A 144179-nucleotide genomic window follows, 5' to 3' on the forward strand; every position below is an offset into this window, starting at 1 on the left:
CTCCCTAAATCATTGGTGTTGGTAGGATAGTGGCCCCCAGGGAAGACTAGCTCCATAAATCATTGGTGTTGGTGAGATAGTGGCCCCCAGGGAAGTCTAGCTCCATAAATCATTGGTGTTGGTGAGATAGTGGCCCCCAGGGAAGACTAGCTCCCTAAATCATTGGTGTTGGTGAGATAGTGGCCCCCAGGGAAGACTAGCTTCCTAAATCATTGGTGTTGGTGAGATAGTGGCCCCCAGGGAAGACTAGCTCCCTAAATCATTAGTGTTGGTGAGATAGTGGCCCCCAGGAAAGACTAGCTCCCTAAATCATTGGTTTTGGTGAGATAGTGGCCCCCAAGGAAGACTAGCTCCCTATATCATTGGTGTTGGTGAGATAGTGGCCCCCAGGTGAGATAGTGGCCCCCAGGTGAGATAGTGGCCCCAGGGAAGACCAGCTCCCTAAATCATTGGTGTTGGTGAGATAGTGGCCCCTCAGGGAAGACTAGCTCCCTAAATCATTGGTGCTGGTGAGATAGTGGCCCTCAGGGAAGACTAGCTCCATAAATCTTTGGTGTTGGTGAGATAGTGGCCCCCAGGGAAGACTAGCTCCATAAATCATTGGTTTTGGTGAGATAGTGGCCCCCAGGGAAGACTAGCTCCCTAAATCATTGGTGTTGGTGAGATAGTGGCCCCCAGGGAAGACTAGCTCCCTAAATCATTGGTGTTGGTGAGATAGTGGCCCCTAGGGAAGACTAGCTCCATAAATCATTGGTGTTGGTGAGATAGTGGCCCCCAGGGAAGACTAGCTCCCTAAATCATTGGTGTTGGTGAGATAGTGGCCCCTAGGGAAGACTAGCTCCATAAATCATTGGTGTTGGTGAGATAGTGGCCCCTAGGGAAGACTAGCTCCCTAAATCATTGGTTTTGGTGAGATAGTGGCCCCCAGGGAAGACTAGCTCCCTATATCATTGGTGTTGGTGAGATTGTGCCCCCCAGGTGAGATAGTGGCCCCAGGGAAGACCAGCTCCCTAAATCATTGGTGTTGGTGAGATAGTGGCCCCCAGGGAAGACCAGCTCCCTAAATCATTGGTTTTGGTGAGATAGTGGCCCTCTGGGAAGACCAGCTCCCTAAATCATTGGTGTTGGTGAGATAGTGGCCCCCAGGGAAGACCAGCTCCCTAAATCATTGGTGTTGGTGAGATAGTGGCCCCCAGGGAAGACCAGCTCCCTAAATCATTGGTTTTGGTGAGATAGTGGCCCTCAGGGAAGACTAGCTCCCTAAATCATTGGTGTTGGTGAGATAGTGGCCCCCAGGTGAGATAGTGCCCCCCCAGGGAAGACTAGCTCCCTAAATCATTGGTGTTGGTGAGATAGTGGCCCCCAGGTGAGATAGTGCCCCCCCAGGGAAGACTAGCTCCCTATATCATTGGTTTTGGTGAGATAGTGGCCCCCAGGGAAGACTAGCTCCCTAAATCATTGGTGTTGGTAGGATGGTGGCCCCCAGGGAAGACTAGCTCCATAAATCATTGGTGTTGGTGAGATAGTGGCCCCCAGGGAAGTCTAGCTCCATAAATCATTGGTGTTGGTAGGATAGTGGCCCCCAGGGAAGACTAGCTCCATAAATCATTGGTGTTGGTGAGATAGTGGCCCCCAGGGAAGACTAGTTACCTAAATCATTGGTGTTGGTGAGATAGTGGCCCCCAGGGAAGTCTAGCTCCATAAATCATTGGTGTTGGTGAGATAGTGGCCCCCAGGGAAGTCTAGCTCCATAAATCATTGGTGTTGGTGAGATAGTGGCCTCCAGGGAAGACTAGCTCCCTAAATCATTGGTGTTGGTGAGATAGTGGCCCCCAGGGAAGACTTGCTCCCTGTATCATTGGTGTTGGTGAGATAGTGGCCCCCAGGTGAGATAGTGGCCCCCAGGTGAGATAGTGGCCCCAGGGAAGACCTGCTCCCTAAATCATTGGTGTTGGTGAGATAGTGGCCCCCCAGGGAAGACTAGCTCCCTAAATCATTGGTGCTGGTGAGATAGTGGCCCCCAGGGAAGACTAGCTCCCTAAATCATTGGTGTTGGTGAGATAGTGGCCCCCAGGGAAGACTAGCTCCCTATATCATTGGTGTTGGTGAGATAGTGGCCCCCAGGTGAGATAGTGGCCCCAGGGAAGACCAGCTCCCTAAATCATTGGTGTTGGTGAGATAGTGGCCCCCAGGGAAGACCAGCTCCCTAAATCATTGGTTTTGGTGAGATAGTGGCCCTCTGGGAAGACCAGCTCCCTAAATCATTGGTGTTGGTGAGATAGTGGCCCTCAGGGAAGACTAGCTCCATAAATCATTGGTGTTGGTGAGATAGTGGCCCTCAGGGAAGACTAGCTCCCTAAATCATTGGTGTTGGTGAGATAGTGGCCCCCAGGTGAGATAGTGGCCCCCCAGGGAAGACTAGCTCCCTAAATCATTGGTGTTGGTGAGATAGTGGCCCCCAGGGAAGACTAGCTCCCTAAATCATTGGTGTTGGTGAGAAAGTGGCCCCCAGGGAAGACTAGCTCCCTAAATCATTGGTGTTGGTAGGATGGTGGCCCCCAGGGAAGACTAGCTCCATAAATCATTGGTGTTGGTGAGATAGTGGCCCCCAGGGAAGTCTAGCTCCATAAATAATTGGTGTTGGTGAGATAGTGGCCCCCAGGGAAGACTAGCTCCCTAAATCATTGGTGTTGGTGAGATAGTGGCCCCCAGGGAAGACTAGCTCCCTAAATCATTGGTGTTGGTGAGATAGTGGCCCCCAGGGAAGACTAGCTCCCTAAATCATTAGTGTTGGTGAGATAGTGGCCCCCAGGAAAGACTAGCTCCCTAAATCATTGGTTTTGGTGAGATAGTGGCCCCCAAGGAAGACTAGCTCCCTATATCATTGGTGTTGGTGAGATAGTGGCCCCCAGGTGAGATAGTGGCCCCAGGAAAGACTAGCTCCCTAAATCATTGGTTTTGGTGAGATAGTGGCCCCCAAGGAAGACTAGCTCCCTATATCATTGGTGTTGGTGAGATAGTGGCCCCCAGGTGAGATAGTGGCCCCAGGGAAGACCAGCTCCCTAAATCATTGGTGTTGGTGAGATAGTGGCCCCCAGGGAAGACCAGCTCCCTAAATCATTGGTTTTGGTGAGATAGTGGCCCTCAGGGAAGACCAGCTCCCTAAATCATTGGTGTTGGTGAGATAGTGGCCCTCAGGGAAGACCAGCTCCCTAAATCATTGGTGTTGGTGAGAAAGTGGCCCCCAGGGAAGACTAGCTCCATAAATCATTGGTGTTGGTGAGATAGTGGCCCCCAGGGAAGACTAGCTCCCTAAATCATTGGTGTTGGTGAGATAGTGGCCCCCAGGGAAGACTAGCTCCATAAATCATTGGTGTTGGTGAGATAGTGGCCCCCAGGGAAGACTAGCTCCCTAAATCATTGGTGTTGGTGGGATAGTGGCCCCCAGGGAAGACCAGCTCCCTAAATCATTGGTATTGGTGAGATAGTGGCCCCCAGGGAAGACCAGCTCCCTAAATCATTGGTGTTGGTGGGATAGTGGCCCCCAGGGAAGACCAGCTCCCTAAATCATTGGTGTCAGTGGGATAGTGGCCCCCATATCATTGGTGTCAGTGGGATAGTGGCCCCCATATCATTGGTGTCAGTGGGATAGTGGCCCCCATATCATTGATGTCAGTGGGATAGTGGCCCCCATATCATTGGTGTCAGTGGGATAGTGCCCCCCCATATCATTGGTGTCAGTGGGATAGTGGCCCCCATATCATTGGTGTCAGTGGGATAGTGGCCCCCATATCATTGGTGTCAGTGGGATAGTGGCCCCCATATCATTGGTGTCAGTGGGATAGTGGCCCCCATATCATTGGTGTCAGTGGGATAGTGGCCCCCCATATCATTGGTGTCAGTGCCCATGGAGTCATTCATATCTCAGTGGTAGTACCCGGGTATTTTCAGTACTGCCCTGGGCACGGGCCCCTGGGAGGAACCCTTTGAAACCCCCCCACGGCTCAGAATGAACCCTTCACAGATCCTGCACATCTTCCTTTCCTTGGCCATCTGTGCCCAAGTTTCATGACACCCCCTCCCCCCCCCCTGTGATCTGCAGGGCCGGCTGGTACTTGTAGTTTCACAGAAGCGGCTAGGCCATCCAACTGCCATGGCAGCTCTGTGGGGGTCGGAGATTGATGAGCGTGCGACCATGCGTGCTTTATTCCTGGAAACACGTCAAGGTGAAATGGCTCTCCTGCTGGGAGCGTGACACGGGGGTGACACCGCGGAAAGCGTAAATCACCGAAGTGAAGGCCACCAGTCAGGACTCCCGTTCCCAGCAGGTCCTAAATCCCCCGGTAATGAGAAGCTTCCATGTGTGCAGCTGTTAACCCCTCACCACCCAACCACCGACACCCAACTCCCGGCTCTGGCTTCTGAGAACCTTTGGAGTCTGGAATCATTTCTGAAAATCAACAAAAGTTGGGCCCCCAGTTGACCATTTGTGTCCCCCCCAGGGCCACGCTCCTTCTCTAGGTCGGAGATTCTCCACTTCGTGAGACCAAGGACTGGAGGAACCTTCCAGAACCTTCTACCCCCCAACAGAGAGAGCAGCTGCCCCAAACCGGTTCTGTCAATGGATGCTGGCCCCTAGGAGAGTACATCCTCAATCGTGGGTGTCACTGGGATTATGGCGTCAGGGCAGCCCCCCAAATCACTGGGTGTCAGTGGGATTATGGCCTTAGGGCAGTCCCCAAATCCCTGGGTGTCAGTGGGATTATGGCGTCAGGGCAGTCCCCAAATCACTGGGTGTCAGTGGGATTATGGCCTTAGGGCAGTCCCCAAATCCCTGGGTGTCAGTGGGATTATGGCGTCAGGGCAGCCCCCCAAATCACTGGGTGTCAGTGGGATTATGGCCTCAGGGCAGTCCCCAAATCCCTGGGTGTCAGTGGGATTATGGCGTCAGGGACGTCCCCAAATCCCTGGGTGTCAGTGGGATTATGGCGTCACGGAAGTCCCCAAATCTCTGGGTGTCAGTGGGAATATGGCATCAGGGCAGTCCCCAAATCCCTGGGTGTCAGTGGGATTATGGCGTCAGGGCAGTCCCCAAATTGCTGGGTGTCAGTGGGATTATGGCGTCAGGGCAGCCCCCCAAATCACTGGTGTCAGTGGGATTATGGCGTCAGGGCAGTCCCCAAATCACTGGGTGTCAGTGGGATTATGGCGTCAGGGCAGTCCCCAAATCGCTGGGTGTCAGTGGGATTATGGCGTCACGGAAGTCCCCAAATCACTGGTGTCACTGGGATTATGGCGTCAGGGCAGTCCCCAAATCGCTGGGTGTCAGTGGGATTATGGCGTCAGGGCAGCCCCCCAAATCCCTGGGTGTCAATGGGATTATGGCGTCAGGGCAGTCCCCAAATCCCTGGGTGTCAGTGGGATTATGGCGTCAGGGCAGTCCCCAAATCCCTGGGTGTCAATGGGATTATGGCATCAGGGCAGCCCCCAGATCTCTGGTGTCACTGGGATTATGGCGTCAGGGCAGTCCCCAAATCACTGGGTGTCAGTGGGATTATGGCGTCAGGGCAGTCCCCAAATCGCTGGGTGTCAGTGGGATTATGGCGTCAGGGCAGCCCCCCAAATCCCTGGGTGTCAATGGGATTATGGCGTCAGGGCAGTCCCCAAATCCCTGGGTGTCAGTGGGATTATGGCGTCAGGGCAGTCCCCAAATCCCTGGGTGTCAATGGGATTATGGCATCAGGGCAGCCCCCAGATCTCTGGTGTCACTGGGATTATGGCGTCAGGGCAGTCCCCAAATCACTGGGTGTCAGTGGGATTATGGCGTCAGGGCAGTCCCCAAATCGCTGGGTGTCAGTGGGATTATGGCCTCAGGGCAGTCCCCAAATCACTGGGTGTCAGTGGGATTATGGCGTCAGGGCAGCCCCCCAAATCACAGGGTGTCAGTGGGATTATGGCGTCAGGGCAGTCCCCAATTCTCTGGTGTCACTGGGATTATGGCGTCAGGGCAGTCCCCAAATCTCTGGGTGTCAGTGGGATTATGGCGTCAGGGCAGCCCCCCAAATTACTGGTGTCAGTGGGATTATGGCGTCAGGGCAGTCCCCAAATCACTGGGTGTCAGTGGGATTATGGCGTCAGGGCAGTCCCCAAATCTCTGGTGTCACTGGGATTATGGCATCAGGGCAGTCCCCAAATCGCTGGGTGTCAGTGGGATTATGGCGTCACGGAAGTCCCCAAATTGCTGGGTGTCAGTGGGATTATGGCGTCAGGGCAGTCCCCAAATCTCTGGGTGTCAGTGGGATTATGGCGTCACGGAAGTCCCCAAATCTCTGGGTGTCAGTGGGAATATGGCATCAGGGCAGTCCCCAAATCCCTGGGTGTCAGTGGGATTATGGCGTCAGGGCAGTCCCCAAATTGCTGGGTGTCAGTGGGATTATGGCGTCAGGGCAGCCCCCCAAATCACTGGTGTCAGTGGGATTATGGCGTCAGGGCAGTCCCCAAATCACTGGGTGTCAGTGGGATTATGGCGTCAGGGCAGCCCCCCAAATCCCTGGGTGTCAGTGGGATTATGGCGTCAGGGCAGTCCCCAAATCCCTGGGTGTCAGTGGGATTATGGCGTCAGGGCAGTCCCCAAATCGCTGGGTGTCAATGGGATTATGGCATCAGGGCAGCCCCCAAATCTCTGGTGTCACTGGGATTATGGCGTCAGGGCAGTCCCCAAATCACTGGGTGTCAGTGGGATTATGGCGTCAGGGCAGTCCCCAAATCGCTGGGTGTCACTGGGATTATGGCATCAGGGCAGCCCCCAAATCTCTGGTGTCACTGGGATTATGGCGTCAGGGCAGTCCCCAAATCCCTGGGTGTCAGTGGGATTATGGCGTCACGGAAGTCCCCAAATCTCTGGTGTCAGTGGGATTATGGCGTCACGGAAGTCCCCAAATCTCTGGTGTCAGTGGGATTATGGCGTCAGAGCAGTCCCCAAATCGCTGGGTGTCAGTGGGATTATGGCGTCAGGGCAGTCCCCAAATCACTGGGTGTCAGTGGGATTATGGCGTCAGGGCAGTCCCCAAATCGCTGGGTGTCACTGGGATTATGGCGTCAGGGCAGTCCCCAAATCACTGGGTGTCAGTGGGATTATGGCGTCACGGAAGTCCCCAAATCGCTGGGTGTCAGTGGGATTATGGCGTCAGGGCAGTCCCCAAATCACTGGGTGTCAGTGGGATTATGGCGTCAGGGCAGTCCCCAAATCGCTGGGTGTCACTGGGATTATGGCGTCAGGGCAGTCCCCAAATCACTGGGTGTCAGTGGGATTATGGCGTCACGGAAATCCCCAAATCGCTGGGTGTCAGTGGGATTACTGACCATGGATGGACCATAGACTGGGTATGTCTATGTAAGGGCAGTCCCCAAATCTCTGGTGTCACTGGGATTATGGCCCCAGGAGAAAATAAACCCAATATCATTGGTGTCAGTGGACTAGAGACCCCCAAATCATTGGTGTCAGGGGATAGTGGCCCCCAGAATGGAATAGCCCCCAAATCATTGGTGTCGGGATAGTGGCCCCCAAATCATTGGTGTCAGTGTATAGTGGCCCGCAGAATGGAATAGCCCCAAAATCATTGGTGTCAGGGGATAGTGGCCCCCAGAGGAGAATGCCCCCCAAGTCATTGGTGTCAGGAAATAGTGGCCCCCGGAATGGAATAGCCCCCAAATCATTGGTGTCAGGGGATAGTGTCCCCCAGAATGGAATAGCCCCCAAATCATTGGTGTCAGGGGATAGTGGCCCCCAAATCATTGGTGTCAGTGTATAGTGGCCCCCAGAATGGAATAGCCCCCAAATCATTGGTGTCAGGGGATAGTGGCCCCCAAATCATTGGTGTCAGTGTATAGTGGCCCCCAGAATGGAATAGCCCCCAAATCATTGGTGTCAGGGGATAGTGGCCCCCGAAAAGGAATAGCCCCCAAATCATTGGTGTCAGGGGATAGTGGCCCCCGAAAAGGAATAGCCCCCAAATCATTGGTGTCAGGGGATAGTGGCCCCCAGAGGAGAATGCCCCCCAAGTCATTGGTGTCAGGGGATAGTGGCCCCCGGAATGGAATAGCCCCCAAATCATTGGTGTCAGGGGATAGTGGCCCCCAGAATGGAATAGCCCCCAATTCATTGGTGTCAGGGGATAGTGGCCCCCAAATCATTGGTGTCAGTGTATAGTGGCCCCCAGAATGGAATAGCCCCAAAATCATTGGTGTCAGGGGATAGTGGCCCCCGAAAAGGAATAGCCCCCAAATCATTGGTGTCAGGGGATAGTGGCCCCCGGAATGGAATAGCCCCCAAATCATTGGTGTCAGGGTATAGTGGCCCCCAGAGGAGAATGCCCCCCAAGTCATTGGTGTCAGTGGATAGTGGCCCCCGGAATGGATTATAATTGCGCGGGGGAGGGGGGATTACGGCAGAACGCAGGAACGCTCGCTGAATTCCCGCGGCTCCTGTCGGGGGGGCGCCGTCTCCCATCATTCCCGGCACTTAAAGGAGATGTCGGGGGTCTCCTGAATCCCGGGGACCAGAGATTGCATCTTAAAGGGGCCACACCGCCATTTCCAGGTGTTAGGGGCGGGCCGATGGAGACCGCGCTGTCACTTGTCATATTGCCATTGGCCCGCTGGGGTGCAGAGGGAGTGGGTGGGGCTGCCTCAGGCATGCTGCGTATCGGGTATTGATTGATGTGATCCATTATTGATCGATGTGATCGGGTATTGATCGATGTGATCGGGTATTGATCGATGTGATCTGGTATTGATCGATGTGATCGGGTATTGATCGATGTGATCTGGTATTGATTGATGTGATCCATTATTGATCGATGTGATCGGGTATTGATCGATGTGATCTGGTATTGATCGATGTGATCTGGTATTGATCGATGTGATCGGGTATTGATCGATGTGATCTGGTATTGATTGATGTGATCCATTATTGATCGATGTGATCGGGTATTGATCGATGTGATCTGGTATTGATTGATGTGATCCATTATTGATCGATGTGATCTGGTATTGATCGATGTGATCAGGTATTGATCGATGTGATCTGGTATTGATCGATGTGATCGGGTATTGATCGATGTGATCTGGTATTGATCGATGTGATCCAGTATTGATCGATGTGATTGGGTATTGATCGATGTGAATTGGTATTGATCGATGTGAATTGGTATTGATCGATGTGATCTGGTATTGATTGATGTGAATTGGTATTGATTGATGTGATCCAGTATTGACCGATGTGATCATGTATTGATTGATGTGATCAGGTATTGATTGATGTGATTAGGTATTAATCGATATGTTCGGGTATTGATCAATGTGATCAGGTATTGATTGATGTAATCGGGTATTGATCGATGTGATCAGGCATTTATTGATGTAATCCAGTATTGATCGATGTAATCAGGTATTGATCGATGTTATCCGGTATTGATCGATGTAATCCGGTATTGATCGATGTGATCCGGTATTGATCGATGTGAATTGGTATTGATTGATGTGATCCAGTATTGATCGATGTGATCCAGTATTGATCGATGTGATCAGGTATTGATCGATGTGATCGAGTAGTATTGATCAATGTAATCATGTATTGATCGATGTGATCAGGTATGGATCATTTTATTGGATTTATTGGACATCTTCTCCCAAGTGACGGCCGATTCCCCGCTCTTCCTTCACCAATCAGAATATTGCCGCCTGCCCGTCACCCCGAAATCTGACCTCCATCCTTCAGCTGCACCCCTCTGTCTGCCGGGATGTTTTCAGGAAGCTGCATGCAGCCCTCCCCCGCCGGCCCCTCCCACCAGCCCTGATCTGCCTGCACTGCATAGAGAAGCACAGGGACCCAGTCATGAGATCACCTGAAATAAAATAGGAAATATTATTTTAAAAAAATGATTTTGTCATGTTGATAAGGTGGGGGGGGGGCAGAATAAAATCAGATTAAACTCCATCTTTAATGGTCTGTCGGTCATCCTCTCCCCCCTCCTCAGAGGGTGACAACACTCCTGCACTCCTGACCCCCCCTCACATATCTGCTCCCCCCCCCCATCCTATCAAACCTTCCTCCTTATTTCCTGCCTTCCGGGAACTACAATGTGGATCTCCTCTTCCGCTATGATAACTGCTTGGATTCTGATTGGTCCCGGAAGCTCAGCGGTGTACGGGGACACTGGGGGGTCAAATGACATTTCATTTTGGGGTCACCACCCCGGGATGTGCTTTATGTAGAAGGAACCAAATCACAGATATCTGCCGGTTTATTCCGCCATTGTCTGCAATGCACATTACATGGCCTTCCGCTAATAAAACTGCAGCATGATGCGGCTTTAATCTCTCTTGTATCCGTTTGCTGCGGCTTTAATCTGTTTTGTATCCGTTTGCTGCAGCTTTAATCTGTTTTGTATCCGTTTGCTGCAGCTTTAATCTGTCTTGTATCCGTTTGCTGCGGCTTTAATCTCTCTTGTATCCGTTTGCTGCGGCTTTAATCTTTCTTGTATCCGTTTGCTGCGGCTTTAATCTTTCTTGTATCCGTTTGCTGCGGCTTTAATCTCTCTTGTATCCGTTTGCTGCAGCTTTAATCTCTCTTGTATCCGTTTGCTGCGGCTTTAATCTTTCTTGTATCCGTTTGCTGCGGCTTTAATCTCTCTTGTATCCGTTTGCTGCGGCTTTAATCTTTCTTGTATCCGTTTGCTGCGGCTTTAATCTTTCTTGTATCCGTTTGCTGCGGCTTTAATCTTTCTTGTATCCGTTTGCTGCGGCTTTAATCTCTCTTGTATCCGTTTGCTGCGGCTTTAATCTTTCTTGTATCCGTTTGCTGCGGCTTTAATCTCTCTTGTATCCGTTTGCTGCGGCTTTAATCTTTCTTGTATCCGTTTGCTGCGGCTTTAATCTCTCTTGTATCCGTTTGCTGCAGCTTTAATCTCTCTTGTATCCGTTTGCTGCGGCTTTAATCTTTCTTGTATCCGTTTGCTGCGGCTTTAATCTCTCTTGTATCCGTTTGCTGCGGCTTTAATCTTTCTTGTATCCGTTTGCTGCGGCTTTAATCTCTCTTGTATCCGTTTGCTGCAGCTTTAATCTCTCTTGTATCCGTTTGCTGCGGCTTTAATCTTTCTTGTATCCGTTTGCTGCGGCTTTAATCTCTCTTGTATCCGTTTGCTGCGGCTTTAATCTCTCTTGTATCCGTTTGCTGCAGCTTTGATCTTTCTTGTATCCGTTTGCTGCGGCTTTGATCTTTCTTGTATCCGTTTGCTGCAGCTTTATTCTTTCTTGTATCCGTTTGCTGCGGCTTTAATCTTTCTTGTATCCGTTTGCTGCGGCTTTAATCTCTCTTGTATCCGTTTGCTGCAGCTTTAATCTGTTTTGTATCCGTTTGCTGCAGTTTTAATCTCTCTTGTATCCGTTTGCTGCGGCTTTAATCTTTCTTGTATCCGTTTGCTGCAGCTTTGATCTGTCTTGTATCCTTTTGCTGCGGCTTTAATCTCTCTTGTATCCGTTTGCTGCGGCTTTGATCTCTCTTGTATCCGTTTGCTGCGGCTTTAATCTGTTTTGTATCCGTTTGCTGCAGCTTTAATCTGTTTTGTATCCGTTTGCTGCGGCTTTAATCTTTCTTGTACCCGTTTGCTGCGGCTTTAATCTCTCTTGTATCCGTTTGCTGCGTCTTTAATCTTTCTTGTACCCGTTTGCTGCGGCTTTAATCTTTCTTGTATCCGTTTGCTGCGGCTTTAATCTTTCTTGTACCCGTTTGCTGCGGCTTTAATCTCTCTTGTATCCGTTTGCTGCGTCTTTAATCTTTCTTGTATCCGTTTGCTGCGGCTTTAATCTTTCTTGTACCCGTTTGCTGCGGCTTTAATCTCTCTTGTATCCGTTTGCTGCAGCTTTAATCTCTCTTGTATCCGTTTGCTGCAGCTTTAATCTCTCTTGTATCCGTTTGCTGCAGCTTTAATCTCTCTTGTATCCGTTTGCTGCAGCTTTAATCTCTCTTGTATCCGTTTGCTGCGGCTTTAATCTTTCTTGTATCCGTTTGCTGCGGCTTTGATCTTTCTTGTATCCGTTTGCTGCAGCTTTATTCTTTCTTGTATCCGTTTGCTGCGGCTTTAATCTTTCTTGTATCCGTTTGCTGCGGCTTTAATCTCTCTTGTATCCGTTTGCTGCAGCTTTAATCTGTTTTGTATCCGTTTGCTGCAGTTTTAATCTCTCTTGTATCCGTTTGCTGCGGCTTTAATCTTTCTTGTATCCGTTTGCTGCAGCTTTGATCTGTCTTGTATCCTTTTGCTGCGGCTTTAATCTTTCTTGTATCCGTTTGCTGCGGCTTTAATCTTTCTTGTATCCGTTTGCTGCAGCTTTAATCTTTCTTGTATCCGTTTGCTGCAGCTTTATTCTCTCTTGTATCCGTTTGCTGCGGCTTTAATCTCTCTTGTATCCGTTTGCTGCAGCTTTAATCTGTTTTGTATCCGTTTGCTGCAGCTTTGATCTCTCTTGTATCCGTTTGCTGCAGCTTTAATCTTTCTTGTATCCGTTTGCTGCGGCTTTAATCTGTTTTGTATCCGTTTGCTGCGGCTTTAATCTTTCTTGTATCCGTTTGCTGCAGCTTTAATCTGTTTTGTATCCGTTTGCTGCAGCTTTAATCTGTTTTGTATCCGTTTGCTGCAGCTTTGATCTGTCTTGTATCCGTTTGCTGCAGCTTTGATCTGTTTTGTATCCGTTTGCTGCAGCTTTGATCTTTCTTGTATCCGTTTGCTGCAGCTTTAATCTCTCTTGTATCCGTTTGCTGCAGCTTTAATCTCTCTTGTATCCGTTTGCTGCAGCTTTAATCTGTCTTGTGTCCATTTGCTGCAGCTTTGATCTGTCTTGTATCCGTTTGCTGCGGCTTTAATCTGTCTTGTATCCGTTTGCTGCGGCTTTAATCTGTCTTGTATCCGTTTGCTGCAGCTTTGATCTGTCTTGTATCCGTTTGCTGCAGCTTTAATCTGTTTTGTATCCGTTTGCTGCAGTTTTAATCTGTCTTGTATCCGTTTGCTGCGGCTTTAATCTTTCTTGTATCCGTTTGCTGCAGCTTTGATCTGTCTTGTATCCTTTTGCTGCGGCTTTAATCTTTCTTGTATCCGTTTGCTGCGGCTTTAATCTCTCTTGTATCCGTTTGCTGCAGCTTTAATCTCTCTTGTATCCGTTTGCTGCAGCTTTGATTTTTCTTGTATCCGTTTGCTGCAGCTTTGATCTGTCTTGTATCCGTTTGCTGCAGCTTTAATCTGTTTTGTATCCGTTTGCTGCAGTTTTAATCTGTCTTGTATCCGTTTGCTGCGGCTTTAATCTTTCTTGTATCCGTTTGCTGCAGCTTTGATCTGTCTTGTATCCTTTTGCTGCGGCTTTAATCTTTCTTGTATCCGTTTGCTGCGGCTTTAATCTTTCTTGTATCCATTTGCTGCAGCTTTAATCTGTCTTGCATCCATTTGCTGCAGCTTTAATCTTTCTTGTATCCGTTTGCTGCGGTTTTAATCTGTCTTGTATCCGTTTGCTGCAGCTTTGATCTGTCTTGTATCCGTTTGCTGCGGCTTTAATCTTTCTTGTATCCGTTTGCTGCAGCTTTAATCTTTCTTGTATCCGTTTGCTGCAGCTTTATTCTCTCTTGTATCCGTTTGCTGCGGCTTTAATCTCTCTTGTATCCGTTTGCTGCAGCTTTAATCTGTTTTGTATCCGTTTGCTGCAGCTTTGATCTGTCTTGTATCCGTTTGCTGCGGCTTTAATCTGTTTTGTATCCGTTTGCTGCGGCTTTAATCTTTCTTGTATCCGTTTGCTGCAGCTTTAATCTGTTTTGTATCCGTTTGCTGCAGCTTTAATCTGTTTTGTATCCGTTTGCTGCAGCTTTGATCTGTCTTGTATCCGTTTGCTGCAGCTTTGATCTGTCTTGTATCCGTTTGCTGCAGCTTTGATCTGTTTTGTATCCGTTTGCTGCAGCTTTGATCTTTCTTGTATCCGTTTGCTGCAGCTTTAATCTCTCTTGTATCCGTTTGCTGCAGCTTTAATCTCTCTTGTATCCGTTTGCTGCGGCTTTAATCTTTCTTGTATCCGTTTGCTGCAGCTTTAATCTGTCTTGTGTCCATTTGCTGCAGCTTTGATCTGTCTTGTATCCATTTGCTGCGGCTTTAATCTGTCTTGTATCCGTTTGCTGCGGCTTTAATCTGTCTTGTATCCGTTTGCTGCAGCTTTAATCTCTCTTGTATCCGTTTGCTGCAGCTTTGATCTGTCTTGTATCCGTTTGCTGCAGCTTTAATCTCTCTTGTATCCGTTTGCTGCAGCTTTAATCTCTCTTGTATCCGTTTGCTGCAGCTTTAATCTCTCTTGTATCCGTTTGCTGCAGCTTTAATCTTTCTTGTATCCGTTTGCTGCGGTTTTAATCTGTCTTGTATCCGTTTGCTGCAGCTTTGATCTGTCTTGTATCCGTTTGCTGCAGCTTTAATCTGTCTTGTATCCGTTTGCTGCAGCTTTAATCTCTCTTGTATCCGTTTGCTGCAGCTTTAATCTCTCTTGTATCCGTTTGCTGCAGCTTTAATCTCTCTTGTATCCGTTTGCTGCAGCTTTAATCTTTCTTGTATCCGTTTGCTGCGGTTTTAATCTGTCTTGTATCCGTTTGCTGCAGCTTTGATCTGTCTTGTATCCGTTTGCTGCGGCTTTAATCTTTCTTGTATCCGTTTGCTGCGGCTTTAATCTTTCTTGTATCCGTTTGCTGCAGCTTTAATCTCTCTTGTATCCGTTTGCTGCGGCTTTAATCTCTCTTGTATCCGTTTGCTGCAGCTTTGATCTGTCTTGTATCCGTTTGCTGCGGCTTTAATCTGTTTTGTATCCGTTTGCTGCGGCTTTAATCTGTCTTGTATCCGTTTGCTGCAGCTTTAATCTCTCTTGTATCCGTTTGCTGCAGCTTTAATCTGTCTTGTATCCGTTTGCTGCAGCTTTGATCTGTCTTGTATCCGTTTGCTGCAGCTTTAATCTGTTTTGTATCCGTTTGCTGCAGTTTTAATCTGTCTTGTATCCGTTTGCTGCGGCTTTAATCTTTCTTGTATCCGTTTGCTGCAGCTTTGATCTGTCTTGTATCCTTTTGCTGCGGCTTTAATCTTTCTTGTATCCGTTTGCTGCGGCTTTAATCTCTCTTGTATCCGTTTGCTGCAGCTTTAATCTCTCTTGTATCCGTTTGCTGCAGCTTTGATTTTTCTTGTATCCGTTTGCTGCAGCTTTGATCTGTCTTGTATCCGTTTGCTGCAGCTTTAATCTGTTTTGTATCCGTTTGCTGCAGTTTTAATCTGTCTTGTATCCGTTTGCTGCGGCTTTAATCTTTCTTGTATCCGTTTGCTGCAGCTTTGATCTGTCTTGTATCCTTTTGCTGCGGCTTTAATCTTTCTTGTATCCGTTTGCTGCGGCTTTAATCTTTCTTGTATCCGTTTGCTGCAGCTTTAATCTGTCTTGCATCCATTTGCTGCAGCTTTAATCTTTCTTGTATCCGTTTGCTGCGGTTTTAATCTGTCTTGTATCCGTTTGCTGCAGCTTTGATCTGTCTTGTATCCGTTTGCTGCGGCTTTAATCTTTCTTGTATCCGTTTGCTGCAGCTTTAATCTTTCTTGTATCCGTTTGCTGCAGCTTTATTCTCTCTTGTATCCGTTTGCTGCGGCTTTAATCTCTCTTGTATCCGTTTGCTGCAGCTTTAATCTGTTTTGTATCCGTTTGCTGCAGCTTTGATCTGTCTTGTATCCGTTTGCTGCGGCTTTAATCTGTTTTGTATCCGTTTGCTGCGGCTTTAATCTTTCTTGTATCCGTTTGCTGCAGCTTTAATCTGTTTTGTATCCGTTTGCTGCAGCTTTAATCTGTTTTGTATCCGTTTGCTGCAGCTTTGATCTGTCTTGTATCCGTTTGCTGCAGCTTTGATCTGTATTGTATCCGTTTGCTGCAGCTTTGATCTGTTTTGTATCCGTTTGCTGCAGCTTTGATCTTTCTTGTATCCGTTTGCTGCAGCTTTAATCTCTCTTGTATCCGTTTGCTGCAGCTTTAATCTCTCTTGTATCCGTTTGCTGCGGCTTTAATCTTTCTTGTATCCGTTTGCTGCAGCTTTAATCTGTCTTGTGTCCATTTGCTGCAGCTTTGATCTGTCTTGTATCCATTTGCTGCGGCTTTAATCTGTCTTGTATCCGTTTGCTGCGGCTTTAATCTGTCTTGTATCCGTTTGCTGCAGCTTTAATCTCTCTTGTATCCGTTTGCTGCAGCTTTGATCTGTCTTGTATCCGTTTGCTGCAGCTTTAATCTGTCTTGTATCCGTTTGCTGCAGCTTTAATCTGTCTTGTATCCGTTTGCTGCAGCTTTAATCTCTCTTGTATCCGTTTGCTGCAGCTTTAATCTCTCTTGTATCCGTTTGCTGCAGCTTTAATCTCTCTTGTATCCGTTTGCTGCAGCTTTAATCTTTCTTGTATCCGTTTGCTGCGGTTTTAATCTGTCTTGTATCCGTTTGCTGCAGCTTTGATCTGTCTTGTATCCGTTTGCTGCGGCTTTAATCTTTCTTGTATCCGTTTGCTGCGGCTTTAATCTTTCTTGTATCCGTTTGCTGCAGCTTTAATCTCTCTTGTATCCGTTTGCTGCGGCTTTAATCTCTCTTGTATCCGTTTGCTGCAGCTTTGATCTGTCTTGTATCCGTTTGCTGCGGCTTTAATCTGTTTTGTATCCGTTTGCTGCGGCTTTAATCTGTCTTGTATCCGTTTGCTGCAGCTTTAATCTCTCTTGTATCCGTTTGCTGCAGCTTTAATCTGTCTTGTATCCATTTGCTGCGGCTTTAATCTGTCTTGTATCCGTTTGCTGCAGCTTTAATCTGTTTTGTATCCGTTTGCTGCAGCTTTAATCTCTCTTGTATCCGTTTGCTGCAGCTTTAATCTGTCTTGTATCCATTTGCTGCAGCTTTAATCTCTCTTGTATCCGTTTGCTGCAGCTTTAATCTGTCTTGTATCCATTTGCTGCGGCTTTAATCTCTCTTGTATCCGTTTGCTGCAGCTTTAATCTCTCTTGTATCCGTTTGCTGCAGCTTTAATCTGTTTTGTATCCGTTTGCTGCAGCTTTAATCTGTTTTGTATCCGTTTGCTGCAGCTTTAATCTGTTTTGTATCCGTTTGCTGCAGCTTTAATCTGTTTTGTATCCGTTTGCTGCAGCTTTGATCTTGTCACCCGGGTTTCTGGATGCAGAGAGGTTTTTAGTCTGTTGATAATTGGAAACGTTTGCTCCGCCTCCTCGTTGTCACAGCGATGATCTGAGGCCGACAGCCGGAGTGCGCGGTATAAATCTGCAGCCGGCCACGTTGGGGTCTACTTGGGGGTGCAGAAAGTATTCCTGTGCTATAGACAGACGTCACCAGGAGAGGGCGCCCTGCACTCCGCTCATTGCACACGGGAAGGAACATTCCACTGGAAGTCTTCAGGGCTGAATGTGATCGGATTATATTTTGCCTTCCCTTGTCCCCCCTCCCCCCATTAACCTATATTATACCTGGTGATGTCACTGCAACTCTGTGCTTCTCTATGCAATGCAGGCAGATCATGGCTGGTGGGAGGGGCCAGTAGGGGGCTGTACATAGCTTCCTGAAACCATCACAGCACCCAGCCTCAGTATGCCTCCCAAGAGCCCTCAGTCCTGACCAAGCAGTGGGAGGGGTTATGCAAAATGCCTTGATGAGTGGGTGTGTTAATCTAGAGGCTGTATTTGCATAAGTAACGCCCACATGTGATGCTGAGCCTCCACGATTGCAAGAACTGATGATAGTGGCGGGGCCAGGGATAGGTTGGGGTGGAAAGAGCAAGATGATGCTGGATGCCCTCCAGCCAGGAAATGGCGTGGAGCTTTATCTGTGGCAAACAGCTTCTAATGCACATTGTGAGATGCTCTCAGTGTGCAGTGACATCAGAGGAGCCATTCCAGTCCTAGGGAGGAGCCGGTACACCTGGGCAAGACTGAAGGGGAGGGACCGGTACACCTGGGCAAGACTGAAGGGGAGGAGCCGGTACACCTGTGCAAGACTGGAGGGGAGGAGCCACAACGCCTGTGCTAGACTGAAGGGGAGGAGCCGGTACACCTGTGCAAGACTGGAGGGGAGGAGCCGGTACACCTGTGCTAGACTGAAGGGGAGGAGCCAGTACACTTGCGCAAGACTGAAGGGGAGGAGCCGCTACACCTGTGCAAGACTGAAGGGGAGGAGCCAGTACACCTGTGCAAGACTGAATGGGAGGAGCCGGTACACTTGTGCAAGACTGAAGGGGAGGAGCTGGTACACCTGTGCAAGACTGAAGGGGAGGAGCCTGTACACCTGTGCAAGACTGGAGGGGATGAGCCGGTACACCTGTGCAAGACTGGAGGGGAGGAGCCAGTACACCTGTGCAAGACTGGAGGGGAGGAGCCGGTACACTTGTGCAAGACTGAAGGGGAGGAGCTGGTACACCTGTGCAAGACTGAAGGGGAGGACCTGGTACACCTGTGCAAGACTGAAGGGGAGGAGCCTGTACACCTGTGCAAGACTGGAGGGGAGGACCTGGTACACCTGTGCAAGCCTGAAGGGGAGGAGCCGGTATACCTGTGCAAGACCGAAGGGGAGGAGCCGGTACGCCTGTGCAAGACTGAAGGGGAGGAGCCGGTATACCTGTGCAAGACCGAAGGGGAGGAGCCGGTACGCCTGTGCAAGACTGAAGGGGAGGAGCCGGTACACCTGTGCAAGACTGAAGAGGAGGAGCCGCTACACCTGTGCAAGACTGGAGGGGAGGAGCCGGTACACCTGTGCAAGACTGAAGGGGAGGAGCCGGTACACCTGTGCAAGACTGAAGGGGAGGAGCCGTACACCCGGAGGATGGAGGGAGGAGTTACATCTGCAGAGGCGTTTCCTGTGTTAGTTTGTTCTCGGCAGTTGTTGCGTTGATGAGCAGATCGCCCAATCCGTATCATGGAACACGCACTGCGCTCACTAATCTGTTATGGTGATAAAACGTTTTTTTCGTCCTGGACGAGTTCATTTCCTGGCTTGTTCACCGACCGCTCCGATGGTCGCGGTGATCACATGACCTAGGACTCCTCTGATTGGCTCTGGCTGTACAGCTGGCTTCCATCCACCCTAGCCAGGCGCCATTCTGTCCATTGCTTTGGACGTCCAAATAAAATTGATGTCCTGAGGGCAGCGGGAGAGCTGATAAATGGATGAATGTTGTCCCGCGTGCTGGAAGATCTCTGACCCCGGTCATTAACCCCCTATTGTCATTAGCAAAGCCTAGCTGGTAGCTCGTTCCACACACGTCGGGGCTCGCCTTCGGTCAGCCTGGCCGGACCTTTTGTGGATTGGTGGACCTCCGCCTGACATTTGAGGGAAGCCAGCTTTGCTCCCCGGCTATTGCACAACCAGAGAGGGGGGAGCGCGTCCACCGCGCCAAGAACTCATCGACCCGCTTCGCTGGAGTGACCCCTCCACGGCTGGGGGGGGCGAGGAACACACGCTCACAAATCTCAGCCACATGTCCAGGAGACCCCCAGATGAGGGGTGTAGGTAGGGCCCGGCCGGGGGGCGATGGGGCCCAGGGGATGGGGCCCGGGCGGGGGGTGATGGGGCCCAGGGGATGGGGCCCGGGCGATGGGGCCCTGACAAACATTCCTACATTGCACAATTCTTCCCGTATCAGAAGACAACTTATCTCTCCCCCCCACTGAATTCATCTCATCATTTGTGTCTCATCCTCGTCACATGACCGCGTTCCACGCCACACCAATGAACAGCAAAGTTCGTCCTGATGAGCGAACCTCCAGATCGTACTTTAATCTTTCCTCTCCTGTCCCTCGTATCACCTTCGGGGTCCCCCCCGTCCTGCAAGAGGGGGAATCGTTGGGGGTTTAGGTCAGGCGGTCGGCTGTTCTGGGGATGATGGATGTACGGATGACGGGCTGCAGATGTCAGGGGAGCCCAGGGAGTGCAGGGAGTGTTTCCAATCAAATGTTCTCTGGCTGTACTTTCCTCAATATGATGGAGAGAGAGAGGGGGGGGGGAGAGGAGAGAGGGGGGGAGGGGGGGGAGAGGAGAGAGAGGGGGAGAGGAGAGAGGGGGGGAGAGAGGAGAGAGGGGGGGGAGGAGAGGAGAGAGGGGGAGGAGAGGAGAGAGAGGGGGAGAGGAGAGAGGGGGAGGAGAGGAGAGAGGGGGGGAGAGGAGAGAGAGGGGGAGAGGAGAGAGAGGGGGAGAGGAGAGAGGGGGGGAGAGGAGAGAGAGGGGGAGAGGAGAGAGAGGGGGAGAGGAGAGAGGGGGAGGAGAGGAGAGAGGGGGGGGAGAGGAGAGAGGGGGGAGAGGAGAGGGGGGGAGAGGAGAGAGAGGGGGAGAGAGGAGAGGGGGGAGAGGAGAGAGAGGGGGAGAGAGGAGAGGGGGGGAGAGGAGAGAGGGGGGGAGGGGGGGGGAGAGGAGAGAGGGGGGAGAGGAGAGAGGGGGAGGAGAGAGAGAGGGGGTGGAGAGGAGAGAGAGGGGGAGAGAGGAGAGAGGGGGGGGGGAGAGGAGAGAGAGAGGGGGAGGAGAGAGAAAGGGGGGGGGGAGAGGGGGGTAGAAAGAGAGAGAGAGGGGGGATAGGAGAGAGAGAGAGAGAGAGAGCAGGGGGGGAGAGAGAGGGGGAGGAGAGAGAAAGGGGGGAGAGGGGGGTAGAAAGAGAGAGAGAGGGGGGGATAGGAGAGAGCGGGGGGGGGGGGGGGGAGAAAGAGAGAAAGAAAAAGAAAGAAAGAAAGAGGGAGGGAGAGACATAGGGGGATTAATACAAAGAGAGAGGAAAATGGTTTAATGGAAGAGGGGGGAGGGGGCATTAAGAGAGTAAAAAGGAAAGGACAGGGTGGAGGAGGAGGGTAAGGTACAGAGAGGGAGAGAGACAGAAAGAGTTAAGGAATGGAGGGTGTAATGGCGATGGAAGGGGATCATGGTGAAGGAAGGGGGTCATGGTGATAGAAGGGGGTCATGGTGATGGAAGGGGGCCATGGTGATGGAAGGGGGTAATGGCAATGGAAGGGGGCCATGGTGACGGAAGGGGGCCATGGTGACGGAAGGGGGCCATGGTGACGGAAGGGGGCCATGGTGACGGAAGGGGGCAATGGTGACGGAAGGGGTCATGGTGATGGAAGGAGGTCATGGTGATGGAACGGGGTCATGGTGATGGAACGGGGTCATGGTGATGGAAAAGGGTAATGGGGATAGAAGGGGGTCATGGCGATGGAAGGGGGTCATGGCGATGGAAGGGGGTCATGGCGACGGAACAGGGTCATGGCAACAGAAGGGGGTCATGGTGAAGGAAAGGGGTAATGATGAAGGAAGAGGGTAATGGGGATAGAAGGGGGTCATGGCGATGGAAGGAGGTCATGGTGATGGAAGGGGTCATGGTGATGGAAGGGGGTCATGGTGATGGAAGGGGTCATGGTGATGGAAGGGGTCCTGGTGATGGAAGGGGGTCATGGTCTAGGAAGTGGGTCATGGTGATGGAAGGGGTTCATGGTGATGGAAGGGGTCATGGTGATGGAAGGGGGTCATGGTGACGGAAGGGGTCATGGTGACAGAAGGGGTCATGGTGACAGAAGGGGTCATGGTGACAGAAGGAGGTCATGGTGACGGAAGGGGGTCATGGTGAAGGAAGTGGGTCATGGTGATGGAAGGGGGTCATGGTGATGGAAGGGGGTCATGGTGATGGAAGGGGGTCATGGTGAAGGAAGGGGGTCATGGTGAAGGAAGGGGTCATGGTGATGGAAGGGGGTCATGGTGATGGAAGGAGGTCATGGTGATGGAAGGGGGTCATGGTGATGGAAGGGGTCATGGTGATGGAACGGGGTCATGGTGATGGAAAAGGGTAATGGGGATAGAAGGGGGTCATGGCGATGGAAGGGGGTCATGGCGACGGAACGGGGTCATGGCAACGGAAGGGGGTCATGGTGAAGGAAAGGGGTAATGGTGAAGGAAGAGGGTAATGGGGATAGAAGGGGGTCATGGCAATGGAAGGAGGTCATGGTGATGGAAGGGGTCATGGTGATGGAAGGGGGTCATGGTGATGAAAGGGGTCATGGTGATGGAACGGGGTCATGGTGATGGAACGGGGTCATGGTGATGGAAAAGGGTAATGGGGATAGAAGGGGGTCATGGCGATGGAAGGGGGTCATGGCGATGGAAGGGGGTCATGGCGACGGAACAGGGTCATGGCAACAGAAGGGGGTCATGGTGAAGGAAAGGGGTAATGATGAAGGAAGAGGGTAATGGGGATAGAAGGGGGTCATGGCGATGGAAGGAGGTCATGGTGATGGAAGGGGTCATGGTGATGGAAGGGGGTCATGGTGATGGAAGGGGTCATGGTGATGGAAGGGGTCCTGGTGATGGAAGGGGGTCATGGTCTAGGAAGTGGGTCATGGTGATGGAAGGGGTTCATGGTGATGGAAGGGGTCATGGTGATGGAAGGGGGTCATGGTGACGGAAGGGGTCATGGTGACAGAAGGGGTCATGGTGACAGAAGGGGTCATGGTGACAGAAGGAGGTCATGGTGACGGAAGGGGGTCATGGTGAAGGAAGTGGGTCATGGTGATGGAAGGGGGTCATGGTGATGGAAGGGGGTCATGGTGATGGAAGGGGGTCATGGTGAAGGAAGGGGGTCATGGTGAAGGAAGGGGTCATGGTGATGGAAGGGGGTCATGGTGATGGAAGGAGGTCATGGTGATGGAAGGGGGTCATGGTGATGGAAGGGGTCATGGTGATGGAACGGGGTCATGGTGATGGAAAAGGGTAATGGGGATAGAAGGGGGTCATGGCGATGGAAGGGGGTCATGGCGACGGAACGGGGTCATGGCAACGGAAGGGGGTCATGGTGAAGGAAAGGGGTAATGGTGAAGGAAGAGGGTAATGGGGATAGAAGGGGGTCATGGCAATGGAAGGAGGTCATGGTGATGGAAGGGGTCATGGTGATGGAAGGGGGTCATGGTGATGGAAGGGGTCATGGTGATGGAAGGGGTCATGGTGATGGAAGGGGGTCATGGTGATGGAAGGGGTCCTGGTGATGGAAGGGGGTCATGGTCTAGGAAGTGGGTCATGGTGATGGAAGGGGTTCATGGTGATGGAAGGGGTCATGGTGATGGAAGGGGGTCATGGTGATGGAAGGGGTCATGGTGATGGAAGTGGGTCATGGTGATGGAAGGGGTCATGGTGATGGAAGGGGTCATGGTGAAGGAAGTGGGTCATGGTGATGGAAGGAGGTCATGGTGATGGAAGGGGGTCATGGTGATGGAAGGGGTCATGGTGATGGAAGGGGTCAAGGTGATGGAAGGGGGTCATGGTGATGGAAGGGGTCAAGGTGATGGAAGGGGGTCATGGTGATGGAAGGGGTCAAGGTGATGGAAGGGGGTCATGGTGATGGAAGGGGGTCATGGTGATGGAAGGAGGTCATGGTGATGGAAGGGGGTCATGGTGATGGAAGGGGGTCATGGTGATGGAAGGAGGTCATGGTGATGGAAGGGGTCAAGGTGATGGAAGGGGGTCATGGTGATGGAAGGAGGTCATGGTGATGGAAGGGGGTCATGGTGATGGAAGGGGTCATGGTGATGGAAGGGGTCATGGTGATGGAAGGGGCCATGACTATAGAAGGAGTTAATGACAATAGAAGGGGTACGGCAGTGAGGAGCACACAGATCCTTCTCTTCTCTCCTCCACAGACAGACATCAGTACGAATTGTCCAATTTCTCGCCTTCTCGCTGACTCGCTCCCCCTTAATGAGCGCCATCAGCTTTAAAGCGACAGGCGCGTCTGCGGAGCGGCCAGAGGTCCTCTGTATGCACGGCGGTCGGCTCTCAGCGGGGAAGCGTCGGCTCTGCGCGGTGAATAGCTCATTGTAATCATGTTAATTACTTTCTCGTCTGAAACCAAAGACTTGAATCTCAAGTAGAAAATGAACTCATTTAATCGTTAGCGGGCCGCCGGGGCTTTATGTTCCCGTACGCCGCCAGCCTGTGTGTGGCTCTCCACAATGGGCCCATTTATATTGTTATCTGCAGACTTGGATCCCTCTACGGATCTTCTCTCTGATCTGATGCCCCCCAATCCATGACCTTTGATGTCCCTCACCATTGGATGTTGTGAATCTTTAAATTACTGACCAGGGGCGGACTGACAACTCATGGGGCCCCCGGGCAATAGGGGATCATGGGGCCCCTGTGTCCTTGCCCAAACGCAAAAAAGCCTATGAAAAAGGTACCAGGGGCATCTCATGGGGCCCCCTACTGACCCTGGGCCCTCAGGCAGTGCCCGAGTTTCCAAATGGTCAGTCCGCCCCTGCTACTGACCGACAGTCTGATGCAGTAAAACGGTATCTATCCAACTCTTCCCTCTACTTGTACGGGAAAGAAGACTGACCCCCCCCATGGGAATCGGTATTCATCTGTTCTAGATGAGTACGAGAAAATCTGTTTTCCTGGTGCCAATATGGTGGCATACACGTGGTGGTATCTGCCATGGATTGATGCCAGGAAAGGAAACCGATGGTAACTATCTGATACAATTTTCCATTTTCCTGACACCAACATGGCGGGATACTACTGTACTGTATGCCACCATGGATTGGTACCAGGAAAAGAAAATGACGGTAAGTCTTTGATACAATTTTCCATTTCCTGTCACCAACATGGCGGCAAACACGTGGTAGTATCTGCCATGGATTGGTACCAGGAAAAGAAAATGACGGTAAGTCTTTGATACAATTTTCCATTGCCTGCCACCAACATGGCGGCAAACACGTGGTAATATTTGCCATGGATTGGTACCAGGAAAAGGAAATTTCGGTAAGTCTTTGATACAATTTTCCATTTCCTGCCACCAACATGGCGGCAAACACGTGGTAGTATCTGCCATGGATTGGTACCAGGAAAAGAAAATGATGGTAAGTCTTTGATACAATTTTCCATTGCCTGCCGCCAACATGGCGGCAAACACGTGGTAGTATCTGCCATGGATTGGTACCAGGAAAAGGAAATTTCGGTAAGTCTTTGATACAATTTTCCATTGCCTGCCGCCAACATGGCGGCAAACACGTGGTAGTATCTGCCATGGATTGGTACCAGGAAAAGGAAATTTCGGTAAGTCTTTGATACAATTTTCCATTGCCTGCCGCCAACATGGCGGCAAACACGTGGTAGTATCTGCCATGGATTGGTACCAGGAAAAGGAAATTTCGGTAAGTCTTTGATACAATTTTCCATTTCCTGCCACCAACATGGCGGCAAACACGTGGTAGTATCTGCCATGGATTGGTACCAGGAAAAGGAAATTTCGGTAAGTCTTTGATACAATTTTCCATTGCCTGCCGCCAACATGGCGGCAAACACGTGGTAGTATCTGCCATGGATTGGTACCAGGAAAAGGAAATTTCGGTAAGTCTTTGATACAATTTTCCATTGCCTGCCGCCAACATGGCGGCAAACACGTGGTAGTATCTGCCATGGATTGGTACCAGGAAAAGGAAATTTCGGTAAGTCTTTGATACAATTTTCCATTTCCTGCCACCAACATGGCGGCAAACACGTGGTAGTATCTGCCATGGATTGGTACCAGGAAAAGGAAATTTCGGTAAGTCTTTGATACAATTTTCCATTTCCTGCCACCAACATGGCGGCAAACACGTGGTAGTATCTGCCATGGATTGGTACCAGGAAAAGAAAATGATGGTAAGTCTTTGATACAATTTTCCATTGCCTGCCACCAACATGGCAGCAAACACGTGGTAGTATCTGCCATGGATTGGTACCAGGAAAAGGAAATTTCGGTAAGTCTTTGATACAATTTTCCATTTCCTGCCACCAACATGGCGGCAAACACGTGGTAATATTTGCCATGGATTGGTACCAGGAAAAGAAAATGATGGTAAGTCTTTGATACAATTTTCCATTTCCTGTCACCAACATGGCGGCAAACACGTGGTAGTATCTGCCATGGATTGGTATCAGGAAAAGGAAATTTCGGTAAGTCTTTGATACAATTTTCCATTTCCTGCCACCAAAATGGCGGCAAACACGTGGTAGTATCTGCCATGGATTGGTATCAGGAAAGGAAAAGATGGTAACTATCTGATACAGTTTTCCATTTTCCTGCCACCAACATGGTGGGACACTACAGTACCGTATGCTGCCATGGACTGGCACCTGGAAAAGAAAATGACGGTAAGTCTTTGACACAATTTTCCACTTTTCTCACCCAACCCTCTTAAAAACCGCACAGCCTCCTCCACCACCGAGCTACAAAAATCCATATGTACCCAAAAATACTATAACTCATCGAGAATTTAGAAATATTTATAGCAGTAAATTCGGAACGTCCACTTCACATTTGTAGCCCATAAAATCTTCGTTGGGCGTCGGAGGCCAAGATTTCCCATCAGAGGTTCTTTCTTCTTGAAGCTCCAGCTTGTGGGGTCCATTGGTCTGCTGGGTTCAGTCACTTTTGAACCCTCACAAAGCTCTAGAACCAAGGAACAGAGATATGAAATAAGTTAGGGTTTAACTAGCTGAAAGGGAAGGGTGGTCTTGATGAAGGCGTCCATGATAGAGAGACCTCAGGTGAGGTAGATGGGATGGCTAGTACCATCCTTGTCAGTTCAGAGGAGAGACTTTGGTGTTGTAGGTCCTTATTTGCTACTTGATTCTTGAAGGACATCACCGATGCATTCTGAGGAACGTACGTCCGTTCTTCAGATGATTCAGCCTTAACCTAGTGTGTTGGACAGGAACTTCTATAGACGCAATGCAGATCTGGTCTTTCAAGTGGGGGAGACCATTTACAATTTGGAGACAGCTCCTTGCCATGGATGTTTGTAGTCCCTCAACTGCTCCATCTTTCATTACGGCATGGTTGCGTGTGCTGGTTCACATGTCTACGTGTGAGGGAGGCCAAGCCTCCTTTGGCTTTGGTCCACGTTTTGGCAGTTTACTCCACCACCTTCCTTAGTGTCAATTGCCACGGTGAGGTGGAGATGTCTGTGAGGTACAAACATGGCCTTGTTGAGGATTGAGAGTACCCCAAGTCACATAATCCCCTGTGAAGGCCAGCAAGGTGTCACCCGTGGGTGCTGCTGCTGCTTCGTTCGCCCAGTAGCCAGTAGGTTCGGACCTTGCCTTTGCCCTGGGAAAGAGATGGAATGAGGTATGAAGAGCACTGACCATTCTATGAAGAATGATGTCAGGGTCCTGTCCACGGCAGAAGTTCTGGAAGATATGGCATTTCTGCCAGTACCCTGCGTGGCCGCAGAAGCACACATTAGCCTCAGTTTGGTGCCAGACGGCCTTTATAAGGAGGCTCATCACTTCCTCAAGTGGCTGGATGATACTATCACGTACCTGGTGATGGAGGCCAATGGAGAGAGGTCTTCCCTTGCGGCTAAGTTCCAGACTCCCCTGAGAGTGGGACAGCGGGAGTCAGGCCCAAAGTGGCACAGGTCGCCTGTAGGAGTGCTAACACAGGCGACCTGTGCCACTTTGGGCCTGACTCCCGCTGTCCCACTCTCAGGGGAGTCTGGAACTTAGCCGCAAGAGAAGCCCTCTCTCCATTGGCCTCCATCACCAGGTACGTGATAGTATCATCCAGCCACTTGAGGAAGGCCAAACTGAGGCTAATGTGTGCTTCTGCGGCCATGCAGGGTACTGGCAGAAATGCCAGATCTTCCAGAACTTCTGCCGTGGACAGGACCCTGACAAATGAGTAGAACTTATCTAGAACATGCCCATTACCTTCATCTCTACGTCACCTCTCAGTTCCAGCTCAAAGCAGCTGAACTCTTCTAAGACATTCCGTGTGTCTGTGGAAACGTGGATCTTTAGTGCTACAAAACACAAAAATATCAACCACATGAAAGGCAGAAGGATGGAAGGTTCATGGTTAGAACTGGTCACACGTGCTGATGGACCATTTTAATGACCATCTTATCAATGAAAGCAGTGGTGGCCAGATATGGCCCTTTGCTTGCCTTTATCTGGCCCTTGGGGCACTATTCCAACAACTGACGGGACACCATTCCTCCCACTGACACCCTCGGTGGCACTCAACTTCCCATTGATACCAACCATGGGGCCTTCTTCCTTGTTTAAAACCAACGATGAGGCATTGTCTACACCCACTGGCCACAGTCTGGAACTTCTTGAAGCCAAAGGACAGTTAACTGGCCATGTGTTTAGAAAGTTTGGAGACCCCTGAACCAAAGCAATGGGGGCATCTGGTGCTTTATGCTCATTTCAAGTGGACATTTCAATAACCTCTAACCCAGAGCCCAGCGCTCTATCTATGGAGGACACAACTGAAGAAATCCTACCTTCTAGGACCCTAAAGAAACATCTACTGCTCCTCCAAGAGAAGACAAGACCGGTCATTACAGTTGTTGTCTTCACATACCTCATCCAGACAGGCAATCTCACCTTCGCCATTGGACTCCATGCGTGATGCCGTGTTCACCGTATCTCCGAAGAGGCAGTATCGAGGCATCTTAAGGCCCACAACTCCGGCACAGACGGGACCTACACAGACACAAGCTCTTAGTTGTAGGACAAGCAGGACTGCCTAGGATTATTGTACGGGATTATATCATGGACCCTCATAGTAGCTTTACCAGCTAAGGAGTACACCTGCCCCTCCCCCCACTTCCTCCATGATCTGGGAACCCCTTTGCTAACCTGCGTGCATTGCAGGAGTGGAATCCAAGACACACCCATTGCACCCCCTGTGTATGATGTATAGTAAGCCTCATCAAAGTGAAGTTCCTCTCAGCCACCATGAGACTGACTGGTGATGCGTGGAGAGAGGAAGTCACACAGCACAGGTCCAGGTAGCAGATCCACCCACTGCGCAGTGTGTCTCCAGTGTCCCCTGCACTCCTGTGTCTCCAGTGTCCCCTGCACTCCTGTGTCTCCAGTGTCCCCTGCAATCCAGTGTCCCCTGCACTCCTGTGTCTCCAGCGTCCCCTGCACTCCAGTGTCCCCTGCACTCCTGCACTCCAGTGTCCCCTGCACTCCTGCACTCCTGTGTCCCCTGCACTCCTGTGTCTCCAGTGTCCCCTGCACTCCTGCACTCCTGTGTCTCCTGCACTTCTGTGTCTCCAGCGTCCCCTGCACTCCAGTGTCCCCTGCACTCCTGCACTCCAGTGTCCCCTGCACTCCTGTGTCTCCAGTGTCCCCTGCACCCCTGCACTCCTGTGTCTCCAGTGTCCCCAGCACTCCTGTGTCTCCAGTGTCCCCTGCACTCCTGTGTCTCCAGTGTCCCCTGCACTCCTGCACTCCAGTATCCCCAGCACTCCTGTGTCTCCAGTGTCCCCAGCACTCCTGTGTCTCCAGTGTCTCCTGCACTCCAGTGTCTCCTGCACTCCAGTGTCTCCTGCACTCCTGTGTCTCCAGCACTCCTGTGTCTCATGCACTCCTGTGTGTCCAGTGTCCCCTGCACTCCAGTGTCCCCTGCACTCCTGTGTCTCCTGCACTCCTGTGTCTCCTGCACTCCTGCGTCTCCTGTGTCCCCTGCACTCCTGTGTCCCCTGCACTCCTGTGTCTCCTGCACTCCTGTGTCTCCAGCGTCCCCTGCACTCCTGTGTCTCCTGCACTCCTGCGTCTCCAGCGTCCCCTGCACTCCTGTGTCTCCAACGTCCCCTGCACTCCTGTGTCTCCAGTGTCCCCTGCACTCCTGTGTCTCCTGCACTCCTGTGTCTCCTGCACTCCTGTGTCTCCAGCGTCCCCTGCACTCCTGTGTCTCCTGCACTCCTGTGTCTCCTGCACTCCTGTGTCTCCACCGTCCCCTGCACTCCTGTGTCTCCTGCACTCCTGTGTCGCCGGCATCCCCTGCACTCCTGTGTCTCCTGTGTCTCCAGCGTCCCCTGCACTCCTGTGTCTCCTGCACTCCTGTGTCTCCAGCGTCCCCTGCACTCCTGTGTCTCCAGCGTCCCCTGCACTCCTGTGTCTCCAACGTCCCCTGCACTCCTGTGTCTCCAGCACTCCTCTTTCTCCAGTGTCTCCTGCACTTCTGTGTCCCCTGCACTCCTGTGTCTCCTGCACTTCTGTGTCCCCTGCACTCCTGTGTCTCTAACGTCCCCTGCACTCCTGTGTCCCCTGCACTCCTGTGTCTCCAGCACTCCTGTGTCTCCAGCACTCCCTTTGTGCCACTGTGACACCGGCCTCTTCATGTGGTCTCAGGGACGCCCCTCCCAGTGGATCTGGCCCCCAGTCTGACACCCAGAAGCACAGCTAGTCCTGCGGACCGTCGGTGTCCATGGCTGTAGATCCACAGACGTGGCGCCGGTTCCCGGAGTCGGTCCATGCCTGCCTCCAGCTGTGGGTGGGACCTTAGGCAGGTGATAGACCTGGCCCCGCCCCCTCCTCACCTGTATGAATTCCTATCCGAAGCCGCAGCTGCTGCGCGGGTCGATGTCGGATTTTAAACGTCTTGACAGCGTCCAGCAAGGCCAGAGACATCCGCGCGATCTCCCGGGTGTGGAGCTTCCCATTGCGGACCGGCAGCCCGGAGACCACCATGTAGGCGTCGCCGATCGTCTCCACCTGACAATTGTGATCATCCCAGAGAAAAGGACGATTTATTATTACATTGGGAGAAGGAAAGAGCTGAGAGTTCAGCATGGCGAGGGAGACCTCCGCCCACCGCGCTCCTCACCTTGTACACGTCAAAGTTGTCAATGATGGCGTCAAAGCAAGTGTAGAGATCGTTCAGGAGCGTGACCACCTGAAAGAGGAACCGTGAGACCGAAGAACAAGGCGCCGGGCGGGGAGAGGAGGACAGGAGGACAGGAGGAGAGGAGGACAGGAGGAGAGGAGGAGGACAGGAGGAGAGGAGGACAGGAGGAGAGGAGGAGGACAGGACGACAGGAGGAGAAGAGGACAGGAGGAGAGGAGGACAGGAGGAGGACAGGAGGAGGAGAGGACGACAGGAGGAGAGGACGACAGGAGGAGAGGAGGAGAGGATGACAGGAGGAGAGGAGAACAGGAGGAGAGGAGGACAGGAGGAGAGGAGGACAGGACGACAGGAGGAGAGGACGACAGGAGGAGAGGAGGACAGGACGACAGGAGGAGAGGACGACAGGAGGAGAGGAGGAGAGGACGACAGGAGGAGAGGATGACAGGAGGACAGGAGGAGAGGAGAACAGGAGGAGAGGATGACAGGAGGAGAGGAGGACAGGAGGAGAGGAGGACAGGAGGAGGACAGGACGACAGGAGGAGAGGACGACAGGAGGAGAAGACGACAGGAGGAGAGGAGGACAGGAGGAGAGGAGGAGGACAGGACGACAGGAGGAGAGGACGACAGGAGGAGAGGACGACAGGAGGAGAGGAGGAGAGGACGACAGGAGGAGAGGACGACAGGAGGAGAGGAGGAGAGGACGACAGGAGGAGAGGATGACAGGAGGACAGGAGGAGAGGATGACAGGAGGAGAGGAGGACAGGAGGAGAGGAGGACAGGAAGACAGGAGGAGAGGAGGACAGGAGGAGAGGATGACAGGAGGAGAGGAGGACAGGAGGAAAGGAGGAGGACAGGACGACAGGAGGAGAGGACGACAGGAGGAGAGGATGACAGGAGGACAGGACGACAGGAGGAGAGGAGGACAGGAGGAGAGGATGACAGGAGGAGAAGAGGACAGGAGGAGAGGAGGACAGGAGAGGATGACAGGAGGAGAGGAGGAGAGGACGACAGGAGAAGAGGAGGAGAGGAGGAGGACAGGAGGAGAGGATGACAGGAGGAGAGGAGGACAGGAGGAGAGGAGGACAGGAGGAAAGGAGAAGGACAGGACGACAGGAGGAGAGGACAACAGGAGGAGAGGATGACAGGAGGACAGGACGACAGGAGGAGAGGAGGACAGGAGGAGAGGATGACAGGAGGAGAGGAGGACAGGAGGAGAGGAGGACAGGAGAGGATGACAGGAGGAGAGGAGGAGAGGATGACAGGAGGACAGGAGGAGAAGATGACAGGAGGAGAGGAGGAGAAGAGGACAGGAGGAGAGGACGACAGGAGGAGAGGACGACAGGAGGAGAGGAGGAGAGGATGACAGGACAGGAGGAGAGGATGACACGAGGAGAGGAGGACAGGAGGAGAGGAGGACCCTGAGTGCAGGAGGAGAGGAGGACAGGAGGAGAGGAGGACCCTGAGTGCAGGAGGAGAGGAGGACAGGAGGAGAGAAGGACACATGGGGGCAGGAGGACAGGAGGAGAGAAGGACACATGGTGGCAGGAGGACAGGAGGAGAGGAGGACACATTGGGGCAGGAGGAGAGGAGGACAGGTGGAGAGAAGGACACATGGGGGCAGGAAGACAGGAGGAGAGGAGGACACATGGGGGCAGGAGGACTAAAGAGTCACTCCGCAGTACCTGCATTGGCGTGCTTTCAGCCGAGAGCGCCGTGAACCCCACAATGTCGCTGAAGTAGATGGTGACGCTATCAAAGGCCTCGGCCTGCACTGTCTCCCCTCTCTTCAGCTGCTCGGCCACAGAACTGCAAGGGGGAAAAGAGGCAGCATGACCACTCGTGACTCTCCTCTCCTGAAATACTCTGCACTGCTGGAGGACTCCACTCCTTCCTCTATAACTCTCCTGAAATACTCTGCACTGCTGGAGGACTCCACTCCTTCCTCTATAACTCTCCTCTCCTGAAATACTCTGCACTGCTGGAGGACTCCGCTCCTTCCTCTATAACTCCTCTCCTGAAATACTCTGCTCTGCTGGAGGACTCCGCCCCTTCCTCTATAACTCTCCTCTCCTGAAATACTCTGCACTGCTGGAGGACTCCGCTCCTTCCTCTATAACTCCTCTCCTGAAATACTCTGCTCTGCTGGAGGACTCCACTCCTTCCTCTATAACTCTCCTCTCCTGAAATACTCTGCACTGCTGGAGGACTCCGCTCCTTCCTCTATAACTCCTCTCCTGAAATACTCTGCTCTGCTGGAGGACTCCGCCCCTTCCTCTATAACTCTCCTCTCCTGAAATACTCTGCACTGCTGGAGGACTCCGCTCCTTCCTCTCCTCTCCTGAAATACTCTGCACTGCTGGAGGACTCCGCCCCTTCCTCTATAACTCTCCTCTCCTGAAATACTCTGCACTACTGGAGGACTCCGCCCCTTCCTCTCCTCTCCTGAAATACTCTGCACTGCTGGAGGACTCCGCTCCTTCCTCTATAACTCTCCTCTCCTGAAATACTCTGCACTGCTGGAGGACTCCGCCCCTTCCTCTATAACTCTCCTCTCCTGAAATACTCTGCACTACTGGAGGACTCCGCCCCTTCCTCTCCTCTCCTGAAATACTCTGCACTGCTGGAGGACTCCGCTCCTTCCTCTCCTCTCCTGAAATACTCTGCACTGCTGGAGGACTCCGCTCCTTCCTCTATAACTCTCCTCTCCTGAAATACTCTGCACTGCTGGAGGACTCCGCTCCTTCCTCTATAACTCTCCTCTCCTGAAATACTCTGCTCTGCCGGAGGTGCAGCAGACAAGAAGAAGCAACGTTTGGGCAGCCCTCTGTCCTCATACTCACTGAGGAAGTATCTGGTAGAGAAGAGCCTCAGCCTTGCGTTTCTCCTCCAGGTAGGCCTGGGTCCGGTCCTCCACCAGCTCCTCCAGGTTGTTGGCGTACTGCTCCATGCGGGACAGCAGATTGTCCAAGATGTTGGTGCTGTTCTCCCTGCGGACCACGAACACAACAATACTCAGAGGACCACCAACACACGGAACTCCTCTGATGTTCCTGGAAGCGGGGACTGGAAGTCCACAGATGCTCCAACAACGTCTCTTTACAGCAGGTCCAATCTAAACACTCAACAGAAGGGACCTTGAGGAGGCTGGACTACAGAAGACCAACCGAGAAGACCAACGGAGGTCCTCCTTGCAGGCTGAGAACAAGGAAGGGAGGCTACAGGGAGCACCAAAACACCGGAACTGGACGATATTGGAAAAGCGTGGCCTGCTCTGACCAATCGCAACTTCTGTTGCAACCTACAGATGGAGAGCGAGATTTTGGGGTACAAGGCACAATTCTATGAACTTTTAACAAACGGTGCTAGTGGTCCATACTGGTGAGGAACAAGTCCCAACCTATGGAACCTCGAAGAAGATGGACTACAGAAGACCAGCCAGGGTTCCTTCTGCCAGCTAAGAGCAAGAAAACGAGGCTACAGGGAGCACCGGATCACCAGAACCTGACATTGTCCCGTCTAACCAATCTCCATTGTTGCTGCAACATGAAGAGTCAAAATTTGGTGTAGATGGTCCACACTGGTGGGGAATGTTACTTGACCTCTTGTATGGTGTCAGCGGTCCAATCTGGTGGGGAAATGCTTGGCCTCCTGCATGGTGTCAGTGGTCCAGTCTGGTGGCCTCCTGCATGGTGTCAGTGGTCCAGTCTGGTGGGGAATGTTACTTGGCCTCCTGTATGGTGTCAGTGGTCCAGTCTGGTGGGGAATGTTACTTGGCCTCCTGTATGGTGTCAGTGGTCCAGTCTGGTGGCCTCCTGCATGGTGTCAGTGGTCCAGTCTGGTGGGGAAATACTTGGCCTCCTGCATGGTGTCAGTGGTCCAGTCTGGTGGGGAATGTTACTTGGCCTCCTGTATGGTGTCAGTGGTCCAGTCTGGTGGCCTCCTGCATGGTGTCAGTCGTCCAGTCTGGTGGGGAAATACTTGGCCTCCTGCATGGTGTCAGTGGTCCAGTCTGGTGGGGAATGTTACTTGGCCTCCTGTATGGTGTCAGTGGTCCAGTCTGGTGGGGAAATACGTGGCCTCCTGTATTGTGTCAATCTTACTTTGGTCTTCTGTATAACACTAGTGGTCTAGACTGGTGGGAAATGTTCTTGGCCTCCTGTATGGTGTCAATGGTTCAGACTGGTGAGGAATTTTACTTGGCCTATTGTTTGGTGTCAGTGGACCAGTCTGGTAGGGAAAGTTACTTGACCTTTTTGTGGTGTCAGTGGTCCACACTGGAGGGGAATGCTACTTGGCCTCCTGTATGGTATCAGTGGACCAGACTGGTAGGGAAAATTACTTGACCTTTTTTGTGGTGTCAGTGGTGCACACTGTGGGGAAGGTTACTTGACCTCTTGTATGGTGTCAGTGGCCCAGTCTGGTGGGGAAATACTTGGCCTCCTGTATGGTGTCAGTGGTCCAGTCTGGTGGGGAAATACCTGGCCTCCTGTATGGTGTCAGTGGTCCAGTCTGGTGGGGAAATACTTGGCCTCCTGTACGGTGTCAGTGGTCCAGTCTGGTGGGGAAATGCTTGGCCTCCTGTATGGTGTCAGTGGCCCAGTCTGGTGGGGAAATACTTGGCCTCCTGTATGGTGTCAGTGGTCCAGTCTGGTGGGGAAATACTTGGCCTCCTGTATGGTGTCAGTGGTCCAGTCTGGTGGGGAAATACTTGGCCTCCTGTACGGTGTCAGTGGTCCAGTCTGGTGGGGAAATGCTTGGCCTCCTGTATGGTGTCAGTGGTCTAGTCTGGTGGGGAAATGCTTGGACTCCTGCATTGTGTCAATCTTACTTTGGTCTTCTGTATAATGTCAGTGGTCCACACTGTGGGGAATATTATTTGGCATCTTGTATGGTGTCAGTGGTCCACACTGTGGGGAATGTTACTTGGCCTTCTGTATGGTGTCAGTGGTCCACACTGGTGGGGAATGTTACTTGGCCTTCTGTATGGTGTCAGTGGTCCACACTGGTGGGGAATGTTACTTGGCCTCCTGTATGGTGTCAGTGGTCCAGTCTGGTGGGGAAATACTTGGCCTCCTGTATGGTGTCAGTGGTCCAGTCTGGTGGGGAAATACTTGGCCTCCTGTATGGTGTCAGTGGTCCAGTCCGGTCGGGAAATGCTTGGCCTCCTGTATGGTGTCAGTGGTCCACACTGGTGGGGAATGTTACTTGGCCTCCTGTATGGTGTCAATAGTGCAGATTTTTCGGGAATATTACCTGCCCCCCCCCCCCCCTTTATGGTGTCAGTAGTCCAGACTGGTGGAGAATGTATCTTGAACTCCTGTACCATGTCCATGATCCAGATTGGTGGGGAAATCTACTTGGTCTCATGTATGGTGTCAGAGGACCAGACTGGTGGGGAATGTTTCTTGGCACACATTAGGTCCCTCAATACTAACTAAAACAACATCTAAATAATGCTGCATACGTAAATGCTGGCCATGACCCCTCTATGGATATCTCCCCCCCCCCCCCCCCCCGGCCCCATTTAGTAGGGTTCTTCAGAGATGAAAATAGGAGGAAGTTGAACCCAGAGGCGTTCTCAGCATGCAGATCCTCACCTGTTGAACTTTCGTAGCAGAAGTTTAATCTGGTTGAAGTCCGGCCTGTCTAGAGGGTCCTCTGCCCAGCACCTCTGCATGAGCACCCCCAGTTCCTGGATATGGCAGTACAGGTTGGTGGACGGTCGGAAGTACGGCTTTTCCTGGCTCTTCACGCGTTCTATTATTTCTGAAAGGAAAACAAAGAAGAGTTTGGGAAATGAGAGGAACCACAGGAGAGAAAACGAGAGGAAGAAGGAATCTACTGAAGCCTGCGTGGGGTCAGCACACTGGTCAGGAGACCCACCTTTGGGGCTGTAGTCACCGCTGTCCATGTAGAAGACCCCGTTTCGGAGAGCGATCTCCTGAAGGATGATTCCAAAGCTGTAGACGTCTCCTTTTTGGGTCCCCTGAGGATTGGGGGATTCCATACGGAGGAGCTCCGGAGCCGTCCACAGCCGCTCTACAACAACAATGGATGAGGAAACACCTCGGAATGGCACGGCCAGCAGAAAGCGAGAAGACTTCGATATCAGAACAACATCCCTTTCCCTTCCCTTTGAAGCTCCACTTGGACCCAATTTTTCACATAGCTGAATACAAATCTGAAATTCACCCGTGGAGGAACACCTGCCAGGATAATCGGGAATTCTGCTTCTCTAGGCCTTCTACTAGGACAACCTTTCTCAACATTTTTAGCATGGTGGAACCATTGAAACACCTTTGTGGTCTCCAGGAACCCCTACTAGATCTATAGAACATGGCACATCGTGGTCAAAAGGAGGAATGCTCCATACACCTAGGTTTAGTAGGAAGAACCCCACCTTACAGATCACTGAAAAGGTCACTGATGTCATCAGGTACCCATGTAAGAGGCAGAAGTTGCTCATTGCTCACGGAACCCCAAGCAACGTCTGGAGGAACCCCAAACTTCCACGGAACCCTGGTTAAGAAAGGCCATACTAGGAGGTCAGTAGAAGGACACACTTTGGATAGTGAAAGTATGCCAGATATCTGAGTCAGGACCTAGGGTCAGGGGTCAGCTTGATGACAACCACCACGGTCACCCTGAGGTTCATACATTTGGGTAGCAGTGGTACAAGGAGGGTCGTCCTTTAGCTGCCTCCAGTCAGATGTCCCCCTACATGTCGCCCAATGATCTCCTGAGTGGAGATCCTCCAGCTTACTGGCAAAAAAAGCGTGAGAATCCTCGGAGTCCACCACCCCACGGAAGCTGGCCAGGCCGTAGTCGGTGATCTTCAGAACGAAGCGGCTGTCCATCATGCAGTAGTAGGACTTGAGGTTCCTGTGGGACCCGATTTTTCACATAGCCGAATACAAATCTTAAATTCACCCATGGAGGAACACCTGCCAGGATAATCGGGAATTCTGCTTCTCTAGGCCTTCTACTAGGACAACCTTAGCATGGAGGAACCCTTGAAACACCTTTGTGGTCTCCAGGAACCCCTAATAGATCTACAGCACATGGTACATCGTGGTCAATAGGAGGAATGCTCCATACACCTAGGTTTAGTAGGAAGAACCCCACCTTACAGATCACTAAAAAGGTCACTGATGTCATCAGGTACCCATGTAAGAGGCAGAAATTGCTCACGGAATCCCCAGCAACGTCTGGAGGAACCCCAAACTTCCACGGAACCCTAGTTGGGAAAGGCCATACTAGGAGGTCAATAGAAGGACACACTTTGGATAGTGAAAGTATGCCAGATATCTGAGTGAGGACCTAGGGTCAGGGGTCAGCTTGATGACAACCACCCGTACTATCGGTCACCTTGAGGTTCATACATTTGGGTAACAGTGGCACAAGGAGGGTCGTCCTTTAGCTGCCTCCAGTCAGATGTCCCCCTACATGTCGCCCAATGATCTCCTGAGTGGAGATCCTCCATCTTACTGGCAAAAAAAGCGTGAGAATCCTCGGAGTCCACCACCCCACGGAAGCTGGCCAGGCCGTAGTCGGTGATCTTCAGGACGAAGCGGCTGTCCACCACGCAGTTGCAGGACTTGAGGTTCCCGTGGGACCCGATGACGCTGTTGTGCAGGAAGAGCATTCCCTGGAGGAGAAAGAGACGGACAACCCAACGGGGCAGAATCAGGACCATGAAAATAGCACTTTGATTACTTTCCTTTCCAGCGAGGTTCTATAGCCCCATGTGTCAGACAAAGCTCCGCCTCTTTTCCTGGCTGGAGGACGCCCAGCGTCATCTAACTCTAGCCTGACTGTCCCTGGCCCCACCCCTTTCATTCATTGGATTTCAGTTCTTCCAGTCACTGCAGCTCAGCATCACATTTGACACCATACAAGAGGCCACTGACACCATACAGGAGGCCAAGTAACATTCACCACAGTGTGGGCCACTGACACCATACAGGAGGCCAAGTAACATTCACCACAGTGTGGACCACTGACACCATACAGGAGGCCAAGTATTTCCCCACCAGACTGGACCACTGACACCATACAGGAGGCCAAGTATTTCCCCACCAGACTGGACCACTGACACCATACAGGAGGCCAAGAACATTTCCCACCAGCCTAGACCACTAACATTATACAGAAGACCAAGTAAGATTGACACCATACAGGAGGCCAAGTATTTCCCCACCAGGCTGGATCACTGACACCATACAGGAGGCCAAGTATTTCCCCACCAGACTGGACCACTGACACCATACAGGAGGCCAAGTATTTCCCCACCAGACTGGATCACTGACACCATACAGGAGGCCAAGTATTTCCCCACCAGATTGGACCACTGACACCATACAGGAGGCCAAGTATTTCCCCACCAGACTGGACCACTGACACCATACAAGAGGCCAAGTATTTCCCCACCAATCTGGACCACCAACATCAAATTTGCATGGGTGTCACCTATGCCAATACAGCCTGCTCACTCCCCCAGACTGACACCCAGCCTGTAAGGCATTTTGCTAGTTGCATGACTCCTCCCACTAATTGCATCAGGACTGAGGGGAGCGTGAGGCGGGGTGCTGGGATGTTTTCAGGAAGTTACTTACAGCACCCTGCTGGCCCCTCCCACCAGCCATGATCTGCCTGCCTTGCAGAGAGAAGCACAGAGACCCAGTGATGTCTATAATGAGGTGTGTAATGAATATGGAAAGGTTCAAATTAAAAAATGTCCTTATCTTGTTGATGAGGGGGGGAGGGAAGGAGGGGGAGAGGGAAGGAGGGGGAAGGGGGGACGGGAAGGGGGGGGGGGTAAATATAAGCAGATGAAAGTTCAGCTGTAATGGGTTGGTAATAGTCGAACGTTCATTAGGTGATGATGGATGCTGATTACATCGATTATTGCCAATTACAGTGCAGCCTGATTGGTGACGTGCTCGGCATTCTGAGGACAGAGATCAGCGGCCCCCGCCCCCCGCCCCTTCCCCCCCCACCCCCCGCTTACCTTCACAATGTCATTTATCAACGAATATCGGAACATCCAATCCAGAGTAATACTCTCATTCTCCAGAATATCCTGCAGAGAGGAGATAGACAATTATGGAGCGATGCTCTGCAGATCTCTAGAGGGGTCAGTGATGAGATAATCTGCAGAATATATCCATATGGATCCCTGAGGAGGGGGATGGGATGGAGCGATGTTCTGCAGATCCCTAGAAGGATCAGCGATGGAATAATCTGCAGAATATATCCATATGGATCCCTGAGGAGGGGGATGGGATGGAGCGATGTTCTGCAGATCCCTAGAAGGATCAGTGATGGGATAATCTGCAGAATATATCTATATGTATTGTGCCCCCGATGACGTCATGTGTGACGAAACGCGTAGGATGGAGCCAGAATAGACGTCATGTTCTACAGATCTCTAGAAGGATCAATGATGGAATAATCTGCAGAATACATCAATATGGATCTGTCAGGAGGGGGAGGGGATGGAGCGATGTTTTGCAGATCTCTAGAGGGGTCAGTGATGGAATAATCTGCAGAATATATCAATATGGATCTGTCAGGAGGGGGAGGGGATGGAGCGATGTTCTGTAGATCTCTAGAGGGATCAGTGGTGGAATAATCTGCAGCATATATCAATATGGATTCCTGAAGAGGGGGATGGGATGGAGCGATGTTCTGCAGATCCCTAGAAGGATCAGTGATGGGATAATCTGCAGAATATATCAATATGGATCTGTCAGGAGGGGGAGGGGAGGGAGCGATGCTCTGCAGAGCTCTAGAAGGATCAGTGATGGGATCATCTGCAGAATATATCTATATGTATTGTGTCCCTGATGACGTCATGTGTGACGAAACGCGTAGGGTGGAGCCATATTATATCAATATGGAGATGTCAGGAGGGGGAGGGGAGGGAGCGATGCTCTGCACATCTTCTATGGTGGAGTACTCACCTGCAGGCTCCCCCGGGGGCAGTACTCGGTCAGTATACAGATATTGGGGGGGTCTATACACGAGCCGACAAATCGGGTCAAATGTTCGTTCTGTACGTCTCTCATCTGCAATGGGAAAGGAGATGATTATTGGGAAGATCGATACATTGTATAACGAATATCCCCCCCCCCGACACCTCCTCCATGTTAAGGGGACCCCGCAGAACATGGACACAGCAGCGGCCCCTAGTGACTTGTTTTTTTGGGGGTGAGGTCTCAGAATTCTCATGTGATCCCCGACAACCGGCCATTGCCGAGCGATCTCCAGTGGAAAGCACTGCCAATTATTCCCAATGACCGGCTGACCAGGAAAGGGTTAAAGCTGAAGTTTCATCTTTCCCCTCCCCTCTCATTAACATAATAATGACATTCCTAAACATAATCTTTCCATTGCATATCTTATTTTATACCTGATGATGTCATCACTGGGTCTCTGTGCCTCTCTATACAATACAGTCAGATCATGGCTGGTGTGAGGGACCAGCAGTGTTTCCTGAATACTTTCCCTACCTAAGTCCTCCTACACCTCTTCCCTCTATCCCCGGCCCTGAGTGTAGCCCTCGTACCCCTCTCCCCCCCTACCCCGGCCCTGAGTGTAGCCCCCTTACCCCACTCTGCCTCCAGATAGAGCTCCGCCCCATTTCCTGGCTGGAAGACATCCAGCATTATCTAGACCTTTCCTCTCCAGCCTGACTGTCCTTGGCCCCACCCCTTTCCTCCCCAGCCTGACTGTCCTTGGCCCCACCCCTTTCTTCCCCAGCTTGATTGTCCTTGGCCCCACCCCTTTCCTCCCCAGTGTGACTGTCCTTGGCCCCACCCCTTTCTTCCCCAGCCTGACTGTCCTTAACCCCAACCCTTTCCTCCCCAGCCTGACTGTCCTTGGTCCCAGGGACCCTGAAGTAAGGGGGGATTGTGATGTAAGGGGGGGACCCTGAAGTAAGGGGGGATTGTGATATAAGGGGGGACCCTGAAGTAAGGGGGGATTGTGATGTAAGGGGGGGACCCTGAAGTAAGGGGGGATTGTGATGTAAGGGGGGGACCCTGAAGTAAGGGGGGATTGTGATGTAAGGGGGGGACACTGAAGTGAGGGGGGATTGTGATGTAAGGGGGGGACCCTGAAGTAAGGGGGGATTGTGATGTAAGGGGGGGACCCTGAAGTGAGGGGGGATTGTGATGTAAGGGGGGGACCCTGAAGTGAGGGGGGATTGTGATGTAAGGGGGGGACCCTGAAGTGAGGGGGGATTGTGATGTAAGGGGGGGGACCCTGAAGTAAGGGGGGATTGTGATGTAAGGGGGGACCCTGAAGTGAGGGGGGATTGTGATGTAAGGGGGGGACCCTGAAGTAAGGGGGGATTGTGATGTAAGGGGGGGACCCTGAAGTAAGGGGGGATTGTGATGTAAGGGGGGGGACCCTGAAGTGAGGGGGGATTGTGATGTAAGGGGGGGGACCCTGAAGTAAGGGGGGATTGTGATGTAAGGGGGGACCCTGAAGTGAGGGGGGATTGTGATGTAAGGGGGGGACCCTGAAGTAAGGGGGGATTGTGATGTAAGGGGGGGACCCTGAAGTAAGGGGGGATTGTGATGTAAGGGGGGGGACCCTGAAGTGAGGGGGGATTGTGATGTAAGGGGGGGGACCCTGAAGTGAGGGGGGATTGTGATGTAAGGGGGGGACCCTGAAGTGAGGGGGGATTGTGATGTAAGGGGGGGACCCTGAAGTGAGGGGGGATTGTGATGTAAGGGGGGGGGACCCTGAAGTAAGGGGGGATTGTGATGTAAGGGGGGACCCTGAAGTGAGGGGGGATTGTGATGTAAGGGGGGGACCCTGAAGTAAGGGGGGATTGTGATATAAGGGGGGGGGACCCTGAAGTGAGGGGGGATTGTGATGTAAGGGGGGGACCCTGAAGTGAGGGGGGATTGTGATATAAGGGGGGGACCCTGAAGTGAGGGGGGATTGTGATGTAAGGGGGGGGACCCTGAAGTAAGGGGGGATTGTGATATAAGGGGGGGACCCTGAAGTGAGGGGGGATTGTGATGTAAGGGGGGGACCCTGAAGTGAGGGGGGATTGTGATGTAAGGGGGGGACCCTGAAGTGAGGGGGGATTGTGATGTAAGGGGGGACCCTGAAGTAAGGGGGGATTGTTATGTAAGGGGGGACCCTGAAGTGAGGGGGGATTGTGATATAAGGGGGGGACCCTGAAGTGAGGGGGGATTGTGATATAAGGGGGGGACCCTGAAGTAAGGGGGGATTGTGATGTAAGGGGGGACCCTGAAGTGAGGGGGGATTGTGATGTAAGGGGGGACCCTGAAGTAAGGGGGGTTTGTGATATAAGGGGGGGACCCTGAAGTAAGGGGGGATTGTGATATAAGGGGGGACCCTGAAGTAAGGGGGGATTGTGATATAAGGGGGGGACCCTGAAGTGAGGGGGGATTGTGATATAAGGGGGGGGACCCTGAAGTGAGGGGGGATTGTGATATAAGGGGGGACCCTGAAGTGAGGGGGGATTGTGATGTAAGGGGGGACCCTGAAGTGAGGGGGGATTGTGATGTAAGGGGGGACCCTGAAGTAAGGGGGGATTGTGATATAAGGGGGGACCCTGAAGTGAGGGGGGATTGTGATGTAAGGGGGGGGACCCTGAAGTAAGGGGGGATTGTGATGTAAGGGGGGGGACCCTGAAGTAAGGGGGGATTGTGATGTAAGGGGGGACCCTGAAGTAAGGGGGGATTGTGATGTAAGGGGGGGGACCCTGAAGTAAGGGGGGATTGTGATGTAAGGGGGGACCCTGAAGTGAGGGGGGATTGTGATATAAGGGGGGGGGACCCTGAAGTAAGGGGGGATTGTGATGTAAGGGGGGGGACCCTGAAGTAAGGGGGGATTGTGATGTAAGGGGGGACCCTGAAGTAAGGGGGGATTGTGATGTAAGGGGGGGGACCCTGAAGTAAGGGGGGATTGTGATGTAAGGGGGGACCCTGAAGTGAGGGGGGATTGTGATGTAAGGGGGGGACCCTGAAGTAAGGGGGGATTGTGATATAAGGGGGGACCCTGAAGTAAGGGGGGATTGTGATATAAGGGGGGGACCCTGAAGTGAGGGGGGATTGTGATATAAGGGGGGGACCCTGAAGTGAGGGGGGATTGTGATGTAAGGGGGGACCCTGAAGTGAGGGGGGATTGTGATATAAGGGGGGACCCTGAAGTGAGGGGGGATTGTGATGTAAGGGGGGACCCTGAAGTGAGGGGGGATTGTGATGTAAGGGGGGACCCTGAAGTAAGGGGGGATTGTGATATAAGGGGGGACCCTGAAGTGAGGGGGGATTGTGATATAAGGGGGGGGACCCTGAAGTAAGGGGGGATTGTGATGTAAGGGGGGGGACCCTGAAGTAAGGGGGGATTGTGATGTAAGGGGGGACCCTGAAGTAAGGGGGGATTGTGATGTAAGGGGGGGACCCTGAAGTAAGGGGGGATTGTGATGTAAGGGGGGGGGGGACCCTGAAGTAAGGGGGGATTGTGATGTAAGGGGGGACCCTGAAGTGAGGGGGGATTGTGATGTAAGGGGGGGACCCTGAAGTAAGGGGGGATTGTGATATAAGGGGGGGGGACCCTGAAGTGAGGGGGGATTGTGATATAAGGGGGGGACCCTGAAGTGAGGGGGGATTGTGATATAAGGGGGGGACCCTGAAGTGAGGGGGGATTGTGATGTAAGGGGGGGGACCCTGAAGTAAGGGGGGATTGTGATATAAGGGGGGGACCCTGAAGTGAGGGGGGATTGTGATGTAAGGGGGGGACACTGAAGTGAGGGGGGATTGTGATATAAGGGGGGGACCCTGAAGTGAGGGGGGATTGTGATATAAGGGGGGGACCCTGAAGTGAGGGGGGATTGTGATGTAAGGGGGGACCCTGAAGTGAGGGGGGATTGTGATATAAGGGGGGACCCTGAAGTAAGGGGGGATTGTGATGTAAGGGGGGACCCTGAAGTGAGGGGGGATTGTGATGTAAGGGGGGGACCCTGAAGTGAGGGGGATTGTGATGTAAGGGGGGGACCCTGAAGTAAGGGGGGATTGTTATGTAAGGGGGGACCCTGAAGTGAGGGGGGATTGTGATGTAAGAGGGGACCCTGAAGTAAGGGGGGATTGTGATATAAGGGGGGGACCCTGAAGTGAGGGGGGATTGTGATATAAGGGGGGGACCCTGAAGTAAGGGGGGATTGTGATGTAAGGGGGGACCCTGAAGTGAGGGGGGATTGTGATGTAAGGGGGGACCCTGAAGTAAGGGGGGATTGTGATATAAGGGGGGGACCCTGAAGTAAGGGGGGATTGTGATATAAGGGGGGACCCTGAAGTAAGGGGGGATTGTGATGTAAGGGGGAGGACCCTGAAGTAAGGGGGGATTGTGATATAAGGGGGGGACCCTGAAGTGAGGGGGGATTGTGATGTAAGGGGGGGACACTGAAGTGAGGGGGGATTGTGATATAAGGGGGGGACCCTGAAGTGAGGGGGGATTGTGATATAAGGGGGGGACCCTGAAGTGAGGGGGGATTGTGATGTAAGGGGGGACCCTGAAGTGAGGGGGGATTGTGATGTAAGGGGGGACCCTGAAGTAAGGGGGGATTGTGATGTAAGGGGGGACCCTGAAGTGAGGGGGGATTGTGATGTAAGGGGGGGACCCTGAAGTGAGGGGGATTGTGATGTAAGGGGGGGACCCTGAAGTAAGGGGGGATTGTTATGTAAGGGGGGACCCTGAAGTGAGGGGGGATTGTGATGTAAGGGGGGACCCTGAAGTAAGGGGGGATTGTGATATAAGGGGGGGACCCTGAAGTAAGGGGGGATTGTGATGTAAGGGGGGACCCTGAAGTGAGGGGGGATTGTGATGTAAGGGGGGACCCTGAAGTAAGGGGGGATTGTGATATAAGGGGGGGGACCCTGAAGTAAGGGGGGATTGTGATATAAGGGGGGACCCTGAAGTAAGGGGGGATTGTGATATAAGGGGGGACCCTGAAGTAAGGGGGGATTGTGATATAAGGGGGGGACCCTGAAGTGAGGGGGGATTGTGATATAAGGGGGGGGACCCTGAAGTGAGGGGGGATTGTGATATAAGGGGGGACCCTGAAGTGAGGGGGGATTGTGATGTAAGGGGGGGACCCTGAAGTGAGGGGGGATTGTGATGTAAGGGGGGACCCTGAAGTAAGGGGGGATTGTGATATAAGGGGGGACCCTGAAGTGAGGGGGGATTGTGATATAAGGGGGGGGACCCTGAAGTAAGGGGGGATTGTGATGTAAGGGGGGGGACCCTGAAGTAAGGGGGGATTGTGATGTAAGGGGGGGGACCCTGAAGTAAGGGGGGATTGTGATGTAAGGGGGGACCCTGAAGTAAGGGGGGATTGTGATGTAAGGGGGGACCCTGAAGTAAGGGGGGATTGTGATGTAAGGGGGGGGACCCTGAAGTAAGGGGGGATTGTGATATAAGGGGGGACCCTGAAGTGAGGGGGGATTGTGATGTAAGGGGGGGACCCTGAAGTAAGGGGGGATTGTGATGTAAGGGGGGACCCTGAAGTAAGGGGGGATTGTGATGTAAGGGGGTACCCTGAAGTGAGGGGGGATTGTGATGTAAGGGGGGGACCCTGAAGTAAGGGGGGATTGTGATATAAGGGGGGGACCCTGAAGTGAGGGGGGATTGTGATATAAGGGGGGGGACCCTGAAGTAAGGGGGGATTGTGATGTAAGGGGGGGGACCCTGAAGTAAGGGGGGATTGTGATGTAAGGGGGGGGACCCTGAAGTAAGGGGGGATTGTGATGTAAGGGGGGACCCTGAAGTAAGGGGGGATTGTGATGTAAGGGGGGACCCTGAAGTAAGGGGGGATTGTGATGTAAGGGGGGACCCTGAAGTGAGGGGGGATTGTGATGTAAGGGGGGGACCCTGAAGTAAGGGGGGATTGTGATATAAGGGGGGGGGACCCTGAAGTGAGGGGGGATTGTGATATAAGGGGGGGACCCTGAAGTGAGGGGGGATTGTGATATAAGGGGGGGACCCTGAAGTGAGGGGGGATTGTGATGTAAGGGGGGGGACCCTGAAGTAAGGGGGGATTGTGATATAAGGGGGGGACCCTGAAGTGAGGGGGGATTGTGATGTAAGGGGGGGACACTGAAGTGAGGGGGGATTGTGATATAAGGGGGGGACCCTGAAGTGAGGGGGGATTGTGATATAAGGGGGGGACCCTGAAGTGAGGGGGGATTGTGATGTAAGGGGGGACCCTGAAGTGAGGGGGGATTGTGATATAAGGGGGGACCCTGAAGTAAGGGGGGATTGTGATGTAAGGGGGGACCCTGAAGTGAGGGGGGATTGTGATGTAAGGGGGGGACCCTGAAGTGAGGGGGATTGTGATGTAAGGGGGGGACCCTGAAGTAAGGGGGGATTGTTATGTAAGGGGGGACCCTGAAGTGAGGGGGGATTGTGATGTAAGGGGGGACCCTGAAGTAAGGGGGGATTGTGATATAAGGGGGGGACCCTGAAGTGAGGGGGGATTGTGATATAAGGGGGGGACCCTGAAGTAAGGGGGGATTGTGATGTAAGGGGGGACCCTGAAGTGAGGGGGGATTGTGATGTAAGGGGGGACCCTGAAGTAAGGGGGGATTGTGATATAAGGGGGGGACCCTGAAGTAAGGGGGGATTGTGATATAAGGGGGGACCCTGAAGTAAGGGGGGATTGTGATGTAAGGGGGGGGACCCTGAAGTAAGGGGGGATTGTGATATAAGGGGGGGACCCTGAAGTGAGGGGGGATTGTGATGTAAGGGGGGGACACTGAAGTGAGGGGGGATTGTGATATAAGGGGGGGACCCTGAAGTGAGGGGGGATTGTGATATAAGGGGGGGACCCTGAAGTGAGGGGGGATTGTGATGTAAGGGGGGACCCTGAAGTGAGGGGGGATTGTGATGTAAGGGGGGACCCTGAAGTAAGGGGGGATTGTGATGTAAGGGGGGACCCTGAAGTGAGGGGGGATTGTGATGTAAGGGGGGGACCCTGAAGTGAGGGGGATTGTGATGTAAGGGGGGGACCCTGAAGTAAGGGGGGATTGTTATGTAAGGGGGGACCCTGAAGTGAGGGGGGATTGTGATGTAAGGGGGGACCCTGAAGTAAGGGGGGATTGTGATATAAGGGGGGGACCCTGAAGTGAGGGGGGATTGTGATATAAGGGGGGGACCCTGAAGTAAGGGGGGATTGTGATGTAAGGGGGGACCCTGAAGTGAGGGGGGATTGTGATGTAAGGGGGGACCCTGAAGTAAGGGGGGATTGTGATATAAGGGGGGGGACCCTGAAGTAAGGGGGGATTGTGATATAAGGGGGGACCCTGAAGTAAGGGGGGATTGTGATATAAGGGGGGACCCTGAAGTAAGGGGGGATTGTGATATAAGGGGGGGACCCTGAAGTGAGGGGGGATTGTGATATAAGGGGGGGGACCCTGAAGTGAGGGGGGATTGTGATATAAGGGGGGACCCTGAAGTGAGGGGGGATTGTGATGTAAGGGGGGACCCTGAAGTGAGGGGGGATTGTGATGTAAGGGGGGACCCTGAAGTAAGGGGGGATTGTGATATAAGGGGGGACCCTGAAGTGAGGGGGGATTGTGATATAAGGGGGGGGACCCTGAAGTAAGGGGGGATTGTGATGTAAGGGGGGGGACCCTGAAGTAAGGGGGGATTGTGATGTAAGGGGGGGGACCCTGAAGTAAGGGGGGATTGTGATGTAAGGGGGGACCCTGAAGTAAGGGGGGATTGTGATGTAAGGGGGGACCCTGAAGTAAGGGGGGATTGTGATGTAAGGGGGGGGACCCTGAAGTAAGGGGGGATTGTGATGTAAGGGGGGACCCTGAAGTAAGGGGGGATTGTGATATAAGGGGGGACCCTGAAGTGAGGGGGGATTGTGATATAAGGGGGGGACCCTGAAGTGAGGGGGGATTGTGATGTAAGGGGGGGACCCTGAAGTAAGGGGGGATTGTGATGTAAGGGGGGACCCTGAAGTAAGGGGGGATTGTGATGTAAGGGGGTACCCTGAAGTGAGGGGGGATTGTGATGTAAGGGGGGACCCTGAAGTAAGGGGGGATTGTGATATAAGGGGGGACCCTGAAGTGAGGGGGGATTGTGATATAAGGGGGGGGACCCTGAAGTAAGGGGGGATTGTGATGTAAGGGGGGGGACCCTGAAGTAAGGGGGGATTGTGATGTAAGGGGGGGGACCCTGAAGTAAGGGGGGATTGTGATGTAAGGGGGGACCCTGAAGTAAGGGGGGATTGTGATGTAAGGGGGGACCCTGAAGTAAGGGGGGATTGTGATGTAAGGGGGGGGACCCTGAAGTAAGGGGGGATTGTGATGTAAGGGGGGACCCTGAAGTAAGGGGGGATTGTGATATAAGGGGGGACCCTGAAGTGAGGGGGGATTGTGATATAAGGGGGGGACCCTGAAGTGAGGGGGGATTGTGATGTAAGGGGGGGACCCTGAAGTAAGGGGGGATTGTGATGTAAGGGGGGACCCTGAAGTAAGGGGGGATTGTGATGTAAGGGGGTACCCTGAAGTAAGGGGGGATTGTGATGTAAGGGGGTACCCTGAAGTAAGGGGGGATTGTGATATAAGGGGGGACCCTGAAGTAAGGGGGGATTGTGATATAAGGGGGGACCCTGAAGTAAGGGGGGATTGTGATATAAGGGGGGACCCTGAAGTGAGGGGGGATTGTGATGTAAGGGGGGGACCCTGAAGTAAGGGGGGATTGTGATGTAAGGGGGGACCCTGAAGTAAGGGGGGATTGTGATATAAGGGGGGACCCTGAAGTGAGGGGGGATTGTGATATAAGGGGGGGACCCTGAAGTGAGGGGGGATTGTGATGTAAGGGGGGGACCCTGAAGTAAGGGGGGATTGTGATGTAAGGGGGGACCCTGAAGTAAGGGGGGATTGTGATGTAAGGGGGGTACCCTGAAGTGAGGGGGGATTGTGATGTAAGGGGGGACCCTGAAGTAAGGGGGGATTGTGATATAAGGGGGGACCCTGAAGTGAGGGGGGATTGTGATATAAGGGGGGGGACCCTGAAGTAAGGGGGGATTGTGATGTAAGGGGGGGGACCCTGAAGTAAGGGGGGATTGTGATGTAAGGGGGGGGACCCTGAAGTAAGGGGGGATTGTGATGTAAGGGGGGACCCTGAAGTAAGGGGGGATTGTGATGTAAGGGGGGACCCTGAAGTAAGGGGGGATTGTGATGTAAGGGGGGGGACCCTGAAGTAAGGGGGGATTGTGATGTAAGGGGGACCCTGAAGTAAGGGGGGATTGTGATATAAGGGGGGACCCTGAAGTGAGGGGGGATTGTGATATAAGGGGGGACCCTGAAGTGAGGGGGGATTGTGATGTAAGGGGGGGACCCTGAAGTAAGGGGGGATTGTGATGTAAGGGGGGACCCTGAAGTAAGGGGGGATTGTGATGTAAGGGGGTACCCTGAAGTAAGGGGGGATTGTGATGTAAGGGGGTACCCTGAAGTAAGGGGGGATTGTGATATAAGGGGGGACCCTGAAGTAAGGGGGGATTGTGATATAAGGGGGGGACCCTGAAGTAAGGGGGGATTGTGATATAAGGGGGGACGTTTTGTTGACATGGGAATCTTTGTAAGGCATACTCTGTGGCCCTCATACTGGAAAGTCTGAGGAGGAGAAGTTCGATCACATGAGTTGAGGATGTTCGACCCCCCCCCCCCCCGAAGTGGAGTGACACCAATGTGTGGATTTGCGGCGGGGCCCCTCGGAATCATTTTGCGGCGGGGCCCCTCGGAGTCATTTTGCGGCGGGGCCCCTCGGAATCATTAGGCAGACAATCCGAAGGCTCCACACTCACATATTTCAGCTCGAAGAGAACCTTCCTGGTCAGTTCGATGCGTTTCTGGTTCAGGTACTTCACAGCCACAACGTTGCCCTGGAGAGGAGATGAAAGGAAATGGTTGTGACAGGAAATGCCGACCATCAATTATGTGTGAAAGGAAAGGTCATCGGTGAGATGATGGGACCAGCTGTGCCGTACAGGGATCCTGCATCCTCCCAGGAGTGACATTTACATTACAGCTCTGCTGGTGTCATCTCTCCTGTCCCCGTCAGTTCCACCCCGCGTCGGTCACCCCGCGTCGGTCACCCCGCGTCGGTCACCCCGCGTCGGTCACGTACAACCAAACACATTTACCTTGTAGTACGCCGTCTTGGCGTAAACCTGGAACTGACCCTCCATGGTGAGCAAGGAGCCGTAGTTGGAGCCTCTCTAGAGACAGAACGACAAAGATTAGAAGATGAGCCCAAGACCAGAGGACCAGGAACGTGTTACGGTGGGAGAAGTGTGGAGTTCGCTTCACGGTATATGTGAATTGGGGGCTCAGTGATGAGGGGGGGACTTTACGTGATCACGCGTCGTGAAGCATGCCCTTCAATTTCTGGTTCGGCCACACACGGACCTTTCCAAAATCAGCCGATGGACTTGGAGGGGGAGGATTTAGTTCAAGAGGCCTTCTGCTTTTTGTGGGCTCAGAAAGTCAGGCCGGTGAGAAGATATCCAAGCAATAAGCAGAAACAGGAGAGCAGGAGAAGAATGAGGACGTCTATGAATGGACAGGAGGAGGTATGAGGAAAAGTTGAAGGTTAAAAGACAAGAAACCAAGCCAGAACCAGAGAAGAGGCCAAGAGATCAAAACAGAGCCAGAGAAGATGGAAAGAGAAAGAACAGACGGGCGTGAGATGAACTTGGGGTGGACAGTACAGCGATTTTGGTTTTTGTGAGCTTGGCTAGCCAGGCAGGTCAGCAGACATCCAAACCATGGGCAGAAACAAGACAGCAGGAGAAGAATGAGGACATCTATGAAAGGACAGGAGGAGGTATGAGGAAAAGTTGAAGGTTAAAGGACAAGAAACCAAGCCAGAACCAGAGAAGAGGCTAGGAGGCCAAGAGAGAACCAGAGAAGAGGCCAGGAGGCCAAGAGAGAACCAGAGAAGAGGCCAGGAGGCCAAGAGAGAACCAGAGAAGAGGCCAGGAGGCCAAGAGAGCCAGAGAAGATGGAAAGAGAAAGAACAGAGGGGCTAGGGATACACGTGGGGTTGGACAGTACAATGCTTTTGCTTTTTGTGAGCTTGGCTAGCCAGGCAGGTCAGCAGACATCCAAACCATGGGCAGAAACAAGACAGCAGGAGAAGAATGAGAACATCTGTGAAAGGACAGGAGGAGGTATGAGGAAAAGTTGAAGGTTAAAGAACAAGAAACCAAGCCAGAACCAGAGAAGAGGCCAGGGGGCCAAGACAGAGCCAGAGAAGCAGTCAAGAAACCAAAATATGACAGCAGAGGAAGACTGGAGACTCCATGAAGTGGCCAGGAGGAGGTATGTGGAATGGTGGAGGGTAGGACGCCAAGAAACTGACAAAACCAGGGAAGATGGAAAGACAGAATGGAGAAAGAAAGCGTAGATGATGGAGGAGGGGGCGGTATGTGGAATGGTTAAATGTAAAAAGTTGAGGAACTATGACAGAACTGGAGACTAGGCCATAAAACCAAGACGGAACCAGAGAAGAGGCCAAGAAACCAAGACAGAACTGTAGAAGATGCCAAGAAACCAAGACAGAACTGTGGAAGAGGCCAGGAAAACAAGACAGAACCAGAGACAAGGCCAAAAAACCAAGACAGAACTGGAGAGGAGGCCGAGAAACCAAAACAGAACTGGAGAAGTGGCCAAGAAACCAAAACAGAACTGGAGAGGAGGCCGAGAAACCAAAACAGAACTGGAGAAGAAGCCAAGAAACCAAGGTAGAACCATAGGAGAGGCCAAGAAACCAAAACAGAACTGGAGACGAAGCCAACAAACCAAGAAAGAACCGGAGACGAGACCAAGAAACCAAGACAGAACCAGACATGAGGAAAAGAAACCAAGACAGAACCAGAGAAGAGTCCAGGAAACCAAGACAGAACCAGGGAAGAGGCCAAGAAACCAAGACAGAACCAGGGAAGAGTCCAGGAAATCAAGACAGAATCAGGGAAGAGGCCAAGAAACCAAGACAGAACCAGAGACGATGCCAAGAAACCAAGACAGAACCGGAGAAAAGGCCAAGACACCAAGACAGAACCAGAGAAGAGTCCAGGAAACCAAGACAGAACCAGGGAAGAGGCCAAGAAACCAAGACAGAACCAGGGAAGAAGCCAAGAAACCAAGACAGAACCAGGGAAGAGGCCAAGAAACCAAGACAGAACCAGAGACGAGGCCAAGAAACCAAGACAGAACCGGAGAAAAGGCCAAGACACCAAGACAGAACCAGGGAAGAGTCCAGGAAACCAAGACAGAATCAGGGAAGAGGCCAAGAAACCAAGACAGAATCAGGGAAGAGGCCAAGAAACCAAGACAGAACCGGAGAAAAGGCCAAGACACCAAGACAGAACCAGAGAAGAGTCCAGGAAACCAAGACAGAACCAGGGAAGAGGCCAAGAAACCAAGACAGAACCAGGGAAGAAGCCAAGAAACCAAGACAGAACCAGGGAAGAGGCCAAGAAACCAAGACAGAACCAGAGACGAGGCCAAGAAACCAAGACAGAACCAGGACAGAGGCCAAGAAACCAAGACAGAACCAGGACAGAGGCCAAGAAACCAAGACAAAAGCAGAGAAGACGGAAAGACAGAAAGTCCACAGAAAGAAGGCTTGAGATGAACCTGGGGTAATGGTACAATGCTTCTGCCGTTTTGTGAGATTGCCATGGTAGGCGGGTGTCATGAAATGCTGGGTGCAATAACTAAAAGCAAGTCATACACACGCACACGCAATACACAGGTAGTCACACACATTACACAGGTAGTCACACACAATACACAGGTAGTCACACACAGGTACATTGAACCAGCATTTACACCATTACATGTTCTACACATGTGAAGGACCCTCTACCCAATGAACTCCGGCCCCGGCACATCATAGCATTCACTCGGCACTCCAAGAAAAAACAGAATCCAACTGCGATATTCGTGCTCTGTCAGAACCTCGACTTTTATTATCACACGAGGAGGACATATCTCATAGTCATCGCAATCTGCATCATAACACGCACCAATAATAACGTGAGCATCACGGCATGAAATAGACACGTCATTGGACAGCGTCACAGCATAGAATGAATACATTACCAAAGCTATGGGAAGACGGGAAGGAACAGACCCCATCGGAGTCATACCTCACAGGGGGTCACGGGGAAGCCGTAAACGCGACCAATCAATGAGCCCATATTGCCTTGGCAAGAATCCCAGTGTCAGAATGTTCTCTGGCACCACGGGGCTCCCCATCAATCCCGTTCACGGCTTTTCAACTATTCTCCTGGCAGCGTTATATAAGTGGGCGGGCGCCACACCCACTCTAGGAGGAGCTAGCAGAAAAGGTTCCTTGAGATAACAGAGTCACGCCCGGCCACCATATTGATTCAACATCCTTATCTAAAAAAGGTCACACTATTGCTTCAGATCAGCTTCTCATCTACCCCAAATTCTCATCTACCCCAAACGTCTTCTCATCTACCTCAAATGTCTTCTCATCTACCCCAAATGTCTTCTCATCTACCCAAATGTCTTCATTCTAGAAAACTTCTCATCTACCCAAATGTTTTTCTCATCTACCCCAAACGTCTTCTCATCTACCTCAAATGTCTTCTCATCTACCCCAAATGTCTTCTCATCTACCCCAAACTTCTCATCTACCCCAAATGTTTTCTCATCTACCCTAAACTTCTTCTCATCTACCCCAAACGTCTTCTCATCTACCCTAAACTTCTTCTCATCTACCCCAAACGTCTTCTCATCTACCCCAAACTTCTCATCTACCCCAAATGTCTTCTCTATCTACCCTAAACTTCTTCTCATCTACCCCAAACTTCTTCTCATCTACCCCAAACTTCTTATCTACACCAAACTTCTTCTCATCCACCCCAAACTTCTTCTCATCTACCCAAACTTCTTATGTACCCCAAACGTCTTCTCATCTACCCCAAACTTCTTCTCATCTACCCCAAACATCTTCTCATCTACCCCAAACTTCTCATCTACCCTAAACTTCTCATCTACCCTAAACTTCTCATCTACCCTAAACTTCTTCTCATCTACCCCAAACTTCTTATCTACCCCAAACTTCTTCTCATCTACCCTAAACTTCTCATCTACCCCAAACTTCTTCTCATCTACCCCTAAACTTCTTCTCATCTACCCCAAACGTCTTCTCATCTACCCCAAACGTCTTCTCATCTACCCCAAACTTCTTCTCATCTACCCCAAACGTCTCATCTACCCTAAACTTCTTCTCATCTATCCTAAACTTCTTCTCATCTACCCCAAACGTCTTCTCATCTACCACAAACTTCTTATCTACCTCAAACTTCTCATCAACCGCAAACGTCTTCTCATTTACCCTAAACTTCTTCTCATCTGCCCTAAACGTCTTCTCATCTACCCTAAACTTCTCATCTACCCCAAACTTCTTCTAATTTACCCCAAACGTCTTCTCATCTACCCCAAACTTCTTCTCATCTGCCCTAAACGTCTTCTCATCTACCCTAAACTTCTCATCTACCCCAAACTTCTCATCTACCCCAAACTTCTTCTTATTTAGCCTAAACGTCTTCTCATCTACCCCAAACTTCTTCTCATCTACCCCAAACTTCTTCTCATCTACCCCAAACTTCTTATCTACCCCAAACTTCTTATCTACCCCAAACTTCTTCTCATCTACCCCAAACTTCTTCTCATCTACCCCAAACTTCTTCTTATCTACCCTAAACTTCTTCTCATCTACCCCAAACTTCTTCTCATCTACCCCAAAATTCTTCTCATCTACCCCAAACTTCTTCTTATCTACCCCAAACGTCTCATCTACCCTAAACTTCTTCTCATCTACCCCTAAACTTTTCTCATCTACCCCAAACTTCTTCTCATCTACCCCAAACTTCTTCTCATCTACCCCAAACTACTCATCTACCCTAAACTTCTTCTCATCTACCCCAAACTTCTTATCCACCCTAAACTTCCTCTCATCTACCCCAAACTTCTTCTCATCTACCCTAAACTTAAAGATTTCTAACTTTTCAAGCAAGTAGACACCTTTAAACAGGTTCTTATCTTCTAATGTGACATTTCTAGATGTCGTAAGCACGTTCAATCCCACAAACAAGTTCTTATCTTGCTCTAAGCAGAATATCTTGTGACTCTGTTCCTTTAGCTTCGAGAAGTGACATAATTCACCTCTCATGCTCCTGGCATTTGGGCGCGATGCTTTATTGTTAAAATGACCCAAGAAAAAAAGGGTCCAAGGCCAACACATTTCATAGGCATTACAGAAGGTGAGAAGATATCCAAGCGCTGGACAGAAACAGGACAACAGTGAGGGAATGGAGAAGTCCATGAAGTAGCAGGAAGGAGGTACGTGGAATGGTTGAGGGTAGGTCGCCAAGAAACCAAGACAGAACAAGAGGAGATGGAAAGACAAAAATTACGGAGAAAGACCCTTGGGATGAACTTGGGGTGGATAATACAATGTCAAGTGAAGATGATCAATGAAACGAATGTTGAGGAGGACACAAGTGGAAATCGGGGTTTAGTCTGAACAAATTTGAGAATGACCCTAAGAAGTGAAACGTGAACATATGATATCGTATTATCCACCCCAAGTTCATCCTAAGTTTCTTTCTCCATCATTTTTGCCTTTCCGTCTTCTCTGGTTCCGTCTTGGTTTCTTGGCGTCCTTCACTCAACCATTCCACGTACCTCCTTCCTGCTCCTTTATGGTTTCTTGGCCTCTTATCTTCAATTAGTCCACATACATTACCTCCTTCTGGCTACTTTATGCACTTCTCTGTTGTCCTGTTTCTGTCCAGTGCCTAGCTATCTTCTCAGCCTCACAAAAAGCAGAAGCACTGTATATGCATCTCAAGGCTTCTGTCTCTAGGTCTTCTCGGGTTCATTCTTGGTTCCTTGCCGCCGTTCCTCCACCATTCCCCATACTTTCACCTGGCCACCTAATGAAGTTCTCCATTACTTAATGATGTGCCGACATGGAAATATGAAGGTCTTCTGTCTATTGGGACAGAATACAGGTGAAGGTCTAACCCTGAAGTCCACATGTGGTCTACAAATGTTACTAGGAGAGTAAAGTAGTTGAGTAGTAGACGATTTCTGCATGCTAGAAGATGGTGGGTGAAGCTGGCACTGCCTTCAGAGATCACAACTACCAATTTACTCTTCAAACCATTCTGTTCCCATAGGTTTCTGAAGACCCTAAGCAGTTCCTCATGTTCTGGTTGACCATTCTAGTCTGGTGGTCAGATATCAAACGTATACCCAGCCTAAAACCAGAATATACAGTCTGTGGGTTCCCTGGTTCCAGCCCTGCCCTCACTCTGAGCCCACCTGACCATTTGGAAACTCGATCACTGCCCGAGGGCCCGAGGTCAGTAGGGGGCCCCATGAGATGCCCCTAGTAGCTTTTTCATAGGCTTTTTTGAGTTTTGGCCAGGACACAGGGGCCTTGTGATCCCCTATTGCCCGGGGCCCCATGAGTTGTCAGTCTGCCCCTGGAGCCTACCCTAGCCTTGTGTACACATTGGATGAGAAGATGTACAGAATCATGGGAAGAGAGGCTAGAAGAACTATGAAAGGCCTGCTAAATATGAGTGAAGTATATAAATCGTAGCTCATGACACATTGAGGGGGCTTCCTAATGTGAGCTATTCTGAAGCCAAAGAAGGCTACTGATTGGCTGACGCACTACATATTTCTACATTGACTGTGGTGGTCCCAAGTGGGGGTCAGCTGCCACACCCAAGACCCTTTGTCAGCCGGTAAGGGGGAGAGGGGGGCGGAGTTTGTGTCTGAAGTGGTTACCATAGACAGGGTGAGTTTGCTGCCCGCTCGGCGCAGGTTCTTCTCCATGTTGCTGGTCTGGATGTCCTCCCAGCGCACTTTCCACAGCTCGGCCGCCAGCTCCTTCTCCAGCCGCAGCTTCCTGGAAGGGACAGACAGGGGACGCCGGTCAGTGCGAAGCAGCTGCTAGAAGCGGCCGGCTGTTTTATTCCATTGCCTGAAATTATTACCGATCCTGAGATAAAAGAGTGAACAAAGTGACCTGGTTCCATCAATCACCTCATGGTGACCACGGATGGTCAGATGTATCGCTGGCAATGGCAGGCGGGGGGAGATTTCTCCCATCCCCGCGTGTGCTGCTTCATTGCCGCAACCCGCCGCCATCCTGGCCCATCACGTTCCCCAGGGACCGGCCGCCTCGCAGGTACAGGCTAACAAGCTGACTTCCCTGTGAGATAATGAGCGTCTCCGACAGCCAGGAGCTCCCATCACCCTCCGGGAGGTCAGCAACTGCCCCATCCGTGTCCATCACTTCCCGAAATATGGAGCAGGACTATTAATAGGCAACCTCATGGCTTCACAGGAGAAGACTTGGCCTTCAGATTGACTTCATATCTACAAATGTATCCATCAATTATCACCCCGATCATGTACACGGGGCCCCTGAGGGGGGGGGGGGGATTACCCTTTGTGGACCCCGCAGGCAGCACTAATCCTGAGGTGGATGATTGCTCCAGTGCAGAGGCCGGGGCCCCCGCTGGCCCTTATTAAGGTCTGCAATCTGCGGAAGAGAGGAGACGTGGGACGCACTCGGAAGTCTCCTCTAATCCCCTCGCTGGAGTCAACCTGCTGCAGCTCTCATGGAAACAAGAATCAGGTCCCCCCCCATCCTCCTCCCCACCTCGGCCCGGCACCATCCGGAGAATTACCACCCCCCCATCCTCCTCCCCACCTCGGCCCGGCACCATCCGGAGAATTACCACCCCCCCATCCTCCTCCCCACCTCGGCCCGGCACCATCCGGAGAATTACCCCCCCCATCCTCCTCCCCACCTCGGCCCGGCACCATCCGGAGAATTACCACCCCCCATCCTCCTCCCCACCTTGGCCCAGCACCATCCAGAGAATTACCCCCCCCCATCCTCCTCCCCACCTCGGCCCAGCACCATCCAGAGAATTACCCCCCCCCCCCCATTCTCTTCTCCACCTCGGCCCGGCACCATCCGGAGAATTACCCCCCCCATCCTCTTCTCCACCTCGGCCTGGCACCATCCAGAGAATTACCCCCCCCCCCCCATCCACTTCTCCACCTCGGCCCGACACCATCCGGAGCATTGCCGGCTTCAATTAGTAGCTACAAGGCCAAGGTGGGGGGGGGGCAGGAAAAGAATACAGGGTGGGGGGGAACCAGGAGAAGAGTACAGGGTGGGGGGACCAGTAGAAGAGTACAGGGTGGGGGGACCAGGAGAAGAGTACGGGGGGGGGGCGGGGAGACCAGGAGAAGAGTACAGGGGGGGAGACCAGTAGAATACTGGGTGGGGGGGACCAGGAGAAGAGTATGGGGGGGGTAGATCAGGGGTGGGGTGGGGGAGAAGAGTACGGGGGTAGATCAGGGGTGGGGGAGAAGAGTAGGGGGGGGGTAAATCAGGGGTGGGGGAGAAGAGTACGGGGGGTAGATCAGGGGTGGGGGAGAAGAGAACGGGGGGGGTAGATCAGGGGTGGTGGAAAAGAGTACGGGGTGGGTAGATCAGGGAGATCAGGGGTGGGGTGGGGGAGAAGAGTACAGGGGGGGTAGATCAGGGGTGGGGTGGGGGAGAAGAGTACGGGGGGGGGTTAGATCAGGGATGGGGTGGGGGAGAAGAGTACGGGGGGGGTAGATCAGGGGTGGGGGAGAAGAGTACGGGGGGGGGTAGATCAGGGGTGGGGGAGAAGAGTACGGGGGGGTAGATCAGGGTGTCGGAGAAGAGTACGGGGTTGGTTAGATCAGGGGTGGGGGAGAAGAGTACGGGGGGGGTAGATCAGGGGTGGGGGAGAAGAGTATAGGGGGGGGGGGTAGATCAGGGGTGGGGTGGGGGAGAAGAGTATAGGGGGGGGTAGATCAGGGGTGGGGTGGGGGAGAAGAGTACGGGGGGGGGGGAGAAGAGTACCTGTATATGAAGACGGAGGAGACGGCGATGGCGAGGAGGATGAAGCAGATGACGATGGATGTGACCTCCAGGACGGAGAAGCTGGCTGGGAGAGAAGAGATCGGGAAGACGTGTCAGACCTCCCCACACACACGGCTCTCCTCCCTCCCGTGGATCCTCCATGATGGGGGGGCTGAGCTCCATACACCCATCCTCAGGGACACCCACATCCGGCCCCCTACAGCTGTAGTGAGTGGTGTATCCTCGGTGCCCCCAACATCCCCTCCCCCGCTCTGTGCCGGGTGCACCATGTCCTGGTATGAAGAAGTCCTTGGTGATCCTCCCGGTCCATCTGCTTTCCCATTACTGACCACACTAGGCATGGGAGCTCATCCATCCCAGGGTGGTCAGTTTTCTAGCTGTGCTGGGAGAACAGATCTGCCTGTCCTCCAGCGGTCAGGCTTGTGCTGACACCCCACCGCCCCCGCCTGTCCTCCAGCGGTCAGACTTGTGCTGACACCCCCCAAAAGCCCCCCCCCCCACCCCCGCCTGTCCTCCAGTGGTCAGACTTGTGCTGACACACCCCCAAAAGCCCCCCCCCCCCACCCCCGCCTGTACTCCAGCGGTCAGACTTGTGCTGACACACCCCCCCCGCCTGTACTCCAGCGGTCAGACTTGTACTGACACCCCCCCCCTGCTGTCCTCCAGTGGTCAGACTTTTGCTGACACCCCCCCCGCCCCGCTTTTCCTCCAGTGGTCAGACTCGTGCTGACACCCCCACCCTCCCACCTGTCCTTCAGTGGTCAGACTTGTGCTGACACCCCCCCACCTGACCTCCAGTGGTCAGACTTGTGCTGACACCCCCACCCTCCCACCTGTCCTCCAGTGGTCAGACTTGTGCTGACACCCCCCCACCTGACCTCCAGTGGTCAGACTTGTGCTGACACCCCCCCCCACCTGTCCTCCAGCGGTCAGACTTGTGCTGACACCCCCCCCCCCCCACTTGTCCTCCTGCGGTCAGACTTGTGCTGACACCCCCCCCCCCACCTGTCCTCCAGCGGTCAGACTTGTGCTGACATGACACCCCCCCCGCCCGCTTGTACTCCAGTGGTCAGACTTGTGCTGACACCCCCCCACCTTACCTCCAGTGGTCAGACTTGTGCTGAGATGATTCCGCCCCCAGATGGATGTCTGACCTATACACGCAATCCTTCCATCCTCAGGGGGCGGAGCTCTATCCTTAAGGTGAGATGAACTATATACACAATCAGGATATATTGATGGCCCCGCCCCCAGCCCCACCCCCTCTCTTACTTTTCATGCACTCCGGGTTACTGTTGTCGAATCCGCAGGGCGGTACATCCTTTGGCACCGCCCCCCCCGGCCAGTGGATCTCTCTCCCCGACACCCGGTTGATGCTCCTCTGCGTCCCGTTATAATTGGCCACAACCTGCGAGGGACAGACTGACGGTCACCTGTCACAGCCAATCACCATCCAGCTCCAGCCACCACCTGCCAATCATCTCACCTGAAAGTCTCCGCCCGTCTCGGAGAGGTCCCACAGCGAGTAGTCATTCTCCCGGTCACCATTGTGATCGACCCTCATGAATCCCGACACCCCTGTGACAGGAGAGACAGCATGAGTCTACAGGTTCTCTACAGTAAGGGCAGGTGGGAGGGTTCTCTACTGTAAGAGCAGGTGGGAGGGTTCTCTACTGTAAGAGCAGGTGGGAGGGTTTTTTACAGTAAGGGCAGGTGGGAGGGTTCTCTACTGTAAGAGCAGGTGGGAGGGTTTTTTACAGTAAGGGCAGGTGGGAGGGTTCTTTACAGTAAGAGCATGTGGAAGGGTTCTTTACTCTAAGGGCAGGTGGAAGCATTCTTTGCTGCAAAAGCAGAATAAAGGGGGGTTTTTATAGTAAGACCAATAGGAAGGGTTCTTCATATTAAGAGTTCCAAGAAGGGGTTCTTTACACTTAGAAAAAGTTCCTTAAGAGTAGTAAAAAAAAAAAAAGGTTGCTTGCATTAAAAGCTGTAGAAGTGTTCTTTACAGTAACAGTGGTAGGAAGGGTTCTTTACAGTAACAGTGGTAGGAAGGGTTCTTTACAGTAACAGTGGTAGGAAAGGAGGGATAAAAATCTAACTAGGGGTTCTATACTGTAAAAGCTGATGGAAGAGTTCTTTACAGTAAGGGCAGATAAAAGGTTTCTTTACTGAAAAAGCAGTATAAAGGATTTTTGTTTTACTATTTTTACTGTAAGAACAGTAGGAAGGATTCTTCTTAGTAAGAGTGACAAGAAAATGCTATTTACACTAAGAACAATAAAAATAGTTCCGTGAAACTAATAGTGATAGGAAAGAGTTGTTTGTACTAAAAGCAGCGGGTAAGTGTTCTTTACAGTAAGAGTGGATGGAAGGGTTTTTTTTCAGTAAGATTAAATGCGTGTTCTTTTCAGTAAAAGTTTTTTAGGGTTACAGTAAAAGCAGTATAACAATTTTTTTTTTACAGTAACAGCAGTAGGAAGAATTATTCATAGCAAGAGTGGCAAGATTTGTTCTTTTACAGTAAGAGCAGATTGAAGAGTTCTTTAATGAAAGAGCTGTATAAAGGTTTTGTTTTTTACAGTAAGAACAATGGGAAGGATTCTTCATTGTAAGAGTTTCAAGAAATGTTCTTTATACTAAGAACAATCAAAAGGGTTCTATAAAACTAATAATGGCAGGAGAGGGTTGCTTGTAGTGAAACCTGTAGCAAAGTGTGCTTTGCAGTAAAAGTTGTGGGAAGGGTTCTTTACAGTAAGAGCAAAATGAAGCATTCTTTATAATAAGAGTGATTGGGGGGGGGGTAAAATAGCAGGAAGAGCAATATGAAGGGTTCATTATAAGAGTGATGGGGGGGGGGGTACAAATGGTAAAAAGGGTTCTTTTCAGTAAGAGCAATATGAATGAGTTTAATAAGAGTGATAGGAAGGGGGTAAAATGGGTTCTTTTCAGTAAGAGCAATATGAATGAGTTTAATAAGAGTGATAGGAAGGGGGTAAAATGGGTTCTTTTCAGTAAGAGCAATATGAATGAGTTTAATAAGAGTGATAGGAAGGGGGTAAAATGGGTTCTTTTCGGTAAGAACAATATAAAGGGTTCTTTACACTAAAGCTGTCAAAAAAATGTTCTTTAAATTAAGAGCAGTAAAAGAATTGTTTGCAGTATGAATGCGGAAAGGGTTCTTTAGAGTAAGAGCGATCGGAAAGGTTCTTTATAGTAAAGGTGGCGGAAGGGTTTCTTCACAGTAAGAGCGGTTAAGCTGTAGAATGTCCTAGTCAACAAAACCAGGAATGGAATTTAAAACAAGACCAGATGCTTCCCTAATAGATGCCATCCCACTAAACGATCGCATGGGAAGGTTTCCACTGAAGTCGATCCTTTCGCATTCGTTGGGCAAAATTGGCGTGGAGGGGAGGGGGAGGGGAGGGGGCGGGGTCAGACCGGAACTGCTGGAGGAATGAGAGAACGATCTTGTTAGTACATAGGCATTACCGGGCTGTAATCTGGTGTGAAGAGGACCTGTCATATGTCAGCTGCCGTGTCTGAATTCCGGCAGTGTCCCCGGCCCACCACCCTCCTCCTTGCCCCTGTCCTGGAACAAGCATGCAGCCAGTGAAGTACCCCCACGCCTGACACATGCCTCCTCGTTCCGGGCCAGCGAGTAGACCCTGCAATAAAGACGGGGGCGGTTCTGCTGCTCCCCCCCCCCCCCCCGGGATGGAAAGGGTTAACCAATAACGGCGCACACATCCACGGCGGCGGCGGTCTGCGTGTGAGCGGATTGGTCTGTGGGAGCCACATAATGAAGGGAAAATTACCCTAAATGGGATCATTATCCCAGAGCTCTGATAATGGGGGGAGGGGGAGGTGTCACTCCGCGCGGTCGCATTTAGCTGCCATAAACGCATGCATTTAAAGGAGTTCTCCGGTGGAAATGGGACGACTCCGAGTCGACGTCACGGGCGCCGCGCGTCCGTCCAATCATTGGCGCCTGTCGGCGTTCCCCTGCGCTGCATCCTCAGAGCCACGACTGCTCCACCTCCTGACTCCCGCCTGAACTCTGTGTGCAGCCCGCTCGTCTGGTGTCAGACACAAATACTCCGTACTTCTACGTATGGAGGGTCACGTGACTCGCTCCGTGTGAGCGGTGGACCAATCACGTGGGGAGCCTTTAGCCCTGTGTAAGGAAGGACTCCGAAGGCTCAAAGCCAGGGGTGGACTGATCAATTCGGGAACTCGGGCACTGCCCGGGGGCCCCATGAGATGCCCCTGGTACCTCTCATAGGCTTTTTTGGGTGTGGTTTCAGTGTAGGCGAGGACACAGGGGCCCCATGATCCCCTATTGCCCGGGGGCCCGGGGTCAGTAGGGGGCCCCATGAGATGTCCCTGGTACCTTTCATAGGCTTTTTTGGGTGTGGTTTGAGTGTAGGCAAGGACACAGGGGCCCCATGATCCCCTATTGCCCGGGGTCAGTGGGGGGCCCCATGAGATGCCCCTGGTACCTCTCATAGGCTTTTTTGGGTGTGGTTTGAGTGTAGGCGAGGACACAGGGGCCCCATGATCCCCTATTGCCCGGGGGCCCGGGGTCAGTAGGGGGCCCCATGAGATGCCCCTGGTACCTTTCAAAGGCTTTTTTGGGTGTGGTTTTAGTGTAGGCGAAAACACAGGGGCCCCATGATCCCCTATTGCCCGGGGTCAGTAGGGGGCCCCATGAGATGCCCCTGGTACCTTTCATAGGCTTTTTTGGGTGTGGTTTGAGTGTAGGCGAGAACACAGGGGCCCCATGATCCCCTATTGCCTGAGGACAGTAGGAAGCCCCATGAGATGCCCCTGGTACCATTAATAGGCTTTTTTGGGTGTGGTTTGAGTGTAGGCGAGGACACAGGGGCCCCATGATCCCCTATTGCCCGGGGGGCCCCATGAGTTGTCAGTCCACCCCTGCTCAAAGCTTACACAAGACAGTTCTTTGCTCGGAGTGGTGGGCCAGTAAGGTAGGTGTCTGCAGAACGAAGGTTTTCGGTAACAGAACGAATACACCCGAAGTGGTTCGAAATCACAGGAGGCCTTTTCTGCCTTTTTTTCGCTTTCCTCATCTTGAGTCCCGCCGAGGACAAATCCTTTAAGTGTCACCGCTGACCGCATTCAGCCCCGCCCGCCGCATCTGCCTCCTCTGTTTTGGTGGCCTCTCGTGGTGCGAGGAGACGATGGAACATCAGAAGGATTATTCGTAATTAAACTTCGGCGATGGAGAGATGTTTCTTTCTTGCCTTTGGCTGGAGAAATCTCTTTGCTCCAGGAAAAGGGCCCGCTCGGTAAAACGGTTCCCGGGGCCCACACCCCGGCCGCCTGAAACTCTCGCTTCACTCAACGCGAAAAGGACGTCAGACTGCGGCCAAAACCAGAGCAGCCTCTCCACATGCCTCCAGACATCCTCAACGGTTGTTGCTCGGGATAAAAGGATCGTTCCACTTTCGTGAGGCTGAATAATCACATCAAATACAAATTTAAATACAGATTAGAAGTCCTGGCCGAACCGCCACGGGAACCGCCACGGGAACCGCCGAGTCAGCACTTCACTCCCTTATCTCTGCGTATGTAATCGAATATTTATGTATCTGGCCTATGGGAGAATGGAGCATATTTCTTCCCATGTACTCTACTGGAGGCAAGGAACAATGCCAGGTTTCTGCTCCCCCCCACCCATTTATTGCCCCCTCTTGGTGCACGCTCTCCTCAAGAAGCCTTTATTATTTTTAATACTGTGACAGTGCTAGGCCCTGCCACTGTGTGAATATAGGAAAGTGCTGGGCTCCGGAGTGGTGTGACTCTGGAGTGAAGAGATCTGGGGATTCAGAGTTCTCCAGGTTTAGTAATCCTGGGTCAGGGTCCAGAGTCTGAAGGATTCAAAGAGTCTTGGGTGGGATGAAGCCTTCAGTCCTCTGTCCAGGTCTTCAAAGAGTCTTGGGTGGGACAGAGCTTTCAGTCCTGTGTCCTGGTCTTTAAAGAGTTTTGGGTGGGACAGAGCTTTCAGTCCTCTGTCCAGGTCTTCAAAGAGTCTTGGGTGGGACAAAGCCTTCAGTCCTGTGTCCAGGTCTTCAAAGAGTCTTGGGTGGGACAGAGCTTTCAGTCCTGTGTCCTGGTCTTTAAAGAGTTTTGGGTGGGACAAAGCCTTCAGTCCTGTGTCCAGGTCTTTAAAGAGTCTTGGTTGGGATGAAGCCTTCAGTCCTGTGTCCAGGTCTTCAAAGAGTCTTGGGTGGGTTGAAGCCTTCAGTCCTGTGGCCAGGTCTTCAAAGAGTCTTGAGTGGGACAAAGCCTTCAGTCCTGTGTCCAGGTCTTCAAAGAGTCTTGGGTGGGATGAAGCCTTCAGTCCTGTGGCTAGGTCTTCAAAGAGTCTTGGGTGGGATGGAGCCTTCAGTCCTGTGGCTAGGTCTTCAAAGAGTCTTGGGTGGGATGGAGCCTTCAAACCTATGTCCAGGTCTTCAAAAAATCTTGGCTGGGATGAAGCATTCAGTCCAGTGTCCAGGTCTTCAAAGAGTCTTGGGTGAGATGAAGCCTTCAGTCCTGTGGCCTGGTCTTCAAAGAGTCTTGGGTGAGACGAAGATTTCATTCCTATGGCCAGGTCTTCAAAGAGTCTTGGGTGGGATGAAGCCTTCAGTCCTGTGGCCAGATCTTCAAAGAATCTTGGTTGTGGCAAAGTGTTCAGTCCAGTGTCCAGGTCTTCAGAAAGAGTCTTGGGTGGGATGAAGCCTTCAGTCCTGTGTCCAGGTCTTCAAACAGTCTTGGGTGGGATGAAGCGTTCAGTCCTGTGTCCAGGTCTTCAAAGAGTCTTGGTTGGGGCGAAGTCTTCAGTCCTGTGTCCAGGTCTTCAAAGAGTCTTGGGTGGGATGAAGCCTTCAGTCCTGTGTCCAGGTCTTTAAAGAGTTTTGGGTGGGATGAAGCTTTCAATCCTGTGTCCAGGTCTTCAAAGAGTCTTGGGTGGGATGAAGCGTTCAGTCCTGTGTCCAGGTCTTCAAAGAGTCTTGGTTGGGGCGAAGTCTTCAGTCTTGTGTCCAGCTCTTCAAAGAGTCTTAGTTGGGGCGAAGTCTTCAGTCCTGTGTCCAGGTCTTCAAAGAGTTTTGGGTGGGATGAAACCTTCATTCCTGTGGCCAGGTCTTCAAAGAGTCTTGCGTGGGACAAAGCCTTCAGTCCTGTGTCCAGGTCTTCAAAGAGTCTTGGGTGGGATGAAGCCTTCAGTCCTGTGGCTAGGTCTTCAAAGAGTCTTGGGTGGGATGAAGCCTTCAGTCCTGTGGTCAGGTCTTCAAAGAGTCTTGGGTGGGACGAAGATTCATTCCTATGGCCAGGTCTTCAAAGAGTCTTGGGTGGGATGAAGCCTTCAGTCCTGTGGCCAGGTCTTCAAAGAGTCTTGGTTGGGGCAAAGTCTTCACTCCTGTGTCCAGGTCTTTAAAAGAGTCTTGGGTGGGACGGAGCCTTTAGTCCAGGTCTTTAAAGAGTTTTGGGTGTGATGAAGCCTTCAGTCCTGTGTCCAGGTCTTCAAAGAATCTTGGGTGGGACGAAGCCTTCAATCCTATGTCCAGGTCTTCAAAAAATTTTGGGCGGGATGAAGCCTTCAGTCCAGTGTTTAGGTCTTCAAAGAGACTTGGGTGAGATGAAGCCTTCAGTCCTGTGTCTAGGTCTTATTGCAGACCTGCAGGCTGTGTGAGTGTGCAGGCATGCTCCCTTGTCATAAGCAAGGACCTGCCGATAGTGCAGGGCTCCCATTTGGAGACAGGTCAGGGCGCCCGTCAGAAGAAAGGTCTATGTCTCTGTGCTGTACTCAAGAGATGGTGCTTCATGTTAGAGGAGAGATTCCATGTTCACCTCCACTGATACCAATGCTGAGGGTTATTATTGCCTCCAATGATACCAGTGCTGGGGGTTATTTTTGCCTCCACTGATACCAATACTGGGGGTTATTATTGCTGACACTGATACCAATGCTGGGGGTTATTATTGCCTCCAATGATACCAATGCTGGGGGTTATCAATGCCTCCAATGATACCAATGTCGGGGGTTATTATTGCCTCCACTGATACCAATGTCGGGGGTTATTATTGCCTCCACTGATACCAATGCTGGGGGTTATTATCGCCTCCACTGATACCAGTTGCTGGGGGTTATTATTGTGTCCAATGATACCAATGTTGGGGGTTATTATTGTGTCCAATGATACCAATGTTGGGGGTTATTATTGCATCCAATAATACCAATGCTGGGGGTTATTATTGCATCCAATGATACCAATGCTGGGGGTTATTATTGCCTCCACTGATATCAATGCTGGGGGTTATATTTGCCTCCACTAATACCAATGCTGGGGGTTATTATTGCCTCCACTGATACCAATGCTGGGGGTTATTATTGCCTCCTGTGATATCAATGCTGGGGGTTATAATTGCCTCCACTAATACCAATGCTGGGGGTTATTATTGCTGACACTGATATCAATGCTGGGGGTTATTATTGTTGACACTGATACCAATGCTGAGGGTTATTATTGCCTCCACTGATACCAATGCTGGGGGTTATCAATGCCTCCAATGATAGCAATGCTGAGGGTTATTATTGCCTCAATTGATACCAATGCTGGGGGTTATTATTGCATCCAATGATACCAATGCCGGGGGTTATTCTTGCCTCCACTGATACCAATGCTGGGGGTTATTATTGCATCCAATGATACCAATGCTGGGGGTTATTATTGCTGACACTGATACCAATGCTGGGGGTTATTATTGCCTCCACTGATACCAATGCTGGGGGTTATTATTGCATCCACTGACACCAATGCTGGGGTATTGTACTCCAACTTCTTCTGTGCATTGAGATATGCTGCAAAAAAATGCAGCAAGACCATATTTTTGCTTTTGAGGTGTGAAAATGCTCTGCTATTGCGCTCTCTTCTGGCAGGGTCAGGGGCTGCACTTGAGGCTCTCTATAATTTCCATGTTGACCACCATTACCATAGAGAATAGGGTGAGGTGATGGCATTGCCCAGACCAGCTTAGTGGGAGAGAAGGGTTCTTGGCAACCTGGGCTCACAGGAAGCGGGCATCGGATCGCAGATCGGATGGAGGGGGAGGGGAGCTGCACCGGACAGGAGGTGAGTATTGGAACAAAATCTTTTCCTTTGTAATTTGAAGAGCTGCCAGGCTATTTATTTATTTTTTTTACACTTTTTGTTTAAAGCTTCATGAAGACGAGAGCGGCGAGGAGCGCGGTGGAGGCGGAGGACAGAGTGACGCATTCCCGGAGAAGGAAGGAAGATATTAGTGTTTGCATCTGCTGGAAAATGAGCGATCTCTAATCAGCGTCCATATGGCCTGAGCTGGCAGCGAGGACGACGCACAGCGCCTGACACCCAGCTGCTTCCTGTGCGTTCAGGAACCCAGAAGAATAGAGGCAAAGGACGGCACAGGGAGTGCCCCCAGGGGGGGGGGGGGGGGTCATTGCATGGGGGAACCTCTCCGCCGGAGTCCCCGAGAAATATAGGAAGCCAGCAGGTGACTCAACGCTCCAGACTCCACTGATAACTGGAATATCAATTATTGCTGGACTGAGCTTCTAAATCCGCATGACCCTTCTCATCATTAGCCGTGCTCTGATAGGTCAGATCGGGGTATAATAGAGGGATGGAGGGAGGATCGGGGGTAATAGAGGGAGGGAGGATTGGGGTATAATAGGGGGACGGAGGGGGGGATCGGGGTATAATAGAGGGACGGAGGGGGGATCGGGGGGTAATAGAGGGAGGGAGGATTGGGGTATAATAGGGGGACGGAGGGGGGATTGGGGTACAATAGAGGGACGGAGGGGGGATCGGGGGTAATAGAGGGAGGGAGGATTGGGGTATAATAGGGGGACGGAGGGGGGATCGGGGTATAATAGAGGGACGGAGGGGGGATTGGGGTGTAATAGAGGGACGGAGGGGGGATCGGGGGGTATAATAGAGGGACGGAGGGGGGATCGGGGGGTAATAGAGGGAGGGAGGATTGGGGTATAATAGAGGGACGGAGGGGGGATTGGGGTATAATAGAGGGACGGAGGGGGGATTGGGGTGTAATAGAGGGACGGAGGGGGGATCGGGGGGTATAATAGAGGGACGGAGGGGGGATTGGGGTGTAATAGAGGGACGGAGGGGGGGATCGGGGTATAATAGAGGGACGGAGGGGGGATTGGGGTGTAATAGAGGGACAGAGGGGGGATCGGGGGGTATAATAGAGGGACGGAGGGGGGATCGGGGTGTAATAGAGGGACGGAGGGGGGATCGGGGTGTAATAGAGGGACGGAGGGGGGATTGGGGGGTATAATAGAGGGACGGAGGGGGGATGGGGGTATAATAGAGGGACGGAGGGGGGATTGGGGGGTATAATAGAGGGACGGAGGGGGGATCGGGGTATAATAGAGGGACGGAGGGGGGATGGGGGGGTATAATAGAGGGGTGGAGGGGGGATGGGGGTATAATAGAGGGACGGAGGGGGGATGGGGGTATAATAGAGGGACGGAGGGGGGGATCGGGGTATAATAGAGGGACGGAGGGGGGATCGGGGTATAATAGAGGGACGGAGGGGGGATGGGGGTGTAATAGAGGGACGGAGGGGGGATCGGGGTATAATAGAGGGACGGAGGGGGGATGGGGGTGTAATAGAGGGACGGAGGGGGGATGGGGGTGTAATAGAGGGACGGAGGGGGGATGGGGGTGTAATAGAGGGACGGAGGGGGGATTGGGGTATAATAGAGGGATGGAGGGAGGATGGGGGTATAATAGAGGGATGGAGGGGGGATGAGGGTATAATAGAGGGACGGAGGGGGGATTGGGGGGTATAATAGAGGGACGGAGGGGGGATCGGGGTATAATAGAGGGACGGAGGGGGGATGGGGGGGTATAATAGAGGGGTGGAGGGGGGATGGGGGTATAATAGAGGGACGGAGGGGGGATGGGGGTATAATAGAGGGACGGAGGGGGGGATCGGGGTATAATAGAGGGACGGAGGGGGGATCGGGGTATAATAGAGGGACGGAGGGGGGATGGGGGTGTAATAGAGGGACGGAGGGGGGATCGGGGTATAATAGAGGGACGGAGGGGGGATGGGGGTGTAATAGAGGGACGGAGGGGGGATGGGGGTGTAATAGAGGGACGGAGGGGGGATGGGGGTGTAATAGAGGGACGGAGGGGGGATTGGGGTATAATAGAGGGATGGAGGGAGGATGGGGGTATAATAGAGGGATGGAGGGGGGATGAGGGTATAATAGAGGGACGGAGGGGGGATTGGGGTGTAATAGAGGGACGGAGGGGGGATGGGGGTATAATAGAGGGACGGAGGGGGGATGGGGGTATAATAGAGGGACGGAGGGAGGATCGGGGGGTAATAGAGGGAGGATTGGGGTATAATAGAGGGACGGAGGGGGGATTGGGGTATAATAGAGGGACGGAGGGGGGATCGGGGTATAATAGAGGGACGGAGGGGGGATCGGGGTGTAAAAGAGGGACGGAGGGGGGATCGGGGTGTAATAGAGGGACGGAGGGGGGGATTGGGGGGTATAATAGAGGGACGGAGGGGGGACTGGGGTATAATAGAGGGACGGAGGGGGGACTGGGGTATAATAGAGGGGCAGAGGAGGGGATTGGGGTACACTAGAGGGGCAGAGGAGGGGATTGGGGTACACTAGAGGGGCAGAGGAGGGGATTGGGGTACACTAGAGGGGCAGAGGAGGGGATTGGGATACACTAGAGGGGCAGAGGAGGGGATTGGGGTATAATAGAGGGACGGAGGGGGGATTGGGGTATAATAGAGGGACGGAGGGGGGACTGGGGTATAATAGAGGGGCGGAGGAGGGGATTGGGGTACACTAGAGGGGCAGAGGAGGGGATTGGGGTACACTAGAGGGGCAGAGGGGATTGGGGTACACTAGAGGGGCAGATATTTCCTGTCACATACTGTCTTACCATAGTATGTTCGGTTCCACATGTGGCTGATGATGGCGGTTGCATTTTTAATGCTCTCCCCCTTGGCTCGGGTCTCGTTGACCACATGGGCGTACAGCATGACCGAGTCGTAGAAGGCCGCTGCCACCGTGTTCATCTGTGAAGAAGATGGAAGGGGTCATGAGGCACCAGTCTTGGCAGGGCAGCACACATACTTCCTCTGGCATTGTCCTCGCACGCTCTCAGTCCCGGGTAATGACACCTCCGAGTCCCGCCAACACCTGGCACACGCACGCACGCTCTCTGTATGGCGTGACACTCCGGACCGACACTGGATCCTGTCCCAGATTGTATCTGTGTTCTGCCCAAGGCCTGATAATGAGGCTTTTCCTCATGACGTACATACTCCGTGACCCCGGGGTCCATGCAATGCACTTACCAAACTATGGCCGAAGGAGGCCGAGGGGGAGCCAGGGCCAATGCGGTGCCAATTCTGAAGCCGATAGAAGGAAAGTAACTCCAAGCTTGGCTGAGAGATAGGTTTTGTGATGTTGGGGGATTCCATTCAAGGTGTAGACCTTCCCAGTGAGCACAGACCAGCCAGGGTTGAGGACCACTTTTATTTAGGAGAAGTCCAAAAAGGAACTTACAGGGTTACCCGTGAAGGGGGTTTCCAGCACCACAAAACCAAAATTGGTATCAAGTCTCCCGGCTTCTTGCAGTAGCATCGCCATGGCCTCAAGTTTAGACCTTGTGTCTGTTCCTCCAGACCAGGGATGGGCAACTGCCGAGCTCCAGCTGTTGTAGAACTCCATGTCCCAGGAGGCACTGCAAGACTGACAGTTACAAGCATGATTCCCTTAGGCAGAGGCATGATGGGACTTGTAGTTCTGAAGCAGCTGAAGAGCCGCAGTTGCCCATACCTGTTCCAGACTGATACACAGCAACACATGACGAAAATTGCACCTCGCTCTCTCAACTCTACTGGCCTACACCCTGACCTCTGGGCAGAGGACCTCCTGGCTTCCAGGTAGAGCCCTGAATCATGGCCAGATCCTTCATTATAAAGGGGGTGCATACCCGTACCCACAGCCTGCTGGTCCCCAATAAAACATGGACCCGGGATTAGAGGATTCTGCCCTCCCAAGACTCTTTGAAGCCTCTGGACTCTGGAAACCAAGCCAGGTGTACAAAACCTGTATAGGATACTACACGGACCCTACACATGTAGAAGATGGTGCACAAACCTCACACACATGTAGAAGATGGTGCATGGACTACACACACATGTAGAAGATGATACACAAACCTGACACACATGTAGAAGATGGTACATGAACTATATACACATGTAGAAGATGGTACATGGACTACATACATATGTAGAAGATGGTACATGGATTACACAAACATGTAGAAGATGGTACATGGATTACACACACATGTACAAGATGGTACGTGGATTACACACACATGTACAAGATGGTACATGGATTACTCACACATGTAGAAGATGGTACATGGACTACACACACATGTAGAAAATGGTACATGGATTACACAAACACGTAGAAGATGGTACATGGATTACACACACATGTACAAGATGGTACATGGATTACTCACACATGTAGAAGATGGTACATGGACTACACACACATGTAGAAGATGATACACAAACCTGACACACATGTAGAAGATGGTACATGAACTACACACACATGTAGAAGATGATACACAAACCTGACACACATGTAGAAGATGGTACATGAACTATATACACATGTAGAAGATGGTACATGAACTATATACACATGTAGAAGATGGTACATGGACTACATACATATGTAGAAGATGGTACATGGATTACACAAACATGTAGAAGATGGTATATGGATTACACACACATGTACAAGATGGTACATGGATTACTCACACATGTAGAAGATGGTACATGGATTACACACACATGTACAAGATGGTACGTGGATTACACACACATGTAGAAGATGGTACATGGACTACACACACATGTAGAAGATGGTACATGGATTACCAGTGTGCTCTCCAGCGTGTGGTTGAATTTGGGGGTGTAGCTCCTCAGATCTTGCAGAAATTCAAAGTATTCGGGGTTCCCCGGCTCCTTGTAGGTGATAATCATCACTGACTGACCAGGAGAGACAACATGTAAGAGGGAATCTACACAATCACATTCTTCATATGACACATGTAAGCCTCTGTCTATGGAGACAAGATAGGGGGTATAATAGAGGGACGGAGGGGGGATGGGGGTATAATAGAGGGATGGAGGGGGGAAGGGGGTATAATAGAGGGATGGAGGGGGGATGGGGGTATAATAGAGGGATGGAGGGGGGATGGGGGTATAATAGAGGGATGGAGGGGGGAAGGGGGTATAATAGAGGGATGGAGGGGGGATGGGGGTATAATAGAGGGATGGAGGGGGGAAGGGGGTATAATAGAGGGATGGAGGGGGGATGGGGGTATAATAGAGGGATGGAGGGGGGATGGGGGTATAATAGAGGGATGGAGGGGGGAAGGGGGTATAATAGAGGGATGGAGGGGGGATGGGGGTATAATAGAGGGATGGAGGGGGGAAGGGGGTATAATAGAGGGACGGAGGGGGGATGGGGGTATAATAGAGGGATGGAGGGGGGATGAGGGTATAATAGAGGGACGGAGGGGGGATGGGGGTATAATAGAGGGACGGAGGGGGGAAGGGGGTATAATAGAGGGATGGAGGGGGGAAGGGGGTAAAATAGAGGGACGGAGGGGGGATGGGGGTATAATAGAGGGACGGAGGGGGGATGGGGGTATAATAGAGGGGGGGAGGGGGGATCGGGGTATAATAGAGGGACGGAGGGGGGGGTGAGGGTATAATAGAGGGACGGAGGGTGGATGGGGGTATAATAGAGGGACGGAGGGGGGATGGGGGTATAATAGAGGGGGGGAGGGGGGATCGGGGTATAATAGAGGGGGGGAGGGGGGGTGGGGGTATAATAGAGGGACGGAGGGGGGATGGGGGTATAATAGAGGGACGGAGGGGGGATGGGGGTATAATAGAGGGACGGAGGGGGGATGGGGGTATAATAGAGGGACGGAGGGGGGATGGGGGTATAATAGAGGGACGGAGGGTGGATGGGGGTATAATAGAGGGACGGAGGGGGGATGGGGGTATAATAGAGGGACGGAGGGGGGATGGGGGTATAATAGAGGGACGGAGGGGGGATTGGGGGGTATAATAGAGGGACGGAGGGGGGATGGGTGTATAATAGAGGGACGGAGGGGGGATGGGGGTATAATAGAGGAAAGGAGGGGGGATCGGGGTGTAATAGAGGGACGGAGGGGGGATGGGGGTATAATAAAGGGAGGGAGGGGGGATGGGGGTATAATAGAGGGACGGAGGGGGGATCGGGGTATAATAGAGGGACGGAGGGGGGATGGGGGTATAATAGAGGGACGGAGGGGGGATGGGGGTATAATAGAGGGACGGAGGGGGGATGGGGGCATAATAGAGGGACGGAGGGGGGGTCGGGGTATAATAGAGGGACGGAGGGGGGATGGGGGTATAATAGAGGGACGGAGGGGGGATGGGGGCATAATAGAGGGACGGAGGGGGGATCGGGGTATAATAGAGGGACGGAGGGGGGATGGGGGTATAATAGAGGGACGGAGGGGGGATGGGGGTGTAATAGAGGGACGGAGGGGGGATCGGGGTATAATAGAGGGACGGTGGGGGGATGGGGGTATAATAGAGGGACGGAGGGGGGATGGGGGTATAATAGAGGGACGGAGGGGGGATGGGGGTGTAATAGAGGGACGGAGGGGGGATGGGGGTATAATAGAGGGACGGAGGGGGGATGGGGGTATAATAGAGGGACGGAGGGGGGATGGGGGTATAATAGAGGGACGGAGGGGGGATTGGGGGGTATAATAGAGGGACGGAGGGGGGATGGGTGTATAATAGAGGGACGGAGGGGGGATGGGGGTATAATAGAGGAAAGGAGGGGGGATCGGGGTGTAATAGAGGGACGGAGGGGGGATGGGGGTATAATAAAGGGAGGGAGGGGGGATGGGGGTATAATAGAGGGACGGAGGGGGGATGGGGGTATAATAGAGGGACGGAGGGGGGATGGGGGCATAATAGAGGGACGGAGGGGGGATCGGGGTATAATAGAGGGACGGAGGGGGGATGGGGGTATAATAGAGGGACGGAGGGGGGATGGGGGTGTAATAGAGGGACGGAGGGGGGATGGGGGTATAATAGAGGGACGGAGGGGGGATGGGGGTATAATAGAGGGACGGAGGGGGGATGGGGGTATAATAGAGGGACGGAGGGGGGATCGGGGTATAATAGAGGGACGGAGGGGGGATCGGGGTGTAATAGAGGGACGGAGGGGGGATGGGGGTATAATAGAGGGACGGAGGGGGGATCGAGGTATAATAGAGGGACGGAGGGGGGATGGGGGTATATTAGAGGGACGGAGGGGGGATGGGGGTATAATAGAGGGACGGAGGGGGGATGGGGGTATAATAGAGGGACGGAGGGGGGATCGGGGTATAATAGAGGGACGGAGGGGGGATTGGGGGGTATAATAGAGGGACGGAGGGGGGATGGGGGTATAATAGAGGGACGGAGGGGGGATGGGGGTATAATAGAGGGACGGAGGGGGGATGGGGGTATAATAGAGGGACGGAGGGGGGATGGGGGTATAATAGAGGGACGGAGGGGGGATTGGGGGGTATAATAGAGGGACGGAGGGGGGATGGGTGTATAATAGAGGGACGGAGGGGGGATGGGGGTATAATAGAGGAAAGGAGGGGGGATCGGGGTGTAATAGAGGGACGGAGGGGGGATGGGGGTATAATAAAGGGAGGGAGGGGGGATGGGGGTATAATAGAGGGACGGAGGGGGGATGGGGGTATAATAGAGGGACGGAGGGGGGATGGGGGCATAATAGAGGGACGGAGGGGGGATGGGGGTATAATAGAGGGACGGAGGGGGGATGGGGGTGTAATAGAGGGACGGAGGGGGGATGGGGGTATAATAGAGGGACGGAGGGGGGATGGGGGTATAATAGAGGGACGGAGGGGGGATGGGGGTATAATAGAGGGACGGAGGGGGGATCGGGGTATAATAGAGGGACGGAGGGGGGATCGGGGTGTAATAGAGGGACGGAGGGGGGATGGGGGTATAATAGAGGGACGGAGGGGGGATCGAGGTATAATAGAGGGACGGAGGGGGGATGGGGGTATATTAGAGGGACGGAGGGGGGATGGGGGTATAATAGAGGGACGGAGGGGGGATGGGGGTATAATAGAGGGACGGAGGGGGGATCGGGGTATAATAGAGGGACGGAGGGGGGATTGGGGGGTATAATAGAGGGACGGAGGGGGGATGGGGGTATAATAGAGGGACGGAGGGGGGATTGGGGGGTATAATAGAGGAACGGAGAGGGGATCGGGGTATAATAGAGGGAGGGAGGGGGGATCGGGGTATAATGGAGGGACGGAGGGGGGATGGGGGTATAATAGAGGGAGGGAGGGGGGATTGGGGGGTATAATAGAGGGACGGAGGGTGGATGGGGGTATAATAGAGGGACGGAGGGGGGATTGGGGGGTATAATAGAGGGACGGAGGGGGGATGGGGGTATAATAGAGGGACGGAGGGGGGATGGGGGTATAATAGAGGGACAGAGGGGGGATTGGGGTACAATAGAGGGACGGAGGGGGGATCGGGGTATAACAGAGGGACGGAGGGGGGATCGGGGTATAATAGAGGGACGGAGGGGGGATGGGGGTATAATAGAGGGACGGAGGGGGGATGGGGGTATAATGGAGGGACGGAGGGGGGATTGGGGGGTATAATAGAGGGACGGAGGGGGGATGGGGGTATAATAGAGGGACGGAGGGGGGATTGGGGGGTATAATAGAGGGACGGAGGGGGGATGGGGGTATAATAGAGGGACGGAGGGGGGATCGGGGTATAATAGAGGGACGGAGGGGGGATGGGGGTATAATAGAGGGACGGAGGGGGGGTGGGGGTATAATAGAGGGACGGAGGGGGGATGGGGGTATAATAGAGGGACGGAAGGGGGATCGGGGTATAATAGAGGGACGGAAGGGGGGTGGGGGTATAATAGAGGGACGGAGGGGGGATGGGGGTATAATAGAGGGACGGAAGGGGGATCGGGGTATAATAGAGGGACGGAGGGGGGATGGGGGTATAATAGAGGGACGGAGGGGGGATGGGGGTATAATAGAGGGACGGAGGGGGGATGGGGGTATAATAGAGGGACGGAGGGGGGATCGGGGTATAATAGAGGGACGGAGGGAGGGATCGGGGTATAATAGAGGGACGGAGGGGGGGATCGGGGTATAATAGAGGGACGGAAGGGGGATCGGGGTATAATAGAGGGACGGAGGGAGGGATCGGGGTATAATAGAGGGACGGAAGGGGGATCGGGGTATAATAGAGGGACGGAGGGGGGATCGGGGTACAATAGAGGGACGGAGGGGGGATCGGGGTACAATAGAGGAACGGAGGGGGATGGGGGTATAATAGAGGGACGGAGGGAGGGATCGGGGTATAATAGAGGGACGGAGGGGGGATGGGGGTATAATAGAGGGACGGAGGGAGGGATCGGGGTATAATAGAGGGACGGAGGGGGTATAATAGAGGGATGGAGGGGGGATGGGGGTATAATAGAGGGACGGAAGGGGGGATGGGGGTATAATAGAGGGACGGAGGGGGGGATCGGGGTATAATAGAGGGACGGAGGGGGTATAATAGAGGGACGGAAGGGGGGATGGGGGTATAATAGAGGGACGGAGGGGGGGATCGGGGTATAATAGAGGGACGGAGGGGGGATGGGGGTATAATAGAGGGGGGGATCGGGGTATAATAGAGGGACGGAGGGGGGATCGGGGTATAATAGAGGGACGGAGGGGGGGATCGGGGTATAATAGAGGGACGGAGGGGGGATCGGGGTATAATAGAGGGACGGAGGGGGGATCGGGGTATAATAGAGGATGGAGGGGGGATGGGGGTATAATAGAGGGACGGAAGGGGGATCGGGGTATAATAGAGGGACGGAGGGGGGGGGATGGGGGTATAATAGAGGGACGGAGGGGGGGGGATGGGGGTATAATAGAGGGACGGAGGGGGGGATCAGGGTATAATAGAGGGACGGAGGGGGGATGGGGGTATAATAGAGGGACGGAGGGGGGGGGGATGGGGGTATAATAGAGGGACGGAGGGGGGGATCAGGGTATAATAGAGGGACGGAGGGGGGATGGGGGTATAATAGAGGGACGGAGGGAGGGATCGGGGTATAATAGAGGGACGGAGGGGGGATCGGGGTATAATAGAGGATGGAGGGGGGATGGGGGTATAATAGAGGGACGGAGGGGGGGGATGGGGGTATAATAGAGGGACGGAGGGGGGGGGGGATGGGGGTATAATAGAGGGACGGAGGGGGGGATCAGGGTATAATAGAGGGACGGAGGGGGGATCAGGGTATAATAGAGGGACGGAGGGGGGATGGGGGTACAATAGAGGGACGGAGGGCGGGCTGGGGTATAATAGAGGGATGGAGGGAGGGATCGGGGTATAATAGAGGGACGGAGGGGGGATGGGGGTATAATAGAGGGACGGAGGGGGGGGATGGGGGTATAATAGAGGGACGGAGGGGGGGATCAGGGTATAATAGAGGGACGGAGGGGGGGATCAGGGTATAATAGAGGGACGGAGGGAGGGATGGGGGTATAATAGAGGGACGGAGGGGGGGATCAGGGTATAATAGAGGGACGGAGGGGGGGATCAGGGTATAATAGAGGGACGGAGGGAGGGATCGGGGTATAATAGAGGGACGGAGGGAGGGATCGGGGTATAATAGAGGGACGGAGGGAGGGATCGGGGTATAATAGAGGGACGGAGGGGGGATGGGGGTATAATAGAGGGACGGAGGGGGGGGATGGGGGTATAATAGAGGGACGGAGGGGGGATGGGGGTGTAATAGAGGGATGGAGGGAGGGATCGGGGTATAATAGAGGGATGGAGGGCGGGCTGGGGTACAATAGGGCGACACGGTTGGGTTGGGGTACAATGGAGGGATAGAGGGTAAAGAAAAAGAGAAATATCTGGAATCTCAGCCCCCCCGCTTAGTTAACCCTTTGCTTCCAGTCCGCCTGATTGGATACAGACCGCGGAGTATGTAGACAGAACTATATACAGCATCGTTGAGTGACGGCTCCCACCTGGGGGCCAGAATCTGTGGGGGGCCCAATCAGCCTAAGTGCTGCTTCCATAGAAGTCACGGGTGACAGGGTGTTCCAGTTCAGTGTGTGTGTGTGTGGGGGGGGATGGTAATGCCATTTTCAGAACTGTCAGTCGCGGAGGCCTAGGGTCACCTTCTGTCATGGCGTCTCTCCTCGTCTCCCTTGCGGCGGGACGACTACGACAAATCCTCCGCCATATAATCGATGAGAACCGACGTGAGCTTAAAGGAAGACTCCGACATTTATTCAGCCGGTCACATTGGGAGTTGTCATGGTGTCACCGGCCTGAAGGTGGTTTTTGATGCGACTCGTTCCATTTGGCTTGCTGTTCCTTATTTCATGATCATGGAATACGATTGATATATATATATATACCGTGTATACAGATATCTGCAGACTCTCCTCATCTTTCCGAGCTCCTCACTAATATTTTCTCGTTTTTTCCGTTTCTCGCTACCTTCCCCTCGTCCATTATTTCCCGCCTTGTCTCTCGGAGACCTCGGCTGCCTTCAAGGAAGCACTCCGTCTCATCCCTTCCTCTGACAATACCCCGCATCCCTTCGTCTGTCAAAACGCATGACTCACAAAGTGTGGAAATATGGAGGGCCCGGGGCCCTAGACACACAAACATTCAGCGGAACACTTATTCCAGTCTGGAGAGCTCAAAGCTACTCGGGGCCTGTGTGAGGATTAACTCCAAAGCTCTGCAAAGTCCTCCATCCGATTTCCTTCCAATAAGCTGCAAAGTTGGCCAGTTGGGTTGGTTTACCTTAAACGCCTCCATGGCGTCGGCGTCGTCGGAGTCGCCTCTGGACCACGGCCGCCGGTAGTCGGGGAAGGTGGAGCCCTGGAGGCTGGCGCCGTAGTTGTCGATGTAGAAGAAGACGTAGTCGCCGGAGCACAGGCCTTGGCGCCAAGCTTGGAGCATGAGTTGGCGTAGGTCGTCCGGAGGGCAGCAGATGTAGATGACTGGAAGAGGAGCAGAAACATGGAAGAGGAGCAGAAACATGGAAGAGGGAAAGAAACACACAAAAAAAGTTGGTCTAATAAAATAGTCAGACTAGGCGTATGCAACACGGTCCTTCCACCATCTTGGTACCCCACTTTCACCAGTTTCCTGAAAAGACTACACCGCTAACCTCAAGATACCCCCAAACCTCAGGCACAATGTACATTGCTACGGCAACCAATACAATATATTCCAGTGATAGGTCCCAAAACCACTTGAGGTTACCACGTTAACAATACCACCAATACTCTGTAGTAGTATTCGTTAACGTGGTAACCTCAAGTGGTTCTGGGACCTACTGTATGTGTAGACCGCCAAACTCACGGCTCCAAATGAAATGCATTACCGTGCCTAACATAATTCTGAAGAAAACCAACAATCTCATGACCATGACCATGAATCTCATTGGTCCAGAAGAAATTAATGGAAGTAGCCATAGAACTACATCTCCTCTTCCTGCATGCAGGAGAGAACCGGCCGCCAGGACCAATCAACAACTGAGGATATGGCAGCCTGGATCATGGATGTGGTTGACCATGGATCTGATTGATCATGGACCTGGTTAATTGTGGATCTGGTTGATCATGGATGAGGTCGATTGTGGATCTGGTTGATCTTGATTCTGGTTGACAATGGATCTGGATGACCATGGATCTGGTTGTTCATGGATCTGGTTATTCATGGATCTGATTGACCATGGATCTGGTTATACATGGATCTGGTTGACCACAGACCTGGTTGATCATGGATCTGGTTGATCAAGTTCTAGAATGACCATGGATCTGGTTGACCATGGATCTGATTGATCATGGACCTGGTCGATTGTGGATCTGGTTGATCATGGACGAGGTTGATTGTGGATCTGGTTGATCTTGATTCTGGTTGACAATGGATCTGGATAACCATGGATCTGGTTGACCACAGATCTGGTTGTTCATGGATCTGATTGACCATGGATCTGGTTGATCACAGACCTAGTTGACCATGGATCTGGTTGGCCACAGATCTGGTTGTTCATGGATCTGATTGACCATGGATCTGGTTGATCACAGACCTAGTTGACCATGGATCTGGTTGATCAAGCTCTAGAATGACCATGGATCTGGCTGACCATGGATCTGGATGATCACAGACCTGGTTGATCATGAATATTAATAATCATGGATCTGGTTGATCACAGACCTAGTTGACCATGAATCTGGTTGACCACAGATCTGGTTGTTCATGGATCTGATTGACCATGGATCTGGTTGATCGCAGACCTAGTTGACCATGGATCTGGTTGGCCACAGATCTGGTTGTTCATGGATCTGATTGACTGTGGATCTGGTTGATCACAGACCTAGTTGACCATGGATCTGGTTGATCACAGACCTAGTTGATCACAGACCTAGTTGATCAAGCTCTAGAATGACCATGGATCTAGCTGACCATGGATCTGGATGATCACAGACCTGGTTGATCATGAATATTAATAATCATGGATCTGGTTGATCATTGATCTAGTTGACCATGGATAATTCGGTAATAGGCTTCCTACAGAGTGAAGCAGAAGATTAGGGGAAAGGACATGGAAAGGAATTCGGCATTTTTCTGTACAGGATGTAAAAGAGCAGCTGGTAGATAAGGGATGGGGCCAATTTTGCTGAGGGACCCTGACTCCATGAGCCCAGAGCAGTCGAACCATCTGCACCCCTTCTAGCTGCTGTCTAAACTTCAGCCCTATGGATATAAGATCGCCCTAGCAGAGATCGAATTGCCTGATGGCTTGGATAAGACTCTGGTTTGTTGGTGGGCATGTTGTGGTAGCGATTGAAGAAAAATGCCACAAATTGTGAACTGACTTCTGAGGATTGTCCATACTACGATGGCTACAATTCCGGAGGAGAAAAACAACAGACTACTGTAAGATGAGCAAAAACCTGGTGCTACGGCTGCAGAACTTCGTCTTACAAGACGATAATTCCTTCAATAAATAGATGCAGTAATTCGTCTGCCGGGTTTCAAAGGAACCAGCGACGATGGGCACTCGTCGTTCATGAGAGCCATCAACCCGGCCAGGTGCGGGAGGTGAATCTGTTATTGACTGCCAGCTAGAGAAATTTGGAGGCAATTTAACGGCTTCGAGTTGTTGCGGCTTCAGCCGTACAGCTGGGTGTCATTAATTCTCTTTGTCAGAGAGTTTCATTTATTAGTTTCTCATGTACGTAATTTTCAGACTTGTCTTTCTCCAACAACATGGGGGACCCGACACGCTCTCAGCCTTCAAGAGCCTCAGCACTTCTATTTTGTTCTGCATTTTTTTTTTTTTTATGCTGACAACGAATGACATTCCGTTCGCTGGCAATTAACCCGTTCTTGTTGAACAATGCGAGGGAGCCGTGGTCTTGCCTTTCTCTGCTCTGTTAATTCGTTCCTCATCCATAACCCAAAAGAACAAGCAGGGCCGGCCAGTGAACAGGCTTCAGAAATGAGAAATTGACTTCCACCGACCACCTGAGGAACATCGGACACGGAATGTGTTTTGTTCAAATTGGTAACAATATAAATGAACACAAGACAGCAGTGTAACAATCACAAAGGATTCGTGGAAATTAGAACAACGAATTCACAGGACAAGAATGTCTTTCTATAAACAATACATTGTGCCTAATTCTATGACTCAAACATACTTCCTTAAATTGTACTGAACCCAAAATAATCTCGACAGCTGAAGACCTAATAGAGATCCTCCAAAACAGGCCCAGTGAGAGGATGGGTTCCAAAACCACACGTACCTGCCACGAGGACTGAACACCGAAAACTGAAACAATCCTGCTACCCAAAATCCAACACAATTCTACCAACCCAAAAAACCCAACACTGACCTGCCACCAAAAACTCAACCCAGACCTGCCACTCAAAACTCAACACATTCCCGCCACCCAAAACCCAACACAATCCTACCAACTAAAACTCAACACATTCCCGCCACCCAAAACTCAACACAATCCTACCAACTAAAACCCAACACAGACCTGCCACCAAAAACTCAACCCAGACCTGCCACCAAAATCTCAACACGTTCCCGCCACCCAAAACCCAACACAATCCTACCAACTAAAACTCAACACATTCCCGCCACCCAAAAAAAAAAACACATTCCCGCCACCCAAAACCCAACACGTTCCCGCCACCCAAAACATGACACATTCCCATCACTCAAAACCCAACACAATCCTACCAACTAAAACACACTCCTACCTACTAAAACCCAACATGATCCTACCACCCAAAACCCAACAAAACCAACTAAAACTGAACACATTCCTGCTACCCAAAACCCAACACATTCCCGCCACCCAAAACCCAACACAATCCTACCAACTAAAACCCAACACATTCCTGCCACCCAAAACCCAACACAATCCTACAAACTAAAACCCAACACAGACCTACCACACAAAACGCAACACGTTTCTTCCACCCAAGACCCAACACAATCCTACCAACTAAAACCCAACACATGATACAGCCAAAACCCATAGCAATCGAACCTACTGAACCCAACACAATACAGCCACCCAAAACCCAAGATGGTCCTACCACCCAAAACCCAAAAAATGCTCAACACCACACAATCTTGTCAAGCAACACGTGACACAGTCAAAACCCGTAGCAATTGTGCCTACAGAACCCAACACGATCCTACCGACTAAAACCAATTCCTGCCAGCCAAAACCCAACACAATCCTACAAACCAACACCCAAGAAATCCTGCCAACTATTCTCAACACCACACAATCTTGTTAACCAACACGTGACACAGCCAAAACCCATAGCAATCGTGCCTACCGAACCCAACACAATACTGCAACCCAAAACCCAAGATGGTCCTATCATCCAAAACCCAAGACAAGGCTGTCTACCAGAATCAACACACTTCAACACAATTCTGTCAACCAACACCAAAAACAACCCTGCCTACCAAACCCAACACAACCCTGCCTATCAAACCCAACACAACCCTACCTACCAAACCCAACACAACCCTGCCTACCAAACCCAACACAACCCTGCCTACCAAACCCAACACAACCCTGCCTACCAAACCCAACACAACCCTGCCTACCAAACCCAACACAACCCTGCCTACCAGACCCAACACAACCCTGCCTACCAGACCCAACACAACCCTGCCTACCAAACCCAACACAACCCTGCCTACCAAACCCAACACAACCCTGCCTACCAAACCCAACACAACCCTGCCTACCAAACCCAACACAACCCTGCCTACCAAACCCAACACAACCCTGCCTACCAAACCCAACACAACCCTGCCTACCAAACCCAACACAACCCTGCCTACCAAACCCAACACAACCCTGCCTACCAAACCCAACACAACCCTACCTACCAGACCCAACACAACCCTACCTACCAGACCCAACACAAACCTACCTACCAGACCCAACACAACCCTGCCTACCAAACCCAACACAACCCTTCCTACCAAACCCAACACAACCCTGCCTACCAAACCCAACACAAACCTACCTACCAAACCCAACACAACCCTTCCTACCAAACCCAACACAACCCTGCCTACCAAACCCAACACAACCCTGCCTACCAAACCCAACACAACCCTACCTACCAAACCCAACACAACCCTTCCTACCAAACCCAACACAACCCTGCCTACCAAAAAAATAACACCCCTGTCTACAAAAAACAACTCAAACCTGACACCCCGACACCCCATACTACTAGAGATACTAGAGAAAATGTTCCTTCCAGAAGCTGAATATGGTCCATCAAACACAATCTTGCCAACCAGACCCAACTCACTCCCAGTTTCGGAACGTTTCTACCAAAACCCAAACATGATCCAACCAACGCAGTCATGCCAACCGCACTCAATGCCATTCACCCTACAAGCACAAATCAAAGGCAATTTGGGAAACCAGAAACCATACAGAAATTTCATCCATGAGAGCAGATCTGTGGAGGAACCACGCAGACACCTGAAGGAGAAGGAGGTTGTGTCCTTAATGCGATGCACAGTTGGGTACACACTCAAGGGGGATCCTAAATCTGTTTTTGGATTTTCCGGTTGGATTAGGGTCACCATGGCAGGCTTACAAAAATAGGGCACCTTTCTTCCTACTGACACCATCGATGGGGCACCTTTCTTCCTACTGACAACATTGATGGGGCACCTTTATTCCTACTAACACCATCAGTGGGGCTTTTTTTTTCCTACTGACACCATCGATGGGCCACCTTTCTTCCTACTGACACCATCGATGGGGCTCCTTTCTTCGTACTGACACCATCGATGGGGCACCTTTCTTCCTACTGACACCATCGATGGGGCACCTTTCTTCCTACTGACACCATCGATGGGGCACCTTTCTTCCTACTGACACCATCGATGGGGCACCTTTCTTCATACTGACACCATCAATGGGGCTCCTTTCTTTCTACTGACACCATCAATGGGGCACCTTTCTTCCTACCTGACACCATCAATGGGGCTCCTTTCTTCCTACTGACACCATCGATGGGGCTCCTTTCTTCGTACTGACACCATCGATGGGGCACCTTTCTTCCTACTGACACCATCGATGGGGCACCTTTCTTCCTACTGACACCATCGATGGGGCACCTTTCTTCCTACTGACACCATCGATGGGGCACCTTTCTTCCTACTGACACCATCAATGGGGCTCCTTTCCTTTTCTACTGACACCATCAATGGGGCACCTTTCTTCCTACTGACACCATCAATGGGGCTCCTTTCTTCCTACTGACACCATCAATGGGGCACCTTTCTTCCTACTGACACCATTGATGGGGCACCTTACTTTCTACTGAAACCATCGATGGGGCACCTTACTTTCTACTGAAACCATCAATGGGGCACCTTTATTCCTACTGACACCATCGATGGGCCACCTTTCTTCCTACCGACACCATCGATGGGCCACCTTTCTTCCTACTGACACCAATGATGGGGCACCTTTCTTCCTACTGACACCAATGATGGGGCACCTTTCTTCCTACTGACACCATCAATGGGGCACCTTTATTCCTACTGACAGCATCGATGGGGCACCTTTCTTCCTACTGACACCATCAATGGGGCTCCTTTCTTTCTACTGACACCATCAATGGGGCTCCTTTCTTTCTACTGACACCATCAATGGGGCACCTTTCTTCCTACTGACACCATCGATGAGGCACCTTTCTTCCTACTGACACCATCGATGGGGCACCTTTCTTCCTACTGACACCATCGATGGGGCACCTTTCTTCCTACTGACACCATCGATGGGGCACCTTTCTTCCTACTGACACCATCGATGGGGCACCTTTCTTCCTACTAACACTGATGTTCGGTGCTCCAGCCCTCCAGGCCCCAACTTAAAGGGGCACTCTGGCCTAACCTGTAGATGTTCCCAGTGGATCAATCTAGGCCTTTTATTCTGATGATGCTGAGTAACGTTGCCACCCATGTTTGGGAACACCAACTCCTGAGCCCAAGAATGACCCACTGCTGACATCTCTCTATCACCCCATTCTTGTTGACACCCCATTTTCAGTCTCCTGGAAGCACTGGGGCCCAGGGAAGGCATTTTTATTTTTCAGGGGGAACCTTCCCAAGATGGAACAATGAGAGAGGCTGCAGTCCCGCCCACAGACCTACCGAAAGCCCTGCTCAATCTATGAAAACCACATTAAACTCAGACGGAGAAAAAGCCGAGCTCTCTTACGAACGACTCCTGGAAATCATTCCCGTCTCCCTGATTGGTGTCACTTATCTCAGGTTGGCTCCTGAAGCGCACATTAAGCTACGGCGGGGAACATGGAAATCATATGAACGATCCTTCGGAGAGATGATGATTGCTGCTGATGAGAGATGGAATCACCACCGCAAGGTGACAAGACGGGGGGGGCCCGACACGCATAGCTGACACCGGTTGTCCCCCCCAGAGCAGCCCAGCGGTGTCACTTCTAATGCGCCTGTTTAAAATGCTAAATGTAATGGGAACCTTGGTGTTTACCTGATGAATAATAGATGATGGAACCTCCCACGCCTCATTACTGACACTTAGCCTGCCTTCCCTGCCGCTCAACCAGTCAAATGCCCACTGGGGGGGGGGGGGGGGGGCATGGTGTCAGTCACCCTACCAGGTGAGGGAATGTTAAAGAGGACCTCAGTCACCGGAATTCCAACACTGCCCGGAGTTTCCCTTTAATTTGTTCATTCTCTGAAATATGCAGATTTCTTCCCTCGGCTGTAGGAAGAGATCTTTACGGTAAGAGCGTGGGATGGTGCGGCAGGGATGGTGTCAGTAGGAAGAAAGGAGCCCCATTGATGGTGTCAGTAGGAAGAAAGGAGCAACATTGATGGTGTCAGTAGGAAGAACGGAGCCCCATTGATGGTGTCAATAGGAAGAAAGGTGCCCCATCGATGGTGTCAGTAGGATGAAAGTGCCCCATCGATGGTGTCAGTAGGAAGAAAGGAGCCCCATGGATGGTGTCAGTAGGAAGAAAGGTGCCCCATGGATGGTGTCAGTAGGAAGAAAGGTGCCCCATTGATGGTGTCAGTAGGAAGAAAGGTGCCCCATGGATGGTGTCAGTAGGAAGAAAGGTGCCCCATGGATGGTGTCAATGGAAAGAAAGGAGACCCATTGATGGTGTCAGTAGGAAGAAAGGTGCCCCATCGATGGTATCAGCAGGAAGAAAGGATCCCCATCGATGGTATCAGTAAGAAGAATGGAGCCCCATTGATGGTGTCAGTAGGAAGAAAGGAGCCCCATTGATGGTGTCAGTAGGAAGAAAGGTGCCCCATGGATGGTGTCAGTAGGAAGAAAGGTGCCCCATGGATGGTGTCAGTAGGAAGAAAGGTGCCCCATTGATGGTGTCAGTAGGAAGAAAGGTGCCCCATTGATGGTGTCAGTAGGAAGAATGGAGCCCCATTGATGGTGTCAGTAGGAAGAAAGGAGCCCCATTGATGGTGTCAGTAGGAAGAAAGGAGCCCCATTGATGGTGTCAGTAGGAAGAAAGGTGCCCCATGGATGGTGTCAGTAGGAAGAAAGGTGCCCCATTGATGGTGTCAGTAGGAAGAAAGGTGCCCCAGTGATGGTGTCAGTAGGAAGAATGGAGCCCCATTGATGGTGTCAGTAGGAAGAAAGGAGCCCCATTGATGGTGTCAGTAGGAAGAAAGGAGCCCCATTGATGGTGTCAGTAGGAAGAAAGGTGCCCCATGGATGGTGTCAGTAGGAAGAAAGGTGCCCCATGGATGGTGTCAGTAGGAAGAAAGGTGCCCCATTGATGGTGTCAGTAGGAAGAAAGGTGCCCCATTGATGGTGTCAGTAGGAAGAATGGAGCCCCATTGATGGTGTCAGTAGGAAGAAAGGAGCCCCATTGATGGTGTCAGTAGGAAGAAAGGAGCCCCATTGATGGTGTCAGTAGGAAGAAAGGTGCCCCATTGATGGTGTCAGTAGGAAGAAAGGTGCCCCATGGATGGTGTCATTGGGAAGAACGGAGCCCCATCATTGGTGTCAGTAGGAAGAAAGGTGCCCCATTGATGGTGTCAGTAGGAAGAAAAGTGCCCCAATTATGGTGTCAGTAGGAACAAAGATGCCCCATTGATGGTGTCAGTAGGAAGAAAGGTGTCCCATTGATGTTGTCGGTAGGAAGAAAGGTGCCCCATTGATGGTGTCATTGGGAAGAACGGAGCCCCATCAATGGTATCAGTAGGATGAAACGTGCCCCATCATTGGTGTCAGTAGGAAGAAAGAAGACCCATGGATGGTGTCAGTAGGAAGAAAGGTGCCCCATTGATGGTGTCAGTAGGAAGAAAGGTGCCCCATGGATGGTGTCAGTAGGAAGAAAGGTGCCCCATTGATGGTGTCAGTAGGAAGAAAGGTGCCCCATGGATGGTGTCAGTAGGAAGAAAAGTGCCCCATTGATGGTGTCATTACCTGTTAATGAGATCTGCCAGCACAGTACAGACAGGCTTCATAATGGCAAACATGAATTCCCCCGCCCCCTCCCTAACATTACAGAGGAGGGGGGAGGGGGAACCTGGGGGGGGTTCAGTCATTTCTATGTCCTGTGAATGGGGAGGAAGTTTGTGAGAAGACTGGGTGTCACCCATCGGTGTCAGTGAAGTCCATGGATCCATGGGACTTGCGCTCTCATAGGTAACAGTTGGCGCGGTTGGGCGGTAATATCTATCCAGCGGAATGTCGTTTCCTCCCCCCCCCCCCCCCGTGATGGAGCTGTCCCGGGTTTGTGTGCTTCCCGTACAATTCTACCATCTGTTACCACCCCCCAGGGGTAGCGTCCCATATGTCCCGGCTCAGATCACCAATACCTTTCTAGTGCAGCGCTGAGCGCCAAAACCCACCGAGGTGCCTCTGAGCCGACAATTACTTCACAAGGAGAGGGTTACAGAACAATATATATATATACATTGTATACAGTCCGGGGGGGGGGTCACTTCTGGGAGATATATATATATATACACATTGTATACAGTCCGGGGGGGGGGGTCACTTCTGGGAGATATATATATATACATTGTATACAGTCCGGGGGAGGGGGGGTCACTTCTGGGGGATACTATATATATACATTGTATACAGTCCGGGGGAGGGGGGGGTCACTTCTGGGAGATATATATATATATATACATTGTATACAGTCCGGGGGAGGGGGGGGTCACTTCTGGGGGATACTATATATATACATTGTATACAGTCCGGGGGAGGGGGGGTCACTTCTGGGAGATATATATATATACATTGTATACAGTCCGGGGGAGGGGGGGTCACTTCTGGGAGATATATATATATACATTGTATACAGTCCGGGGGGGGGGTCACTTCTGGGGGATACTATATATATACATTGTATACAGTCCGGGGGAGGGGGGGGTCACTTCTGGGAGATATATATATATATATACATTGTATACAGTCCGGGGGAGGGGGGGTCACTTCTGGGAGATATATATATATATATACATTGTATACAGTCCGGGGGAGGGGGGGTCACTTCTGGGGGATACTATATATATACATTGTATACAGTCCGGGGGAGGGGGGGTCACTTCTGGGAGATATATATATATATATACATTGTATACAGTCCGGGGGGGGGGCTCACTTCTGGGAGATATATATATATACATTGTATACAGTCCGGGGGAGGGGGGGCTCACTTCTGGGAGATATATATATATACATTGTATACAGTCCGGGGGGGGGGCTCACTTCTGGGAGATATATATATATACATTGTATACAGTCCGGGGGAGGGGGGGTCACTTCTGGGAGATATATATATATACATTGTATACAGTCCGGGGGAGGGGGGGTCACTTCTGGGAGATATATATATATACATTGTATACAGTCCGGGGGAGGGGGGGTCACTTCTGGGGGATACTATATATATACATTGTATACAGTCCGGGGGAGGGGGGGTCACTTCTGGGAGATATATATATATACATTGTATACAGTCCGGGGGAGGGGGGGCTCACTTCTGGGAGATATATATATATATACATTGTATACAGTCCAGGGGAGGGGGGGTCACTTCTGGGAGATATATATATATACATTGTATACAGTCCGGGGGAGGGGGGGGCTCACTTCTGGGAGATATATATATATATATATATATACATTGTATACAGTCCGGGGGAGGGGGGGGCTCACTTCTGGGAGATATATATATATATATATATATACATTGTATACAGTCCGGGGGAGGGGGGGCTCACTTCTGGGAGATATATATATATATATATATATACATTGTATACAGTCCGGGGGAGGGGGGGTCACTTCTGGGGGATACTATATATATACATTGTATACAGTCCGGGGGAGGGGGGGTCACTTCTGGGAGGTATATATATATATACATTGTATACAGTCCGGGGGGGGGGGGGCTCACTTCTGGGAGGTGCTGTATATATATATACATTGTATACAGTCCGGGGGGGGGGTCACTTCTGGGAGATATATATATATATACATTGTATACAGTCCGGGGGGGGGTCACTTCTGGGAGGTGCTGTATATATATATAAATGATACAATGTATATAATAATATTGATAATGATCTTCTGGTGACATTCGGACAGGAATGGAGAATTAACATGTTTTGTGATTATTCTTTTCTGTTTGATAAGGAAATATTCCCTCTAATTAATAAAAATTAGGAGGGGGGGATCCAGGAGCACTGGGGGGGGGGGATCCAGGAGCACTGAGGAAGGGGGATCCAGGAGCACTGAGGGGGAGATCCAGGAGCACTGAGGGGGAGATCCAGGAGCACCAAGAAGGGGGGGATCTAGGAGCACCGGGGGGGGGATCCAGGAACACTGAGGAAGGGGGATCCAGGAGCACCGAGAAGGGGGGGGGAATCTAGGAGCACCACGGGGGATCCAGGAGCACTGAGGAGGGGTGGGATCCAGGAGCACCGAGAAGGGGGGGGATCCAAGAGCACCGGGGGGGGGGATCCAGGAGCACTGAAGGGGGGGGATCCAGGAGCACCGAGAAGGGGGGGGGATCCAGGAGCACCAAGGAGGGGGGGGGATCCAGGAGCACAGAGAAAGGGGGGGGGATCCAGGAGCACTAAGGAGGGGGGGGGATCCAGGAGCATTGAGAAGGGGGGGATCCAGGAGTACTCAGAAGGGGGGGGATCCAGGAGCACCAAGGAGGGGGGGGGATCCAGGAGCACAGAGAAAGGGGGGGGGATCCAGGAGCACTGAGGAGGAGGGGGGATCCAGGAGCATTGAGAAGGGGGGGATCCAGGAGCACCCAGAAGGGGGGGGATCCAGGAGCACCGAGGGGAGTCAGATCCATAAGCACCAAGGGGGGGGGGCAGATTCAGGAGCACCGAGGGGGGGGGGTGTCGGGGTAATTGGCATTGATTCGGTACGGAAGTCGATCGGAGGCGGCGCGGCGTTCCTGTAATTAATTGGAGTCGTCAGTTGAAGAACTCTCCGCGGGTCTCGTCTGTCGCTTCACTCTGGCAGCGCGGCCGCGGGGTGGGGGGGGGAGGGGGGTCCAGGGTTAGTTTTGAGGTTTGTCTATGTTTTGGGGGGGGGGGTAAGGTGTAAAATGCCCCCCCACATAAGAGAACAAAAGTAATTGGATTTCCAGAACAATCAGAATATTGATCGGGAGCCGAGAGACTTGATAACGAGCTCAGATTTCCCATAATGCCTTGTGCGCGGGTTCTAGGACGGCCGGCGGATCGATGAGGACAGTTTGGGGGGCGGATCTGGAGATACTATAATTGGCTGGTCACCTGACCGAGCGATCCTGCACAGCCCAGAACGTTCCGGAAGGAGGGCAGGTCCCGGGACCTCAGAGACCGTCCTGGAGAGTCCTACCACCACCTAGAGAGAGAGGGGCCACCAAACACCGCGTCCCGGGGCCACCAAACACCGCGTCCCGGGGCCACCAAACACCGCGTCCTGGGGCCACCAAACACTGCATCCCGGGGCCACCAAACACCGCGTCCCGGGCCACCAAACACAGCATCCCGGGGCCACCAAACACCGTCTCCCGGGGCCACCAAACACTGCGTCCCGGGGCCACCAAACACTGCGTCCCGGGGCCACCAAACACCATCTCCTGGGGCCACCAAACACTGCGTCCCGGGGCCACCAAACACCGAGTCCCAGGGCCACCAAACACTGCGTCCCGGGGCCACCAAACACCGAGTCCCAGGGCCACCAAACACCGCGTCCCAGGGCCACCAAACACAGCGTCCCAGGGCCACCAAACACCAAGTCCCGGGGCCACCAAACACCGTCTCCTGGGGCCACCAAACACTGCGTCCCGGGGCCACCAAACACCGAGTCCCAGGGCCACCAAACACTGCGTCCTGGGGCCACCAGCCAATGAGTGATGAGGAAAAGGAAGAGGTCTTCCAGAAGATCAGAGGTATCCCGGACATCATACATCCATGGAGCTTCATCCTCGACACTGACCTAACCTCCCAACCCAGATATTGACCTAACCTCCCAACTCATCCTCAGTACTGACCTAACCTCCCAACTCATCCTCAATACTGACCTAACCTTCCAACTTGGATACTGACCTACCTCCCAACTCATCACCGACACTGACCTAACCTCCCAACCCAGATATTGACCTAACCTCCCAACTCATCCTCAACACTGACCTAACCTCCCAACTCATCCTCAACACTGACCTAACCTCCCAACTCATCCTCAACACTGACCTAACCTCCCAACTCATCCTCAACACTTACCTAACCTCCCAACTCATCCTCAGTACTGACCTAACCTCCCAACTCATCACCGACACTGACCTAACCTCCCAACCCAGATATTGACCTAACCTCCCAACTCATCCTCAACACTGACCTAACCTCCCAACTCATCCTCAACACTGACCTAACCTCCCAACTCATCCTCAACACTGACCTAACCTCCCAACTCATCCTCAACACTTACCTAACCTCCCAACTCATCCTCAGTACTGACCTAACCTCCCAACTCATCCTCAACACTGACCTAACCTCCCAACTCATCCTCAACACTGACCTAACCTCCTAACTCATCCTCAGTACTGACCTAACCTCCCAACTCATCCTCAGTACTGACCTAACCTCCCAACTCATCCTCAATACTGACCTAACCTCCCAACCCAGATATTGACCTAACCTCCCAACTCATCCTCAACACTGACCTAACCTCCCAACTCATCCCCGACACTGACCTAACCTCCCAACTCATCCTCAGTACTGACCTAACCTTCCAACCTGGATACTGACCTAACCTCCCAACCCAGATATTGACCTACCTCCCAATTCATCCTCGATAATGACCTAACCTTCCAACCCGGATATTGACCTTCCATAGTCTGATCACCAGGGGAGGAGAGACTGAGGAAATGACTCCTCCTCCTTCTACAAAATTACAATGTATAGTCTGATCCCTGGGGGAGGAGATTGAGGAAATGCCGCCTCCCCCTAATTAAACCCATAAATCTTTATTGTACAACAGAGGCGGGGACGATCCGTGGAGAGACGGGGTGATGGGCGCCAATATGAGACGGCAACGGAATGTCCGGTAATAGCTCTATCATCCAGTCTGCAATTGCTGGGTGGTTAGGTCAGGATCACACATGGTAGGGTATGTGGGACAGCATTACAAGTTAGTTGGGAGGTTAGGTCCCTATCATATATGTGATCAGAGTGCAGGCAAATGTTGGAGGTGGGTTGGGAGGTTAGGTCAGTATTGGAGGAGAGTTGGGAGGTTAGGTCAGTATTGGAGGTGGGTTGGGAGGTTAGGTCAGTATTGGAGGAGAGTTATTGGAGGAGAGTTGGGAGGTTAGGTCGGTATTGGAGGAGAGTTGGGAGGTTAGGTCAGTATTGGAGGTGGGTTGGGAGGTTAGGTCAGTATTGGAGGTGGGTTGGGAGGTTAGATGAGTATTGGAGGAGAGTTGGGAGGTTAGGTCAGTATTGGAGGAGAGTTGGGAGGTTAGGTCGGTATTGGAGGAGAGTTGGAAGGTTAGGTCAGTATTGGAGGTGGGTTGGGAGGTTAGGTCAGTATTGGAGGTGGGTTGGGAGGTTAGGTCAGTATTGGAGGAGAGTTGGGAGGTTAGGTCAGTATTGGAGGAGAGTTGGGAGGTTAGGTCGGTATTGGAGGAGAGTTGGAAGGTTAGGTCAGTATTGGAGGTGGGTTGGGAGGTTAGGTCAGTATTGGAGGTGGGTTGGGAGGTTAGGTCGGTATTGGAGGAGAGTTGGGAGGTTAGGTCAGTATTGGAGGAGAGTTGGGAGGTTAGGTCGGTATTGGAGGAAAGTTGGGAGGTTAGGTCGGTATTGGAGGTGGGTTGGGAGGTTAGGTCAGTATTGGAGGAGAGTTGGGAGGTTAGGTCGGTATTGGAGGAGAGTTGGAAGGTTAGGTCGATATTGGAGGAGAGTTGGGAGGTTAGGTCGGTATTGGAGGAGAGTTGGGAGGTTAGGTCGGTATTGGAGGAGAGTTGGGAGGTTAGGTCGGTATTGGAGGAGAGTTGGGAGGTTAGGTCGGTGTTGGAGGAGAGTTGGGAGGTTAGGTCGGTATAGAATGAATTTCTGTGGATGGAGCAATATAAGCCATGGGTCTGAGTAGTCTATGAAATGGATAAGGAGGTTAGGGGAGTACTGGAGGTAGGTCGGGAGGTTAGGGGAGTACTGGAGGTAGGTTGGGAGGTTAGGGGAGTACTGGAGGTAGGTTGGGAGGTTAGGGGAGTACTGGAGGTAGGTTGGGAGGTTAGGGGAGTACTGGAGGTAGGTTGGGAGGTTAGGGGAGTACTGGAGGTAGGTTGGGAGGTTAGCTGAGTACTGGAGGTGAATTAGGAGACTAGGTCAATGTGGGTTTCGGCAACAAGGACATTGTAGGCCGGACAGGACAGTGAGGTTGGGATTTTCGGAGCCCGGGTCCAGGGATTGGCAGGTTACTTCTCACATGGCTGGTTATGGGTTAATGGTGGCAGCCATGACACCATGACACCGTGCTGCCCCAACCCTTCCCCAGGAAGCAGCTGTCAGAGTGTCAGCGAAGGGGCTTCCTTCCTGCATGTGACTTCTAGGACGTGTCCCCATTGGCCGCTTATGTCAGCATTTCTCCTCCGGCTGTAGATCCGACATGCGGGGGAACGCGCTCGCTGATGAACATTCCGCGGGGACGCGCACTGAAGCACACCTCATGGACTGCACCAGTCCCAAGACACCGACTTCCCATATGTCCCCTCAGAGGAAATCCCACCTCACTTCCTGCCCCGGTGACACCTCAATCACCAGGTTATGTGTCTCCTCCCAAATGATGTGCAGAGGTTCTAACACCCCCCCAAGCTTGTAGACTTCTTGCCTTTAGTTACTGTTCTCACTACAGAATGGATCCTTGATACTGACCTAACCTCCCAACTCCCCTCTGATATAGTCCCAACACTCCAACCCACCTCTGATACTGACCTATCTTCTCAATTCTTCCTCAATACTGACCTAACCTCCCAACTCCCCTCTGATATAGTCCTAGCATTCCATCTCATCTCTGAAACTGACCTATCTTCTCAATTCTTCCTCAATACTGACCTAACCTCCCAACCCCCCTCTGATATATTCCTGGCACTCCAACTCATCTCAGATTCTGATCTATCATCTCAATTCAGTCTCAATACTGACCTAACCTCCAAACTCCCCTCTGATACTGACCTATCCTCTCAATTCTTCCTCAGTACTGACCTATCTTCCCAATCCATCCTCAATACTGACCTAACCTCCCAACTCCCATCTGATATAGTCCCAACACTCCAACCCACCTCTGATACTGACCTATCTTCTCAATACTGACCTAACCTCCCAGCTCCCCTCTGATATAGTCCCCACACGCCAACTCATCTCAGATACTGACCTATCTTCTCAATTTTTCCTCAATACTGACTTAAACAACCAACCCATGTCTGATCCTGACCTAACCTCCTAACTCCTCTCTGATAAAGCCGTAGCATTCCAACTCATCTCAGATACTAACTTGTCCAATCAGTTCATCCTCGATACTGTCTTTAACAACTGACCTACCTCTGGATCCTGACCTAATCTCCCAACTCCCATCTGATATACTCCAAACACTTCAACTCATCTCAAACACTGACCTATCTTCTCAATTCTTCCTCAATACTGACCTAACCTCCCAACTCCCCTCTGATATAGTCCCCACACTCCAACTCATCTCAGATACTGACCTACCCTCCCAATTCTTCCTCAATATTAACCTAACCTCCAAACTCCCCTCTGATACTGACCTATCCTCTCAATTCTACCTCAGTACTGACCTATCTTCCCAATCCATCCTCAATACTGACCTAACCTCCCAGCTCTCCTCAGATATAGTCCCAACACTCCAACCCACCTCTGATACTGACCTATCTTCTCAATACTGACCTAACCTCCCAACTCCCCTCTGATATAGTCCCGACACTCCAACTCATCTCAGATACTGACCTATCTTCTCAATTCTTCCTCAATACTGACCTAACCTCCCAACTCCCCTCTGATATAGTCCTAGAGTTTTATCTCATCTTTGAAACTGACTTACCTTCTCAATACTGACTTAAACAACTGACCCACCTCTGATCCTGACCTAACCTCCTAACTCCCCTTTGATCCTGACCCAACCTCCTAACTCCCCTCTGATCCTGACCCAACCTCCTAACTCCCCTCTGATCCTGACCCAACCTCCTAACTCCCCTCTGATCCTGACCCAACCTCCTAACTCCCCTCTGATCCTGACCCAACCTCCTAACTCCCCTCTGATCCTGACCCAACCTCCTAACCCCCCTCTGATCCTGACCCAACCTCCTAACCCCCCTCTGATCCTGACCCAACCTCCTAACTCCCCTCTGATCCTGACCCAACCTCCTAACCCCCCTCTGACCCTGACCCAACCTCCTAACTCCCCTCTGACCCTGACCTAACCTCCTAACTCCCCTCTGACCCTGACCTAACCTCCTAACTCCCCTCTGACCCTGACCCAACCTCCTAACCCCCCTCTGATCCTGACCTAACCTCCTAACTCCCCTCTGATCCTGACCCAACCTCCTAACTCCCCTTTGATCCTGACCTAAACTCCCAAACCACCTCCAAAATTTGTCTAACCTCCACCCAGATGTGACAAGAGAAACACTCAGGTGCCGGAGGGTCTTCAAACCTCTTCTAGATCTACTTCAGAGCCACGGTGCCACCTACTGCTGGGGATGCCCCTTCTCCCTCCCTCCGGTCCCACCACTTCCGATATTAGAGAAGTCCCACCACTTCCGATATTAGAGAAGTCCCACCACTTCCGATATTAGAGAAGTCCCACCACTTCCGATATTAGAGAAGTCCCACCACTTCCGATATTAGAGAAGTCCCACCACTTCCGATATTAGAGAAGTCCCACCACTTCCGATATTAGAGAAGTCCCACCACTTCCGATATTAGAGAAGTCCCACCACTTCCGATATTAGAGAAGTCCCACCACTTCCGATATTAGAGAAGTCCCACCACTTCCGATATTAGAGAAGTCCAACCACTTCCGATATTAGAGAAGTCCAACCACTTCCGACATTAGAGAAGTCCAACCACTTCCGACATTAGAGAAGTCCAACCACTTCCGATATTAGAGAAGTCCCACCACTTGTGATATTAGAGAAGTCCCACCATTTCGGATATTGGAGAAGTCCCACCACTTCGGATATTGGAGAAGTCCCACCACTTCCGATATTAGAGAAGTCCAACCACTTCTGATATTAGAGAAGTCCCACCACTTCCGACATTGGAGAAGTCCCACCACTTCGGACATTGGAGAAGTCCCACCACTTCGGACATTGGAGAAGTCCCACCACTTCGGACATTGGAGAAGTCCCACCACTTCGGACATTGGAGAAGTCCCACCACTTCCGATATTAGAGAAGTCCCACCACTTGTGATATTAGAGAAGTCCCACCACTTCCGATATTAGAGAAGTCCCACCACTTCCGATATTAGAGAAGTCCCACCACTTCCGATATTAGAGAAGTCCCACCACTTCCGATATTAGAGAAGTCCCACCACTTCCGATATTAGAGAAGTCCCACCACTTCCGATATTAGAGAAGTCCCACCACTTCCGATATTAGAGAAGTCCCACCACTTCCGACATTAAAGAAGTCCCACCACTTCCGATATTAGAGAAGTCCCACCACTTGTGATATTAGAGAAGTCCCACCACTTGTGATATTAGAGAAGTCCCACCACTTGTGATATTAGAGAAGTCCCACCACTTCCGATATTGGAGAAGTCCCACCACTTCCGACATTGGAGAAGTCCCACCACTTCGGACATTGGAGAAGTCCCACCACTTCGGACATTGGAGAAGTCCCACCACTTCGGACATTGGAGAAGTCCCACCACTTCCGATATTAGAGAAGTCCCACCACTTGTGATATTAGAGAAGTCCCACCACTTCCGATATTAGAGAAGTCCCACCACTTCCGATATTAGAGAAGTCCCACCACTTCCGATATTAGAGAAGTCCCACCACTTCGGATATTAGAGAAGTCCCACCACTTCCGATATTAGAGAAGTCCCACCACTTCCGATATTAGAGAAGTCCCACCACTTCCGATATTAGAGAAGTCCCACCACTTCCGATATTAGAGAAGTCCCACCACTTCCGATATTAGAGAAGTCCCACCACTTGTGATATTAGAGAAGTCCCACCACTTCCGATATTAGAGAAGTCCCACCACTTCCGATATTAGAGAAGTCCCACCACTTCCGATATTAGAGAAGTCCCACCACTTGTGATATTAGAGAAGTCCCACCACTTCCGATATTAGAGAAGTCCCACCACTTGTGATATTAGAGAAGTCCCACCACTTCCGATATTAGAGAAGTCCCACCACTTCCGATATTAGAGAAGTCCCACCACTTCCGATATTAGAGAAGTCTCACCACTTCCGATATTAGAGAAGTCCCACCACTGCTAGGACCACCTGAACCCATGTACCCGACGGCCTTCTGAGAGGTCCCTACAGCTGAAGGTTGGCACCCCTTGGTGGAGCCCCAGTCACCGTGATGAACGTGTCATTCGAGGGAGACGTACTGCAAGCTATGAGATGTTTGAGTCTTAATAATTAATGTCTAAGAAAAAAATAAAAAGCCTTAAATATGGTCCTTCCTCGTACACATATGAAGGTCCTTCCTCGTACACACATGAAGGTCCTTCCTCGTACACATATGAAGCACCTTCCTCGTACACATATGAATGTCCTTCCTCGTACACATATTATGTCCTTCCTTGTACACATATAAGGTCCTTCCTCGTGCACAGATGAAGGTCCTTCCTCGTACACATATTATGTCCTTCCTTGTACACATATAAGGTCCTTCCTCGTACACATATGAAGGTCTTTCCTTGTACACATATGAAGGTCCTTCCTCGTACACATATGAAGGTCCTTCCTCGTACACATATGAAGGTCCTTCCTCGTACACATATGAATGTCCTTCCTCGTACACATATGAAGGTCCTTCCTCGTACACATATGAATGTCCTTCCTCGTACACATATGAATGTCCTTCCTCGTACACATATAAGGTCCTTCCTCGTACACACATGAAGGTCCTTCCTCGTACACATATGAAGCACCTTCCTCGTACACATATGAATGTCCTTCCTCGTACACATATGAATGTCCTTCCTCGTACACATATGAAGGTCCTTCCTCGTACACAGATGAAGGTACTTCCTCGTACACATATTATGTCCTTCCTCGTACACATATGAAGGACCTTCCTCGTACACATATGAAGGTCCTTCCTCGTACACAGATGAAGGTCCTTCCTCGTACACAGATGAAGGTACTTCCTCGTACACAGATGAAGGTACTTCCTCGTACACATATGAAGGTCCTTCCTCGTACACATATAAGGTCCTTCCTCGTACACATATAAGGTCCTTCCTCGTACACATATGAAGGTCTTTCCTCGTACACATATGAAGGTCCTTCCTCGTACATATATAAGGTCCTTCCTCGTACATATATAAGGTCCTTCCTCGCACACATATAAGGTCCTTCCTCGTACACATATGAAGGTCCTTCCTCGTACACATATAAGGTCCTTCCTCGTACACATATAAGGTCCTTCCTCGTACACATATGAAGGTCTTTCCTCGCACACATATGAAGGTCCTTCCTCGTACACATATGAAGGTCCGTCCTCGTACACATATGAAGGTCCTTCCTCGTACACATATAAGGTCCTTCCTCGTACACATATGAAGGTCCTTCCTCGTACACATATGAAGGTCCTTCCTCGTACACATATGAAGGTCCTTCCTCGTACACATATAAGGTCCTTCCTCGTACACATATAAGGTCCTTCCTCGTACACATATGAAGGTCTTTCCTCGCACACATATGAAGGTCCTTCCTCGTACACATATGAAGGTCCTTCCTCGTACACATATAAGGTCCTTCCTCGTACACATATAAGGTCCTTCCTCGTACACATATGAAGGTCCTTCCTCGTACACATATGAAGGTCCTTCCTCGTACACATATAAGGTCCTTCCTCGTACACATATAAGGTCCTTCCTCGTACACATATGAAGGTCCTTCCTCGTACACATATAAGGTCCTTCCTCGTACACATATGAAGGTCCTTCCTCGTACACATATAAGGTCCTTCCTCGTACACATATAAGGTCCTTCCTCGTACACATATAAGGTCCTTCCTCGTACACATATGAAGGTCCTTCCTCGTACACATATGAAGGTCTTTCCTCGCACACATATGAAGGTCTTTCCTCGCACACATATGAAGGTCCTTCCTCGCACACATATGAAGGTCCTTCCTCGTACACATATAAGGTCCTTCCTCGTACACATATAAGGTCCTTCCTCGTACACATATAAGGTCCTTCCTCGTACACATATGAAGGTCCTTCCTCGTACACATATGAAGGTCCTTCCTCGTACACATATAAGGTCCTTCCTCGTACACATATGAAGGTCCTTCCTCGTACACATATAAGGTCCTTCCTCGTACACATATAAGGTCCTTCCTCGTACACATATGAAGGTCCTTCCTCGTACACATATGAAGGTCCTTCCTCGTACACATATGAAGGTCTTTCCTCGTACACATATGAAGGTCCTTCCTCACACACATATGAAGGTCCTTCCTCGTACACATATAAGGTCCTTCCTCGTACACATATAAGGTCCTTCCTCGTACACATATGAAGGTCCTTCCTCGTACACATATAAGGTCCTTCCTCGTACACATATGAAGGTCCTTCCTCGTACACATATAAGGTCCTTCCTCGTACACATATGAAGGTCCTTCCTCGTACACATATAAGGTCCTTCCTCGTACACATATAAGGTCCTTCCTCGTACACATATGAAGGTCCTTCCTCGTACACACATGAAGGTCCTTCCTCGTACACCTATGAAGGTCCTTCCTCGTACACATATGAAGGTCCTTCCTCGTACACGTTCCCCTGATTTTGTCTTGGTTGCCGGTTTAATCCAGATGACTGATTAGGTGAAATACAATCAACATAATTCATCAGATTTATGACACAGAAATCGATCTTCAGATAAAACGTGACAGACGAGATCTGACATTTCCAGCCAGGAAAACATTGCGTTCCCGAGCTCCTCGCCCATACATGGCATTATCCCGCTTCATTCCGCGACACGGGAGACCCACAAACACGCAATCCTTTCCAGCAGATCTCATTTCCAGTCCCTGGGCTGGCCGGGCTTCGGATCTCCATACTCACAAGGTGTTCCAAAATGACAGATTTCTATCCAATTAATGGGGCTCTGGACCCACACGAAGAGGAGATCTAAGAGGTTCTTCTAAAGAGATCCAGACACACAGGTGAAGGTCCAGTTCTTAAAACCCAGGTGAAGGTCCAGTTCTTAAAACCCAGGTGAAGGTCCAGTTCTCCAGACACAGGTGAAGGTCCAGTTCTCCAAACACAGGTGAAGGTCCAGATCTCCAGACACAGGTGAAGGTCCAGATCTCTGGACACAGGTGAAGAGGAGACCTGTGAGGTTCCTATAAAAAACTCTGGACACAGGTGAAGGTCCAGTCCAGTTCTCCAAACCCAGGTGAAGGTCCGGTTCTCCAGACACAGGTGAAGGTCTAGATCTCTGGACATAGGTGAAGGTCCGGTTCTCCAGACACAGGTGAAGAGGAGACATGCGAGGTTCCTGTGTAGAGCTCCGGACACAGGTGAAGGTCTGAACTGGTTCTCCAGACTCAGATGAAGGTCTTGTCTGGTTCTCTGGAAACTGGTGCAGGTCCAGTTCACTGGACACAGGTGAAGGTCCAGTTCTCCGGACACAGGTGAAGGTCCGGTCCTGTTCTCCGGACACAGGTGAAGGTCCAGATCTCTGGACACAGGTGAAGGTCCAGATCTCTGGACACAGGTGAAGGTCCAGATCTCTGGACACAGGTGAAGGTCCAGATCTCTGGACACAGGTGAAGGCCCAGTTCTCCAGAAACAGGTGAAGGTCCGGTTCTCCAAACACAGGTCAGGGTCCAGATCTCCAGACACAGGTAAAGGTCTAGATCTCTGGACGCAGGTGAAGGTCCAGATCTCCGGACACAGGTGAAGGTCCAGATCTCCGGACACAGGTGAAGGTCCAGATCTCCGGACACAGGTGAAGGTCCAGATCTCCGGACACAGGTGAAGGTGTAGATCTCCGGACACAGGTGAGGGTCCAGATCTCCAGACACAGGTGAAGGTGTAGATCTCCAGACACAGGTGAGGGTCCAGATCTCCAGACACAGGTGAAGGTCTAGATCTCTGGACACAGGTTAAGGTCCAAATCTCCGGACACAGGTGAAGGTCTAGATCTCCGGACACAGGTGAAGGTCCAGATCTCCGGACACAGGTGAAGGTCCAGATCTCCGGACACAGGTGAAGGTCCAGATCTCCGGACACAGGTGAAGGTCTAGATCTCCAGACACAGGTGAAGGTGTAGATCTCCGGACACAGGTGAGGGTCCAGATCTCCAGACACAGGTGAAGGTCCAGATCTCCGGACACAGGTGAAGGTCCAGATCTCCGGACACAGGTGAAGGTCCAGATCTCCAGACACAGGTGAAGGTCCAGATCTCCAGACACAGGTGAAGGTCCAGATCTCCAGACACAGGTGAAGGTCCAGATCTCCAGACACAGGTGAAGGTCCAGATCTCCAGACACAGGTGAAGGTCCAGATCTCCAGACACAGGTGAAGGTCCAGATCTCCAGACACAGGTGAAGGTCCAGATCTCCAGACACAGGTGAAGGTCCAGATCTCCAGACACAGGTGAAGGTGTAGATCTCCGGACACAGGTGAGGGTCTAGATCTCCAGACACAGGTGAAGGTGTAGATCTCCGGACACAGGTGAGGGTCCAGATCTCCAGACACAGGTGAAGGTCCAGATCTCCAGACACAGGTGAAGGTCCAGATCTCCAGACACAGGTGAAGGTCCAGATCTCCAGACACAGGTGAAGGTCCAGATCTCCAGACACAGGTGAAGGTCCAGATCTCCAGACACAGGTGAAAGTCCAGATCTCCAGACACAGGTGAAGGTCCAGATCTCCAGACACAGGTGAAGGTCCAGATCTCCGGACACAGGTGAAGGTCCAGATCTCCGGACACAGGTGAAGGTCCAGATCTCCGGACACAGGTGAAGGTCCGATTCTCCAGACACAGGTGAAGGTCCAGATCTCCAGACACAGGTGAAGGTCCAGATCTCCAGACACAGGTGAAGGTCCAGATCTCCAGACACAGGTGAAGGTCCAGATCTCCAGACACAGGTGAAGGTCCAGATCTCCAGACACAGGTGAAGGTCCAGATCTCCGGACACAGGTGAAGGTCCAGATCTCCAGACACAGGTGAAGGTCCAGATCTCCAGACACAGGTGAAGGTCCAGATCTCCAGACACAGGTGAAGGTCCAGATCTCCAGACACAGGTGAAGGTCCAGATCTCCAGACACAGGTGAAGGTCCAGATCTCCAGACACAGGTGAAGGTCCAGATCTCCAGACACAGGTGAAGGTCCAGATCTCCAGACACAGGTGAAGGTCCAGATCTCCGGACACAGGTGAAGGTCCAGATCTCCGGACACAGGTGAAGGTCCGATTCTCCAGACACAGGTGAAGGTCCAGATCTCCAGACACAGGTGAAGGTCCAGATCTCCAGACACAGGTGAAGGTCCAGATCTCCAGACACAGGTGAAGGTCCAGATCTCCGGACACAGGTGAAGGTCCAGATCTCCGGACACAGGTGAAGGTCCAGATCTCCGGACACAGGTGAAGGTCCGATTCTCCAGACACAGGTGAAGGTCCAGATCTCCAGACACAGGTGAAGGTCCAGATCTCCAGACACAGGTGAAGGTCCAGATCTCCAGACACAGGTGAAGGTCCAGATCTCCAGACACAGGTGAAGGTCCAGATCTCCAGACACAGGTGAAGGTCCAGATCTCCGGACACAGGTGAAGGTCCAGATCTCCGGACACAGGTGAAGGTCCAGATCTCCAGACACAGGTGAAGAGGAGACCTGGGATGCCAGTTGAGGGTTTTCTGTCATTGGTGACTCTCTCCCCCGGATGGGGGTGGGGGAGGCTGGCTCGGGGCTGTGCCTGTTCGGCAACAATGAGTCTATAACTCTACATCTGGCGCTTTGCCCGTTGGCAGAGGAAGCTTCTGTGCCCGTCCCCCCCTCCCCCGCTCTTCCACCTTCCCAGCGTATGTTAGAAAATGGCTCCCGGGAATGGCCGTTGGTTATTCATTCACTGGATCCGCAAGCGGCTGACTCCCCCGAACTGCCACTTAACTCCTTCATGACCTGAGCGCGGTGGGCAGGGCAGCACCCGGGGGGCGGCAGTAACCGCGGATCCGAGCGTCTCCACGCCGACATCGTCACAAAAACCGAGACCGTGCCAAGTTCTAGGTTATGGCGCTTATTCAGCCGCCACCTCGGATTTCCGTCCGACGCAATGAAGTCGCTCGGTTTCAGGTCGGCGATTGTGCAGAAGTCCCAATATGTGACCGAAACGTTCATAAAAATTAATACCTCTAGGCTGACCATACACCATACAATCTGATTGTACAATCTCCCGTACAGCTACCATCTACTATGCTTGCTAGCAGCCACGGAACTACAAGTCCCAGCATCCTCTGCTTCACGTAGGACAGCGCGGTGTGCTGGCACTTGTAGTTCCACTTTGTAGTTCATCGATTGTTTGCACGTTGGTACTTGTAGTTCCACAGGTCTGGGGCTCTGAGCGGACCGGGGGGTCTGCGGCCGTGAACGGATTTATAGGTTGCAATAGGTCTGTGTTCAGCCTGGGACTTGTAGTTCCACAACGAGTCCACGGGTGTGCGGTGTGCTCTGTAGTCCTGCTGCTATCAGTCTGGAACTTGTGGTTCCACAGCGGGTCTATGGGCATGCTGGGATTGGTAGTCCTGCTCCTGTTATGGGCTTGCAGGGACTCGTGGTTCTACAGTTGGTCTGCAGGTGTGCTGGGATTTGTAGTCCTGCCTCTTTTATAGGTCTGTAGGTGTGCTGGGATTTGTAGTCCTGCCTCTTTTATAGGTCTGTAGGTGTGCTGGGATTTGTAGTCCTGCCTCTTATAGGTCTGTAGGTGTGCTGGGATTTGTAGTCCTGCCTCTTTTATAGGTCTGCAGGTGTGCTGGGATTTGTAGTCCTGCCTCTTCTTATAGGTCTGCAGGTGTGCTGGGATTTGTAGTCCTGCCTCTTATAGGTCTGTAGGTGTGCTGGGATTTGTAGTCCTGCCTCTTCTTATAGGTCTGCAGGTGTTATGGGACTTGTAGTCCTGCCTCTTATAGGTCTGCAGGTGTTATGGGACTTGTAGTCCTGCCTCTTATAGGTCTGTAGGTGTGCTGGGATTTGTAGTCCTGCCTCTTATAGGTCTGTAGGTGTGCTGGGATTTGTAGTCCTGCCTCTTCTTATAGGTCTGTAGGTGTGCTGGGATTTGTAGTCCTGCCTCTTCTTATAGGTCTGTAGGTGTGCTGGGATTTGTAGTCCTGCCTCTTATAGGTCTGCAGGTGTTATGGGACTTGTAGTCCTGCCTCTTATAGGTCTGCAGGTGTGCTGGGATTTGTAGTCCTGCCTCTTCTTATAGGTCTGTAGGTGTGCTGGGATTTGTAGTCCTGCCTCTTATAGGTCTGTAGGTGTGCTGGGATTTGTAGTCCTGCCTCTTCTTATAGGTCTGTAGGTGTGCTGGGATTTGTAGTCCTGCCTCTTATAGGTCTGCAGGTGTTATGGGACTTGTAGTCCTGCCTCTTATAGGTCTGCAGGTGTGCTGGGATTTGTAGTCCTGCCTCTTCTTATAGGTCTGTAGGTGTGCTGGGATTTGTAGTCCTGCCTCTTCTTATAGGTCTGTAGGTGTGCTGGGATTTGTTGTCCTGCCTCTTCTTATAGGTCTGCAGGTGTGCTGGGATTTGTAGTCCTGCCTCTTATAGGTCTGTAGGTGTGCTGGGATTTGTAGTCCTGCCTCTTATAGGTCTGCAGGTGTGCTGGGATTTGTAGTCCTGCCTCTTATAGGTCTGCAGGTGTGCTGGGATTTGTAGTCCTGCCTCTTATAGGTCTGTAGGTGTGCTGGGATTTGTAGTCCTGCCTCTTATAGGTCTGCAGGTGTGCTGGGATTTGTAGTCCTGCCTCTTATAGGTCTGCAGGTGTGCTGGGATTTGTAGTCCTGCCTCTTATAGGTCTGCAGGTGTGCTGGGATTTGTAGTCCTGCCTCTTTATAGGTCTGTAGGTGTGCTGGGATTTGTAGTCCTGCCTCTTATAGGTCTGTAGGTGTGCTGGGATTTGTAGTCCTGCCTCTTTTTATAGGTCTGTAGGTGTGCTGGGATTTGTAGTCCTGCCTCTTTTTATAGGTCTGTAGGTGTGCTGGGATTTGTAGTCCTTCCTCTTTTTATAGGTCTGTAGGTGTGCTGGGATTTGTAGTCCTTCCTCTTTTATAGGTCTGCAGGTGTTATGGGACTTGTGGTTCTACAGCGGGTCTATGGGCGTGCTGGGATTTGTAGTCCTGCTCCTGTTATGGGCCTGCAGAGACTCGTTCTACTGCTGGTCTGTAGGTGTGCTGGGATTTGTAGTCCTGCCGTTTTTATCGGTCTTCAGGTGTGCTGGGACTTTTAGTTCCACAGCGGGTCTATGGGCATGCTGGGATTTGCAGTACTGCTACATTTTTAGGTCTGCTAGGACTAGTGGTTCTATGGGCATGCTGGGATTTGTAGTCCTGCCGCTTTTATAGTTCTCAGGTGTGCTGGGACTGTTAGTTCCACAATGGGTCTATGGGCATGCTGGGATTTGTAGTCCATCTCCTGGTATAGGTCTGCAGTTGTGCTGGGACTCTTAGTTCTACAGTGTGTCTATGGGCATGCTGGGATTTGTAGCCCTGCTGTGTATATAGGTGTTCAGGTGTGCTGGGACTCTTAGTTCTACAGCGGGTCTATGGGCATGCTGGGTTTTCTAGTCCTGCTGTGTATATAGGTCGGCAGGATTGCTGGGATTCTTAGTTCCTCAGAGGGTCTATGGGCGTGCTGGGATTTGTAGTCCTGCTGCTGTTGTAGGTGTGCTGGGACTTGTGGTTCTGCTACATGACAATGAGCTGGCTGGGAGTTGTAGTCCTGGAGTAGCCACCAGGAAAGGCACATGCTGGGATTTGCAGTTCTACAGAATGCCCCGCCCCTATGATTCCGCCTTTCCACTCCTGCAGACACGCGGCGGCCGCCTGTCCCTGAGGAATTTTGCTGATCCTCGACTCCTCCAGCAGATATTCGGACTCATTAAATGTCCAATCCTTGGCCTGCCACACCTTTTCCCCGTGTCACCGACAACCTATCCCCCTCCCCCAGCGCAGAATTCACAACCCGCAGCCAATGGCGGCACGCAGAGCCGGCCTCGGGCGCCCTTCCCCGGGAGGCGACAAGCGAAGGATCCGCGGCATTAAACATTAATGTCTTCTTAACCGCCAAAAGTTAATTTCTCTCTCCATCAATGTGAATTCAGTTACCAGGCAGAGAAGCAGAACCGCGCAATTCCTGCCGAGGGGCCGCCCACAACAATACAATCGCCGTGATTGACCCTTGACCCCGCCCCCCCCACCCGCAATGGGCTGATCTACAACCGATCAACCGCCATGGTGACCTTTCTACGAACATTTCAAGAATCACGGCAAAGAAGCTGGTCTACAGACTGAAAATCGGATGCGACATACAGCGTGCTGGAAAATTCCGGAAAACATTTTCCAGCGTGCTGGGACTTTTTTTTCGTTGGTTTTCGTTGACCAGCCTGAACACAGGTGGCCAAGCTGCTGAAATGGTTCTCCATCCACAAAAATGTAATCTGAGGCAAAGGTTGACCTCTGCGTGACTGCTTGTGGTCTGCAAACAAGAGGGGGCTTGTGGGTCTGCAACCCGGAGCGGGCTTGTGGTCTGCAACCCGGAGCGGGCTTGTGGTCTGCAACCCGGAGCGGGCTTGTGGTCTGCAACCCGGAGCGGGCTTGTGGTCTGCAACCCGGAGCGGGCTTGTGGTCTACAACCAAGAGGGGGCTTGTGGTCTACAACCAAGAGGGGGCTTGTGGTCTACAACCAAGAGGGGGCTTGTGGTCTACAACCAAGAGGGGGCTTGTGGTCTACAACCCGGAGCGGGCTTGTGGTCTGCAACCAAGAGGGGGCTTGTGGTCTACAACCAAGAGGGGGCTTGTGGTCTACAACCAAGAGGGGGCTTGTGGTCTACAACCTTGAGCGGGCTTGTGGTCTGCAACCAAGAGTGGGCTTGTGGTCTGCAACCTGGAGCGGGCTTGTGGTCTGCAACCAAGAGTGGGCTTGTGGTCTGCAACCTGAAGCGGGCTTGTGGTCTGCAACCCGGAGCGGGCTTGTGGTCTGCAACCCGGAGCGGGCTTGTGGTCTACAACCAAGAGGGGGCTTGTGGTCTACAACCAAGAGGGGGCTTGTGGTCTACAACCAAGAGGGGGCTTGTGGTCTGCAACCCGATGTGGGCTTGTGGTCTGCAACCAAGAGTGGGCTTGTGGTCTGCAACCCGGAGGGGCTTGTGGGTCTGCAACCCGGAGCGGGCTTGTGGTCTGCAACCAAGAGTGGGCTTGTGGTCTGCAACCAAGAGTGGGCTTGTGGTCTGCAACCCGGAGCGGGCTTGTGGTCTACAACCAAGAGTGGGCTTGTGGTCTGCAACCAAGAGTGGGCTTGTGGTCTGCAACCAAGAGTGGGCTTGTGGTCTGCAACCAAGAGTGGGCTTGTGGTCTGCAACCAAGAGTGGGCTTGTGGTCTGCAACCAAGAGTGGGCTTGTGGTCTGCAACCAAGAGCGGGCTTGTGGTCTGCAACCCGGAGCGGGCTTGTGGTCTGCAACATGGAGCGGGCTTGTGGTCTGCAACCAAGAGTGGGCTTGTGGTCTGCAACCAAGAGTGGGCTTGTGGTCTGCAACCAAGAGTGGGCTTGTGGTCTACAACCAAGAGTGGGCTTGTGGTCTGCAACCAAGAGTGGGCTTGTGGTCTGCAACCAAGAGTGGGCTTGTGGTCTGCAACCCGGAGCGGGCTTGTGGTCTGCATCCCGGAGCGGGCTTGTGGTCTGCAACATGGAGCGGGCTTGTGGTCTGCAACCAAGAGTGGGCTTGTGGTCTGCAACCAAGAGTGGGCTTGTGGTCTACAACCAAGAGGGGGCTTGTGGTCTACAACCAAGAGGGGGCTTGTGGTCTGCAACCCGGAGCGGGCTTGTGGGTCTGCAACCCGGAGCGGGCTTGTGGTCTACAACTTGGAGCGGGCTTGTGGTCTACAACCAAGAGGGGGCTTGTGGTCTACAACCAAGAGCGGGCTTGTGGTCTGCAACCCGGAGCGGGCTTGTGGTCTACAACTTGGAGCGGGCTTGTGGTCTACAACCAAGAGGGGGCTTGTGGTCTACAACCAAGAGCGGGCTTGTGGTCTGCAACCCGGAGCAGGCTTGTGGGTCTGCAACCCGGAGCAGGCTTGTGGTCTACAACCAAGAGGGGGCTTGTGGTCTGCAACCCGGAGCAGGCTTGTGGTCTACAACGCGGAGTGGGCTTGTGGATCTGCAACCTGGAGCGGGCTTGTGGTCCACAAGATGGCTATCTGCATGCTGGAAATAGTCAGGAACTATTCCTCCCACTGATACCAATGATGGGGCACTATTCCTCCCACTGACACCAATGATGGGACACTATTCCTCCTACTGACACCAATGACGGGGCACTATTCCTCCACTGACACCAATGACGGGGCACTATTCCTCCACTGACACCAATGATGGGGCACTATTCCTCCCACTGACACCAATGATGGGACACTATTCCTCCCACTGACACCAATGATGGGGCACTATTCCTCCTACTGACACCAATGACGGGGCACTATTCCTCCACTGACACCAATGATGGGGCACTATTCCTCCCACTGACACCAATGATGGGACACTATTCCTCCCACTGACACCAATGATGGGGCACTATTCCTCCTACTGACACCAATGATGGGGCACTATTCCTCCTACTGATACCAATGATGGGACACTATTCCTCCCACTGACACCAATGATGGGGCACTATTCCTCCCACTGACACCAATGATGGGGCACTATTCCTCCCACTGATACCAATGATGGGACACTATTCCTCCCACTGACACCAATGATGGGGCACTATTCCTCCCACTGACACCAATGATGGGGCACTATTCCTCCCACTGATACCAATGATGGGACACTATTCCTCCCACTGACACCAATGATGGGGCACTATTCCTCCTACTGACACCAATGATGGGGCACTATTCCTCCTACTGATACCAATGATGGGACACTATTCCTCCCACTGACACCAATGATGGGGCACTATTCCTCCCACTGACACCAATGATGGGGCACTATTCCTCCCACTGACACCAATGATGGGGCACTATTTCTCCCACTGACACCAATGATGGGACACTATTCCTCCCACTGACACCAATGATGGGGCACTATTCCTCCCACTGACACCAATGATGGGGCACTATTCCTCCCACTGGCACCAATGATAGGGCACTATTCCTCCCACTGACACCAACAATAGGGCATGATTCTACTCCCTACTGATTACAGGTTCTATGTAATTTTTTTTTTTACTCCCGCTGACCACTACCCCTGTGCCATTTTCTACTCCCAATGGTCACAGTCCAGCCCCCCCTAAAGTCTGAAGGACAGTAAACTGGCCCTGTGTGTAGAAAGTTTGGAGACCCCAATCTACAAGATGGCTATTTGCATGCTGAGAGTTCTAGTTCTGCACAGGTCCATGTTTACCTGGGACTTGTACATCTACAACCTCTTGTGGTCTACAACCCTGAATGGACTTGTAGGTCTCCAAGAAGCCTACACGTAGCCCTCAGAGCAACTTGGTGTCGCATCATCATCCCCCCTCCAAAGTTGGCGAACAAAGATGGCAAGTTTTTATCTACTGCGCCCTTTCTGCTTGATGTCCTGGACAACCTCTTGTGGTCTACAACCCTGAATGGACTTGTAGGTCTCCAAGAAGCCTACACGTAGCCCTCAGAGCAACTTGTTGGTGTCGCATCATCATCATCCCCCCTCCAAAGTTGGCAAGTTTTTATCTACTGCTCCCTTTCTGCTTGGTGTCCTGGACAACCGCTTGTGGTCTACAACCCTGAATGGACTTGTAGGTCTCCAAGAAGCCTACATGTAGTTGTTAGAGTGACCTGTTGGTGTTGCATCATCATTCACCTCCCCCCCCCACAAGTTGGCAAACGAAGATGGCAAGTTGTTACTCACTGCGCCCTTTCTGCTTGATGTCCTGGACAACTGCTTGTGGTCTACAACCCTGAATGGACTTGTAGGTCTCCAAGAAGCCTACATGTAGTTGTTAGAGTGACCTGTTGGTGTTGCATCATCATTCACCTCCCCCCCCCCACAAGTTGGCAAACGAAGATGGCAAGTTGTTACTCACTGCGCCCTTTCTGCTTGATGTCCTGGATGATGGAGGTGTGGTTGATCATTTCGCCCTCTTTCATGTTCATGTCCACCACGGTCATATTGTTGAACTTGGGCAGCTCCACGAAGGCTCCTTCGATGGTGAAGTAGCAGGCACGGTCGTCCTTGTCGTCGCTGTACAGCAGCATGGCACGACTGCTCCAGTTGTACTGCTGGTGGATGTGCATCAAAAACTGGGCCAGCTTGGAGTGGACAACCCCGGTCCTGGTGATGTATTTGTATTCCTCATCCTTGTCTCCGAACCCAATGGCCGAAGCTCCGGCCGTGATCAGGGGGACCTTCCAGTGCTCGGTAAAGCGGACCACCGGAGCGGTCGAATAAATGCACGCCGGTCCCAGGAAGACGTACGGGTGGTAGATGAACTGCATGTCCACGGCGGTCACCGGGGCGGCCGACTCGGAGCACCTCTTGTGCTTGTCCTCGGTGTCGCCGTAAACCGCCCAGAGGTGGAAGTCCGGGAGGAGGCCGGGGTCGGCGTTGACGCGGTCCACGGCCATCTGGATGGCGGGACCGACCCTGGGCAGCGCCCACGGGTACGAGGTGTTGGTTTTGGGCAGCAGCACCGCGATGGTCAGGTTCTGGGCTTCTGGAGTGCAGCGGCAAACCACCCAACTGGCCAGGAACACCAGCACCCACCTCCCAAGCATTTTCTAGAGGCTCCTGGCTCGACTCTTCCCCATACGCCGAGAAGAAGGGGCACTTCTTGAGCCGCTCCGCGCTTTCTTCCAAAGATTCAGCGGAGAGTAGCGCTGGCCAGGGAGCGATCACAGAGAGACATCCAAGGCGGCGCTAACCGGTTGACGTCCGCCGAGTCTCTTCGCTCCCATCCATGAGATCGTAGCTGCTGGAAGTGGCTGGGGGCACAGAAATTCCGATTATCCGGAGGCAGGCTTCCTTCTTTCCTTCCCCTGACTCAGTGACAAAAGCCTTGTTATCATAAGCTTCCCGGCTTAACCCCTCCCTGGCTGGATGTCACCAAGGTGCAAAAAGAAGGGTCCCCGACCCTGACAGCGGTCCAAGTGGATCTGACAGCCGTGGAAGGACCTACTGGGGGGGTACTTGGAATGAAGAGGAGGAGGAGGAGCAGGCAGAGGAGGTGCCGGGCGCAACCCTGAAACTTGGAGAGAATATTGGAGATCAGAACCCGGAGATTTTGGCTTTCGCAGAGCTGCAAATATTTATCCGGTGACTGGTGAGAGTATCTGTGTGTGTGGGGGGGGGGGTGCGGGAAATGGAGGATAAATATCTGATCACCCTCTGGAGGATGGGGGAAGAGACTTCCAGGGGAGGAGAGGGAGATGTTCTGACAATTCCAGGTAATGGAGGAGAGGAGAGGAGAGGAGGGTGTGGGCGGGGGCTGGGGGGACAGGCCATGTGAGGGGTGTCCCCAGGGGGTGAAAGATGTGAGCGCTGGGTGGGATTCAGGCAGAAGGGAGTCCAACAAGTGTGAGAAGGGAGAAGAGGTAGGTACTCCGAGAATGGAGGGAGCAGAGAGGAGGGATGGGGAGAGACAAGAGAGAGAAGAGGTAGGTACTCCGAGAATGGAGGGGGCAGAGAGGAGGGATGAGGAGAGACGAGAGAAGAGGTAGGTACTCCGAGAATGGAGGGGGCAGAGAGGAGGGATGAGGAGAGACGAGAGAAGAGGTAGGTACTCCGAGAATGGAGGGGGCAGAGAGGAGGGATGGGGAGAGACAAGAGAGAGAAGAGGTAGGTACTCCGAGAATGGAGGGAGCAGAGAGGAGGGATGAGGAGAGACGAGAGAAGAGGTAGGTACTCCGAGAATGGAGGGAGCAGAGAGGAGGGATGGGGAGAGACAAGAGAGAGAAGAGGTAGGTACTCCGAGAATGGAGGGAGCAGAGAGGAGGGATGGGGAGAGACAAGAGAGAGAAGAGGTAGGTACTCCGAGAATGGAGGGAGCAGAGAGGAGGGATGGGGAGAGACAAGAGAGAGAAGAGGTAGGTACTCCGAGAATGGAGGGAGCAGAGAGGAGGGATGAGGAGAGACGAGAGAAGAGGTAGGTACTCCGAGAATGGAGGGAGCAGAGAGGAGGGATGGGGAAAAACAACAGAGAGAAGAGGTAGGTACTCCGAGAATGGAGAGAGCAGAGAGGAGGGATGGGGAGAGACAAGAGAGAGAGAAGAGGTAGGTACTCCGAGAATGGAAGGAGCAGAGAGGAGGGATGGGGAGAGACAAGAGAGAGAGAAGAGGTAGGTACTCCGAGAATGGAGAGAGCAGAGAGGAGGGATGGGGAGAGACGAGAGAGAGAGAAGAGGTAGGTACTCCGAGAATGGAGGGAGCAGAGAGGAGGGATGGGGAGAGACAAGAGAGAGAGAAGAGGTAGGTACTCCGAGAATGGAGGGAGCAGAGAGGAGGGATGGGGAGAGACAAGAGAGAGAGAAGAGGTAGGTACTCCGAGAATGGAGGGGGCAGAGAGGAGGGATGAGGAGAGACGAGAGAAGAGGTAGGTACTCCGAGAATGGAGGGAGCAGAGAGGAGGGATGGGGAGAGACAAGAGAGAGAAGAGGTAGGTACTCCGAGAATGGAGGGGGCAGAGAGGAGGGATGGGGAGAGACAAGAGAGAGAGAAGAGGTAGGTACTCCGAGAATGGAGGGAGCAGAGAGGAGGGATGGGGAGAGACAAGAGAGAGAGAAGAGGTAGGTACTCCGAGAATGGAGGGAGCAGAGAGGAGGGATGGGGAGAGACGAGACAGAGAAGAGGTAGGTACTCCGAGAATGGAGGGAGCAGAGAGGAGGGATGGGGAGCAAGTATGAAAGAGGAGAGAGAAGAGAGAGAAGAGGTAGGTACTTGGAGAATGGAGGGGGCAGAGAGGAGGGATGGAAAGAGACGAGACAGAGAAGAGGTAGGTACTTGGAGAATGGAGGGAGCAGAGAGGAGGGATGGGGAGAGACGAGAGAGAGAAGAGGTAGGTACTCCGAGAATGGAGAGAGCAGAGAGGAGGGATGGGGAGAGACGAGAGAGAGAAGAGGTAGGTACTCCGAGAATGGAGGGAGCAGAGAGGAGGGATGGGGAGAGACGAGACAGAGAAGAGGTAGGTACTCCGAGAATGGAGGGAGCAGAGAGGAGGGATGGAAAGAGACGAGAGAGAGAAGAGGTAGGTACTCCGAGAATGGAGGGAGCAGAGAGGAGGGATGGGGAGAGACAAGAGAGAGAGAAGAGGTAGGTACTCCGAGAATGGAGGGACAAGAACAGAGAGAAAGGATGAGGGGGGAACCAGGAGAGAGATGAGAGAGAAGAATGAGAAAGTGTAGGAAAGATGGGGGAGAGAGGAGAGAGAAGAGAGGAGAGGGGGGGAGAGGGAGAGGCAGGGAAATGAGAGAGAAAAAATAGGAAAGGAGAGAATGTGGGTTGGGGGGGGAGAAAAAAGAGAAAGAAAAGAGTTAGGGAGAGGAGAGGAGAGAAACGAAAAGGAGTCCAAGAGACAACAAGAGATATAAGGGGACAAAAAGAGAGAGAAAAAGAGAGGAGAAGGGGGGGTAAAGGTACTAATGGGAAGAGATATGAAAGTACTAGGAGAGGAGTACAGGGTGGAGAGGAGGACAGGGAGGAGAGGAGTACAGGGAGGAGAGGAGTACAGGGAGGAGAAGAGTACAGGGAGGAGAGGAGTACAGGAGTACAGGGAGGAGAAGAGTACAGGGAGGAGAAGAGTACAGGGAGGAGAGGAGTACAGGGTGGAGAGGAGTACATGGAGGAGAGGAGTACAGGGAGGAGAGGAGTACAGGGTGGAGACGAGTATAGGGAGGAGAGGAGTACAGGGTGGAGAAGAGTACAGGGAGGAGAGGAGTACAGGGAGGAGAGGAGTACAGGGAGGAGAAGAGTACAGGGAGGAGAGGAGTACAGGGAGGAGAGGAGTACAGGAGTACAGGGAGGAGAAGAGTACAGGGTGGAGAGGAGTACAGGGAGGAGAGGAGTACAGGGAGGAGAGGAGTACAGGGAGGAGAGGAGTACAGGGAGGAGAAGAGTACAGGGAGGAGAGGAGTACAGGGAGGAGAGGAGTACAGGAGTACAGGGAGGAGAAGAGTACAGGGTGGAGAGGAGTACAGGGAGGAGAGGAGTACAGGGAGGAGAGGAGTACAGGGAGGAGAGGAGTACAGGGTGGAGAGGAGTACAGGGAAGAGAGGAGTACAGGGAGGAGAGGAGTACAGGGTGGAGAGGAGTACAGGGAGGAGAGGAGTACAGGGTGGAGAGGAGTACAGGGAGGAGAGGAGTACAGGGAGGAGAAGAGTACAGGGAGGAGAGGAGTACAGGGAGGAGAGGAGTACAGGGTGGAGACGAGTATAGGGAGGAGAGGAGTACAGGGTGGAGAGGAGTACAGGGTGGAGAGGAGTACAGGGAGGAGAGGAGTACAGGGAGGAGAAGAGTACAGGGAGGAGAGGAGTACAGGGTGGAGAGGAGTACAGGGAGGAGAAGAGTACAGGGAGGAGAAGAGTACAGGGAGGAGAGGAGTACAGGGAGGAGAGGAGTACAGGGTGGAGAGGAGTACAGGGAGGAGAGGAGTACAGGGTGGTGAGGAGTACAGGGAGGAGAGGAGTACAGGGTGGAGAGGAGTACAGGGTGGAGACGAGTACAGGGAGGAGAGGAGTACAGGGTGGAGACGAGTACAGGGAGGAGAGGAGTACAGGGTGGAGAGGAGTACAGGGTGGAGAGGAGTACAGGGAGGAGAGGAGTACAGGGAGGAGAGGAGTACAGGGAGGAGAGGAGTACAGGGTGGAGAGGAGTACAGGGAGGAGAGGAGTACAGGGAGGAGAGGAGTACAGGGTGGAGACGAGTACAGGGAGGAGAGGAGTACAGGGTGGAGAGGAGTACAGGGTGGAGACGAGTACAGGGTGGAGAGGAGTACAGGGTGGAGAGGAGTACAGGGTGGAGAGGAGTACAGGGAGGAGAGGAGTACAGGGTGGAGAGGAGTACAGGGTGGAGAGGAGTACAGGGTGGAGACGAGTACAGGGAGGAGAGGAGTACAGGGAGCAGAAGAGTACAGGGAGGAGAGGAGTATAGGGTGGAGAGGAGTACAGGGTGGAGACGAGTACAGGGAGGAGAGGAGTACAGGGAGGAGAGGAGTACAGGGTGGAGACGAGTACAGGGTGGAGAGGAGTACAGGGTGGAGACGAGTACAGGGAGGAGAGGAGTACAGGGAGCAGAAGAGTACAGGGAGGAGAGGAGTATAGGGTGGAGAGGAGTACAGGGTGGAGACGAGTACAGGGAGGAGAGGAGTACAGGGAGGAGAGGAGTACAGGGTGGAGACGAGTACAGGGTGGAGAGGAGTACAGGGAGGAGAAGAGTACAGGGAGGAGAGGAGTACAGGGAGGAGAGGAGTACAGGGTGGAGAGGAGTACTGCTAGGCAAGGTCAGGGACAGACAGATGGAGGAAATGGTGGGGGGGGGGGACAGGTACTCAGAGAGAGAGGAAGGAGAGAGATAAGAGCCAGAGAGGAACTAGACTGGAGAGAAGCTCTGAGTGGAGAAGGAAGGAGAGGAGAGGAGTACACGGAACAGAGAGAGAAGTATTATGAGAGGGGGAGTAACACAACACAATGGAGAGAGGAGAGCGGTGAGGTGTGAGAAGGGGGATGAGATACAGACAGGTACTCAGAGAGAGCGAGGAAGGATGAGGGAGAGGAGTATGCAGAGAGGAGTATGGGAGAGACGTCAGAGTATGGAAACTAATAAGAGGAATCACCAGCCCAGAGTACTGATAGGAGACAGCCGGAGGGGTGAAGAGGAACATTACACACCCTGGGGACAGAGTATTCATCAATGTACATGGGGGGGGGGAGGGGATCGATGTATCCGAGGTCATTACGGAGAGAGTGCAGATTAATACTCCCAGCTGGTGGGTGTGAATGATGACTATTACTAAGAGTATTAATGGTAACGCTGGAAGGAGTATACATGGTACTAATGAGCGGGGCACAGCCAGGATGATGGAGAGGAGTATTAAAGGGAGTGATGCAGGAGAATGCAGGAGTAACACTGAAGGGAGTAATAATGAGAGGAGTATTAATGAGTATTAGAGGGGACAGTTGTAGGAGTGATGCAGGAGAAAAGCAGGAGTAACACAGCAGGGAGTATTAATGAGTATTAAAGGGGACAGTTGTAGGAGTGATGCAGGAGAATGCAGGAGTAACACAGCAGGGAGTAATAATGAGAGGAGTAAAGTCTGAAGGTGGAATAGATGCATGTGAGGGAGTACTATGACGGGTATTAATCAGGGGAGTATTGTTGGGGGGGGGGGGGGGGGTTGTATGAAAGCCGGTCACACTAAATACTTTATTCCCCTTTTTATCTGGTTGATGGGCTGTGTGGGTAACCTTCACCCTCACATACACGACCCCCACAGGAGGCCAATGGGATGGGACCGCGTGGGGAGTATTATTAAGAAGGGAGCACAAGTACAGCGGAGGAGAAGAGAGGAGTATTAATGAGATGCAGGTAGGAGTACAGCAGAGTACTGGGTGATCACAGCAGAGTACTAGTAACACAGTCAATACCGAAGAAGCCTGGCGGGCAGGTCAGACGCAGTGCCGCGTTCCCTCCCGATACTCCTGAGCAGTACTATATCCGTGTTTTGGTATACACGGTACTCATGTTGGGTTTTTAATGCTGTAAGTATTCAGGAAAGGCGGGCGAAGCACAGAGGAGCACAGAGGAGCACAGAGGAGCACAGCGGGAACGGCACAGAAACTGAGCATCTCATTACCAATGAAGAATACTCCACTGACCGCCATCACCAAAGGTATGAATGCACGGAAAGGAGCATCTCATTACCAGCTAAGAATACTCCACTGTCCGCCATCGGCAAAGGTGCAAACGGCACAGAAATAGAACTTCTCATTACCAGCTAAGAATACTCCACTGAACGTCACCACCAATGGTATTAGTAGCATAAAAATGGAGCATCTCATTACCAGCTAAGAATACTTCAGTGACCACCACCACCAGCGGTGTGAGCAACACAGAAGCTAAACATCTGACTACTATCAAAGAATACTCCACTGACTGCCACCACGAATGGCACAGAAATGGAACCTCTCATTACTAGTGAAGAATACTCTACTGACCACCACCAACAATGTGAACGGCGCAGAAGCTGTACATCCCATTACTGTGAAGAATACTCAACTGACCACCACCAAAGACCAAGAATACTCTACTGACCACCACCAAAGACCAAGAATACTCTACTAACCACCACCAAAGACCAAGAATACTCAACTGACCACCACCAAAGACCAAGAATACTCTACTAACCACCACCAAAGACCAAGAATACTCTACTAACCACCACCAAAGACCAAGAATACTCTACTAACCACCACCGAAGACCAAGAATACTCAACTGACCACCACCAAAGACCAAGAATACTCAACTGACCACCACCAAAGACCAAGAATACTCCACTGACTGCCACCAAAGACCAAGAATACTCCACTGACTGCCACCAAAGACCAAGAATACTCCACTGACTGCCACCAAAGACCAAGAATACTCCACTGACTGCCACCAAAGACCAAGAATACTCCACTGACTGCCACCAAAGACCAAGAATACTCCACTGACTGCCACCAAAGACCAAGAATACTCCACTGACTGCCACCAAAGACCAAGAATACTCCACTGACTGCCACCAAAGACCAAGAATACTCTACTGACCACCACCAAAGACCAAGAATACTCCACTGACTGCCACCACAAATGGCACTGACCACCAACAGGGTGAACGTCACAGAAGGTGAACATCCACTGACCGCCATCACCAAAGGTACGAATGGCACGGAATGGAACATCTCATTACCAGCTAAGAATACTGCACTGACCGGCACCACCAACAGTGTGAGCAACACAGAAGCTGCACATCTCATTACCATGAAGAATAGTCTACTGACCACCACCAAAGACAAAGAATACTCCACTGACTGCCACCATGAATGGCACAGAAATGGAACATCTAATTACTAGTGAAGAATACTCTACTGACCACCACCAACAGTGTGAGCAACACAGAAGCTGCACATCTCATTACCATGAAGAATACTCTACTGGCCACCACCAAAGACCAAGAATACTCCACTGACTGCCACCATGAATGGCACAGAAATGGAACATCTCATTACTAGTGAAGAATACTCTACTGACCACCACCAAAGACGAAGAATGCCCCACTGACTGCCACCATGAATGGCACAGAAATGGAACTGACCACCCCCACCAACAGGGTGAACGTCACAGAAGATGAACATCTCATTGACAGAGAAGAATACTCTACTGAATGCCATCACCAAAAGGTATGATTGGCACGGAATGGAACATCTCATAACCAAAGAAAACTCCACTGACCACCCCCGGCAAAGGCGTAAACGGCACAGAAACAGAACTTCTCATTACCAATGAAGAATACTCCACAGACCGTCACCCCCAATGGTGTGAATGGCACAAAATGGAAGCTAACCATGACCACCAATGGTGTGAACAGCATAGAATTGGAACATCTCACTACCAGCGATGAATCCTCCACTGAGGAGCAGGAATGGCACAAAAATGGAACTGACCACCACCGCCAACAGCATGAATGGCACAGAAATGGAACATCTCGTTACCAGCAATGAATACTCGACTGACCACCACCACGGATGGAACAGAAATGGAACATCTCATTATTAGTGAAGAATACTCTACTGACCGCCACCCACAATGGGATGAATGGCCCCCCCCTGACCGCCACCACAAAGAGTGTGAACAGCACAGAAATGGAACTGACCATCACCACCAATGCCGTGGACGGCACAGAAGCTGAACATCTCATTACCACCGAAGAATACTCTACTGTCCATCAACACCAATGGCGGTGCACAGCACAAAAATGAAGCCAATGAGGCCACCACCAATGGTATGAACAGTACAGAAATGGAAGGTCTCGTTACCAGGGAAGAATATTCTACTGACCGCCACCACCAACGGCACAAATGGCACAGAAATGGAACATCTCATTACCAACAAAGAATACTCTACTGACCACCACCAACAATGGGGTGAATGGCCCAGAAATGGAACATCTCATTACTAGTGAAGAATACTCCACTGACCACCACCAACAATGGGGTGAAGGGCCCAGAAATGGAACATCTCATTACTAGTGAAGAATACTCCACTGACCACCACCAACAATGGGGTGAATGGCCCAGAAATGGAACATCTCATTACTAGTGAAGAATACTCCACTGACCACCACCAACAATGGGGTGAAGGGCCCAGAAATGGAACATCTCATTACTAGTGAAGAATACTCCACTGACCACCACCAACAATGGGGTGAAGGGCCCAGAAATGGAACATCTCATTACTAGTGAAGAATACTCCACTGACCACCACCAACAATGGGGTGAAGGGCCCAGAAGGGAACATCTCATTACTAGTGAGGAATACTCCACTGACCACCACCAACAATGGGGTGAAGGGCCCAGAAATGGAACATCTCATTACTAGTGAGGAATACTCTACTGACCACCACCAACAATGGGGTGAATGGCACAGAAATGGAAGATCTCATTACCAACAAAGAATACTCTACTGACTGCCACCACCAAGAGTGTGAACAGCACAGAAATGGAACTGACCACCACCACCAATGCCGTGAACGGCACAGAAGCTGAACATCTCTTTACCACCAAAGAATACTCCACTGTCCATCAACACCAATGGCTTAAATGGCACAGAAATGGGACAACTAATTGCCACCACCAATGGCGGTGAACGGCACAAAAATGAAGCCAATGAAGCCACCATCAATGGTATGAACAGTACAGAAATGGAAGGTCTCGTTACCAGTGAAGAATATTCTACTGACCGCCACCACAAATGGCACGGAAATGGAACTGACCACCACCAATGGCACAGAAATGGAACTGACCACCACCAATGGCACGGAAATGGAACTGACCACCACCAATGACACGGAAATGGAACTGACCACCACCAATGGCACAGAAATGGAAGTGACCACCACCAATGGCACAGAAATGGAAGTGACCACCACCAATGGCACAGAAATGGAACTGACCACCACCAATGGCACAGAAATGGAAGTGACCACCACCAATGGCACAGAAATGGAACTGACCACCACCAATGGCACAGGAATGGAACTGACCACCACCACCAATGCCGTGAACAGCACAGAAGCTGAACATCTCATTACCACCGAAGAATACTCCACTGTCCATCAACACCAATGGCTTAAATGGCACAGAAATGGAAGTGACCACCACCAATGGCACAGAAATGGAAGTGACCACCACCAATGGCACAGAAATGGAAGTGACCACCAATGCCAGCGGTGCGATTGGCACAAAGAATATTCCACCGATGGCTCACCACCAACATCACGAATGGCACAGAAACAGAACATCTCACGACCAAAGAACCGGCCAGAGTCCTCATGACCAAGTACCACAGCGACGTTCCTCCACCTGATGGACCATTGCAGACCAAAGTTCCTTGACGCCGAGTCAACAGGCAGTGAAAGGGAGAGATGGTGGCCCAGAAGGACCCAAAGAGGGATTCAAGACCCCAGTAAGGGGGAGTCCAAACCAGTGAAAATCGCCGAGGTGGGTACACCCAGGAGCATGACTGCCGCCACATCTCAGGGGTAACAAGACGTTTTCCGCATGAATCTGAAATGTGGATGTCAGATTGTGAGGCCTGTAGGCCACAAGAAGCAACGGATGGGACGCGGAGCCATGCTGGGAGTTGTAGTTCCACTGTAACTGCAGAGAAGCCGAGCTCAGAGCATGCTGGGTACTCTCAGGACAGCTGATAAATCCTCTTCCACGTTTGGTCTGACCTTCCCCCACACACAGTGCAATCACAGCACTTTACTGACCTTATAAATGTGTCAGCGTGATATACACCCGGCAATACCGTCTTCCTCTTTCTCTACCGATACTTCCCAACCGGCCACCTCCAGGGGACTCCATCGCTGAGATCTCTGCTCTGAGATCCCGGGTCTGTACACCCGCTGTGCCCATTATGAGGGGTTCCCACCATCCCTGTGCCCATTGTGAGGGGTTCCCACCATCCCTGTGCTTAGTTCCCGGGTCTGTACACCCGCTGTGCCCATTATGAGGGGTTCCCACCGTCCCTGCTCTGAGATCCCGGGTCTGTACACCCGCTGTGCCCATTATGAGGGGTTCCCACCATCCCTGTGCCCATTATGAGGGGTTCCCACCGTCCCTGCTCTGAGATCCCGGGTCTGTACACCCGCTGTGCCCATTGTGAGGGGTTCCCACCATCCCTGTGCTGAGATCCCGGGTCTGTACACCCGCTGTGCCCATTATGAGGGGTTCCCACCGTCCCTGTGCTGAGATCCCGGGTCTGTACACCCGCTGTGCCCATTATGAGGGGTTCCCACCATCCCTGTGCTGAGTTCCCGGGTCTGTACACCCGCTGTGCCCATTGTGAGGGGTTCCCACCATCCCTGTGCCCATTGTGAGGGGTTCCCACCATCCCTGTGCCCATTATGAGGGGTTCCCACCGTCCCTGCTCTGAGATCCCGGGTCTGTACACCCGCTGTGCCCATTGTGAGGGGTTCCCACCATCCCTGTGCCCATTGTGAGGGGTTCCCACCATCCCTGTGCCCATTGTGAGGGATTCCCACCATCCCTGTGCTGAGTTCCCGGGACTGTACACCCGCTGTGCCCATTATGAGGGGTTCCCACCATCCCTGTGCTGAGATCCCAGGTCTGTACACCCGCTGTGCCCATTGTAAGGGGTTCCCACCATCCCTGTGCCCATTGTGAGGGGTTCCCACCATCCCTGTGCCCATTGTGAGGGGTTCCCACCATCCATGTGCCCATTATGAGGGGTGCCCACCATCCCTGCTCTGAGATCCCGGGTCTGTACACCCGCTGTGCCCATTGTGAGGGGTTCCCACCATCCCTGTGCTGAGATCCCGGGTCTGTACACCCGCTGTGCCCATTATGAGGGGTTCCCACCATCCCTGTGCTGAGTTCCCGGGTCTGTACACTGGCTGTGCCCATTGTGAGGGGTTCCCACCACTCCTGTGCTGAGTTCCCAGGTCACCTGAACTCATCCCGCCCCCCTCACCTGAACTCATCCCGCCCCCCATCACCTGAACTCATCCCGCCCCCATCACCTGAACTCATCCCGCCCCCATCACCTGAACTCAGCCCGCCCCCATCACCTGAACTCATCCCGCCCCCATCACCTGAACTCATCCCGCCCCCCATCACCTGAACTCATCCCGCCCCCCATCACCTGAACTCATCCCGCCCCCATCACCTGAACTCATCACTCCTGAAGCAGAATGTTCGTTGAGGGAGGAGAAAGCAGAATGTTCGTTGAGGGAGGAGGAAGCAGAATGTTCGTTGAGGGAGGAGGAAGCAGAATGTTCAATCAGGGAAGAGGAAGCAGAATGTTTGTTCAGGGAGGAGGAAGCAGAATGTTCGTTGAGGGAGGAGGAAGCAGAAGGTTCGTTGAGGGAGGAGGAAGCAGAATGTTCGTTCAGGGAGGAGGAAGCAGAATGTTCGTTGAGGGAGGAGGAAGCAGAATGTTCGTTGAGGGAGGAGGAAGCAGAAGGTTCGTTGGGGGAGGAAGCAGAATGTTCGTTGGGGGAGGAGGAAGCAGAATGTTCGTTGAGGGAGGAGGAAGCAGAATGTTCGTTGAGGGAGGAGGAAGCAGAATGTTCGTTGAGGGAGGAGGAAGCAGAATGTTCGTTGGGGGAGGAAGCAGAATGTTCGTTCAGGGAGGAGGAAGCAGAATGTTCGTTCAGGGAGGAGGAAGCAGAATGTTCGTTGAGGGAGGAGAAAGCAGAATGTTCGTTGAGGGAGGAGGAAGCAGAATGTTCGTTGAGGGAGGAGGAAGCAGAATGTTCAATCAGGGAAGAGGAAGCAGAATGTTTGTTCAGGGAGGAGGAAGCAGAATGTTCGTTGAGGGAGGAGGAAGCAGAAGGTTCGTTGAGGGAGGAGGAAGCAGAATGTTCGTTCAGGGAGGAGGAAGCAGAATGTTCGTTGAGGGAGGAGGAAGCAGAATGTTCGTTGAGGGAGGAGGAAGCAGAAGGTTCGTTGGGGGAGGAAGCAGAATGTTCGTTGGGGGAGGAGGAAGCAGAATGTTCGTTGAGGGAGGAGGAAGCAGAATGTTCGTTGAGGGAGGAGGAAGCAGAATGTTCGTTGAGGGAGGAGGAAGCAGAATGTTCGTTGGGGGAGGAAGCAGAATGTTCGTTCAGGGAGGAGGAAGCAGAATGTTCGTTGAGGGAGGAGAAAGCAGAAGGTTCGTTGGGGGAGGAAGCAGAATGTTCGTTCAGGGAGGAGGAAGCAGAATGTTCGTTGAGGGAGGAGGAAGCAGAATGTTCGTTGAGGGAGGAGAAAGCAGAAGGTTCGTTGGGGGAGGAAGCAGAATGTTCGTTGGGGGAGGAAGCAGAATGTTCGTTCAGGGAGGAGGAAGCAGAATGTTTGTTGAGGGAGGAGGAAGCAGAATGTTTGTTGAGGGAGGAGGAAGCAGAATGTTCGTTGGGGGAGGAAGCAGAATGTTTGTTGAGGGAGGAGGAAGCAGAATGTTCGTTGAGGGAGGAGGAAGCAGAAGGTTCGTTGAGGGAGGAGGAAGCAGAATGTTCGTTGAGGGAGGAGGAAGCAGAATGTTCGTTGAGGGAGGAGGAAGCAGAATGTTCGTTCAGGGAGGAGGAAGCAGAATGTTCGTTGAGGGAGGAGGAAGCAGAATGTTCGTTGAGGGAGGAGGAAGCAGAATGTTTGTTCAGGGAGGAGGAAGCAGAATGTTCGTTGAGGGAGGAGGAAGCAGAATGTTCGTTGGGGGAGGAGGAAGCAGAATGTTCGTTGAGGGAGGGGAAGCAGAATGTTCGTTGGGGGAGGAGGAAGCAGAATGTTCGTTGAGGGAGGAGGAAGCAGAATGTTCGTTCAGCGAGGAGGAAGCAGAATGTTCGTTGAGGGAGGAGGAAGCAGAATGTTCGTTCAGCGAGGAGGAAGCAGAATGTTTGTTCAGGGAGGAGGAAGCAGAATGTTTGTTCAGGGAGGAGGAAGCAGAATGTTCGTTGAGGGAGGAGGAAGCAGAATGTTCGTTGAGGGAGGAGGAAGCAGAATGTTCGTTCAGCGAGGAGGAAGCAGAATGTTCGTTCAGCGAGGAGGAAGCAGAAGTTTCATTGAGGGAGGAGGAAGCAGAACGTTCGTTCAGGGAGGAGGAAGCAGAATGTTCGTTCAGGGAGGAGGAAGCAGAATGTTCGTTGAGGGAGGAGGAAGCAGAATGTTCGTTGAGGGAGGAGGAAGCAGAATGTTCGTTGGGAGAGGAGGAAGCAGAATGTTCGTTGAGGGAGGAGGAAGCAGAATGTTCGTTGGGAGAGGAGGAAGCAGAATGTTTGTTCAGGGAGGAGGAAGCAGAATGTTCGTTGAGGGAGGAGGAAGCAGAATGTTCGTTGAGGGAGGAGGAAGCAGAAGGTTCGTTGAGGGAGGAGGAAGCAGAATGTTCGTTTAGGGAGGAGGAAGCAGAATGTTCGTTGAGGGAGGAGGAAGCAGAATGTTCTTTGGGAGAGGAGGAAGCAGAATGTTCGTTGAGGGAGGAGGAAGCAGAATGTTCGTTGAGGGAGGAGGAAGCAGAATGTTTGTTCAGGGAGGAGGAAGTAGAAGGTTCGTTGAGGGAGGAGGAAGCAGAATGTTCGTTGAGGGAGGAGGAAGCAGAATGTTCGTTGAGGGAGGAGGAAGCAGAATGTTTGTTCAGGGAGGAGGAAGCAGAATGTTCGTTCAGGGAGGAGGAAGCAGAATGTTTGTTCAGGGAGGAGGAAGCAGAATGTTCGTTGAGGGAGGAGGAAGCAGAAGATTCATTGAGGGAGGAGGAAGCAGAAGGTTCGTTGAGGGAGGAGGAAGCAGAAGGTTCGTTGAGGGAGGAGGAAGCAGAATGTTCGTTGAGGGAGGAGGAAGCAGAATGTTCGTTGAGGGAGGAGGAAGCAGAATGTTTGTTGAGGGAGGAGGAAGCAGAATGTTTGTTGAGGGAGGAGGAAGCAGAATGTTTGTTCAGGGAGGAGGAAGCAGAATGTTTGTTCGGGGAGGAGGAAGCAGAATGTTCGTTGGGGGAGGAGGAAGCAGAACGTTTGTTCGGGGAGGAGGAAGCAGAACGTTCGTTGAGGGAGGAGGAAGCAGAATGTTTGTTGAGGGAGGAGGAAGCAGAATGTTCGTTGGGGGAGGAGGAAGCAGAATGTTCGTTGAGGGAGGAGGAAGCAGAATGTTCGTTGAGGGAGGAGGAAGCAGAATGTTCGTTGGGGGAGGAGGAAGCAGAATGTTCGTTGAGGGAGGAGGAAGCAGAATGTTCGTTGAGGGAGGAGGAAGCAGAATGTTCGTTGAGGGAGGAGGAAGCAGAATGTTTGTTCAGGGAGGAGGAAGCAGAATGTTCGTTGAGGGAGGAGGAAGCAGAATGTTCGTTGAGGGAGGAGGAAGCAGAATGTTCGTTCAGCGAGGAGGAAGCAGAATGTTCGTTCAGCGAGGAGGAAGCAGAAGTTTCATTGAGGGAGGAGGAAGCAGAACGTTCGTTCAGGGAGGAGGAAGCAGAATGTTCGTTCAGGGAGGAGGAAGCAGAATGTTCGTTGAGGGAGGAGGAAGCAGAATGTTCGTTGAGGGAGGAGGAAGCAGAATGTTTGTTCAGGGAGGAGGAAGCAGAATGTTTGTTGAGGGAGGAGGAAGCAGAATGTTCGTTGAGGGAGGAGGAAGCAGAATGTTCGTTGGGAGAGGAGGAAGCAGAATGTTTGTTCAGGGAGGAGGAAGCAGAATGTTCGTTGAGGGAGGAGGAAGCAGAATGTTCGTTGAGGGAGGAGGAAGCAGAAGGTTCGTTGAGGGAGGAGGAAGCAGAATGTTCGTTTAGGGAGGAGGAAGCAGAATGTTCGTTGAGGGAGGAGGAAGCAGAATGTTCTTTGGGAGAGGAGGAAGCAGAATGTTCGTTGAGGGAGGAGGAAGCAGAATGTTCGTTGAGGGAGGAGGAAGCAGAATGTTTGTTCAGGGAGGAGGAAGTAGAAGGTTCGTTGAGGGAGGAGGAAGCAGAATGTTCGTTGAGGGAGGAGGAAGCAGAATGTTCGTTGAGGGAGGAGGAAGCAGAATGTTTGTTCAGGGAGGAGGAAGCAGAATGTTCGTTCAGGGAGGAGGAAGCAGAAGATTCATTGAGGGAGGAGGAAGCAGAAGGTTCGTTGAGGGAGGAGGAAGCAGAATGTTCGTTGAGGGAGGAGGAAGCAGAATGTTCGTTGAGGGAGGAGGAAGCAGAATGTTCGTTGAGGGAGGAGGAAGCAGAATGTTCGTTGAGGGAGGAGGAAGCAGAATGTTTGTTGAGGGAGGAGGAAGCAGAATGTTTGTTGAGGGAGGAGGAAGCAGAATGTTTGTTGAGGGAGGAGGAAGCAGAATGTTCGTTGAGGGAGGAGGAAGCAGAATGTTCGTTGGGGGAGGAGGAAGCAGAACGTTTGTTCGGGGAGGAGGAAGCAGAACGTTCGTTCAGGGAGGAGGAAGCAGAACGTTCGTTCAGGGAGGAGGAAGCAGAACGTTCGTTCAGGGAGGAGGAAGCAGAATGTTCGTTGAGGGAGGAGGAAGCAGAATGTTTGTTCAGGGAGGAGGAAGCAGAATGTTCGTTGAGGGAGGAGGAAGCAGAATGTTCGTTGAGGGAGGAGGAAGCAGAATGTTCGTTGAGGGAGGAGGAAGCAGAATGTTCGTTGGGGGAGGAAGCAGAATGTTCGTTGAGGGAGGAGGAAGCAGAATGTTCGTTGAGGGAGGAGGAAGCAGAAGGTTCGTTGAGGGAGGAGGAAGCAGAATGTTCGTTGAGGGAGGAGGAAGCAGAATGTTCGTTGAGGGAGGAGGAAGCAGAATGTTCGTTGAGGGAGGAGGAAGCAGAATGTTCGTTGAGGGAGGAGGAAGCAGAATGTTCGTTCAGGGAGGAGGAAGCAGAATGTTCGTTCAGGGAGGAGGAAGCAGAAGATTCGTTGAGGGAGGAGGAAGCAGAAGGTTCGTTGAGGGAGGAGGAAGCAGAATGTTTGTTCAGGGAGGAGGAAGCAGAATGTTAGTTGAGGGAGGAGGAAGCAGAATGTTTGTTCAGGGAGGAGGAAGCAGAATGTTCGTTGAGGGAGGAGGAAGCAGAACGTTCGTTGAGGGAGGAGGAAGCAGAATGTTTGTTGAGGGAGGAGGAAGCAGAATGTTCGTTGAGGGAGGAGGAAGCAGAATGTTCGTTGAGGGAGGAGGAAGCAGAATGTTCGTTGAGGGAGGAGGAAGCAGAAGCTGCCTATGTAATGAGGAGTGACACCATGCACACGGTACACCCAGAAGGGGCGAGGATCGGCAGGCGCGGTGATGATGTTCTCAGGGTGTCCCCAGCGGCGGCGGTTTGGCCGGGTCACTCGGTGTCATCGCGGTCACGCCGCGCCTTATCTGCCGTCAGCGCACACACAAGGACACGGAGCCGCTTCCTGCCGCTGGAAGTGGCCCCTAGAAGCCAGAGCATTGTTCCAGGGGCCGCGGGCTCCCCTGTGTGACGGCCAGGATGTGGAGAGCCGGAAACCCCGGACAATAAATAACCCGATCAGTCACATCCCCGAGCAACAGGAGCAAAGAGGAGGACGCAGAGCCCCCTGCTGCCAGGAATAGGGACATACCAGGGTGGCCGGGGATCAGGGGGCCCCTCCGGGACATAGGAAGGGTCCGGGGGGCCCCTCCGGGACATAGGAAGGGATCGGGGGCCCCTCCGGGACATAGGAAGGGTTCAGGGGCCCCTCCGGGACATAGGAAGGATCCAGGGATCCCCTCCGGGACATAGGAAGGGTTCGGGGGGCCCCTCCGGGACATAGGAAGGGTTCGGGGGGCCCCTCCGGGACATAGGAAGGGTCCGGGGGGCCCCCCTGGGACATAGGAAGGATCTGGGGGGCCCCTCCGGGACATAGGAAGGATCTGGGGGGCCCCTCCGGGACATAGGAAGGGTTCGGGGGCCCCTCCGGGACATAGGAAGGGTTCGGGGGCCCCTCCGGGACATTGGAAGGGATCGGGGGCCCCTCCGGGACATAGGAAGGGTTCGGGGGCCCCTCTGGGACATAGGAAGGGATCGGGGGCCCCTCCGGGACATAGGAAGGGATCGGGGACCCCTCCGGGACATAGGAAGGGTTCGGGGGGCCCCTCCGGGACATAGGAAGGGTTCGGGGGCCCCTCCGGGACATAGGAAGGGTTCAGGGGGCCCCTCCGGGACATAGGAAGGGTTCGGGGGCCCCTCCGGGACATAGGAAGGATCTGGGGGGCCCCTCCGGGACATAGGAAGGGTTCGGGGGTCCCTCCGGAACATAGGAAGGGTTCAGGGGCCCCTCGGATGGTCTCTGGGGACAGTATGGAGGTCATGGCTCTCCTCGGAGCGCAGGCGACTGTGGATACGACAGACAAGCAGGCGATCCGTTGTGTACAGAGGGGCAGATGGAGGAAGTCGGTGACAATGGATGACGATCGGTCAATATTGAACATTCCTTATTAATAGAGGAAAGAAACTCCGCCCCCCCCGGGGGCCAGATCTGCGCAAAACTGCGAAAACACAACACGTGTGAAACACGACACACGCTACACGTCTGAGGCTTCCTTCACATGTGCAGGGGGGGAGCCCAGTGGTTGAGCTGTGGTTTTACCCCCCCAGAGGAAGACTGAGGAAATGACTCCTCCACCTTCTGCAAAGTTACAATGTACAGTCTGATCAGTGGAGGAGGAGACTGAGGAAATGACCCCTCCCCCTTCTACAAAGTTACAATGTACAGTCTGATCAGTGGGGGAGGAGACTGAGGACATGACTCCTCCCCCTTCTACAAAGTTACAATGTACAGTCTGATCAGTGGGGGAGGAGAATGAGGACATGACTCCTCCCCCTTCTACAAAGTTACAATGTACAGTCTGATCAGTGGGGGAGGAGAATGAGGACATGACTCCTCCCCCTTCTACAAAGTTACAATGTACAGTCTGATCACTGGGGGAGGAGACTGAGGAAATGACTCCTCCTCCTTCTACAACGTTACAATGTACAGTCTGATCACTGGGGGAGGAGACTGAGGAAATGACTCCTCCTCCTTCTACAAAGTTACAATGTACAGTCTGATCACTGGGGGAGGAGACTGAGGAAATGACTCCTCCTCCTTCTACAACGTTACAATGTACAGTCTGATCACTGGGGGAGGAGACTGAGGAAATGACTCCTCCCCCTTCTACAAAGTTACAATGTACAGTCTGATCACTGGGGGAGGAGACTGAGGAAATGACTCCTCCTCCTTCTACAACGTTACAATGTACAGTCTGATCACTGGGGGAGGAGACTGAGGAAATGACTCCTCCTCCTTCTACAACGTTACAATGTACAGTCTGATCACTGGGGGAGGGGACTGAGGAAATGACTCCTCCTGCCTGCAGCAGGCTGGTGACATCATCTGTAGGCGGGGTTGCTGGCCGTCTCTGAGCCTCTCATCTGCACCCTCCAGGTGGACGGCTGAGACAGAAGCCAGTGGATGGGAATGACGCCGGATGTGTGGCCGGGACTGTGGGATCTGTGCCCGTAGTTTCCCCCCCCCCCCCGGCGCAGATAATGGCTCCATTGTTGCCGCGGTCGGTTGTAGCAGTTATTCCCGTCCGACGAGCTCTGATGCCAAAATAAGCCGTGAACTGCGCCATTCACCAAACTCCGCCCCTTCAGTCATCGGGAGATCGAAGAGACCCCATGGGGGGGGGGAAGGGCCCCAGAAGGGGCCCGAAGAGAAGAGCACCATATGCCCCCCGCAGGCCTCCCATGGTACACACGTGCAGCTCACAGCATCATCAGGAGAAGCTTGGTGCATGCTGGGTCATTTTTTTTTCACTTCAAGCCACGCCCACTCGGCATACGCCATTGTCCTGTAACTCCAGTCCCTGTGCAGCAGAGATCAGACTGGGGGAGGGAGAAGCAGGTCAAGGAGCCAGTCAGCTGCATTGCAGTGCTCACGAGCTAACCAGGAAGCGTGCTGATAGGAGGAGAGAGCAGAGTGACAGATGAGCTCATCGCTGCGCTGCTTCTCTTTTCACTGTCCAATCACAGACTGGGGGGAGGGACCAGATCTGTAAGGGCGGTTCACACCATAGAAATACAGTCCAGATGTGTTTTTTTCCACGCATGTCTTTGACACATTTTGGACGCATTCCGGTGCGTTTTCATGCATCTTTTATGAATTTCTGTTGAGTTCCGGTGCGTTTTTGAGGCTTTCCAGTTCGCTTCAGTTGCTTTTTTTTCTGCATCCAAAACGCACAGAAAGTCGTTGATCTGGTTGTCAGTGTCATTGTTCACGTCAGCGCTGGCAGTTCTGGTGCGTTCCGGATGCAGAAAAAAAAAGTAGAACAAGGCTGCGTTTTTTTTTTTTACTGGATCGCGGTAAAACGCACCAAAAACACATCAAAAACATTAAAAAACGCACCAAAAACGCATAAAAATTGCACCAAAAACAAATCAAAAACGCACCAAAACACATCAAAAACGCACAAAAAACATAAAAAACACACCAAAAGCATCAAAAAAGCACCGAAAACAGAAAAAATGCAACAAAACATAAATGCACAGAAAATACCAAAAACACATAAAAAAAAGCATCAAAAATGCACCAAAACATAAAAAAAGCACCAAAAACACATCAAAAATGCACCAAAAACATCAAAAAAGCACCAAAAACACATCAAAAATGCACCAAAAACATCAAAAAAGCACCAAAAACACATCAAAAATGCACCAAAAACATCAAAAAAGCACAAAAAACGCATCAAAATGCACCAAAAACACATAAAAAACGCACCAAAAAAACAAAAAATGCACCAAAAACATCAAAAATGCACCAAAAACACAAAAAAGCACCAAAAACATAAAACAATGCACCAAAAACACATAAAAAACCTAAAAAACGCATCAAAAACATAAAAAACCCACCAAAAATGCATAAAAATCGCACCAAAAACACATCAAAAACGCACAAAAAAACGCACCAAAAATATCAGAAAAGCACCAAAAACATCAAAAAAGCACCAAAACCACAAAAAAACGCAACAAAAACATCAAAAAAGCACCAAAAACACATCAAACATGCACCAAAAACACACAAAAAACGCACCAAAAACGAACCCTGTCCCTATTTAAGTTAAATAATAAGAGGGGAGAAATGAACCCGGAAGCATAAATAACTCATCAGAACGCGCCAAAAAAGCGTAAAAACAAACCGTGCATCCGGACTGCGTTTCTATGGTGTGAACTGGCCCTTAAAGATGGACATGTGCGTTCCGGTGCATGTTTGATGCGTTCCGGTGCGTGTTTGGTGCGTTCCGGTGCGTGTTTGATGCGTTCCGGTGCGTGTTTGGTGCGTTCCGGTGCGTGTTTGGTGCGTTCCGGTGTGTGTTTGATGCGTTCCGGTGCGTATTTGATGCATTCCGGTGCGTGTTTGGTGCGTTCCGGTGCGTGTTTGATGCGTTCCGGTGCGTGTTTGGTGCGTTCCGGTGCGTGTTTGGTGCGTTCCGGTGCATGTTTGATGCGTTCCGGTGCATGTTTGATGCGTTCCGGTGCGTGTTTGGTGCGTTCCGGTGCATGTTTGATGCGTTCCGGTGCGTGTTTGGTGCGTTCCGGTACATGTTTGGTGCGTTTCGGTGCGTGTTTGGTGCGTGTTTGATGCGTTCCGGTGCGTGTTTGGTGCGTTCCGGTGCATGTTTGATGCGTTCCGGTGCGTGTTTGGTGCGTTCCGGTGCATGTTTGGTGCGTTCCGGTGCATGTTTGATGCGTTCCGGTGCGTGTTTGGTGCGTTCCGGTGCGTGTTTTGTGCGTTCCGGTGCATGTTTGGTGCGTTCCAGTGCATGTTTGGTGCGTTCCGGTGCGTGTTTGGTGCGTATTTGATGCGTTCCGGTGCGTGTTTGGTGCGTTTTGGTGCGTATTTGATGCGTTCCGGTGCGTATTTGGTGCGTTCCCGGTGCATGTTTGGTGCGTTCCGGTGCGTGTTTGATGCGTTCCGGTGCGTGTTTGGTGCGTTCCGGTGCGTGTTTGGTGCGTTCCGGTGCGTGTTTGGTGCGTTCCGGTGCGTATTTGATGCGTTCCGGTGCGTGTTTGGTGCGTATTTGGTGCGTTCCGGTGCGTGTTTGGTGCGTTCCGGTGCGCAGCTGTGTGAATGTCAGGACTGGATGGACGGCTCATTGGGGATTTTACACGCCGAGTGCCGACAATGGCGCCCCCCTCCCCCCCCCCGCTCGTCTCTGGTGGTCCTGCCCGGTGAGGGGTCAGTCGGTGGGATATCGGGGCCCCGGAATCCTGGGGGCCGGATGTGAGATGCGCAGAGCGCCCCCCCCCCTCCGCGGACTGAGGATTGCAGAACAATGTGCAGAGCTGGAACATGGCGGGCGATGCTGAGGGGGGGGGACTACAACTCCCATCATCCACACAACATATATCACTACATCAGTGTGTCCGCACACCGCGCTCCCCCCTCCTACGGCTCCCCCGGCATCGCCAGACTGATCTGTGATTGCAGCGTGTGTGCCGTACCAAACCAAACCAGCGGGACTATCACTCCCAACATCCACTCCGCAACACGGATGCAGTACGCTCCACTCAATGATTTCTCTCCGTGGATTGGGGTCTTCCCTCACATGGTGTATATATGTCGGTGCTGTGGATGATGGGAGTTGTAGTCTCGTCCCATATATATGTCAGTGCTGTGGATGATGGGAGTTGTAGTCTTGCCCCATATATATGTCGGTGCTGTGGATGATGGGAGTTGTAGTCTGGCCCCATATATGTCGGTGCTGTGGATGATGGGAGTTGTAGTCTCGTCCCATATATATGTCAGTGCTGTGGATGATGGGAGTTGTAGTCTTGCCCCATATATATGTCGGTGCTGTGGATGATGGGAGTTGTAGTCTGGCCCTATATATGTCGGTGCTGTGGATGATGGGAGTTGTAGTCTCACCCCATATATGGCGGTGCTGTGGATGATGGGAGTTGTAGTCTGGCCCCATATATATGTCGGTGCTGTGGATGATGGGAGTTGTACTCTGGCCCCATATATGTCGGTGCTGTGGATGATGGGAGTTGTAGTCTGGCCCCATATATGTCGGTGCTGTGGATGATGGGAGTTGTAGTCTCGTCCCATATATATGTCAGTGCTGTGGATGATGGGAGTTGTAGTCTTGCCCCATATATATGTTGGTGCTGTGGATGATGGGAGTTGTAGTCTTGCATCATATTTGTCGGTGCTGTGGATGATGGGAGTTGTAGTCTTGCATCATATATATGTCGGTGCTGTGGATGATGGGAGTTGTAGTCTTGCATCATATATGTCGGTGCTGTGGATGATGGGAGTTGTAGTCTGGCCCCATATATATGTCGGTGCTGTGGATGATGGGAGTTGTAGTCTTGCATCATATATGTCGGTGCTGTGGATGATGGGAGTTGTAGTCTGGCCCCATATATGTCGGTGCTGTGGATGATGGGAGTTGTAGTCTTGCATCATATATATGTCGGTGCTGTGGATGATGGGAGTTGTAGTCTTGCATCATATATGTCGGTGCTGTGGATGATGGGAGTTGTAGTCTCACCCCATATATGTCGGTGCTGTGGATGATGGGAGTTGTACTCTGGCCCCATATATGTCGGTGCTGTGGATGATGGGAGTTGTAGTCTGGCCCCATATATGTCGGTGCTGTGGATGATGGGAGTTGTAGTCTTGCATCATATATGTCGGTGCTGTGGATGATGGGAGTTGTAGTCTTGCATCATATATGTCGGTGCTGTGGATGATGGGAGTTGTAGTCTTGCATCATATATATGTCGGTGCTGTGGATGATGGGAGTTGTAGTCTGGCCCCATATATGTCGGTGCTGTGGATGATGGGAGTTGTAGTCTTGCATCATATATGTCGGTGCTGTGGATGATGGGAGTTGTAGTCTTGCATCATATATGTCGGTGCTGTGGATGATGGGAGTTGTAGTCTTGCATCATATATATGTCGGTGCTGTGGATGATGGGAGTTGTAGTCTGGCCCCATATATATGTCGGTGCTGTGGATGATGGGAGTTGTAGTCTCACCCCATATATGTCGGTGCTGTGGATGGGAGTTGTAGTCTGGCCCCATATATATGTCGGTGCTGTGGATGATGGGAGTTGTAGTCTGGCCTCACATGGTATATATATATGTCATTGCCATTCCGTCACAAAACGGATTTTCCAATGGGAGATGAGTGGGGGAGGGCAGCCAGTGTGTCCCACAAGGGATAGATTTCACTTCAAAACCGGCCTCGGGGGCCAGTCCATGACACCCCCCTCAATAGGGCAAAAAAATGACACCCCCTTCAGGAGGCCAGTCCATGACCCCTCCTCAAGAGACCATTCCATGACATCCATCTTAGCAGGACACAAAAATGATACCCCCCCCCCCCCCAGGAGACCTTTCCATGACACCATTCCATGATACTCCTCCACAGAAGGCCATTCCATGACACCCCCCTCAGAAGGCCATTTCATGACACCCCCCCCCTTCCTCAGGAGGCCATTCCATGACACCCCCCCCCCCTTCCTCAGGAGGCCATTCCATGACACCCCCCCCCCACCCGACACCCCATGACACTTCTCAGAAGGCCATTAAATGACACCCTTCTTCAGAAGGCCATTCCATGACCCCCCCCAGGAGGCCATTCCATGACACCCCCCTCAGAAGACCATTAAATGACACCCCCCCTTCCTCAGAAGGCCATTCCATGACACACAAACCCCCCCTCAGGAAGCCATTCCTTGGCACCCACCCCCCCCCCCATCAGGAGGCCATTCCATGACACCCTGCACTCACTGTATGTCCTCAGTCTCCTGGGTTGAGTGATGGTGGCCTGAGGACATCTAGTGGTGGAATGAGATGGTTGCAGGGGCAGCTCTGAAATGTATATCTGAAGGCAATGCCTGGTCAGGTTTTTTGGCTGTCTCTGTCCCCGCTGGGGAGATTCCCCCTCAGGGGTCCATTCCATGACACTAAGCTCGGGGAACCTTCACCCCTCAGGGGTCCATTCCATGACACTAAGCTCGGGGAATCTTCACACGAACCTTTACCCCTCAGGAGTCCATTCTTTGACACTAAGCTCGGGGAACCTTCACCCCTCAGGGGGCCATTCCATGACACTAAGCTCGGGGAACCTTCACCCCTCAGGGGTCCATTCCATGACACTAAGCTCGGGGAACCTTCACCCCTCAGGGGTCCATTCCATGACACTAAGCTCGGGGAACCTTCACACAAACCTTCACCCCTCAGGGGTCCATTCTATGACACTAAGCTCGGGGAACCTTCACCCTCAGGGGTCCATTCCATGACACTAAGCTCAGGAACCTTCACCCCTCAGGGGGCCATTCCATGACACTAAGCTCGGGGAACCTTCACACAAACCTTCACCCCTCAGGGGTCCATTCCATGACACTAAGCTCGGGGAACCTTCACCCCTCAGGGGTCCATTCCATGACACTAAGCTCGGGGAACCTTCACCCCTCAGGGGTCCATTCCATGACACTAAGCTCGGGGAACCTTCACACAAAACCTTCACCCCTCAGGGGTCCATTCTATGACACTAAGCTCGGGGAACCTTCACCCCTCAGGGGTCCATTCCATGACACTAAGCTCGGGGAACCTTCACCCCTCAGGGGTCCATTCCATGACACTAAGCTCGGGGAACCTTCACACAAACCTTCACCCCTCAGGGGTCCATTCTATGACACTAAGCTCGGGGAACCTTCACCCCTCAGGGGTCCATTCCATGACACTAAGCTCGGGGAACCTTCACACGAACCTTCACCCTCAGGGGTTCATTCCATGACACTAAGCTTGGGGAACCTTCACCCCTCAGGGGTCCATTCCATGACACTAAGCTTGGGGAACCTTCACCCCTCAGGGGTCCATTCCATGACACTAAGCTTGGGAACCTTCACCCCTCAGGGGTCCATTCCATGACACTAAGCTTGGGGAACCTTCACCCCTCAGGGGTCCATTCCATGACACTGAGCTCGGGGAACCTTCACACGAACCTTCACCCCTCAGGGGTTCATTCCATGACACTAAGCTTGGGGAACCTTCACCCCTCAGAGGTTCATTCCATGACACTAAGCTCAGGGAACCTTCACCCCTCAAGGGTCCATTCCATGACACTAAGCTCGGGGAACCTTCACACGAACCTTCACCCCTCAGGGGTCCATTCCATGACACTAAGCTCAGGGAACCTTCACCCCTCAGGGGTCCATTCCATGACACTAAGCTCGGGGAACCTTCACCCCTCAAGGGTCCATTCCATGACACTAAGCTCGGGGAACCTTCACACGAACCTTCACCCCTCAGGGGTCCATTCCATGACACTAAGCTTGGGGAACCTTCACCCCTCAGGGGTCCATTCCATGACACTAAGCTCGGGGAACCTTCACCCCTCAGGGGTCCATTCCATGACACTAAGCTCAGGGAACCTTCACACGAAGCACGTTGGAGAGATGACCTCTCACTTCCTGTTGTCTTCCCGAGACAGGAAATGAAGAGAAAACTATATATAGGTTGTTATTCCCGAGACTTGTGCCGTATTAGTCGGGGGGACACTACATTGCCCGGAGGGTTGGGGCCGACCTCGAGTCCCAAAAAGGTATTTTCCATGAAAATCGTCCAAGCCAATCGGGCCAAAACAATTCCCGAACACACCGAACAACCCCCCCCGGGACCGAGTGTAAGGGCAGAAAGGAAGGACGATAAGCAGGCGGAGTGCCTCTGGAACCGCACAGACAATCCAGGACTATGGACTCCATCCAACGCCATATAAATCTTCCATCCGACCTTCGGAAACTGATAGAAGGCTTTATGAAAAATTTCCACTGACCCCAACCGGCAGCCAGAAGACTCCAAGCGGCTGGGAACGCACCACCAAGAACAGAAGGTCTGGGCGCCATCTTCTGGCTAAATGTGTGAACTGCAGCAGCAGGTGAGCAGGCTGTAGAAGGTATGGAGCCGTTGAGGTTTTGTATGAAAATTCTGGAGCACATTTCCTGGCATATACGTAAGAAACCCGAGCTGGGGATCTTCAGCGTCCCAGAACCCCCATCTGTTTGTCACTGACGGTGAAATATTGGCCTGGGGCCCCCAAATGTTGGTCACTGTCTGGACATCATTGTCCCCGGGGCCCTTAGGTTTTGGTTACTTTCTGTACATCTTTGTCCCAGGAAACCCAAGTGTTGGTTACTGTCAGAGGTCCCAGGACAATGATACAGACAATGACCAACACTTGGGGGTCCTGGGACAATGATACAGACAATGACCAACACTTGGGGGTCCTGGGACAATGATACAGACAATGACCAACGCTTGGGGGTCCTGGGACAATGACATACAGACAATGACCAACGCTTGGGGGTCCTGACACAATGACATACAGACAATGACCAACGCTTGGGGGTCCTGGGACAATGACATACAGACAGTGACCAACACTAGGGGGTCCTGGGACAATGACCAACACTTGGGGGTCCTGGGACAATGATACAATGACCAACACTTGGGGGACCTGGGACAATTACATAAAGTGACCAACGCTTGGGGGACCTGGGACAATGACATACAGTGACCAATGCTTGGGGGTCCTGGGACAATGACATACAGACTGTGACCAACACTAGGGGGTCCTGGGACAATGACATACAGTGACCAACACTAGGGGGTCCTGGGACAATGATACAATGACCAACACTTGGGGGACCTGGGACAATGACATGCAGACAGTGACCAACACTAGGGGGTCCTGGGACAATGATACAATGACCAGCGCTTGGGGGTCTTGGGACAATGATACAGACAGTGACCAACGCTTGGGGGTCCTGGGACAACGATACAGACAATGACCAACGCTTGGGGGACCTGGGACAATGATACATGACTAACACTTGGGGGTCCTGGGACAATGACATACAGTGACCAACGCTTGGGGGTCCTGGGACAATGACATACAAACAGTGACCAACACTAGGGGGTCCTGGGACAATGATACAATGACCAACGCTTGGGGGTCCTGGGACAATGACATGCAGACAGTGACCAACACTTGGGGGACCTGGGACAATGACATGCAGACAGTGACCAACGCTTGGGGGACCTGGGACAATGACATACAGTGACCAACGCTTGGGGGTCCTGGGACAATGATACAGACAATGACCAACACTTGGGGGTCCTGGGACAATGACATACAGACAGTGACCAACACTTGGGGGTCCTGGGACAATGAAAAAAGTGCTGGCTACTGTTTGTGTCATTGTCCTAGGTCCCCCAAACATTGGTTACTGTAGATGCATCGTTCTCCCAGGACCCCCCCAAGTGTTGTTTTCTGTCAGGGTGTCACTGTTTTGGGACCACTGCATTGGTTACTGTTCATACATCATTCTCCCGGGACATCCAAATGTCGGTTGTCGTCAGGACGCCATTGTTCTGGAACCCCCAAACGTAGGTTACTGTTCATGTCCCAGCACCCCCAAGTGTCAGTTGTTGGTGCGTCATTGTCCTGGGACCCCCAAGTGTCAGTTATTGTTGGCGTGTCATTGTCCTGGGACCCCCAAGTGTCAGTTATTGTTGGTGCGTCATTGTCCTGGGACCAAGTGTCAGTCATTGGTGCGTCATTGTCCTGGAACCTCCAAGTGTCAGTTATTGTTGGTGTGTCATTGTCCTGGAACCCCCAAGTGTCAGTTATTGTTGGTGCGTCATTGTCCTGGAACCACCAAGTGTCAGATATTGTTGGTGCGTCATTGTCCTGGAACCACCAAGTGTCAGATATTGTTGGTGCGTCATTGTCCTGGAACCCCCAAGTGTCAGTTATTGTTGGCGCGTCATTGTCCTGGAACCCCCAAGTGTCAGTCATTGTTGGCACATCATTGTCCTGGAACCCCCAAGTGTCAGTCATTGTTGGCACATCATTGTCCTGGGACCAAGTGTCAGTCATTGTTGGTGCGTCATTGTCCTGGGACCCCCAAGTGTCGGTACTTTTGTTACCTAGATGTAATTAATCATGTTTGGTAATGTTTTTCATGATGCTCTGATCTATCACTCTGAACCAAACAGGAGAACTAGGCCATCCTTGGAGGTCAAACCTTGGATCTTCTGGATCATCCAGACCTTCTGATGTAAGGTTCACTCTTCCTTTTTTCTAGTTGCTGGTTTAATGCCGTGGCTGTTACAGCCGGCGTTCTTTGAGACTGAAGCCCACTCTACAGAAGACTTGGAAGGTGCCTTCAAGGAAGATATGCCACAGATCTTGGAAATAATTGTGTTCGGTGTGAATTTTCTCCCAGCAAGCTTGTCGGGGGTCTCAACTAGACTTTTTTCCCAATCTGGAGTTTATCTGGGACTGGCCTCAAGTTTGGTCAAGGCTCCATTGTCAGCTTTTTTTGCATATTGGTTGCTTGATATTACTTGCCTCTGTGCAAGGCGTCAAGGCCAGCTGGGATTCCACCAACTCCGTGAGACTTCCACTTGACACTTTCTGTGCAGCAGAAATTTCTGTTTGAATCCTTTCGACTCGAAAGGTTACATTTCTGATTGCTTTTCTTTGGCTGAGAGAGTTCCCCGGTCAGAGGAAACCTACTCTGAACCCCACTTGACTTAGGTTTGAGATAGCTGAAGTTCCACTCCCAGAAGACAACCCCCCATCTTTACATGGGGAGGTGGGCTTCTGGTTGTTCCACACCCAGAAGACAACCCCATCTTTAGATGGTGAGGTGGGCTTCTCTACAAACTTGGAAGACCTGCCAGGTATGCTCGAGTCCAGAAGAAGTGGAGGGCTTATAGGATGAGCCTTGGCCTCAAAAAAATACGTGAAGGGACGAGGGCGCCTGCAATGTGTCTTCTTCAGAGGTAGAAAGGTACTCTTACTATGAATATCTGGTCTTCAATGAACAGAAGCTTCCATTTCGTATGCTTTGCTTAGGTTATACTCTCAGTTTGAAGACTAAACCCTCCAGCGTTTCATTAAAATTTCATTACAAGAGTCAACCAGCCTCAGAACTACAAACCATTCTCACCTTTAAAGGGTTGCAGCATCATAATCATGTCTGGCCCCAGTATGGGGTCCCTGAGGAGCACAATTTGTCTAAGTGTTGTACCCTATTTTCAGGTGGTGGATGAGGGTTGCCATGGTGACCATAGACCGTGTTCACGCGTTACTCTAAAATTAAAGTGATTGGAGCCAATTCTCCCGCTGATCCACTAAACAGACTCAGCAGTAAAGGATGCGGCTGGATACATACGGGCACAGACCTCTCCGTGTGGAAGGACTTGTTTACTACCGTCAGGCTCTTCCAACACCAGAACATAGGCGCTGCTGTTGCCTTCTTGATCATGGTCAGCATTGTCCTGCTCTGCCGAGTCTAACACACCAGAGATTACCTTCTCGCATGTACTTGGGTCACACGGGCCTCTAGGAGAACCTATGAGGTATTAGATTGACCCCCATGGGCTTCTG

At 52.1% G+C, this 144179-nt stretch overlaps 1 protein-coding gene across 1 annotated transcript; it reads right to left on the reverse strand.

The window, feature by feature from the left end:
* Nucleotides 1-26361: 26361 nt before the first annotated feature.
* LOC149431327 (atrial natriuretic peptide receptor 1-like) lies at nt 26362-114557 on the reverse strand. Its single transcript, XM_089665661.1, has 22 exons — nt 113608-114557; nt 80811-81010; nt 73800-73910; nt 71765-71900; nt 61273-61364; nt 61059-61194; nt 59766-59850; nt 57641-57761; nt 50941-51015; nt 50602-50679; nt 40709-40813; nt 39754-39825; nt 38232-38391; nt 36627-36782; nt 36341-36509; nt 33584-33730; nt 32426-32549; nt 30723-30791; nt 30436-30610; nt 28490-28588; nt 27809-27900; nt 26362-27203 (listed from the first exon to the last, which is right to left on the reverse strand). Exons 1-22 carry the CDS (start codon nt 114296-114298, stop codon nt 27138-27140), a joined length of 3159 nt encoding a protein of 1052 aa, XP_089521787.1. The 5' UTR covers nt 114299-114557; the 3' UTR covers nt 26362-27137.
* Between the last annotated feature and the right edge of the window lie 29622 nt (nt 114558-144179).

This window comes from Staurois parvus, unplaced genomic scaffold (assembly GCF_062004578.1).
Source record: "Staurois parvus isolate SC_StPar_1 unplaced genomic scaffold, SC_StPar_1.0 ptg002292l, whole genome shotgun sequence".
Taxonomy (NCBI): Eukaryota; Metazoa; Chordata; class Amphibia; order Anura; family Ranidae; genus Staurois; species Staurois parvus.

Coding starts and splice junctions, on each gene's coding strand:
- LOC149431327 (XM_089665661.1), bottom strand. CDS start 114,298: ATGCTTGGGAGGTGGGTGCTGGTGTTCCTGGCCAGTTGGGTGGTTTGC. Junction 73,911..80,810: donor ACGCCATGGAGGCGTTTAAG/GTAAACCAACCC, acceptor TCTCCTGGTCAG/TCAGTGATGATTATCACCTA. Junction 38,392..39,753: donor TGATAAATGACATTGTGAAG/GTAAGCGGGGGG, acceptor TTTCTCCTCCAG/GGAATGCTCTTCCTGCACAA.